A 144,179-nucleotide genomic window follows, 5' to 3' on the forward strand; every position below is an offset into this window, starting at 1 on the left:
AGAAGCTGGAGGAGAGAAAGGGGGCTTGGGCCGACGAGCTTCCCATGGTCCTATGGGCATACCGCACCACCACGCGAAACGCGACCAGCGAAACCCTTTTCGCTCTCGCGTTCGGCGTCGAGGCCATGGTGCCCATCGAGACCAAGATGCCGACCATGCGCATAGAGGAGTATGAAGAAACCGCCAACGACGACGCAATCAGGCTCTAGCTAGACCTCATAGATGAGAAGAGGGCGGATGCGCTCACCCGCCTTGCTGCACAAAAGAGGAAGGTCGAGAAGTACTACAACTCCAAGATCAAGCTGCGACAGTTTACCGACGGAAGCCTCGTCCTCAGAAGGGTGTTCCAACACACCAAGGTCTAAGGAGCGGGAGTTCTGGGTCCCACCTGGAAAGGCCCGTATCGTGTGTGCGGAGCCATTCACAACGGCACGAGCTCGAGAACCTGGAAGGACTCGTGTTCACGCACCCGTGGAACGCGGAGCACCTGCGGCAATACTACCAATCGAGGCGCCACATCCCCGACCTGCAATTATTTTCATTTTGTTTTCGATATTAGCAAAAGACAATTTCATATTTCAAGTATGGCCAGCGGCCTGGGAATGTAATTTTTAACTATTTCAACATTATAATTTGATTACATTTCGCTTCGACACCTACACATTATTGTATTACAATTTCTCGTCTCCTCTACGAGCACCCAAGAAACTCGGGGGGCTAACGGGGATTAAATGAGGATAACAAGCTCATTTTTCACAAACTCATTTTTCACGCGACACACTCGCGCAATAACACGTTTTACGCGCCGAGAGGTAGCGAAACATCAACAAACCGGATTCGCGCACTGGACCTCCGACCCCCGCGCGACGCTCTCGCACAATTCCACGCCCCGCACACCGATAGGCAACGGGGCGTCGGTGGATCGCGTCTGCGCACCGGACTGTCGATCCCAGCAGTCAAAACCCAAAACGTGACACACGTACCGACAAGTACCACGCTCACTAGGAACTGCGTCCACAACAAGCTCGTCCCGATACGCACGCTGATAGGTAGCGTACTCGCTAGAAGATGAGCGTGACGGCCACTCAGCTCGCACACGCCGATAGGCGACGAGTCACCAATGGATGGCTGAGAGTCGCACCCGCTGGGCGAATCTGGTCTAGCCTGCGTCCGCGGGAAACTTCGCCGCCAAGTGCAGCAGTAAGCCGTGCAAACCGGTTATGCCAGGTATGGTAAGCCGGGCTTGTAAGACACGCACCTGTCACATCGCGCGAATCGATTGCGCTAAGCATAGCAAGTCGAGAAAATAAGACGCATAACAGACAAAAAAGCTTTTACTAAAGCAAACAATGTTGTACGAGCAATCCAACAATAAAAATATGAGAGTACGACAAGCGTCGAACGAAAGAAAAACATAACGAAAATCCGGAAGAAAACACGATGCAAGCGCTAAACAAGTGCGCAAAAAACAGAAGAAAACTTGGCTACTCTGAGCCAAAATCAATCTGCTCCTCGTCCTCCTCGGGACGGGGGGCGCTGGACCCGTCGGTGGCTTCTCCATCAAACTGTCGGTTCATCGACTGAGCGGCCTCTACGGGGGCTTGAGGACGCGGGTCGTCCTCTGGCAGCTCATCATCCAGAGGAGGGAACATGGCGGTGAAGAAGGAAAAGGTGGTTCCGCGAGACGCATTCTCCTCCGCGGTCGCGTCTCGGACTCGTATGGGCGCCTCGTGACAAGCCACCTCCAGCGCGAGGTCCCAGTCGTCCTCCAAGTCCATCTTGGATCGCAGGGCGTCGTCCTTCTCCTCAACAAGGGTCTGCACCTCCGCTCGCAAAGTGTCCCTCTCCCTCTCGGCCTTGACCCGGGAGATCTCACTCGCCGAAAGTCGAGCATGGACGATGCTCAACTCCTCATCCCGGCTCGAGAGCGCCGCCTGGAGTTTCTTCGTCTCCCCTAAGAAGGTGTCAACCGCCTGCTCTGCCACGCGGAGCGATTTCTCGGCCGCCAACTCCTCGCGAGCTCGCTTCAGTTCCTCCTCGAGTGCTTGAAACTCTCGAGCGGTACGGACTCCCGCTAGAGCGGCAGCATGGGCGGCCGCCGTGCTCTCCTTGTCTCTCTCCATGATCTGCATGCGCCGTAGCAGATCCCGGAGAATGCGGTCGCTTCGCTCTTGGCGTGCGAGCATCTGTGGAAACGAGTGATATACGTGTGATCGGAATGAGCATAATAATTACACACAAAACAAGCAAACGAGTCGTACCTTTCGGGCGTCTCCGATCCCGTTCTGGAAATGCTCGAGGTCGCTCGTCGTCAGGAGACCCTTGAAATCCCGTAGAGGGGTTTCAAGGATCCCTCGAGAGCACTGGTCCCTCAGCTCTGCCGCCTCCGCTAGGAGCATCGAGTCCATGCTGTCCGGCGCCGCCGATGTGTGGGCGCGCTTGTGGCCGGAGGGTGATCCGAAGGAAGTCGACGACGACGGTAACTTGTTAGAAGAGATCGCCTTGTTCCTCGCCCGCGGTGGCGACCCTCGGTGGCGAACCTCAGCTTGGGGACGAGCCACGGTCGTAGCTTCGACGGTAGGTGCCGGTCTCGGCCCTTGTGTGCGCGGTCGATGTCGTCGGGTCATGGTATCTGAAAATGAGAAAGAAACGACAATAAGTTAGAACGCGAACGATAAGCATAAATACAGCGAAACATGCAACAGCGCGGAAACATAAGTATGGCTAGTACCCCCCACATCGGGGGGAGGGGCAGACGAACCCCCCACCTCTGATCGAGGATCCTCCGCAACCTCTGCGCCGAGACCCGGGCACGGAGGAGCGTCGTCGCCAGGCACGAACCACCCAGTCCTCGCCATCAGGTCTGGGGACTCGAAGAGTGATCCCTGCCGTCTCGACTCCAGGACCGCCCTGATCACCGTGTCGAGCTTGGAGTCCTCGACGTCGCTTACCGGTGGAAAATCGGCCACGGGACCAAACGCGAGGGGCGCAACCCCGAAAGCCGACTCGGACACCCACACCCAAGGGTACCTATGCTTCGAAGTGACCCTGGTGACGATGGCTAGGCGTTTCCGATGTGAGACTAGGTAGGAGCCCGGCCTCCCGGGGACCCCTCGCACCGATATGAGATCCTGAATGTCGTCCGTAGTAACGGCCTTTTTCTTCGCTCGATAGAGCATCATATGGCACGCCGCGACCACTCGATAAAAGATCGGAGATATCTGCGAAGCGTGTACCCCTAACCGAACCAGCAACTCCTGGATGACCGGCTGGAAGGGCAACCTCAGTCCTCTGCGAAGACTCGCCTCGTGGATTGCGGTGAACCCCTTTCGCGGCCGAGTCGGAAGGTCATCGGGTAACGGGGTAGAATCGACACGAACTCCGGGATGTTGTAGCGCTTCCTCAGGATCGTGAAGCTGGTGATCGAGAGTGAACTCGGGTCATCGACGCCCGAGCAGTCAAGGTCGCCACTTATGACCGATTCTCCAGTCGGGAAGGTCAAGGCCCGCGTCTCCTCCCGCGCGGTTGAGGAAAGTGTCGCCGCAGGTGTAACGTGACGGCTCGACGAGTCGCTCGAGCGCTCGGCATCTGGAGCGTTGCTCGGGCAGGGGGCGACACCCTCACGGCCGCCCACTCGAGCCGGGCTGTCCCTCTCGACCTCGGCATGGTCGCCCGACCGCGCGCCTGGTTGCCGGCCGGCCGTGCCGTCGCCGTCAGGCCGGCCCAGCCCGTGGCCGGTCGTGCTCCCTCGTGTGCGCGCATCCAGCCCAAGGACCCAACCCATCTCCTGGCTGGGCGGGTCCTCCAAGCACAGGCCCGACCCGATAAGGCCTAGGGTTTGCCCAAGGGCTGGGCAGGCCGCTACCCCCTGGCCGGCGCCACCTGGCCGGGCCACCTCCTGCCCGGCGTCGGGCCCTCCCTGGGCGGCGTCGCCCGGCGTCGGCAATCCTCCAGCGGCGCGCGACATCGCCGGCGCGGCCAGGCCCAGGGGGCTCTCCTCCTGGGCGCGATCTGCAAGCCGCTCGGCGGCCTCACCCAGCCAAGCTAAGGCCTCCCCCGCGTCGGGACCGGCCCAGAGGGCGTCGACACCGGTCGGCGCGCCCATCTCGGCGTCGGCTTCGCGGTGCGCGGCCGCCCCGGGCTCACTCGCGCAGCCCGGGCGTTCCTCCGCACCGGCGTGCCTGGTGACTACCCGAACGGCCCCGCCCAGTCGGGTGGGGGCTCCCCGGGCGCTGGGGTCCGCCCAGAATGCGCCGCCCCTGGGCAAGGCGTCCTTCCCTGCGTCGTCCCCCTCCGGCGCGTCTCCTCCAGCACCGACCGCTCCCAGCGCGGCGTCCAGGCCGCTTGTGGGTTATGGGGCGTCGTTCCCCAGCCTGGGTAGGTCTTCCCCGACACCTCCAGCATCTCCGGTGCCGCCCCGGGCCAAGGCGCCTCCTCCGACGCGCGGGCCATCCCCGGCGTCCGCCGGCGGCGCTGGCCGTCTCCGGCACGCGCGTCCTGTCCCTCGCCGGTCAGCCACGCCTCCACCAAAGAGAGGTCTTCCCCGGTCATCTCAGCCGCGTTGTTCAAGTTCGACGTGTGTCGTGTTTCGAAGAACGTTGGGGGAGGCGAAATTTGGGCCCAAAAGTTGTCTAAGTCTACGTGGTTGTCCCCGAACAAGTGAAGCAAGTCGTCTTCAATGTTCCCACCCCCCGATAGGTTGTCGATGTGGTCCATGGGCGCGAATAACGAGACTAAAGCGATCGGCAAAAAATAATATTAAAAGATGTCGGAACATACCTCTAGGGGACGGGCTTCTCCGGTGGGCCGACGGTAGACTTTGAGTTTACCACGCGACTTACACTCGATGATAAACTCGGGGGGCTAATGTTACCGGTCCATCTCGGCCCGGTAGAGCAGCGACGGCCGCGATAGCGACCACCCCGGGACTCCCCCGACGCACGGCCGACCCAGGGCCGGCCTCCGGCCCCAGGGCCGGCCTTTGGCTCCATGGCCGACCCAGGGCCGGCCTTCAGCTCCATGGCCGACCCAAGGCCGGCCTCCAGCTCCATGGTCGACCTCCGGCCTCATGAGCTCGGCCTCCAGCTCCATGGCCGACCTCCGGCCTCATGAGCTCGGCCTCCAGCTCCATGGCCGAACTCCGGCCTCATGAGCTCGGCCTCCAGCTCCATTGCGACCTCCGGCCTCATGAGCTCGGCCTCCAGCTCCATGGTCGACCTCCAGTCTCATGAGCTCGGCGTCCAGCTCCATGGCCGACCTCCGGCCTCATGAGCCCGGCCTCCAGCTCCATGGCCGACCTCCGGCCTCATGAGCTCGGCCTCCAGCTCCATGGCGACCTCCGGCCTCATGAGCTCGGCCTCCAGCTCCATGGCCGACCTCCGGCCTCATGAGCTCGGCCTCCAGGTCCATGGATGACCTCCGGCCTCATGAGCTCGACCTCCAGCTCCATGGCGACCTCCGGCCACATGAGCTCGGCCTCCAGCTCCATGGCCGACCTCCGGCCTCATGAGCTCGGCCTCCGGCTCCATGGACGACCCAGGGTCGGCCTCCGGCTCCATGGCCGACCCAGGGCCGGCCTTCAGCTCCATGGACAACCCAGGGTCGTCCTCCTGCTCCATGACCGACCCAGGGCCGGCCTTCGGCTCCATGGACGACCCAGGGTCGGCCTCTGGCTCCATGGCCGACCCAGAGCCGGCCTTCAGTTCCATGGATGACCTAGGGTCGGCCTCCTGCCCCATGGCCGACCCAGGGCCGGCCTTCGGCTCCATGGCCGACCTAGAGCCGGCCTCCGGCTCCACGGCCGACCCAGGGCCGGCCTTCGACCAAGGGGATGCCCAAAATGCCCCTCAGTCGCCTATAAATGCTGGGGTCCCGCCCCCGGTCCAGGTAATCCATTCTTGAGCACTGAAACGCTGCCGAACTCGTACCTCGCTCGTTTCTCTCAAGTCTCGGCTTCTAAACACCTAAACCCTCTTTATCCACCTCAATTCTACTAATGTTGAGCGTCGGAGAGGTAAACAGGGGCAACCCCCCTATTTTCCCTTTGTAGTTCACACCTTCCTGCTTGCTTTTCAGGTGCCTGGACGAAATAGACATCACCAACAGCTAAGGCACGACTTGAGATATCAAGTCCGACACGCTCGAGTCAAGACGAGACCACTTGGTCCGGCCTTGGGTCTAACTGCCTTTGACTCCTAAATCGTTGTCCGAAAAACTGCGACAACATGAGACATGGAATGTGCTCAACAAAAACCCATGAACTAATGTGATTGAGTTCATCAAGTTAGATTTATAAGAATTAATTAGGATACGATCAATCCGAATTAAAACTATATATGCTTTGTCATGCTTGTTTAATTAATTGCTTAGCCATGTATAATGTATCTTGAAAAATTGTTTTGTGCGTTATCATGGGCTTTCATTTATTATATGTAACTTATCTAATATGATTAGGATTGTTTTTAATAAATGAGTTGAACGTATCGGAGAAGCTTTGTTACCAAGTTGATAAGAGGCTAAGCTTGGGGGTTGATAAAAGACTATGTCTTCCCTCATCGCTAAAAGCTTTTTCTGTGAAGGAATGCTATTAGGATAATCAAGACTAGATGTCACGATACTCCTAATCACTAAGCTATATCGAAACTTAATTGTTTTTAAGGGTAGTTTAGAAACACTCAAGTTTTTAATATGATTAGATAATTTGAGTGGATCACCTAGATGAAAGTGAATGCTAGGAGATAAAACAAATAATAATACTGAAAGTATATTGAGTCGTAGACCTCCAAGCCACAACACCGTGAGGATGAAAGATCCCTGCTTGATTGACTGTCTTTTAGACATGGTGATCTGCTCCTAAGGATAGGCTTTTTTTATTCCAATAACAAGGTTGTGTCTCTAGCGATAGGTGGGGGAGTTGAGTTCGGCGTGTACTGGCTATGTCAGTGCGTTCGGGTGATACTTTTTCTGCTGAAATGTTGGGTTGACTCATGCGTGAATCCAACCTGTGGTTGCTCATGTGGTCAAAGATTCCTAATTAATTTGTAGTTAGTGAACATAGTTATGATGTGTCATAAACCACGATTGTTCACTAATCTGAGATCGTTCTCGATTTTCACTAGGTGCACTCTGGTATGCCACCATAGAGGGACGGACTATGCCTATTGGCGGATTACCGTGGAATATAAAAACTGGGTTCTTTTCTTTAGTATTTTATCCCGTGCTTGGTTGCATTATGTTTTTATTTTCCTAAATCTTATTGATAGCTTATTTCTTTTCATATTGCTAATATATATATATGCTTTTATATTTTAGTAATCATGTCAAACCCTATTATGGCACTATTGTCGAAAGACGTCCTGACTGGTGAGAACTTCCAGAAATGGAAGTCTAACCTGAATATTGTGCTGGTGAGTGAAAGCATTCGCTTTATCCTCAATGAAGAGAGACCTCCTTTTTCGACATCAAATTCATCCCGCTCACAGAAGGATGATTTTGACAGGTGGATTGTGGCTAACAACAAAGCCATAGCCTATATGCTCGCAAGCATATCTGATGCGTTGCGAACAAAGTTGGAGGTAAGGAGACTACTATGGAGATCCTTGACTCGCTGCAGGAAATGTTTGAGATGCAAAGCGAGTAAGCCCGTATTGAACTACCCCGTAAGTGCACTAGCACTAGGATGATTGCGGGAACTCCTGTGAGGGATCATGTCATGAAAATGACTAATTACTTCACAGAAGCTGAACTCCATGAGGCTTTGATGAATGAGGACACTCAGGTGGGAATTATCCTGAACTCCCTTTCGAGTGATTTCATACAGTTCACGTCGAACTATATCATGAATAAGTTGATGTAAGGACTGCCTCAGCTATTGAATGAGTTATAGACTGTCGAGTCTATTACTCGTCAAGGAAAGAACAAATGATCAGCTTTGTATGCTGACAAAAGTTCTTTGCCAAAATCCAAGAAGAACATGTCTTCTGGAGCTGGGTCATCAAAGGTACATCCTAGTACTTCGAAGGGGAAAGCTCCTGCTAACAAGGAAAGGAGAAACTTTAAGATAAGTGGGAAAGGAAAAGAGAAGAAGCGTGAAATGGTGGCCAAATGCCACCACTGTAATACTGAAGGCCATTGGAAGAGGAACTGTCCTTTGTACATAGCCGAGCTTGAAAAGAATAAGAAGATTGTTGGTAATGTTCCGAAAAATTCATGATATCCTAAAATTATTTTTGAGGATAATTATTCATGAGCATACTTCTATTCTTATTGTAGAATAGATCTAGAGGAACACGATGGTGTTGGTGAGCTTGCTGAGCAATGTCGGATTCAAGCCCGAATTATTGAGAAGCTCATGCTCCAGCTCAAGATCTAAAATTTCCCGCTAGTTTTATTACTTTCATTTTTGGATTTATTTTTTAACATAATAGTTGTGTCACAAATAATCCGAGGTTTTCTGGATTGTAGTCTTTTATGACTATTCCAGATAGGATGAATTTTTTCTTTCTTTATGTTTTATAACATTATTTATGAACATATGAATGTGTCATTAAATATTTATGTACTCATATATGAATTGCCTTAAATTGCCTTTATGATGTTTGAATGTGCATAAATGCTTAAGCCTTGATTAAATATAGAATATGAAGGACCGTGTTTCCATTCATTAACTATATAGGTGCACAATATTATATTATCCGAGTTAATAATCTCTGTTAGAATTTTAATTAGCTTTTATTTCTTTATTAAAATTGCTATTATAAATATGTTTTATGAAATAATAAGAACTATTTAGAACTCTGGTAGTGTCTAAATTATTATCTCATATCGACAAATGATTTGTGTGATTAAGAGATAATAAGATAACACAACTTTAAAGTTAGTGTTGATGATACATTGATTGAGTAAGAGGATCTTTATAAGAACCTAGACACTCTAGTTCAATAACTAAGTGGGAGCTTCCTTGAATGGAACCCGGTCACTAGAATTGATTAAGTGGGAGCATCCTTTATTGGATCCTAGTCACTAGAATCATATTATTGAGTGGGAGCATCCTTTAAAGGATTCTAGCCACGACTGTTCATTGAATTAATGACAGCATCTTTATAAGAATCTCGCCATTATTGAACAATATAATGAAAGCAATGTCCTTCACATGACTGTTACCATCATTTATGATGGAATCCTTTAATATGGATTAATATTTCTATCATGACAATAATATGAATGGAAGTGTAATTAATTATTGACTTGCCATAAATAATCAATTAATAAGTGGGAGCATCTTTAATTAGAATCTTGCCGCTATTGAACAATTTAAAATAGCTTAATCCTTCACAGGATTTTATGCATCATTTATGATGAGATTCTTAAATGAATCTAATAATCTATTCAATCATACAATAAATGGAAGTATGCATTACTTGCCATTAAGTAGAAAGCATCCAATAATGGATCCTTGTCTTAATCATCAACAAAATCTTTCATTAAATCAAAGTATTGATCTTTAATAATGAAGATCAAGCTAACTTGTTTTAAGTCAATAAACCCTTATTTAGTAGATCAACCTGTCAAGCTATTAGCATGAAGGATTTGAGAGATCTATAAATTGAACAATGAATGTGTTCGAACAAGCAGATTGGTACTTAAGGGATTGAGCCCTTGAGAAAAGGCATTGGAAAACTTTTGTCGCACAAAAATGAACAACTATTAAAAGCTTCGGGCGGTTCGACGTAAGCCCGGACCAAGTGGCCGCTCCCGAGCCAAATGTGTGAACTCGAAAGTCTCGAGTTGGGTTTCCTCAAGACGGTGGGCCTCTCGGAAGAGAGAAGTGGTGAATAGGGGGAGTGACCGTGCCTTTTGTGTAGGTTGCCTACGTACCCGTGTGTGGGATCAGGTCAGAACGTAATTCAAGGCGTATGTAACGCAGTGTGAGGCGCGGAGCCTGGAGGGTGTGCTCAACAGAGGAGACAGAGGGCGGAGGAGTCCTTTGGCAACGCCTCAGAACTCTGGGATCGAGTGACCCGAGAGAGAATGTGTGTTTCCTGTTGTCAATGGTGCCCACAAGAAGAGTTGTAGTCTTTATTTTGAACATTTGATGTAATAAAGTCTCATGAAGACTCTTGCTTGTAATTGCCTATTCATTCATTAATAAAGTTGAAACGTTCATTCAATCTTCCTTGTCTGAAGCTTTATGATAAAACCATAGTCTTTTAGTCCATAAACAAACTAAACAACTTACGAAGAGACAAATGTAGATTTGCATGAACAAACTCTTCGTAGTTTGCTTAAAACGATATATTCGCAATCTAAGGGTCAAAGGACTATTGACCTCAGTATGATTGTTAGAAGAATCTATGATGTCTGGTTATGAGGCATTGAGAGTTTGGGACTCTATAGTTCTTCTAGGTATCTTCCGAAGATACTGAATTGACCAGTGCACTTCTAGAGACAATATAAGAACAAACCATTTAACCTCTTATGTCTCGAAGTCACTATGTATGAATTGCATCATGCTTACCTTAATCCTGAAATGAGACATGTCATTTCACACCTTAGTATTCTCATTTGAGAAAGTCAAATTTCGGACTCACTATGTGATTCCGAACAAGGCCTATTGGTGAGGTACTAAGTTGTGAGTCTGTCATGAGTAACTTTGTGAAGTTCTCATAGATATGGAATTCATGTACAAGATTGCTGAAATGCAATGTATGTCACCTCATGCTTTGTTCCTTGGAGTGTGAATAAATGAACTGGCCAGTGTCCAAATTGAGTCCTGATTCTTTTGGATGAAACAATGTGACTTGTTAGCTCCTCGTCAATACATTGTTTCTAACTTATTCACAAGCGACAAAGGAGTTGAGGAAATAACAGCTAGAAGGGTAAAATGGTAATTTAGTAAATCCCGACTAGCTGATGACATTCATGAAGGGTAGCATAGATAATATTCAGTGGATCCGCTCATTATAATTAGGTCGAATTCTTGAGTAGAAAACAAATTCATTTGAACCGAGAGATTTTCAGTGTCAGCTCTTTAGTGGAGTCAGCTGGCATTAAGCTAAACTTGGAAAAGGTTTGTGAACTTTTGAGTCCAAGTGTTTAGCTAAAGCTTTGTTCATTTGGGTCCATGAGGTCACTGTCACGAATCACATCGATAGGAATAGTTAAACTGGAAGCTAAGTCAAAACAAGAACGAAAATGGTCAAAAGGGTATTTTTGTCTTTTGAGACAAAGGATGAAATGAATGTCAATAAATTTTTTGACAAGTTCATTTGATGACTTAATGTCACTCGGCCATAATATGATTAATTGGGCCTTGTGGATTAATTTCATTTCATAAGAATTTTATTGAAAATTCTTAATGGGCCTTTTTCATGTTGTCATGAACAAAATGGAAAAGCTTCTAGAAGCCCCTTCTAGAAGGTGATAGGCGCCCATAATACCCATAGGAAGAGAGTTTATTTTGTGCATAAATGTATTAAGATACTTGCCAAAAGAAAAGAGGAAACAAATTTCCCCTAAGGGGAAAGCATGGTAGGCGCCCAAAAGGATCAAGAGAGAAGCAAATAAAAGAGGAAACAAATCCAAGGACTTACTTGCTTAGTCTTGGCCGTGTGACTCTTTGAAGGAAAAGGGAAATTGGCTCATGAATATGTGATATTCTATAGAAGAGGAAACTACCTTATTGAAGGTGAGACCTCTCCTATAAATAGGAGCCTCATTCCTCACTTTTCATTCCACATAAGTTAGAGATTGAGAGCTTCTCTCTCTAGACCTTGTGGTGGCCGAAATCCTCTCTCTCTCTCTTTCTATTTTATTTTCGATTTTTCTTGTTTTGGCACCTAGGTCCTCACTCGACCTAGTGTTTAGCTCTGCGACTTCGAGACTCGTTCTTAAGTCGTAGTGTTTAAAAGTGCCCACTCACTGATTCCTTCTTTTCGAGTGATTTAGTGATAGAAACTTTCGTGGTTGCTCGAGGTGCCGAGGAAAGAAAGAGAGACGTGCTGCGAGGGGAGACGAGCGTTGCAACTTTCCAAAAGCTTCTACAAAGTTCAAGCTTCAAGAAAGGTTAGTAACTTTAATAGCTCATATTAGTTTTTATTTACATGTACATGCTCTTGTCTAGGTTAGTAAAAACTAGTTTTACTTAAAAAGAAAATTTTTAAAATTCCGCCGCTTAACGAAGCGTTAAACTTTTTCTTAAACCCTAGATCGATTCCAACAAATGGTATCAGAGCTATGGTCAAAGGAATGCATGTGCATGTTTTAAAATTATGAGCTTGAAAATCGTTTTCGAAAGTTTACTAATTTTGTGACAAGTTAGAATTGTAATCTTAGATTATTTTTAATTTATTGCTCTTGTCTCTAAATTAAAAACCATGTTGATTTTCTATGAGTTTGGGATGATGTTAAAACACATTAGAATCAGTTCTAAAAGTTTTTAATTTTTTATATTGAAAAACGTGTTTTAAAGGTTTGAGATTTTTCGAGTAATTTTTGTGACTAGTTTTATTTTCTTGCTAGTTTCGTTTATTTACTTGAATCGTTTTATGCATGTTGTTATTTCTTTTATTCTATGTTATTACCCTGCTAATAAAACACAAATAAAAGCTTTAAACAACATCTTAAAACGTTCCGTTACACTCGATTCTTTTTCGCACCTAAAAGGACGAAGCTTTAATTTATTTCTTTTTCTTCGAGCTGGAATGTAAACCCGCATTAAAAGCGGCATAACTCTCTGCTCAGAAATCGAAATTTAATGATTCTTGAATCAAATTAAAGCTCTGTCTGTCCTCTGTCCAATGCCACCGGTTTCGGCTCAAAAGGACATCGGAGCCGCCAGATATGGCGATTTTACTCCGAGGTGCGCGGCTGTCTGAAACTCCAGTTTTTTTTAGAAATCCGGATTTTCAAACCCCACTACCATGAGTTATAGAACTCTAATGAGAAAACTTTCTTGAGCAAAAATGTTTTTTTATATGATTATAAACATGATGTGTAAAGATTAAAAGTTTTGATTTTTGAAAGATTAATTGAAATTGAATTTTTACAAAACTAGTTTGAATTTTGAAAAACCGTTTTCACTTTCAAACTTGAAAATATTTTGTCATCCAAATCAAATAAATTTTCAAAATGTTTTCAAAACTATATCTATATCACATATGTTCAAAATCTATATGCTCTTGAAAATTTGAGTGGGAGGTCTCCTTGTAGACAAGCCGAAAAATAAAAAGATGTGTAATCTCAAACTTTCAAGTGTTCGAGTGAGTTGAAGTTCACACTTCCCTCACGCACTTTCCCGAAATAGAAAATAGGAAAAGATCGAGTATGTCCCTTTGTGCCTTTATGCACTAATACTGCTCTGAACATGTCAATCTAGGATTCTCTTCTAGTTGTCCGCTCTGTCGCTCTCTAACTAGGAAATTTGTTTCCGAACTTATAAGAGTCGATGAACCATCTCCAAAAACTAAGTGGGAGGGTTATACTTGTTGTTTGTAACCCACGATCCCCAACACTAATGAAAAGTGCAAGTGTCGCCGGACTAAGAGTCACCCTCGTGGCCCTCTCTTAAATGAGAGTACTCAAGGGCGCTTTGCTCTGATCATTGCTCAATGAGCTACGTTCGAGAGTGAGACGATGATGACAAGACCTCCCCTCGGCGGATTGTTTTTCAAAGTCAATCTTTTGGACTAAGTGGTTGGTTACACACTTAGACTCAATCCCTAGTAATCCTCCCTCGAGGCCCTGCGAAAGGATGTGAGTGATCAAACCAATTTACAAGGTGGCTAGTCAAAATTTATGTATTGACATCTTGGCTATGCATTAATGATGAGTCATTTACTTATGAAAGGAGACTCGTTGCGGCCTTCCCTCGAAGGAGTAAAGTGTCATTTCGTTCATAACACCTTTGGATTTTACAAAAGTCTTAATGAAACTTAAATCCTAAACCAAAGACTAATCATAAACTTGTTTCAACTTATATAGGCAATATGTCTCTCAACCCTCTCTCTATCTTTCTTTCCTCGAACCAACTCGAAAACGAAAACTACATAGATTCGAAACATAACCTCGACATAATACCTACCGTTAACAAGCACAAATGGGTACTCACCACCCCGTGTCCTCCTCTGACGAATGATGATTCAACTCAAGAGGACAATGACGCCTTAGCGGCCTGGCTTCGATCCGATGAGATTGTGAGGTGCTATATCTTAGCATCTATGAACAATATGCTGAACAAGCAACATCGTGACGTCGAGACTGCCGCTGACATGCTCTACAATCTCCTTGAGAGTTTTGGAGGGCAAAGGCGTCAAGCAAGGCAAAAAGCAGTCCGACAGTTTATGAACTGTCATATGAAGGCCAGGACTCCTGTTAGAGACTTTATGATACTGATCATTAGTTTTCTAAATAAAATGGAAATCCTAGGATCTGAGACTGATGGGAAGAATCTCATAGATATGATCTTAGAAACTCTCCCCGCGTCTCTTGATACCTCCAAGATGAACTACTCCATAAACAAGCTAGAGTACACTGCTACCAAGCTTATGGAGGAACTTCACACTGCTGTAGGTTTCACTAAGAGAAAGAGGAATCAAGGAGAGGCACATGCTACTGAGCAAAAAGCCTCCGCCTCTGAAACTGTGAAGAGACCTTACAAGGCCGACAAAAAGAACTATCCCGCCTATCTCAAAGCAAAGGAACATAGTATTGTACTAGTTACCGAAGCATGCTTAGTAGCTGATAATGTATCAACGTGGATTCTTGACTCCGCTGCTACTAACCATATTTGCTGTTCCTTGAATGGTTTCAAGAAAACCAAAAGCTTAGAGGAAGGCGAGTTCTGTTTCAAATGGGGTGATGGGAGCCTGGTGTCTGCAAAGGCTGTGGGATCTGTGACGCTGTCTTTTGAAGACCGCACTTTAAACTTGAATAATGTATATTTTGTTCCTACCTTTGGGAAGAACTTAATATCCGTTGCTCGTCTTCGTGAGCAAGATTATTGTTTAAAGTTCATTAAGAATGGAATTCGTATTTCGTTTCCTGATAATTCTTTTGTCACTGATGCATGTATAAAGAATGCTCTTTTCTACATCTATCCCACTCAACCTTCTCTTTTAGACACCGAAATAGATAATGATCTAATTAGGGAGCCAAAGAGGATCAAACTTTCTGAATCCTCCGATCTAACAAAATCAACACACCTATGGCACTTAAGACTTGGTCATATCAGTCTAGAAAGGATTAAGAGACTTGTGAGGGATGGTCCACTCCAAGCCTCTGCAATAGGTTCACTACCTACTTGTGAATCCTGCATAGAAGGAAAAATGACTAAGCGACCTTTCTCTGATAAAGGTCGAAGAGCCACTGAGTTGCTGGAACTAATACATTCTGATGTATGTGGTCCGCTCAGCCAACAGGCACGTGGAGGATACGAATACTTCGTTACCTTCACTGATGATTACTCACGATATGGGTTTGTCTATTTGCTCAAACACAAATCCGAGACCTTTAACGTATTTAAGGTCTTTAGGGCTTTAGTGGAAAAGCAAACTAGCAAAGTGATCAAAACCCTTCGATCTGATCGAGGTGGTGAGTATATGTCTGGAGAGTTCGACGACTTTCTTAAAGAAGAAGGTATTGCTTCTCAGCTTACCGCACCTGGCACACCTCAACAAAACGGAGTGTCAGAGAGAAGAAACCGAACTCTTATGGAGATGGTTAGATCGATGATGAGTTACTCATCACTCCCGCTTTCCTTTTGGGGATATGCCCTCGAAACAGCCGCTTACATTCTGAACCAAGTTCCGTCTAAAACGGTTCCTGGTACTCCTTATGAAAGATGGACTGGCCGTAAAGTAAGTTTGGGCCACATCCGAATTTGGGGTTGCCCTGCACATGTGCTAAGGCAAAAGACTAGCAAGTTGGCTAGTAGGTCAGAATTGTGCCTGTTTGTAGGATATCCAAAGGAAACCAAAGGTTTCATTTTCTATAGTCCCAAGGACGATAAGACTTTCGTTAGCACGAATGCTCGTTTCCTTGAGGAGGACTTTATGAAGGATGCGAAACCTAGAAGCAAAATTGTGCTTGAAGAAAAGTTGGGTGAGGAAGCTTCTACCTCATCTGTAAGAACTGTTCTTACCCCAACTGAAACACAACCTAACTCATCAGAATCTCGTCAAGTAGTACTTCGACGTAGTGGGAGGGCTACTCAAAAGCCTGACAGGTACATGTCTTATGGAGACTCTCTTGTAGCCGTCTCCGACATGGATGACCCTGTTTCCTATAGCCAAGCGATGGCTTGTTCTGAATCAAACCTTTGGCTTGACGCCATGAAAGTTGAAATGCACTCGATGTATGTCAACAAAGTCTGGAAACTTGTAGACCTTCCTGAAGGGATTAAACCCGTAGGGTGTAAGTGGATATACAAGAAGAAAAGGGGTCCTGATGGGAACGTCGAGACGTTCAAAGCACGACTTGTGGCGAAGGGTTATACCCAACAAGAAGGGATTGACTATGAAGAAACCTTCTCGCCAGTCGCGATGCTTAAATCCATCCGCATACTCCTATCCATAGCTGCAGCTCTCGACTATGAGATCTGGCAAATGGATGTCAAGACAGCCTTTCTGAATGGCAATCTTGACGAGCGCATTTACATGGCTCAACCAGACGGTTTCGTGGATAAAGGTCAAGAGGCCAAGGTTTGTGAGTTGCTTAAATCCATTTATGGACTAAAGCAAGCATCTAGGTCATGGAATATTAGATTCGATGAAACTGTAAAAAGCTTTGGCTTTGAACAGTCGATAGATGAGCCTTGTGTTTACAAGTTAATACACGAAGGTAAAGTTGTGTTTCTGGTACTATATGTCGATGATATACTACTCATTGGTAATGACGTGGGTAAGTTATCTGAGGTTAAGGTCTGGCTGGCAAAACAATTCGATATGAAGGATCTAGGAGGAGCCGCGTACATTCTGGGGATCCAAATCTTTCGAGATAGGAAAAACCGGACCCTGTCACTCTCTCAAGCATCTTATATTGATAAGGTGATGAATCGCTTCTCGATGCAAGACTGCAAGAGGGGTCAAACACCCTTTAGGCATGGAGTTTCACTCTCTAAGGACCAGTCTCCCAAGACTGCACAAGAGATTGAAGACATGAGGAAAATTCCTTACGCCTCTGCCGTAGGAAGCCTCATGTATGCTATGCTTTGCACCCGACCTGATATATGTTTCGCCGTTGGCGTAGTTAGTCGTTTCCAATCCAACCCTGGACCCGAGCACTGGATTGCTGTTAAGCATGTTCTTAAGTATCTTCGAAGAACTAGGAACTTGATGCTTACATACTCAGGTACTGACCTGACTATGACGGGATATACCGACTCCGATTTTCAAGCGGATAAGGATTCCAGGAAATCCACTTCGGGATCTGTGTTCATCCTTAATGGTGGAGCTGTTGTGTGGAGAAGTATTAAGCAATCTTGCATTGCTGACTCCACAATGGAAGCAGAATATGTGGCTGCTTGTGAAGCATCCAAAGAGGCTGTATGGCTTAAGAAATTCCTTAAGTATTTGGAAGTTGTTCCAAACGTCGACGAGCCCATGACCCTTTATTGTGATAATAGTGGGGCTGTCGCTAACTCAAAGGAACCTAGAAGCCATAAGCGCTCTAAGCATATTGAGAGGAAATACCATTTGATTCGAGAGATCGTGCAGCGCGGAGACGTGGAAGTGAAGAAGATCTCAACGGTGGACAACCTCGCAGATCCATTCACCAAGGCCCTAGCGAACAAGGTCTTCGACCAACATCGTGAGGGATTAGGCATGAAGGACTACACACACCTTCTTTGAGTCAAGTGGGAGTTTGTTGTCAATGGTGCCCACAAGAAGAGTTGTAGTCTTTATTTTGAACATTTGATGTAATAAAGTCTCATGAAGACTCTTGCTTGTAATTGCCTATTCATTCATTAATAAAGTTGAAACGTTCATTCAATCTTCCTTGTCTGAAGCTTTATGATAAAACCATAGTCTTTTAGTCCATAAACAAACTAAACAACTTACGAAGAGACAAATGTAGATTTGCATGAACAAACTCTTCGTAGTTTGCTTAAAACGATATATTCGCAATCTAAGGGTCAAAGGACTATTGACCTCAGTATGATTGTTAGAAGAATCTATGATGTCTGGTTATGAGGCATTGAGAGTTTGGGACTCTATAGTTCTTCTAGGTATCTTCCGAAGATACTGAATTGACCAGTGCACTTCTAGAGACAATATAAGAACAAACCATTTAACCTCTTATGTCTCGAAGTCACTATGTATGAATTGCATCATGCTTACCTTAATCCTGAAATGAGACATGTCATTTCACACCTTAGTATTCTCATTTGAGAAAGTCAAATTTCGGACTCACTATGTGATTCCGAACAAGGCCTATTGGTGAGGTACTAAGTTGTGAGTCTGTCATGAGTAACTTTGTGAAGTTCTCATAGATATGGAATTCATGTACAAGATTGCTGAAATGCAATGTATGTCACCTCATGCTTTGTTCCTTGGAGTGTGAATAAATGAACTGGCCAGTGTCCAAATTGAGTCCTGAATCTTTTGGATGAAACAATGTGACTTGTTAGCTCCTCGTCAATACATTGTTTCTAACTTATTCACAAGCGACAAAGGAGTTGAGGAAATAACAGCTAGAAGGGTAAAATGGTAATTTAGTAAATCCCGACTAGCTGATGACATTCATGAAGGGTAGCATAGATAATATTCAGTGGATCCGCTCATTATAATTAGGTCGAATTCTTGAGTAGAAAACAAATTCATTTGAACCGAGAGATTTTCAGTGTCAGCTCTTTAGTGGAGTCAGCTGGCATTAAGCTAAACTTGGAAAAGGTTTGTGAACTTTTGAGTCCAAGTGTTTAGCTAAAGCTTTGTTCATTTGGGTCCATGAGGTCACTGTCACGAATCACATCGATAGGAATAGTTAAACTGGAAGCTAAGTCAAAACAAGAACGAAAATGGTCAAAAGGGTATTTTTGTCTTTTGAGACAAAGGATGAAATGAATGTCAATAAATTTTTTGACAAGTTCATTTGATGACTTAATGTCACTCGGCCATAATATGATTAATTGGGCCTTGTGGATTAATTTCATTTCATAAGAATTTTATTGAAAATTCTTAATGGGCCTTTTTCATGTTGTCATGAACAAAATGGAAAAGCTTCTAGAAGCCCCTTCTAGAAGGTGATAGGCGCCCATAATACCCATAGGAAGAGAGTTTATTTTGTGCATAAATGTATTAAGATACTTGCCAAAAGAAAAGAGGAAACAAATTTCCCCTAAGGGGAAAGCATGGTAGGCGCCCAAAAGGATCAAGAGAGAAGCAAATAAAAGAGGAAACAAATCCAAGGACTTACTTGCTTAGTCTTGGCCGTGTGACTCTTTGAAGGAAAAGGGAAATTGGCTCATGAATATGTGATATTCTATAGAAGAGGAAACTACCTTATTGAAGGTGAGACCTCTCCTATAAATAGGAGCCTCATTCCTCACTTTTCATTCCACATAAGTTAGAGATTGAGAGCTTCTCTCTCTAGACCTTGTGGTGGCCGAAATCCTCTCTCTCTCTCTTTCTATTTTATTTTCGATTTTTCTTGTTTTGGCACCTAGGTCCTCACTCGACCTAGTGTTTAGCTCTGCGACTTCGAGACTCGTTCTTAAGTCGGAGTGTTTAAAAGTGCCCACTCACTGTGTCCTTCTTTTCGAGTGATTTAGTGATAGAAACTTTCGTGGTTGCTCGAGGTGCCGAGGAAAGAAAGAGAGACGTGCTGCGAGGGGAGACGAGCGTTGCAACTTTCCAAAAGCTTCTACAAAGTTCAAGCTTCAAGAAAGGTTAGTAACTTTAATAGCTCATATTAGTTTTTATTTACATGTACATGCTCTTGTCTAGGTTAGTAAAAACTAGTTTTACTTAAAAAGAAAATTTTTAAAATTCCGCCGCTTAACGAAGCGTTAAACTTTTTCTTAAACCCTAGATCGATTCCAACATTTCCTCTCTTTTGGAGACGTGGGAGACTCTAAGTCAAAAGTTCCTTGTTGTGGCGGAGCTTCCGGACGCGTAGGTGATTTCCAGTCGGAAATGCAGGACGTGTAGGTGATTTCTTGTCAGAAATGGTGCTAGACGCGTAGGCGATTTTCAGTTGAAAACCGCAGGAGCACTCATGGGCTCGGGATTAGTCGTTCGATCGAGAGAGGCGGCGCTTGGGAGTGGAGAGTGCGCTCCGCCAAGAAGAGGAGTGCAGCGCGTGCGTGGCGCGGAGAGTGCCCCGCGCGGCGCGCGGTCTGCCTGACGCGGCGCGCGGAGTGCTTGGCGCAGCATCCGGCTTGCTGCGCTCGCACGCTTTCCTTGAGGGGCGCACGCCTGACTTGTCGGCCTTTTATGGGCCTTAGGTGTTGTCGGTCGTTTTCGGAAAACCCGAGACACCCAGAAGGTATGTCGCTCAAAGGGCTGATGGTCAGGCTGGAGGTCCTGAAGAACGGCAAGCCTCCAAACCCTCATCCAAACTCTTGACTCCTTTAGTTGAGCTTAGCCCCTCGAGTTGAGAATTGAGTCGGTTCCTCGAGTCGAGCCTCGCTCTTCGAGTTGAGCCTTGAGTCGGTCTCCTCGAGTCGAGCTTCGCTCCTTGAGTCGAGCCTCGACTCGAATCCTATCCGTCAAACAAACATTTGTGACAAAGACCCGAAATACCAAGCATCTCAACGGGCCCGGAAGCGAGACGATCACGAAAAGCCCGCAGAGACGAAGCCCAGAGCGCGCCGTGCCGGCAGGGCTGCACGCCGCGCAGTGAGCAGTGCTGCCCGTGCGCCGCAAGTCGCTCGCCGCGCCCGGCCAAGGCCGCACCGCGCGCAGAGCGGCACAGACCGCGCGCCACGGGTTGTACGCCGCACGCCGCGGGTCGCGCGCCGCGCGTTGTGCGTCGCTGCCTCTTGTGCGCCTCCACTTGAATAGGGTTGCGTTCCTAGTCCCACATGGACGCCAAAGGGCCTCCTTAGGGTCCTCAACCACCTATATAAACCCCCTCCCATTGAGGGGAAAATGATCTCTTCATCTCCTATCGACACGCTCGATTTCTAACTCTTCTCTGCTTCTCTTGATGCCATTTTTGGCCTGAAGCATTCTCTCTACTCTCTCTCCCGTTCTCAGAGGTTCCGAAGCACTCACGGGAACTTCCCGGACGTCGCCCCCTCTGACCGAACGTTCTCCGGTGCTCAAGCACGCCCCTAAGGTTCTCAACTAGAGTTCCCCTCGCGCGTCTAACATGCTAGACGCATACGCGATCTCTGAGGTTCTAAGACGCCGCCAAGGACTCCTTGTGCCCCGTCTCCTTCGTCGAGTACGCTTCTCCACCAAGGTTCTATGCCTCATACTGCGTCTTTCACGCCTGAACTACGTTCTGACCTGATCCCACGCACGGGTATGTAGGCAGCCGACAGCCAAGGCACAGTCACTCCTCTTCCTCACCCCCTACCTCTCCCGAGAGGCGGGTTGATTGGAGAAAACCTAGCTCGAGACTTTCGAGTTCACACTCTTGGCCCGGGTGCGATCACTTGGTTCGACCTTGGATCGAACCGCCCGAGGTTTTCAATAGTTGTTCATTTTTGTGCGACTACATTTTGGCGCTAGAAGGAGGGGGGTTCCCGACCTGTTCAAAAGGGAACATCGACTCGCATGGCAATCTGGTCCCAAGAATTGAGCGAGTACGGGATTGAGTTCCACCCAAGAACGGCTATAAAGGGGTAGGCCTTAGCCGACTCCGTGGCAGAATTCTCATGTACTCCCGATATGGGAAGAGCAGAAACTGAGCTAAACAATGATGCGTTAACTCGGAAAAGGAAGGTAGACCCAACGGGTCCCATCTGGGAGTTATACGTAGACGGAGCATCTAATGCTCGGGGGGCTGGCGCCGGAATAGTATTGATTAACCCCGAGGGGGAAAGGCTGCGATACGCCCTCCACTACAACTTCCAAGCCTCCAACAATGAAGCCGAATACGAGGCGATCGTTGTAGGGATAGAGCTAGCTCAGAAGCTCGGCTCCCGTAACCTGCGAATACACTGCGACTCGCAGTTGATCGTAAACTAGGTAAAAGGAGATTACACCGCCAAGGAACCTAATATGGTTGCGTACCTGGCTAAGACAAACTCCAAACTCGATGCCTTCTCTTGGTTCGAGATTCACCAAATCCCGAGAGAACAGAATTCAGAGGCTGACGCACTTGCTCGCCTCGGATCCGGCATCGATGAAGACGGGTTGGGCACCGTACCCATCGAATTTCTCCCACGGCCATCCGTCTCCCGAGACGAAGTCGGGACCATAGAGGTGGCATCTCAGCCCACTTGGATGGACTCAATTGTCGAGTTTCTGCGAAGAGGGGAACTCCCCGAAGACCGCAAGGAAGCTGATAAGCTGAGGGCCTTAGCATCCAAATACACGCTCCGTGAGGGCATACTCTATAAGCACGGTTACTCGACGCCGCTGCTCCAATGCCTCGATAGCGTTGAGTCGACCAAGGTCCTCCGCGAAATTCATGAGGGCATCTGTGGGAACCACGCCGCTGGAACTTCCCTCGCGCTCAAAGCGCTTAAGCAAGGCTATTTCTGGCCTACCATGAAGCGAGATGCTTGCGAATGGGCAAGGCGTTGCGATAAATGCCAGCGCTTCACGAAAATTCCCCGACAGCCCCCGACCCCATTAAGCAGCATCGTTGTCCCACGTCCCTTTGCTAAGTGGGGCGTGGACATCATTGGTAAGCTCCCTAGAGCGCCAAGGCAATACGAGTATGCCATTATCGCCATTGACTACTTCACTAAGTGGGTAGAGGCCGAGCCGCTCCCCAGAATAACTAAAGCAAACACGAAAACTTCATCTGGAAAAGCATCATATGCAGGCACGGTATCCCCGCCTCGATTGTGACCGACAATGGCGCCCAATTTGACAACGCGTGAGTAAGAGATATCTGCGATCAGCTAAAGATCAGCAAGACCTTCTCCTCGCCACATCACCCTCAGGCCAACGGCCAGGTCGAAGCAGTCAACAAAACGATCAAGGGAAATCTTAAAAAGAAGCTCGAAGATAAAAAGGGCGCCTGGGCCGAGGAATTGCCATTCGTCCTATGGGCGTACAGGACAACCGCGCGAAACGCCACCGGCGAAACGCCATTCTCCCTCGCATACGGGATCGAGGGTGTGGCTCCAATCGAAATGGAGATACCCACGTTACGAGTCGATACGTTTGACGAAGCGGACAACGACGAGGCCATGCGCCTTGAGTTGGATTTGATCGATGAAAATAGAGCGGAAGCATTCAGACGCCTCGCCGCACAGAAGCGCAAGGTCGAAAGATACTACAACTCCAAAATCAAATGGCGAACCTTTGCCGTCGGAAGCCTCGTACTCAGACGAGTGTTCCAGAACACACAAGTCAAAGGCGCCGGCGTCCTAGGCCCGAACTGGGAAGGTCCTTATAGAGTCCGCAAAGTCCTTCATGACGGGACATACTACATCGAGCACACGGACGGAACTGCGATTCGCCACCCGTGGAACGCGGAGCACTTGAGGCAGTTCTACCAGTAGCTAGTGTTCTCCGCATTTTTACCGCTTTTATTCCCTATTTTCAATAAGGCCTACGAGCCAATGTTTTAGGATTTTAAAATTTATCGCAAGTTTTTTGCAAAAGTAATAAAACTTGAGTTTTCCGTTTCAAATTTCGTTTTGTGCAAGTTTTCTGGTAATAAAAAATTAACTTATAACCCAAAAACTTGGGGGGGCTAGCTATGGTAAGGAAACTCTCAAAATAACACGCTCCACCAAAGACGCCTACATGGCGCACGTAAGACGCCTACATGGCGCAACCTAAGACGCCTACATGGCGCACGTAAGACGCCTACACGGCGCAACCGAAGACGCCTACATGGCGCACGTAAGACGCCTACATGGCGCAACCAAAGACGCCTACATGGCGCACTTAAGACACCTACATGGCGCACCTAAGACGCCTACATGGCGCACCAAAGACGCCTACATGGCGCACGTAAGACGCCTACATGGCGCAACCAAAGACGCCTACATGGCGCACGTAAGACGCCTACATGGCGCAACCTAAGACGCCTACATGGTGCACTTAAGACGCCTGTTGGAATTGATCTAGGGTTTAAGAAAAAGATTAAACGCTTCGGGAAGCGGCGGAATTTTAAAAAATTTCTTTTCAAGTAAAAACAGTTTTTACTAACCTAGACAAAGAAGCAAGTACATGTAATTAAAAACAATATGAGCTAAGAGTTTACTAACCTTTCTTGAAGCTTGAACCTTGAAGAAGCTTTTGGAAAGTTTGCAACGCTCGTCTCCCCTCGCAGCACGTCTCTCTTTCTTTCCTCGGCACCTCGAGCAACCACGGAAGTTTCTATCACTAAATCACTCGAGAGAAAAGGAATTAGTGAATGGGCACTTTTAAACACTACGACTTAAGAACAAGTCTTGAAGTCGCAGAGCTAAACACTAGGTCGAGTGAGGACCTAGGTGCCAAGACAAGAAAAATCGAAAATAAACTAGAGAGAGAGAGAAGAGGGGCGGCAACCACAAGTTCTAGAGAGAGAAGCTCTCAATCTCTAACTTATGTTGAATGAAATGGAATGAGAAGAATGAGGCGCTCCTATTTATAGGAGAGGTCTTACCTTCAATAAGGTAGTTTCCTCTTCTATAGAATATCACATATTCATGAGCAAAATAACCCTTATTTCTTATTCCATTTGGGCGCCCAAGGCAGCCTTCTAGAAGGCTAGGATTTGTTTCCTTTTTTGTTCCTTGGCTTGCCTATTACTCTCTTGGCCGAAATACCTTGTGCATCCTTATGCAAATTTGTTTCCTCTTTTTCTTTTGGCAAGTATCTAAATACATTTATGCACAAAATAATTTCCCTTTCTCTTTGGGTAGTGGGCGCCTATTATGTCTAGAAAAAGGCTTCTAGAATTTTCTTCACTTGTTCATGACAACATAAGAAAAGGCCCATTTAGAATTTTCAATAAAATTCTTATGAAATGAAATTAATTCACAAGGCCCAATGATCAAGTCATGGCCGAGTGACATTAAGTCATCAAATGAACTTGTCAAAAAATTTATTGACATTCATTTCATCCTTTGTCTCAAAAGACAAAAATACCCTTTTAACTATTTTCGTTCTTGTTTTGACTTAGCTTCCAGTTTAACTATTCCTATCGATGTGATTCGTGACAGTGACCTCATGGACCCAAATGAACAAAGCTTGAGCTAAACACTTGGACTCAAAAGTTCACAAACCTTTTCCAAGTTTAGGTTAATGCCAACTGACTCCACTAAAGAGCTGACACAGAAAATCTCTCGGTTCAAATGAATTTATTTTCTACTCAAGAATTCGACCTAATTATGATGAGCGGATCCACTGAATATTATCTATGTTTACCCTTCATGAATGTCATCAGCTAGTCGGGATTTACTAAATTACCATTTTACCCTTCTAGCTGTTATTTCCTCAACTCCTTTGTCGCTTGTGAATAAGTTAGAAACAATGTATTGACGAGGAGCTAACAAGTCACATTGTTTCATCCAAAAGAGTCAGGACTCAATTTGGACACTGGCCAGTTCATTTATTCACACTCCAAGGAACAAAGCATGAGGTGACATACATTGCATTTCAGCAATCTTGTACATGAATTCCATATCTATGAGAACTTCACAAAGTTACTCATGATAGACTCACAACTTAGTACTTCACCAATAGGCCTTGTTCGGAATCACATAGTGAGATCGAACTTTGACTTTCTCAAATGAGAATACTAAGGTGTGAAATGGCATGTCTCATTTCAGGATTAAGGTAAGCATGATGCAATTCATACATAGTGACTTCGAGACATAAGAGGTTAAATGGTTTGTTCTTATATTGTCTCTAGAAGTGCACTGGTCAATTCAGTACCTTCGGAAGATACCTAAAAGAACTATAGAGTCCCCAACTCTCAATGCCTCATAACCAGACATCATAGATTCTTCTAACAATCATACTGAGGTCAATAGTCCTTTGATCCTAAGATTGCGAATATATCGTTTTAAGCAAACTACGAAGAGTTTGTTCATGCAAATCTACATTTGTCTCTTCGTATGTTGTTAAGTTTGTTTATGGACTAAAAGACTAAGGTTTTATAATAAAGCTTCAAACAAAGAAAGAATGAATGAACGTTTCAACTTTATTAATGAATAGATAGGCAATTACAAGCAAGAGTCTTCATGAGACTTTATTACATCAAATGTACAAAATAAAGACTACAACTCTTCTTGTGGGCACCATTGACAACAACGCCTACATGGCGCACTTAAGACGCCTACATGGCGCACCTAAGACGCCTACATGGCGCAGCCTAAGATGCCTACATGGCGCAACTAAGACGCCTACATGGCGCAACCTAAGACGCTTACATGGCGCAACTAAGACGCCTACATGGCGCAACCTAAGACGCCTGCATGGCGCACTTAAGACGCCTGCATGGCGCACCTAATATGCCTACATGGCGCACTTAAGATGCCTACATGGCGCACCTAAGATGCGTACATGGCGCAACCAGGACGCCTGCCTGGCGCGACCTGAGACATCTACGTGGCACAATCCGGCGCACGCAAGGCGCCTACGTAACATGGCTGACTCGCAGTTGAAAAAACTCACAAAGCGTAAACCATCCAAGTGACTGGCGCGTCTGAAAAGGTATCCTGCTAAGGTAAAAGAATTGGCAAGACCATTGACACAAACACTTTCCTATCTAAACACGCCATAAAAGATGAATGTGCGAAAACGTTCATAAAATATAATAAATAATATCTCACAAACAAAAGGGCAACTGCCCCAAAACCCTAGAAAACATGCGCTAAAATAAGTGCGCTGAAAGGGAAAAATCCTAGTAAGCATGCGCTAAGACAAGGGCGCTGAATGGAAAAACCTAAAAGAAAGCATGCGCTAAACACTTGCGCGAGAAAAATAAAGAAAAAAAATGTGTCACTCGGCGGGATCGTCACCTACTGGATCGGCCCCGTCGAGTGGTGGGAACAACGAATCGAAGAAGTGGAAGGTGACCCCCTGAGAAACATTCTCGGTAGCTGTGGCATCCCGACACTCCACCGCCGCCGCATGTCTTGCCTCCTGGACTACGACATCAAAGTCGTCTTGAAGGTTGGACGCAAGCTGTTCCGCCGCGGCTTTCTCCTCGGTGACCCGAGCCACCTCCTCTGCCAAGGAGTCGCGCTCGCGCTCCGCTTGAACACGGGCAGCCTCGCTCGATGTAAGCTGGCCCTGGAGAATGCCAACTTCTTTTGTGCGCGACTCCAACTGGCGTCGAAGGTCCCGCGCCTCGCTCCGGAAGACCTCTGTCGATCGAGTCGCCACTTCGAGAGCTTGACGTTCCTGTTGGAATCGATCTAGGGTTTGAGAAAATAATTAATGCTTCGGTAAGCGGCGGAATTTTAAAAATTTTATTTTATAAGTAAAACAGTTTTTACTAACCTAGACAAGTGCAAGTACATGTAATTAAAAACCAATATGAGCTAGAAGTTTACTAACCTTTCTTGAAGCTTGAACTTTGAAGAAGCTTGTGGAAAGTTTGCAACGCTCGTCTCCCCTCGCAGCACGTCTCTCTTTCTTTCCTCGGCACCTCGAGCAACCACGAAAGTTTCTATCACTAAATCACTCGAAAAGAAGGAATCAGTGAGTGGGCACTTTTAAACACTACGACTTAAGAACGAGTCTCGAAGTCGCAGAGCTAAACACTAGGTCGAGTGAGGACCTAGGTGCCAAGACAAGAAAAATCGAAAATAAACTAGAGAGAGAGAGAAGAGGGGCGGCAACCACAAGTTCTAGAGAGAGAAGCTCTCAATCTCTAACTTATGTGGAAATGAATAGAATGAGAGGAATGAGGGTCCTATTTATAGGAGAAGGGTTGGCCTTGGAAAGAAGTAGTTTCCTCTTATTTTCCAAGCCTTTATGAGCAATCTTTATTGCCCATTCCCATCCAAGTCACACGGCCAACATGTGCCTTAATGACACCTTGGATTTGTTTCCTCTTTTATTCCTTGCTCTCTCTAAGCTTGTTTGGCCGAAATCCCTTATGCCTCTTAGAGGAAATTTGTTTCCTCTTTTTCTTTTGGCAAGTATCTTCATACATTAATGCACAAAAGGAACTCTCTTTCTCTTTGGGTATTGGGCGCCTATTATACTCTAGAAAGGCCTTCTAGAAGGTTTTCCATTTGTTCATGATAACATGAAAAAGGCCCATTAAGAATTTTCAATAAAATTCTTATGAAATGAAATTAATCCACAAGGCCCAATAAGACTAGTATTGGCCGAGTGGTGCATGTCATCAAATGACCTTGTCAAAAAAATTTATTGACATTCATTTCATCATATGTCTCAAAAGACAAAAATACCCTTTTGACAATTTTCGTTCTTGTTTTGACTTAGCTTCCAGTTTAACTATTCCTATCGATGTGATTCGTGACAGTGACCTCATGGACCCAAATGAACAAAGCTTGAGCTAAACACTTGGACTCAAAAGTTCACAAACCTTTTCCAAGTTTAGCTTAATGCCAACTGACTCCACTAAAGAGTTGACACTGAAAATCTCTCGGTTCAAATGAATTTATTTTCTACTCAAGAATTCGACCTAATTATGATGAGCGGATCCACTGAATATTATCTATGTTTACCCTTCATGAATGTCATCAGCTAGTCGGGATTTACTAAATTACCATTTTACCCTTCTAGCTGTTATTTCCTCAACTCCTTTGTCGCTTGTGAATAAGTTAGAAACAATGTATATGACGAGGAGCTAACAAGTCACATTGTTTCATCCAAAAGAGTCAGGACTCAATTTGGACACTGGCCAGTTCATTTATTCACACTCCAAGGAACAAAGCATGAGGTGACATACATTGCATTTCAGCAATCTTGTACATGAATTCCATATCTATGAGAACTTCACAAAGTTACTCATGACAGACTCACAACTTAGTACTTCACCAATAGGCCTTGTTCGGAATCACATAATGAGTCCGAACTTTGACTTTCTCAAATGAGAATACTAAGGTGTGAAATGGCATGTCTCATTTCAGGATTAAGGTAAGCATGATGCAATTCATACATAGTGACTTCGAGACATAAGAGGTTAAATGGTTTGTTCTTATATTGTCTCTAGAAGTGCACTGGTCAATTCAGTACCTTCGGAAGATACCTAGAAGAACTATAGAGTCCCCAACTCTCAATGCCTCATAACCAGACATCATAGATTCTTCTAACAATCATACTGAGGTCAATAGTCCTTTGACCCTAAGATTGCGAATATATCGTTTTAAGCAAACTACGAAGAGTTTGTTCATGCAAATCTACATTTGTCTCTTCGTAAGTTGTTAAGTTTGTTTATGGACTAAAAGACTAAGGTTTTATCATAAAGCTTCAAACAAAGAAAGAATGAATGAACGTTTCAACTTTTTATTAATGAATAAGCAATTACAAGCAAGAGTCTTCGTAAGACTATATGACATCAAATGTACATAAATAGACACTACTACTCTTCTTGTGGGCACCATTGACAACAGTTCCGTCGTTAGCTCCTCAGCCATCTTCGCCACCGCCGCCTGAGCACGGTCGCACTTGCCGTGGGTAACTCCCAATTCCACGCGAGCCTCCTGAAGCTGCTCGCGGAGACTCGCAAACTCCGCCTTTGAGTGAGAACCTCGCTCGGCATGGGCCAGCTGAGTCTTCGCTTGAGCAAGCTACTCTGGGGCACGGCTCATCCGCCTGATGAGGTCGTGAAGGATCTTCTCGCCCCAGGTCGCTCGAGCAAGCACCTGAGAAGGCAAAAAGATAATTCAGCGAAAGATAGGTTCATAACAAACGAAGCAAGAGAAACTTACTCTCTGTGCATCGGAAACGCCGTGACGGAAGAACTCCACGTCGCTGTTGGCCACGACGCTCTTCCACATCTTCATCAAAGATTGAGCAAGGCCCAGGGAACATTCCCCCCTAACCTCCGCAGCCTCCACGTCGACCATCGAGTTTACGCGTTTGGAGTCCGAAGACGTGTCCGGTAAAGCCGAGGAGGAGGGTCGCTTCAAAGAAGCGCGAGGACCGCTCTCCGTCCGATGATCGGTATCGGGTTTCTCCCGACCGTTCCGTGCAGCAATCCGACAACGGACCGCCGCCAACGACTTCGGGTCCCGAGAAGCCTTCGCTAAATGCGCTCGAGCCCTCGCCCTAGCCGAAGAGACTACAAAAGCGACAAAGTCAAAACCCTAAGCTAAGAAAAAAAAATGCGAAAACGACGACATACCTTGAAGACCGCCGCTCGAGAGAGACGATGCGGCACTGGGAGCGCTCTCTATCCGCTGACTATCGCCATGGCTAGATGGAAACGGCGGGAACCACCCAGTGGAAGCCATCGGCTCCGGTGAACGAAATCGTTCGACGGCCTTCCGAGCCTCCGACATTCCCCGAATCTCCTTCACGAAGTCGAGATCATCGGCCCCCGCGTCAGCAGAAAACTCGGTCAAGAGGCCGAACCGGAGCGGCGCATCGCCAAAAGCCTCTGCCGAGACCCACACCCAGGGTCGTCGGTTATACTTCTCTGAGTCTATGATCAGCTTAGTGTTCCGGCGATCGGGGGCCATGAAGAAAATGGGTTGCCCGGGCGCAGGGAAGACCGCGATGAGATTACGAAAGTCGCTCACGGTCATCACCCGCTCAGTCTGGCAATGCCACTCCATGTGGCACATCGACACGATGCGGTAAAACGCCGGACTCATCTGACATGCGTGCACCCCCAGACGGGCGAGAAGCTGCTGAACGATGGGTTGAAACGGCAACCGCAACCCGCAATTGAGACTCGTAACTGAAACTGCGGCAAACCCACAGCGAGGGCGAAAAGGACGGTCGCCCTGTAAGGGACGGAGAAGTGCGACGGACGATGGAACGGCGAATGCCTCCCTGAGACCGATGAATGTTCGGTAGGTGAGCGAGCTCGAAGCATCGACCCCCGAACAATCGAAGTCCTCGGGAGCAGCAAAGCCCTCCTCGGGATACCACTCTGTCCTAGCAAGCGACCTCGCCGATACTATCGCCTCTGCGTCAGGGGTCTCGGGCTGAGAACCCCCTGGCTCCACGGAAGGGCCCCTGCCCTCCGGCACGGTCACGGCAGCCGCCGACGGCGCTTTGGGACACTCCGATGCGAGGCCTTCGGCCCCCGAACATGTCTCCGAATCACCTCCGGGATCTTCAGACTCGGGACCAAAGTCATCCACGCCGTCTATCTCGTCGAGGACTGACTCTAGCGGAGTCACTGCATCAACGCCCGCAATATCTCCTGGCGCGCCATGAGGGTCCAAGTCGGACTGCGGCACGCCGAGGCAGGCTTTGTTGCGAACCCCCTCGCCAACTAAGTTGATCACGAGACGAGGGGCAGGTTCCCCGGACGTGGGATCATCGAACTCCCCACCTGTTTCGCGCCCAGCCGGCGCGCACTCTTCTTGAGGTTGAGCAACGGGAACGGTCACGCCCAGCTCGCCTTCCTCGAGCCACTTCTCTACTCCGCTTGGATTCTCTTCCACGTGCAGAGGAATTTCCCCTAATCCCGCGAAGAGATCATCCTCTGCATGTTCAGAACCCTGAAACAAGAGAGAGAAATCAATCTCGGGACTCGAAGTTGAAAAGAGTGGAGGAACACCCATAATGCAAAAGTAAAAAAAGAAACAAGCGTAGAGAAATAGAGAAAAAATAAAGTGGGGGAATAAGAGAAGGGGGAGTCTATTTATAGACTCCTAGGGGGGTAGGAGTCGAAATCCTACTCCCACAAGGAGAAAAAACGGAGAAAAACTCCAAAAAGTCGGAGTTCCCCCGTGCAAGGCGAACCAGCCCCGCGCACAGGGCGCGCCGCGCGGCAGCGCCAAAAAAAAAACTTCCTTGGATGACGGGACTTGGAAAACATGTTCCTCAAACACCCAACTAAAAGGACAAAAAGTTCATCGCTGGGAGCCTCCCGAGCGACGAACTTGGGGGGCTAATGTTGTCGATCGTTTTCGGAAAACCCGAGACACCGAGAAGGTACGTCGCTCAAAGGGCCGATGGTCAGGCCGGAGGTCCTGAAGAACGGCAAGCCTCCAAACCCTCATCCAAACTCTTGACTCCTTGAGTCGAGCTTAGCCCCTCGAGTTGAGACTTGAGTCAGTTCCTCGAGTCGAGCCTCGCTCTTCGAGTTGAGCCTTGAGTCTGTCTCCTCGAGTCGAGCTTCGCTCCTTGAGGCGAGCCTCGACTCGAATCCTATCCGTCAAACAAACATTTGTGACAAAGACCCGAAATACCAAACATCTCAACGGGCCCGGAAGCGAGATGATCACGAAAAGCCCGTAGAGACGAAGCCCAGCGCGCGCCTCTCCGCGCAGTGAGCAGCGCTGCCCAAGCGCCGTAGGTCACGCGCCGCGCCCGGCCAAGGCCGCGCCGCGCGCTGAGCGGCGCAGACCGCGCACCGCGGGTTGTACGCCGCTGCCTCTTGTGCGCCTCCACTTGAATAGGGGTGTGTTCCTAGTCCCACATGGACGCCAAATGGCCTCCTTAGGGTCCTCAAACACCTATATAAACCCCCTCCCATTGAGGGGAAAATGATCTCTTCATCTCCTATCGACACGCTCGATTTCTAACTCTATAAACCCCCTCCCATTTTTGGCCTGAAGCATTCTCTCTACTCTCTCTCCCGTTCTCAGAGGTTCCGAAGCACTCACGGGAACTTCCCGAACGTTCTTCGGTGCTCAAGCATGCCCCTAAGGTTCTCAACTAGAGTTTCCCTCGCGCGTCTAACACGCTAGACGCATACGCGATCTCCGAGGTTCTGAGACGCCGCCAAGGACTCCTTGTGCCCCATCTCTTTCGTCGAGTACGCTTCTCCACCAAGGTTCTACGCCTCATACTGCGACTTTCATGCCTGAACTACGTTCTGACCTGATCCCACGCACGGGTACGTAGGCAGCCGACAGCCAAGGCACGGTCACTCCTCCTCCTCACCCCCTACCTCTCCCAAGAGGTGGGTTGATTGGAGAAAACCTAGCTCGAGACTTTCGAGTTCACACTCTTGGCCCGGGTGCGATCACTTGGTCCGGCCTTAGATCGAACCGCCCGAGGTTTTCAATAGTTGTTCATTTTCGTGCGACAACATTAGGGTCTTCGTTTATCCGGCCCATTAGGCGTTCGGGACTTGAGATTTCATGAGTTGCGTGAAACATAAAAATCCATACTCGAGGAATCAAGGTCGACACGAGGATTTGTTAATCGACTTAGTGGACACGTTACTTAACTTGAGGAGTTATCTCGACTCGAGGAGTTATTTCGACTCGAGGAGGAAGACGGCTCGACTCGAGGTGTATGACTCGACTCAAGGAGCAAGGCTCGACTCGAGGAGAGTGACTCAACGTGAGGAGCTGAAAGTTTGGCACGAGGACTTACCAGTCGACTCATGACGGAAGGCTTGTCGTTGTTCAGGACCTCCGTCCTGACCATCGGCCCTTTGAACCGGCGTGTCTTCTCGGGTTTCCTGAAAACGACCGATAATAGCAACGATGTTGCTCTTCTCTCTGATACCACGAACCAGTTCATTTGGGATCTTATTTAAAATAAGATTAACTGTCCTTTGAGGAAATGCTCTGTTGACTTTGGATATAAGTAGTTAGATACTACTGAACCTTTTATTAAAAAGTAGATATTTAAAAACGAACAAATAATCATGATGACTCTTGGGTTTTTGTTATAATTGATAATTCTTGGAATGATCGATATGTGTTATTATTATACACGTGTCATTGAGAAAGTTATTACCGTTGTGTAATAGACTTAATGATGACACGATTGACTGATGTTTAGAAACGACAAGCTCGTTCCATAAATATATCAAACATACTTATTGTGATAAGGTATGAGCTCAAATTTGAGGCTAATGACATTGTCAATAAGTGGACTATAAATTAGCCCTTTTGACAACGTCAAATTTCCGAGAATACTAAAGAGTGTCTTAAAACAGTGTAATATTCTGGAAATAGTGAGATGCTTAATTATTTAATTGTAAATCTACAAAGTCATGTTTATTGAATATGACTTGACCAACAAGGATGCATAATAAATAACTAAGTAATGGAAGAAGTCAATAAAGTACACTATGGTTAATGGTGATGAGATCTGAGCATGCAACAGTGCAAATTGTTGAAGGCACCAATAGATGTACACCAACGAATAGGGTAACTTCATATCTTTAGATATGAATTCTGGTGTATTGTCTGAAACATGCAAAGTGTTAGAATGTTCTAAAGTAAATTGATTTACTAAGAACAAAATGATTTGACCTTAAGAGGTAAGTCAAGAATACTTGCATGTTAGCATGGACTGTGAATATATATATATATATATATATATATATATATATTTGGAATATAAGTCAAATCGACATAACTTGTGGAGTATGATAAAATTGAGAATCCATGGGAATCTCAATCCTGTGTCAAAACTTCTGAAACTATCTTTACGATGACTACGAATAAATTGACTCATGGTAACTTATCTTCTCTAGTCAAAGTGGGAGATTGTTAGGAATATTGCCCACTAAAAGATGATGATTACTAAATAAGATAAAAGTTACTTTATTAGCATCATATGATTTGTGGGTTGAGGTCTGATAACATTCAGAATCAATAACAACTATCATCCATAGTCTCCGTATCAAACTGAATCGCATGCTGGGCGTCCGAGATCGGACGGTGAACTAAAACATGGTCGATGACTGATATGTGCCTGGAAAGCCTTATCTAAATTCATATATATGGAACAAAGTGAAGGTTGATCACTTAGTGGGAGCATTCTGCACTTGTGGTAAGTGTACGACCCAGACAGACCTTGCCTGTAGACGTGTCGTTTAAGGACCGTTACGACACACTAGTCAGGGTCACAAATGATGGTCACAATGACGCTTGATCTTAATCCTAAAGTGATCATGGACTTCTAGGTCGTGTTACCGGGTTCTTTGATTTATCACGTCAAAGGCCAATGAAGGTTGAATAAATGGATGTTTTGGGAACTCGGGACATGATTGTAGAGGAAAGAGGTTTACAGATACGGAATCCAACCTTCTTGAAAGAAGGTTAATGTTCTCTCAACTAAGGGTTGATTCCAGAACCGATTGATTGTGCACACTTCCAAAGTTGGCTTATGTTGGGTTGAATCTTTCGCTGGGGAAGTAACGATGCTTATGGCTTATATGTAACGAGAAATATATAACGGAACAAATTGACGTATCTCGATACGGGCAGAACCTGGGGGGTCGTGATCACGTACTAACTAAATGAGTGGACACTCGTTACGATAAGTAAATATAATTCTAGTATTAAAGGAGAGTTCAGTCTTAGCTTACACGGTTGAGCATTGACTAAGATTAGACGAATCGATCGAAAATGAGAAATGACTTTTTTCGTCTTTTTGATCAGATTTGTTAAGCTTCTACTACTAGGTCCATCGTCCCCGATTCGGCTTCGATAAAGGCGGATAAGAAAGTTAATACAATAGTATGTATTATTATTATAATCTCACTTGCTGTAATAGTGATTGACAACATTAAATTTCAAAAATGGTATTTTGGGAATTAAATAAATATTTTTAGTAAAGATGTTTATTTATTGCTAGATCAAGTAAATAAACTTATTATTTATTGTTGGACAAGTAAATAAGTGTTTAATGGGCTTAAATTTATTGGGCCTTGAAAAAACAAAAAAAAATCGCCTACCCCCCTACGGTGTTAGACGTTTTTTTGCACTGGTGTGGTAACCAGTATACTTTCTGCTTTTCTGTTCCTAAAATATAGGAGGATAAATAGGAGATACATTTTCCTATATTCTCTCCTAATATTAGACTAAATATTAAGAGGATATTCAGGAGAATATAATTTCCTAGATTTTCTCAGCAGAAAATATTTTATACTGTTGTATAAAATAAAATCCTAGATATTGATATGATGGATGAGAGAAAAAATAGGATTCACTTGTTGAGATCCAAGGGCTGAGATTTAATCCACTAGTGTGAACACAATAAAAGAATACAATATCTTTTAGAATATTCTGAAATATTTTATAAAGATACCTTTTAAACTGCTATAAATAGAGGGCTGATGTGAAGCAAAATTGAACCTAGCCATACAGCTAATAACGCCCACACACTCTCCTTTGTGGCTGTGTGCTTGCTTCTCCTTTCTCCCCTCGGAATTGCTTCAATTCCATTCTTAGAAATAAGAGAGAAAGATCTGAAACACCCGTTTGCAGATCTAGTGAGATATAATGAAGCCCACTCTTTTGTCTTATCTACCTCGGAGATTACGTTTCGGAAGACTTGGTGTCATCACATCGAGTCCTTGAAGGAGGAGTTCCAGATCTGATCGTGTGGAGGGTTGTACGTTCAAGAAGAAGACGGATTGTGAAAGCTTTCAGTTTGTAAGCCTAAAACTGTAAGTTTTCTTAAACTCGCCTTTTATATGATATGGTTGCTTGATGAAGTTTCTTATGATTAATTAATTAAGTAATCTAGATACTATTTAATAACCATGTTAATAATTAGCCCTTGTTAGCGTTATTATTTTTTTTCACATTTAATTGGTTATTTAAGGTGCATTAATCACCAACATCATATTCACAGCCTTCAGTGCTGATATGATCGGAAAACTTGATTTCCGAGAGGAACCTTGGAACTGCAGCAGTCCAAGTCATGGGCTCTGAAACAGAACCCACTTCTTTCAGCAATCTATGAGTGCATGGTGCGTACTTAACCAATCCATTATGAGGATTACGTCATAGTCCACCATTTCTAACTCAATCAAGTCTGCATTCATCATCCGATCCTGAACTCGGATAGGCACATCTCTATACCAATATAACGACTGGTGTTGTCGGCCCGTCAACGACTGACAGGGGAAAAAGAGTCAAAACGAGGCACGATTCAAAGAACCACGAGGAGGCGAGGTGTTGATAGCCAATCCGGACCAACATAGGCAGAACCGTTGTGACGACTCCCGGCCGGCCGGCCAATGACCTTCTCCCGGCCGGCCAAGGACTGCACAGCGACTCCCGGCCGACCAAGTCCCGCCCGGCACACTCCCGGCCGGCCAACGCCCGTCTGGTCGACTCCCAGCCGGCAGCCTCCCAGCCACTGGCCGGTCCAAAGTTCAGCCGGCCAATGGCCGGCCCAAACCTTCAGCCGGCCAATGGCCGGCCCAAATCTTCAGCCAGCCAAAGGCCGGCCCAAGTTAAGCCGGCCAATGACCGGCCCAAGTTAAGCCGGCCAATGGCCGGCCCAAAGTTCAGCCGGCCAATGGCCGGCCCAAGTTCAGCTGGCCAATGGCCGGCCGAAACCTTCAGCCGGCCAATGGCCGGCCCAAAGTTCACCCAGCCAATGGCCGGTCCAAGTTCACCCGGCCAATGGCCGGCCCAAAGTTCAGCCGGCCAATGGCCGGCCGAAACCTTCAGCCGGCCAATGGCCGGCCCAAGTTCAGCCGACCAATGGCCGACCGAAACCTTCAGCCGGCCAATGGCCGGCTCAAGATCTTCCAGCCAATGGCCGGCCCAAGTTCAGCCGGCCATTGGCTGTCCAAAACCTTCAGCCGGCCAATGGCCGGCCCAAAGTTCAGCCGGCCCAAGTTCAGCCGGCCAATGGCCGGCCCAAACGTTCAGCCGGCCAATGGCCGGCCCAAAGTTCAGCCGGCCAATGGCCGGCCCAAAGTTCAGCCAGCCAATGGCCGGACCAAGTACAGCCGGCCAATGGCCGGCCCAAAGTTCTGCCGACCAATGGTCATCCCAAGTTCAGCCGGCCGAAACCTTCAGCCGGCCAATGGCCGGCCCAAGTTAAGCCGGCCAATGGCCGACCGAAACCTTCAGCCGGCCAATGGCCGACCCAAGTTCATCCGGCCAATGGCCGGCCCAAGTTTAGCCGGCCATTGGCTGGCCAAAACCTTCAGCCGGCCAATGGCCGGCCCAAGTTCAGCCACCTCCGTGGGCACCCGAGCGACTAGCTCGGGGTACGGCCTCAGAAACCTAGCGCATCGTCTAGGAGGGCAGCCTCGTGTCAACGAGAGCCAGCCCCAAGACTCGGCAAATGACCCCGAGGCCACGGTCCGAGAAGACGCGGCTCGAGGGCTTGCCGATCTCCTAGACCGCCCCGGCATCGATGGCGCACTCATTGCCGACCTCCTCGGATACCGCATCGAGGACCATGTCAACCATGACAAGAAAGACCCCGACTACATGGCGAAGCCAAGAACCAACGAGACCAACCTCGACCACGCTACTCACGAGAGTGAGCGCGCACATACGCCCTCGAGGGGACACCCTCGAGAGACCACATCGAGGCATCGAAGATCGCACAATCCCCGATGACGCTCAATCTCAAGGTCCCGAAAGGGATGCTCTGAGCTCACTATTTGTGTCCAGAACCCCCGGATGGGCGACGACACCAAAGGTCGTGGTGCCCGTCAAGGACACCGCTTGAACGACATATCCTTGCCAAGGGTGATAGGGACGGCCAATGGAGACTTGAGAGACCACCTCAATTCCCGAAGGGAATCTCATGGATGCGACTTGAGAGAGAAACTCAACGCCCGACGCGAGACCGCGAGAGAGGCTGCCTTGGGACACCAATCACCCAATGTTGATAACCGCGCATCCAACAAAAAGCGCGCCGCCACACTCGTAGCACCGGCCACCGGTCCCGGCTCGCAAAGGAAGAGGCGTAGAAATGGTCAAGTCCCTAATGACTATCCCTCTCCGACCCCGAAGCAATCCTTCGTCCTTCTCAACGCAACACCCGACAGGATCCTGAGCTTACACAGAGAGAAATTGGGATCCCCACCTCCGATGAAGAAGGACCCCACAACGCGAGACAAGAGCAAACAGTGCAAATATCACCATGACCACGGGCACGCAACAACTGAATGCTACCAACTTTGGAAGCGAATTGATTCCCTGATTCGAGGTGGGGACCTCAAGGAATTCGTCGCACCCGCTAGTGAGGTGACAACCCCGGCTGAGCGCCCGACTCGTCAAGAGGGAGGAAACACATACTAAAAAACAAGCACTCGCAATTTGCAACCACGATTGGCGGAACTTTCGCCACTAAACTCACGCCCGAACTCGCTCGAATTTATGCTCACTTTATTTCAAACATATGATTTTCTTTTTCAAAGAAGGCCAAGTGCCATGGATACCTGTAACGACCCCCTTATTGCAATAAAAAGTTATTCTACACATGGTAACATATTATTGTATATCCCCTACACGAGAGTTTCATGCTTTTGGTCTCACAAACGCAAGAAACTCGGGGGGCTAACAAGGAGCAATACTCAATCAAAACAACTCAACAACTCAAAAACAAAAAAAAGTAATAAAAGTATAACAAAGTCTCCAGGGGCCGATGTTGGAATTGATCTAGGGTTTAAGAAAAAGTTTAACGCTTCGCAAAGCGGCGGAATTTTAAAAATTTTCTTTTCAAGTAAAAACAGTTTTTTACTAACCTTGACAAAGAGCAACTACATATAAATAAAAACTATAATGAGCATAGAAGTTTACTAACCTTTGTTGAAGCTTGAACTTTGAGAAGCTTTTGGAAAGTTTGCAACGCTCGTCTCCCTCGCAGCACATCTCTCTTTCTTTCCTCGGCACCTCGAGCAACCACGAAAGTTTCTATCACTAAATCACTCGAAATAAAAGGAATCAGTGAGTGGGCACTTTTAAACACTACGACTTAAGAACGAGTCTTGAAGTCGCAGAGCTAAACTTTAGGTCAAATGAGGACCTAGGTGCCAAAACAATAATACGAAATTGACTAGAGAGAGAGGAGAGGGGCGGCCACAAGGTCTAGAGAGAGAAGCTCTCAATCTCTAACTTATGTGGAATGAATGAAATGAGAGGAATGAGGTGGGGTATTTATAGGAGTAGGGTTGGCCTTGGAAAGAAGTGGTTTCCTCTTATTTTCCAAGCCTTTATGAGCAATCTTTTATTACCCATTCCCATCCAAATATGCGCCCATCTCATTCAAATCCCCAAGGGATTAGTTTCCTCTTTTGTTTCCCTTCTTGGTTGCCTTGGCCGATTCCCTTTGTTTCCTCATAGAGGAAATTTGTTTCCTCTTTTTCTTTTGGCAAGTATCTTGATACATTTATGCACAAAATATTCTCTTTCTCTTGGGTATTTGGGCGCCCCTTTCTCATCTAGAAGGAGCTTCTAGAAGCTTCTTTATTTGTTCATGACAACATGAGAAACTCCCATTAAGAATTTTCAATAAAATTCTTATGAAATGAAATTAATCCACAAGGCCCAATAAGACTAACATTGGCCGAGTGAAACATGTCATTAAATGACTTTGTCAAAAAATTTATTGACATTCATTTCATCCTATGTCTCAAAAGACAAAAATACCCTGTTGACAATTTTCGTTCTTGTTTTGACTTAGCTTCCAGTTTAACTATTCCTACTCGATGTGATTCGTGACAGTGACCTCATGGATCCAAATGAACAAAGCTTGAGCTAAAATACTTGGACTCAAAAGTGCACAAACCTTTTCCAAGTTTAGCTTAATGTCAACTGACTCCACTAAAGAGTTGACACTGAAAATCTCTCGGTTCAAATGAATTTATTTTCTACTCAAGAATTCAATCTAATTGTAATGAGTGGATCCACAGAATATTATCAGTGTTTACCCGTCATAAATATCATCAGCTAGTCGGGATTTATAAAATTACCATTTTACCCTTCTAGCTGTTATTTCCTCAACTCCTCTGTCGCTTGTGAATAAGTTAGAAACAATATATTGACGAGGAGCTAACAAGTCACATTGTTTCATCCAAAAGAGTCAAGACTCAATTTGGACACTGGCCAGTTCATTTATTCACACTCCAAGGAACAAAGCATGAGGTGATATATACTGCATTTCAGCAATCTTGTACATGAATTCCATATCTATGAGAACTTCACAAAGTTACTCATGACATACTCACAACTTAGTACTTCACCAATAGGCCTTGTTCGTAATCACATAGTGAGTCTGAACTCTGACTTTCTCAAATGAGAATACTAAGGTGTGAAATGACATGTCTCATTTCAGGATTAAGGTAATCACGATGCAATTCATACGTAGAGACTTTGAGACATAAGAGGTTAAATGGTTTGTTCTTATCTTGTCTCTAGAAGTGCACTGGACAATTCAGTACCTTCAGAAGATACCTAGAAGAACTATAGAGTCTCCAACTCTCAATGCCTCATAACCAGACATCATAGATTCTTCTAACAATCATACTGGGGTCAATAGTCCTTTGACCCTTAGATTGCGAATATATCGTTTTAAGCAAACTACGAAGAGTTTGTTCATGCAAATCTACATTTGTCTCTTCGTAAGTTGTTTAGTTTGTTTATGTACTAAAGACTAATGTTTTATCATAAAGCCTCAAACAGACACGGAAGAATGAATGAACGTTTCAACTTTTTATTAATGAATAAGCAATTACAAGCAAGAGTCTTCATAAGACTTTATTACATCAAATGTACAATATAAAGATTACAACTCTTCTTGTGGGCACCATTGACAACAGCCGATGGTTAGGCCGGAGGTCCCAAAGAGAGGCAATCTACCCATAACTCCACGAGTTGAGTTCACTCCTCGAGTCGAGTACCGAGTCCACGAGCTGGCTGACAAGTCTTCGTGCCGACTCCACATGACTTGTTGAGTTGAGGTCGCTCCTCGAGTTGAAGTCCGAGTCCACGAGTCGACTGATGGCTCCTCGTGTTGACTCTATGCACACGACTCCTCGAGTTGAGTTCACTCCTCGAGTCGAGTACCGAGTCCACGAGTCGACTAACTACTCCTCGTGCCGACTCTACATGACTCCTCGAGTTGAGTTCACTCCTCGAGTCGAGTACCAAGTCCACGAGTCGACTAACTACTCCTCGTGCCGACTCTACATGACTCCTCGACTTGAGTTCACTCCTCGGGTTGAGTACCGAGTCCACGAGCTAGCTGACAAGTCCTCGTGCCAACTCCACATGACTCCTCGAGTTGAGGTCGCTTCTCGAGTTGAAGTCCGAGTCCACGAGTCGACTGATGGCTCCTCGTGTTGACTCTACGCACATGACTCCTCGAGTTGAGTTAACTCCTCGAGTCGAGTACCGAGTCCACGAGTCGACTAACTACTCCTCGTGCCGACTCTACACGACTCCTCGAGTTGAGTTAACTCCTGGAGTCGAGTACCGAGTCCACTAGTCGGCTAACTACTCCTCGTGCCGACTCTACATGACTCCTCGAGTTGAGTTCACTCCTCGAGTCGAGTACCGTGTCCACCGGTTGGCTGATAAGTCCTCGTGCCGACTCTATACATGACTCCTCGAGTTGAGGTTAGTCCTCGAGATGAGTCCCGAGCCCGCGAGCCGACTTACAAACCGTCGTGTCAAATATACACGACTTCTTGACTCGCCGATCTACGATAGACTCATAAGGCTCGATGAGAAATCTACATGCTCTCCCACGAGCAACAGGAAAAATCGTCCCTAACGACGTGCTTAAGTCGCCCCTAACGGTGCACCAAAATTCGCTCTACGACGCTCTCGCCAGAGAAAGAATGGGCCAATTGAGTCCCTAAACATGACACGCGCGCCATGGCACCACGCTCACAAGGGCACAAGACTCGACCCGAGAGACTAAACCCGAAAACGCGACCAGTGTACTAATGTGCCACACTCGCTGGGGGATCAAGTCTACACCTAACCTCGCCTATCACATGACACGCGCACCCAAGGTTGCCAAGCTCATAGGATGGTATGGTCGTGCACGCCGCCCAGCTCGTGCTCCGATAGGCAGCGACTCACATATGGGTTTCAAAGGCCTATGCCCGCCGGACGAAACTGGTCTAGCCAGTGTCCACGGAAAACCTGGTCACACAAATGTGGCGCCAAGGCCCCCCAAGGCCCAAGCTGTGCAAATCGATTACGCCTTCATTGGTAAGTCGAGAAAATAAGCCGCGCACCACCGACAAAGTCGTGCAAATCGATTACGCCTTCATTGATAAGTCGAGAAAATAAGCCACGCATCTCTGAGACGTGCAAATCAATTGCGCCTTCATTGGTGAATCGAGAAAATAAGTCGCGCACTGCCAGGCCGCGCAAATTGATTACGCCCTCGTCGGCAAATCAAGAAAATAAGACGTGCACCGATGAAACCGTGAGAATCGACTACGATAGTATGTCGGGAACATAAGACACGTAAAAAGAAAGCCATCCCTCACGACGCACAAAAGCCGTCCCTCGCGACGCACAAAGGCCGTCCCTCGCGACGCAATAAAGCCGTCTCTACGACGCACAAAAGCTGTCCCTCACGACGCACAAAAGCCGTCCCTCACGACGCAATAAAGCCGTCTCTATGATGCACAAAAGCCGTCCCTCGTGACGCACAAAAGCCGTCCCTCGTGACGCAATAAAGCCGTCCCTCGCGACGCACAAAAGCCATCCCTTGCGACGCACAAAAGCTGTCCCTCATGACGCAATGAAGCTGTCCCTCGCGACGCACAAAAGCTGTCCCTCGCAACGCACAAAAGTCGTCCCTCACAAAGCTCAAAAGTCGTCCCACGCAACGTAAAAAAGTCATCACTCGCAACGCACAAAAGCCGTCCCTCATGATGCGCTAGAGCCGCTCTATGACGCACTCACAAACACGAGAGTGGTCGTCTGAAATCAACATGTTGACGTGATTCTTGAGTTTCCACTCGACCTACGCTCGACTAGAAACTCGGGGGGCTAATGTTGTCGGCCCGTCAACGACTGACATGGGCAAAAGAGTCAAAACAAGCCACAATTCAAAGAACCACGAGGAGGGAGGTGTTGCTAGCCAATGCGGACCAACATAGGCGGAACCATCGCGACGACTCCCGGCCGGCCGGCCAGTGACCTTCTCCCGGCCGGCCAAGGACCGCACAGCGACTCCCGGCCGGCCAAGGACCGCACAGCGACTCCCAGCCGGCCAAGTCCAGCCCGGCACACTCCCGACTGGCAAATGCCCGTCCGGTCGACTCCCGGCCGGCAGCCTCCCGGCCACTGGCTGGCCCAAGTTCAGCCGGCCAATGGCCGGCCCAAGTTCAGCCAGCCAATGGCATGCCCAAACCTTTAGCCGGCCAATGGCCGGCCCAAGTTCGGCCGGCCAATGGCCGGCCCAAAGTTCAGCCTGCCAATGGCCGGCCCAAGTTCGGCCGGCCAATGGCCGGCCCAAAGTTCGGCCGGCCAATGGCCAGCCCAAAGTTCAGCCGGCCAATGGCAGGCCCAAAATCAGTCGCCTAATGGCCGACCGAAACCTTCAGCCGGCCAATGGCCGGCCCAAGTTCATCCGGCCAATGGTCGGCCCAAGTTCAGCCAGCCATTGGCCGGCCAAAACCTTCAGCCGGCCAATGGCCGGCCCAAGTTCAGCCGGCCAATGGCCGACCCAAGACTTTTCACTCGGCCAAGGGGTTCCCCAAACACCCCTTGGTCGCTTATAAATACAAGGGTCCCTCCCTTGACCCAGGTAATCTGAATTTGAGTACTAAAACGCTGTCGAACTCGTAACTCGCTCGTTTCTCTAAAGTCTCTGCCTCTAAACACTTAGACCCTCAACATTCTAGCTCAACCCTACTAATGTTGAGCGTCGGAGAGGTAAACAGAGGCAATCCCTCTGTTTCCCCTTTGTAGTTCACGTGCTCTCTACTGCTTTTCAGGTATCGAGACGAGGTAAGCTTCATCTACACCTAAGGGACGACCTGGGATACCAAGTCCGACACGCTCGAGCCGGACTGAGACCACTTGGTCTGGCCTTGGGTCTAACCACTTTGGGCTCCTAAATAGTTGTCCGAAAACGAGCGACAACAACTGATATTTTTCTCTAGAAGGCGTAGCCGTAATGAATGGGTACGAGAATTCCTTATGATGCTCACCTAAGTGAATAGACTTTCTGTTGTCAATGGTGCCCACAAGAAGAGTTGTAATCTTTATATTGTACATTTGATGTAATAAAGTCTCATGAAGACTCTTGCTTGTAATTGTTTATTCATTAATAAAAAGTTGAAACGTTCATTTATTCTTCCGTGTCTGGTTGAAGCTTTATGATAAAATATTAGTCTTTAGTCCATAAACAAACTAAACAACTTACGAAGAGACAAATGTAGATTTGCATGAACAAACTCTTCGTAGTTTGCTTAAAGCGATATATTCGCAATCTAAGGGTCAAAGGACTATTGACCTCAGTACGATTGTTAGAAGAATCTAAGATGTCTGGTTATGAGGCATTGAGAGTTGGAAACTCTATAGTTCTTCTAGGTATCTTCCGAAGGTACTGAATTGACTAGTGCACTTCAAGAGACAAGATAAGAACAAACCATTTAACCTCTTATGTCTCGAAGTCACTACGTATGAATTGCATCGTGCTTACCTTAATCCTAAAATGAGACATGTCATTTCACACCTTAGTATTCTCATTTGAGAAAGTCAGAGTTCGGACTCACTATGTGATTCCGAACAAGGCCTATTGGTGAAGTACTAAGTTGTGAGAATGTCATGAGTAACTTTGTGAAGTTCTCATAGATATGGAATTCATGTACAAGATTGCAGAAATGCAATGTATATCACCTCATGCCTTGTTCCTTGGAGTGTGAATAAATGAACTGGCCAGTGTCCAAATTGAGTCTTGACTCTTTTGGATGAAACAATGTGACTTGTTAGCTCCTCGTCAATACATTGTTTCTAACTTATTCATAAGCGACAAATGAGTTGAGGAAATAACAGTTAGAAGGGTAAAATGGTAATTTTGTAAATCCCGACTAGCTGATGATATTCATGAAGGGTAAACATGATAATATTATGTGGATCCACTCATCATAATTAGGTTGAATTCTTGAGTAGAAAATAAAGTCATTTGAACCGAGAGATTTTCAGTGTAAACTCTTTAATGGAGTCAGTTGACATTAAGTTAAACTTGGAAAAGGTTTGTGAACTTTTGAGTCCAAGTGTTTAGCTCAAGCTTTGTTCATTTGGGTCCATGAGGTCACTGTCACAAATCACATCGAGTAGGAATAGTTAAACTGGAAGCTAAGTCAAAACAAGAATGAAAATTGTCAAAAGGGTATTTTTGTCTTTTGAGACATGATGAAATGAATGTCAATAAATTTTTTGACATGGTCATTTGATGACAAGTAACACTCAGCCATAATAAGATTAATTGGGCCTTGTGAGTTAATTTCATTTCATAAGATTTTTATTGAAAATTCTTAATAGGCCTTTTTCATGTTGTCATGAACAAGTGGAAAAGCTTCTAGAAGGCCTTTCTTGAATGAGATAGGCGCCCAACAAACCCAAGAGAAAGAGAAAATATTTTGTCCATAAATGTATGAAGATACTTGCCAAAAGAAAAAGAGGAAACAAATTTCCCCTAAGAGGAAATGAAGTAGGCGCCCAAGAGAGAGACAAAAGGCAAGGCATGGAACAAAATAGGAAACAAATCCAAGGCTTAATGAAGCCTACCTTGGCCGAGTATGTCATAGAAGAAAAGAGGAAATTAGCTCATGAATATGTGATATTCTATAGAAGAGGAAACTACCTTATTGAAGGTAAGACCTCTCCTATAAATAGGAGCCTCATTCTTCTCATTTTTCTCATTCCACATAAGTTAGAGATTGAGATACTCTCTCTCTAGACATTGTGGCAGCCCCTCTCCTCTCTCTCTCTAGTCAATTTCATTTTATTGTTTTGGCACCTAGGTCCTCATTTGACCTAGAGTTTAGCTATGCGACTTCAAGACTCGTTCTTAAGTCGTAGTGTTTAAAAGTGCCCACTCACTGATTCCTTTTCTTTCGAGTGATTTAGTGATAGAAACTATCGTGGTTGCTCGAGTTGCCGTTGAAAGAAAGAGAGACGTGCTGCGAGGGAGACGAGCGTTGAAACTTTCCAAAAGCTTCTCAAAGTTCAAGCTTCAAGAAAGGTTAGTAAACTTCTATGCTCACAATAGTTTTTATTTACATGTGCTTGCTCTTTGTCTAGGTTAGTAAAAACCGTTTTACTTGAAAAAGAAGATTTTTAAAATTCCGCCGCTTAATGAAGCGTTAAACTTTTTCTTAAACCCTAGATCAATTCCAACACTTTCTAGATGCGATGAATGAATGCGTGACTCCTGAATCTATCAATGCATATGTAGAGAAGGAGTCCACGGAAATCTAACATGTGACAGTGGTGGACGACCCTGCTCGCACTTCATCTTCACCGATGGAAAGACTTTGGCATAGGTTTTTGGTTGCTCCTTGGGTGCAAGGGTCTTCACTTCTGGATTCTCACATACTCGAGATAGATGACCCTCTTTCCCGCATCAGAAAAACACCAGCGCACGAGCATAACACTCTCCCTCGTGAGATTTGCCACACCTTCGGCACACGGGCGATTGATTGTTTCATGAAGTCATAGGCTTCTTGTTGGGTGGTCCTGACCGACTATTATGTCCACGTCCTCTGTTCTGGTTCACCGACTATGATCGGTTCCAAGAACTTTCCCGAGGTCGGTTACTCGAGCCTTGCTAGGACCTCATTCCATCTCCTCGCTGCGGCCGATTCTCCCATCTCGATTCGGGTTTGAATCTTTTCCTTAACTCTCTTTGCTTTGGGCCAACAGCTTCAGAAGGTGTTGCAGCAACTGGTTTTGGTGGAGAAGTCCGATCACCCTCGTGCCAACAAGCATTCCACAAAGCTATTTGCACGGCATTAGCGTAAGAGCGAGGTCCATCATCGCCGCTATCCACTTGGCTCACGATATCCACGTTGAGCCCATGCATATGTTGGAATTGATCTAGGGTTTAAGAAAACGTTTAACGCTTCGTTAAGCGGCGGAATTTTAAAAATTTTCATTTTCAAGTAAAATAGTTTTTACTAACCTAGACAAAGTGCAAGCACATGTAAATTAATCTAATATGAGCATAATAAATTTACTAACCTCTTTAGAAGCTTGAACGTTGATGAGCCTTCGGAAGGTTGAAAACGTTCGTCTCCCTCGCAGCACGTCTCTCTTCCTTTCCTCAGCAACTCGAGCAACCACGAAAGTTTCTATCACTTAATCACTCGAAATAAAAGAAATTAGTGTGTGGGCACTTTTAAACACTACGACTTAAGAGCGAGTCTTGAAGTCGTAGAGCTAAACTCTAGGTCAAATGAGGACCTAGGTGCCAAAACAATAAAACGAAATTGAAGAGAGAGGGAGAGAGAGGATCGGCCAAGTCTAGAGAGAGAAGCTCTTAATCTCTAAAACTTTGGAATGAGAAAAATGAGAAGAATGAGGCTCCTATTTATAAGCGAGGTCTCAGCTTCAATAAGGTAGTTTCCTCTTCTATAGAATATCACATATTCATGAGCCAATTTCCTTTTCTTCTCATTTTTCTCATTCCACATAAGTTAGCGATTGAGAGACTCTCTCTCTACACATTGTGGCCGCCCCTCTCCTCTCTCTCTCTAGTCAATTTTGTTTTATTGTTTTGGAAACTAGGTCCTCATTTGACCTAGAGGTTAGCTCTGCGACTTCAATACTCGTTCTTAAGTCATAGTGTTTAAAAGTGCCCACTCACTGATTCCTTTTATTTCGAGTGATTTAGTGATAGAAACTATCGTGGTTGCTCGAGTTGCCGAGGAAAGAAAGAAAGACGTGCTGCGAGGGAGACGAGCGTTGCAACTTTCCAAAAGCTTCTCAAAGTTCAAGCTTCAAGAAAGGTTAGTAAACTTCTATGCTCATAATAGTTTTTATTTACATGTGCTTGCTCTTTGTCTAGGTTAGTAAAAACCGTTTTACTTGAAAAAGAAAATTTATAAAATTCCGCCGCTTAACGAAGCATTAAACTTTTTCTTAAACCCTAGATCAATTCCAACACTTTCTAGATGCGATGAATGAATGCGTGACTCCTGAATCTATCAATGCATATGTAGAGAAGGAGTCCACGAAAATCTGACATGTGACAGTGGTGGACGACCCTGCTCGCACTTCATCTTCTCGGATGGAAAGACTTTGACATTGGCTTTTGGTTGCTCCTTGGGTGCAAGGGTCTTCACTTCTGGATCTCACATACTCGAGATAGATGACCCTCTTTCCCGCATCTGAAAAACACCAGCGAACGCGCATAACACTCTCCTTCGTGCGATTTGCCACACCTTCGGCACACGGGCGATTGATGGTTTCCAGAAGTCATAGGCTTCTTGTTGGGTGGTCCTGACCTGTTGGAATTGATCTAGGGTTTAAGAAAAAAGTTTAACGCTTCGCAAAGCGGCGGAATTTTAAAAAATTTATTTTCAAGTAAAAACAGTTTTTACTAACCTAGACAAAGAGCAAGTACATGTAAATAAAAACTATCATGAGCATAGAAGTTTACTAACCTTTCAAGAAGCTTGAACTTTGAGAAGCTTTTGGAAAGTTTGCAACGCTCGTCTCCCTCGCATCACGTCTCTCTTTCTCTCCTCGGCAACTCGAGCAACCACGATGATTTCTATCACTAAATCACTCGAAATAAAAGGAATCAGTGAGTGGGCACTTTTAAACACTACGACTTAAGAACGAGTCTTGAAGTCGCAGAGCTAAACACTAGGTCAAATGAGGACCTAGGTGCCAAAACAATAAAACGAAATCAACTAGAGAGAGAGAGGAGAGGGGCGGCCACAAGTTCTAGAGAGAGAGGCTCTCAATCTCTAACTTATGTGGAATGAGAAAAATGAGAAGAATGAGGCTCCTATTTATAGGAGAGGTCTCACCTTCAATAAGGTAGTTTCCTCTTCTATAGAATATCACATATTCATGAGCCAATTTCCTCTTTTCATCTAAGACATACTCGACCAAGGTAGGCTTTATTAAGCCTTGGATTTGTTTCCTTTTTTGTTCCTTGCCTTGCTTCTTTCTCAACTTGGGCGCCTACCTTATTTCATGAGCCAATTTCCTCTTTTTCTTTTGGCAAGTATCTTCATACATTTATCCACAAAATATTCTATCTATCTCTTGGGTATGTTGGGCGTCTATCTCATTCAAGGAAGGCCTTCTAGAAGCTTTTCCACTTGTTCATGACAACATGAAAAAGGCCCATTAAGAATTTTCAATAAAATTCTTATGAAATGAAATTAATCCACAAGGCTCAATTAATCATATTATGGCCGAGTGTTACTTGTCATCTAATGACCATGTCAAAAAAAAATTATTGACATTCATTTCATCCTATGTCTCAAAAGACAAAAATACCCTTTTGACTATTTTCGTTCTTGTTTTGACTTAGCTTCCAGTTTAACTATTCCTATTCGATGTGATTCGTGATAGTGACCTCATGGATCCAAATGAATAAAGCTTGATCTAAAATACTTGGACTCAAAAGTTCACAAACCTTTTCCAAGTTTAGCTTAATGTCAACTGACTCCACTAAAGAGTTGACACTGAAAATCTCTCAGTTCAAATGAATTTATTTTCTACTCAAGAATTCAACGTAATTGTAATGAGCGGATCCACAGAATATTATCAGTGTTTACCCTTCATGAATATCATCAGCTAGTCGGGATTTACAAAATTACCATTTTACCCTTCTAGCTGTTATTTCCTCAACTCCTTTGTCGCTTGTGAATAAGTTAGAAACAATGTATTGACGAGGAGCTAACAAGTCACATTGTTTCATCCAAAAGAGTCAAGACTCAATTTGGACACTGGCCAGTTCATTTATTCACACTCCAAGGAACAAAGTGTTGTCGCACGAAAATGAACAAATATTTAAAACCTCGGGCGGTTCGATCCAAGGCCGGACCAAGTGATCTCACCCGGGCCAAGAGTGTGAACTCGATAGTCTCGAGCTAGGGTTTTCTCCGATCAACCCGCCTCTCGGGAGAGGTAGGGGGTGAGGAGGAGGAGTGACCGTGCCTTGGTTGTCGGCTGCCTACGTACCCGTGCGTGGGATCAGGTCAGAACGTAGTTCAAGCGTGTAGGACGCAGTATGAGGCGCGGAGCCTTGGTGGAGAGTTCCCCGTCCTTCGTGAGAGAAGTCTCGATATCCTCCGACTCACCAGTACCCTCGTAATCAGGGTCGCGGCTTTCCTCGTTGAGGTTCTCAGGATCCCCGTTGGGGATCGTCGTGTCACGCATAGGTTGCTTCGCAGCCAGTCGGCTGTGGTACCTTGCGTTCCTCGCCTTCAGTCGGCAGATACTCTCCTCTAACTCCACGATGCGGTCGTCCCTGCTATTAGGAGATGGAGATGGTGAGCGGGTCGAGCTCTCTTCGTGGAGCGACTCTTCGTCACCATGCGCTCGGGAGCGCAAGAAGTATTTCTTGGTCCTAGTGACGTTTTTGGGGTTGTTCACGCCCTCAGAACGTACGGGTGGTTGGCTACTCATCTATTCTCAAGTTCGAGAAGGTTGAGTTCGCAGAAGAAAAGAAGAAGATGAACAGAAGGGATTTCGGGCTGAATAGGTCGGGAAGTCCCCTCCTTCTAACGCCAAAATGTTGTCGCACGAAAATGAACAACTATTTAAAACCTTGGGCGGTTCGATCCAAGGCCGGACCAAGTGATTGCACCACCCGGGCCAAGAGTGTGAACTCGATAGTCTCGAGCTAGGGTTTTCTCTGATCAACCCGCCTCTCGGGAGAGGTAGGGGGTGAGGAGGAGGAGTGAACGTGCCTTGGTTGTCGGCTGCCTACGTACCCGTGCGTGGGATCAGATCAGAACGTAGTTCAAGCGTGTAGGACGCAGTATGAGGCGCGGAGCCTTGGTGGAGAGGCGTGCTCGACGAAGGAGACGGGGCGCGAGGAGTCCTCGGCAGCGTCTCAGAACTTTGGAGATCGCGTACGCGTCTAGCGTGTTAGACGCGCGAGGGGAACTCTAGTTGAGAACCCTAGGGGCGTGCCTGAGCACCGGAGAACGTTCGGTCAAAGGGAGCGACGTCCGGGAAGTCCCCGTGAGTGCTTCGGAACCTTTGAGAATGGGGGAGAGGGAAGAGAGTCTGCTTCAGGCCAAATATGGCATCCAGAGAAGCAGAGAAGAGTAAGAAATCGAGCGTGTCGATAGGAGATGAAGAGAATTTATCGAATTGAATAGGATTCAATGGGATATTATGGGATGGCTTTCTCCTCAATGGGAGGGGGTTTATATAGGTGTTTGGGGGCCTTAGAAGGTCCCTTTTTCGTCCATGTGGGACTAGGAACACGCATGCCATCAAGTGGAGGCGCACGGTGCGCGCGGTGCACAAAGCGCGGCGCACAACGCGCGGCGCGCGGCGCAGGGGGCGCGGCGCGCGGGTCACCGGGCGCGGCGCAGGTCGCACGGCGCATAGAGCGCGCGGCGCGAGCCTGTCCTGGCGCGGCGCGAGCCTGTCCTGGCGCGGCGCGCGCCTGTCTAGCGCGGTGCGCCACCTACTGCACGGCTGGCCGGCGCAGCGTGCTGTGTGTGCGGTGAACGGCTCGTCTTGCCGGGCTCTTGCGGGCCTTCGAATACCATTCTTCCCATGTGAAATATGAAGGTTTCCACTTGACGAGAGTGACTCGACTCGAGGAGCAAGGCTCGACTCGATGAGAGTGACTAGTGGCTTGACTCGAGGAGCGACTCGAGGCTCGACTCGAGGAACAACTCAAGGCTCGACTCGAGGAGCGAAGCTCAACTCGAGGAGGCTGACTCAAGGCTCGACTCGAGTAGCGAAGCTCGACTCAAGGAGTCAAGAGTTTGGGCGAGGGCTTGAAGACTTGCCGCTCTTCAGGACCTCCGGCCTGACCATCGGCCCTTTGAGCGACGTGCCTTCTTGGCGTCTCGGGTTTTCCGAAAACGACCGACAACACAAAGCATGAGGTGATATACATTGCATTTCAGCAATCTTGTACATGAATTCCATATCTATGAGAACTTCACAAAGTTACTCATGACATTCTCACAACTTAGTACTTCACCAATAGGCCTTGTTCGGAATCACATAGTGAGTCCGAAGTCTGACTTTCTCAAATGAGAATACTAAGGTGTGAAATGACATGTCTCATTTCAGGATTAAGGTAAGCACGATGCAATTCGTACGTAGTGACTTCGAGACATAAGAGGTTAAATGGGTTAAATATTTATTTTTTGTAATGAAACTGAAATAATCAGGCCTAATATGAAATAATATTGGCAGTGGATATATCATACAAAGATTCTGAAAAATTCATCGATCATTACAAATCAAGCATCAATTCAGCACCAATAATCAAGAACCCTTTACCCACAAAAACCCCAAATTCATGAAACCTAACTCAAGAGAATCACAATCAAACCAAACAAAGGAATGCGAGAAACAAGAACGACGTGAATCATAAACATCTCCATCAAATTTATCCTCAAACCATTCAATTTCCGAAATCAAGCGGAATCAAAAGGAGGCCCTAATTCACGATTAGATGAGGACAAAAATTACCTCAGAAACTCGTGAATAACTGGCGAGAATCCACTTACAGCTCCTTTGCCGTACATCTTCTTATGAGATAAACAAACTTCGATGACTCTCTTCTAATTCTGATCCTGTTCTTTCTCTTTCTCTCAGCCTCTCTCCCTCTTTTCTTTCTCAACGTGTTTCAATCTCATGCCCAATCTCTGTCTCGCTGATTCTCTCTTGATCACGCCCAGCTCTCTCTCGATTGTGTAGTTTTTTTTTCTTTTCTTTTTCTTTACTTGTGTTAAGGGTCGATCAAAAGAGATGGAATTGTCAAGGAATTTCCTAAAGAAATCCTTTCATTCTCCAGCCTCCTAATTTTCACAACAAATTTTTTTTTTAGAGAATAAACACTTTTAATAAAGAGAAGATATTGATGTACATCTAGCCAGACCTCACCGCCGGCACCGGAGCACAACAACCCATCGCGAGCTTCAGCGCCTGAATCAGCCCTTCCTCCATCGGGCTCCGAATCCCTTTGATCACCTCCGCGTCGAAAACCTCCATCGTCGTCTCCTCCAGAACCGCCACTTGCTTCATTACGATGCAGGACACCGAAATAAGCCAGACGGAGAGGAAGTTCTACAGAGCAAAATTAAAATCAGAATAGATACATCGCATAGTACTATACAAGAGAACAGTATCTGAGCGAGAATTGCCCGATGGCGTATGACATAATCTCATGTTTAGTGGAACTAAAAAGCATCAAAAGGGAAGATATAGTATAAATAATGATTATTCAGTGCGATTATAGTCAAATAAACAAATCCAGATATAAAACAAATGTACTTGGTAACGATTTAGATGCTGATCAAAATAACTTACAAATACATCCTTCGAAGTTCTACTACCAAAATAACTCTACTACCAAATTAACTTTCTACCAGCCATCTCATATAGATCTTTTCTTTTTTCATACCTTTCAACACTCAAAAACATTAAATACCTTGTCGAGGCCAACGAGACCGAGAGACGATTTGACGATGTTTGCAACGGATTGACAAGCCATAACTGTACGCATACATGGAATAAACTCAGTCCATTTCTTCAATATAATCACACAAATTCATCATTAAATAACCATGTATACATATATACATATATATATATAGAGAGAGAGGTTTGTACTGTTGTCGCCGTTTTCCGGACAACGATTTAGAAGCCACAGGCGGTTAGACCCAAGGCCGGACCAAGTGGCCTCGCCTGGGCTTGAGCGTGTCGAACTCGGTGTCCCGAGTCTTCCCTTGGCTGTCGGTGGTGTCTGAGCTCGCCGGGGTACCTAGAAAGGATGAGCGAACCGTGAGCTAAAAAGGGGAAACAGAGGGGGTGCCTCTGTTTACCTCTCCGATGCTCAACATTAGTGGGATTGAGGTGGATAATATAGGGTTTAAGTGTTTAGGGGCCGAGACTTGAGAGAAACGAGCGAAAGGTGAGTTCGGCAGCGTTTCCTTTCTCAAACTTGGATTACCTTTGGAAGAGGGAGGGCCTCTTGTACTTATAGGCGACCAAAGGGGTCATTGGTGGGCCCCTTGGCCGAGTGAAGTAAATGGCCGAGGATAGCCCATGGCCGAGGATAGCCATTGGCCAAAGATGGCCCATGGCCGAGGATAGCATTTGGCCGAGGATAGCCATTGGCCGAGGATGGCCCATGGCCGAGGATAGCCCCTGGCCGAGGATAACATAGGGTGGCGTCACTGGTGGGCCCGTCAGTATGGGCTCGGCAGGGGATAATATAGAATGGCGCTATTGATGTGCCCCCTGGCCAAAGATAACATAGGCTGGCGTCACTGGCGTGCCCCTGGGCTGAGGACAACATGGGCTAGCGTCATTGGTGGGCCCCTTGCCGAGGATAACATAAGCTCGGCCGAGGATGGCATAGGGCCGAGGACAGGCCTGTGAGGCCGAAGTCGCTCGTGAGGCCGAGGTCGAGTTGAGGCCAAGATCGAGCTCGTCAGGTCGAGGTCGAGCTGAGGCCGAGGTCGAGCTCGTCAGGTCGAGGTCGAGCTGAGGCCGAGGTCGAGCTCGCCAGGCCGAGATCGAGCTGAGGCCGAGGTCGAGCTCGCCAGGCCGAGGTCGAGATGAGGCTGAGGTCGAGGCCGAGCTCGCCAGGCCGAGGTCGAGCTCGCCAGGCCGAGGTCGAGCTCGCCAGGCCGAGGTCGAGCTGAGGCCGAGGCCGAACTCGCGAGGCCGAGGTCGAGCTGAGGCCAAGGCCGAGTTCGCCTTGCCGAGGTCGAGCTGAGGCCGAGGCCGAGCTCGCCAGGCCGAGGTCGAGCTGAGGCCGAGGTCAAGCTCGGTCTTGGGCCGAGGCCATTTGGTCGGCTTTTGGCCTAATCGGCCCAAGGGCCGATTAATGGCTAGGGCAAGTCCGATTGCCTTTTATTTTTCCCTTTGACTAGCTTCGATTGGGATCGGGCCGATAACATTAGCCCCCCGAGTTTATCGTCGAGTGAAGCTTGTGCGATAAACTCAAGATTCCCGTCATCCCCAACCCACTGAAGCGACCCATCGCGAAAAAGGTTCGACCCGAGCCTCCTTCACTTTTTAATTTTCCTTCTCTGGTTTCTTTTCGTTTTTTGCCTCGCTACACGTGCCAATGGTCCCCACTAACCATCTGTCGGGGCGTGGGTCCATTGAAGATGACCTCTTCCCTATGCTCGTGGATCAAGATGCAGACCTAGATGATCTTTGGGCGCAATTCTTACCCCCTTTGGATACCCAAAACGCAGCGCCCCCATCAACGCCTTCGGGCGACGGGTCGGTTGAGATTGCTGGAGGCGATCCTCGTTCAGTCGATGCGCGGCTGGCCGACGCGGAGGAGGGTACGCGCACCGAAGTCGTCGTCAGAGGGGACCCCGAGGTCGCCGGGAACGCGCGCGGACTGGGGGGAGGTGCACCCGCCGAGGCGAGTCCGTGCGGAGGCGGGTCGGCCACTGTCGGCCTTGTCTGTGCTGGAGGTGTTGCCGGGAGAGGCCCAAACCGCGCTGGTGGAGCTCCCGCCCTGGAAGGAGTCACGTCGGCCGGGTCTGGCGCAGGAGGAGTCGCGCCGATCCCGGGCGGCGACGTTGGGGCGGTCCGGCAGTCGAGCGGCGGCAAGGGAGGCCCGGGTACTCTGGGTCCGGTCTCCCTCGAGGAGGGGTGCATCGGTGGAGGTCGATCGGAGACGGGCAGTGTTGCTGGCGGTAACGCCGGCGCTAGAGACGAGGAAAGCCGGCCGGACAGTGCCGGCCAAGGGGCGGCGGCCGAGGCGCTGGTTGCCCTAGCCCTAGGGGCCGGTGGCATCCCACCTGGCGAGTCCGGCTGTGCCGCCGGGCCAGGCGCAAGCGCCAATGGGCCGGGCGAGAGCCCAAGGAGCCTGGGTAGCCTGGGCGCGCGAGGGAACTCTCTGGACAGGCCGGGCGCCGACGGTGGGCCCGCTGCCGGGCCGGACAAGGAGGAGACAGGGCCGGCTGGCCCGGGCGGCCGCCGTGAGGGGTCTGCAATCCGTGGCGACCTGGACTGCTCGGGCGTCGATGTCCCGAGCTCGCTCTCGGTCGTTAGGTTCGCGAGTTTGAGGAAGCGTTACGGCATCCCAGACTCGGTGTCGATCCTGAGGCCGTTGCCCGACGATCGCCCGACCCGTCCTCCGAATGGACACGCGGCCATCCACGAGGCGAGTCTTCGCGGGGGGCTACGGTTACCCTTCCAGCCGGTGATTCAAGAGCTATTGATTCGGTTGGGGGTGCACGCGTCGCAGATGTCCCCGTCCTTCTACCGGGCGGTCGCCGCGTGCCATATGATGCTCTTCCGAGCGAAGAAGCGGGCAGTCACTGCCAACGATATCCAGGATCTCGTGGTTGTTCCCGGGGTCCCGGGGAAATCGGGCTTCTATTGCACGTGCCCTCGGAAGCGCAGCTCCATCGTTACCAAGGTTACCTCGAAGCACCGATACCCTTGGGTGTGGGTTTCCGAGTCGGCCTTTGGGTCCGCGCCCTTAGCGTTTGGGCCCGCGGTCGACTTTCCCTCCGTCGGGGACGTAGAAGATTCCGAACTCGTATATGTGATCAATGCGATCCCGGATTCGAGGCGGCAGGGGTCACTGTTCGAGTCCCCGGACCTCATGGCGAGGACCGGGTGGTTCGTGCCTTGTGGCAACGTCCCTCCGTGCCTCGGTCTTGGCGTGGAGGTTGCGGCGGACCTTGTATCAGAGGCGGGGGGTTCGTCCGCCCCTCCCCCCGACGCGGGGGGTACTATCCGTTCACATGCTCTCGCGTTATCGCGCTCTCTGTTGTTTTAAGCTTATTGTGTGTATTCCAACTTACTGCCGTCTTTCTCTCTTTCAGATACCATGCCCAGACGACATCGGCCGCGCACACACGTGCCGACAGCGGTACCTATCGCTGAAGCCACGACCTCGGCTTGCTCCCGAGCCGAGGTTCGCCGTCGAGGGTCGCCGCCGCAGGCGGGAACGAGGCGATCTCTTCTAACAAGCGACCGTCGTCGTCGATTCCCTTCGGGCCACCCTCCGGCCACAAGCGCGCCCACACATCAACGGTGCCGGATAGTATGGATTCGATGCTCCTGGCGGAGGCAGCAGAGTTGAGGGATCAGTGCTCCCGAGGGATTCTTGAGACCTCTCTGCGAGATTTCAAGAGTTTGCTGACGGCAAGCGATCTGGAGCATTTCAAAAATGGGATCGGCGACGCTCGAAAGGTACGATACGCCCGCTTATCTCATGCGTAACCTTGTGCTCACTTCGATTATACGCATATCGCTTGTCTTTGCAGATGCTCGCACGTCAAGAGCGAAGCGGTCGCATTCTCCGGGACCTGCTGCGGCACATGCAGATTATGGAGAAGGACAAGGAGAGCACGGCGGCCGCCCATGCTGACGCCCTAGCGGGAGCCCGTACTGCTCGAGAATTTCAAGCACTCGAGGAGGCGCTGAAGCGAGCTCGCGAGGAGTTGGCGACCAAGAAATTGCTCTGCACGGTCGGGTAGGCGTCTCGGGAGAAGGCGGAGCAGGCGGCCGACACCTTCTTAGGGGAGACAAAGAAGCTCCAGGCGGCGCTCTTGAGTCGGGACGAGGAGCTGAACATCGTCCATGCCCGGCTGTCAGCGAGTGAGATCTCCTGGGTCAAGGCCGAGAGGGAGAGGGATACTTTGCGGGCAGAGGCGCAGGTCCTTGCCGAGGAGAAAGACGACGATGTGCAGTCTAAGACGGACCTGGAGGATGACTGGGACCTCGCGCTAGAGGCGGCCCGCTATGAGGTGGCCAAACGGGTCCGAGACGCGACCATGGAGGAGAATGTGTCTCGCGGGACCACGTTTTCCTTCTTCGATGTCATGTTTCCTCCTCTGGACGGCGAGTTGCCCGAGGATGATCTGCGTACTCCAGTCCCCGCGGAAGCTGCTCAGTCGGCGAACCTTCAACTCGACGGAGAAGCCATCGGTGGGTTTGGCGCCCCCTGCCCCGAGGAAGATGAAGAGCAGATCGACTTCGGCTCGGAGTAGCCGGGTTTTCTTTGGTTTTCTGTGCACTTGTTTAGCGCTTGCATCATGCTTTCTTCCGGAATTTTGTTGTGTTCTTATACTTTCCTTTCTGAGTTGTTCGTACAACATTGTTCGCCTTAGTCAGCGCTTTTCTGTCTGTTATGCGTCTTATTTTCTCGACTTGCCATGCTTAGCGTAATCGATTCGCGCGTTGTGATTGGTGCGTGTCTCATGAGCCCGGCTTGCCTTACCTAGCATAACCGGTTTGCATGGCTTACTGCCGCACTTGGCGGCGGAGCTTCCCGCGGACGCTGGCTAGACCAGGTCCGCCCGGCGGGTGCGAACTTTCGGCCGTTCATTCGGCGAGGTCGACTAGGAGCAGTGGCGAGCTCGACTAGGAGCAGCGGCGAGCTCGACTAGGAGCAGCGGCGAGTTCGACTAGGAGCTTGACAAGGCGAAGTGGCGAGCTCGACTAGGAGCAGTGGCTAGCTCGACTAGGAGCAGCGGCGAGCTCGACTAGGAGCTCGACTAGGAGCAGTGGCGAGCTCGACTAGGAGCAGCGGCGAGCTCGACTAGGAGCTCGACCAGGCTGTGACGAACTTGACTAGGCGAAGCCGAGCCCGACTAGGAGCTCGACCAGGCGAAGTCGGAGTCCCAATAGTGGCGAGCTCGACTAGGAGCAGCGGCGAGCTCGACTACGAGCTCGACCAGGCTGTGACGAACTTGACTAGGCGAAGGCGAGCTCGACTAGGAGCTCGACCAGGCGAAGTCGGAGTCCCAATAGCGGCGAGCTCGACTAGGAGCTCGACCAGGCGAGCTTAACTAGGAGCAGTGGCGAGCTCGACTAGGAGCTCGACTAGGCTAAGTGACGAGCTCGACTAGGAGCAGCGGCGAGCTCGACTAGGAGCTCGACCAGGCGAAGTGGCGAGCTCGACTAGGAGCAGTGGCGAGCTCGACTAGGAGCTCGACTAGGTTGAGTGACGAGCTCGACAAGGAGCAGTGGCGAGCTCGACTAGGAGCAGTGGCGAGCTCGACTAGGCTAAGTGACGAGCTCGACTTGGCGAACTGGCGAGCTCGACTAGGCGAACTGGCGAGCTCGGCCTAGGCGAACCGACGAGCTCGACTTGGCGAACTGGCGAGCTCGACTAGGCGAAGTGGCGAGCTCGACTTGGCGAAGTGACGAGCTCGGCCTAGGCGAAGTGGCGAGCTCGACTTGGCGAAGTGGCGAGCTCGACTTGGCGAAGTGACGAGCTCAAAATCCCAACAATCAGTTACTCAACTCGAGGACTCATGTGGAGTCTGCACGAGGAGTTACGTGATAAGTCTTTCCTTGGGACCTCCAGCCTAACCATCGGCCCCTTGAGACTTTGTTATACTTTTGTTTTTTGAGTTTTTTTTTGTTGAGCGAGTGAGCTCTAGTTTCGTTGAGCATTGTTTCCCATTAGCCCCCCGAGTTTCTTGTGTGCTCGCAGAGAAGATGAGAAATTGTTACAAAATAAAGTAAAGGTTTCGAAGCGAAGTGTAATTCGATTACAACGTTGAAATAGTTAAACAAAAAAGATTACATTCCTAGGCCGTTCGGCCGTAGTTGAGATTAAAAAATGTCATTTCAAAACATTGAAAATGGAATGACATAACAAAACATAGAGTAAGCGGGAATGGGCGTCTATTGGTAGTACCGCCGAAGGTGTTCCGCGTTCCAAGGATGCGTGAATATGAGTCCTTCCAGGTTCTCGAGCTCGTACGTGCCGTTGTGGATGGCTCGGCGCACGCTGTATGGACCTTCCGAAGTGGGGCCCAAGACTCCCGCCCCTTGCACTTTGGTGTTTTGGAACACCCTCCTGAGGACGAGGCTTCCGTCGGTGAACTGCCGTAGCTTGACCTTGGAGTTGTAGTACTTTTCGACCTTCCTCTTTTGTGCAGCAAGGCGGGTGAGCGCGTCCGCCCTCCTCTCATCTATGAGGTCCAGCTCGAGCCTGATCGCGTTGTCGTTGGCGGTTTCTTCGTATTCCTCGATGCGCAGGGTCGGCAGCTTGGTCTCGACAGGCACCATGGCCTCGACTCCGAACGCGAGAGCAAAAGGAGTTTCGCCGGTCGCGTTTCGCGCGGTGGTTCGGTACACCCACAGGACCATGGGGAGCTCGTCGGCCCAAGCCCCCTTTCTCTCCTCCAGCTTCTTTTTCAGATTCTCCTTGATCGTCTTGTTGACCTCCTCTACCTGACCGTTGGCTTGAGGATGGTGGAGGGAAGAGAAAGTCTTGCTAATGCCCAACCGCTCGCACACTTCTCGGAGGCGCGCGTTGTCAAACTGCTTTCCGTTATCGGTCACAATCGACGCGGGAATCCCGAAGCGGTAGACAATGTTCTTCAAGATGAAGTTCGTTGTATTTGTCTCAGTGATCTTTGCCAGTGGTTCGGCCTCTACCCACTTCGTGAAATAGTCGATTGCCACGATCGCATGCTTGTACTGTCTCGGAGCCATAGGTAGCTCGCCGATGAGATCGATTCCCCATTTTGCGAAGGGGCGCGGTACGATGATCGGACATAGCGGTGCCGGTGCTTGGCTCGGGATGCGGGCGAACCTTTGGCATTTGTCGTACCTTTTGGCCCACTCGTGGGAGTCCTTTTTCAAGGTTGGCCAATAATATCCGAGCCTCAGGAGTTTCAACGCCAAAGATTGTCCGGCAGCGTGGTTTCCGCACACCCCCTCATGCACCTCGCGGAGCGCCCTCTTCGCCTCGACCTCGGTCAAGCAGCGGAGGAGGGGCATGGAGTAGCCTCTTTTGAACAGGTTGTTCTCCCTTGTCGTGTACTTCGGCGCCAAGCTTCTCAGCTTTTTGGCCTCCTCATTGTCTTCGGGGATGACTCCTCGCTTAAGGAATTCTACGAGCAGTGTCATCCATGAGGGAGGCGGAGTCTCTTCAACTACCCGTACGTCGCCTCTCGAGACGTAGGTTCGGGTCAGCACCTCGATCGGGACGCTGCCTTCGCCCTCCTCGTCTATCCCGGACGCGAGGCAAGCTAGGGCGTCAGTGTCGATGTTCGCTTCTCGGGGGACTTGGACGATCTCGAACCATGACAGTGCCTCTAGGTTCTTTCGGGTCTTGGATAAGTACGCGACCATGTTCGGCTCTTTAGCGGCGTAGTCGCCCTTAACCTGGTTCACGATCAACTGCGAGTAGCAGTGGATGCGTAGGTTTTGGGCGCCTAGCTTGTCTGCCAGCTCCAAGCCAACGATCAGAGCCTCGTACTCTGCCTCGTTGTTGGAAGCCTTGAACTCGAACCGCAGGGCATATCTCAGTTTTTCCCTATCGAGATTTGTGAGCACTACGCCGGCGCCAGCCCCCCGGGCGTTTGACGCGTCATCCACGTGCAAGTCCCAGACCGGCCCTGTCGGGCCGTTGGTCCTCTTTCTTGACGGCTCGCCGTGGCCGTCCTCGTCTTTCGTGCCTTACTACCTTCGTCGCCATCGTCGGTCGGGGGCGTTGTGAATTCGGCGATGAAGTCGGCGAGGGCCTGGCCCTTGATGGCGGTTCTTGGTTGGAACTCGACCCCGTACTCACCCAACTCTTGGGACCACACGGCCATTCGAGAGGAGGTCCCTTTTAGAAGGGCCTTCTCGATGGGATGTCCCGTGCGGATCACAATGGGGTGCGCCTGAAAGTAGGGTCGGAGTTTTCTCGTGCTCATGACAAGGGCGAGGGACAATCTCTCGATTTCCGGGTATCGAGTCTCGGCGTCGAAGAGCGCCTTGCTGACATAGTAGACCGGCCATTGCACCTTGTCTTCTTCGCGTATGAGAACCGCGCTCACGGCCCTGTCGGAAACCGCGAGGTAGATGTACAAGGTTTCGCCATTCTTTGGCTTTGCGAGGAACGGGGGGGGGAGGCGAAGTAGGCTTTCATTTCGCGGAATGCTTCCTCGCACTTCTCCGTCCACACGAACCCGTCGGTCTTCTTTAGTGCCTTAAAAAACGGTTGGCACTTGTCGGTGGCTTTGGACACGAATCGCGTTAGGGCGGCGATCCTTCTTGTCAGACTCTGAAATTCTTTCACTTTCTGCGGCGACCTCATCTCTAAGATCGCCCTAATCTTCTCGGGGTTGGCCTCGATCCCGCGGCGGCTAACCATGTAGCCCAAGAATTTTCCGGACTCGACCCCAAAAGCGCACTTATTGGGGTTGAGCTTCATCTTGTAGCGTCGCAGGATCGCAAACATTTCTCCCAGGTCTCGAACGTGGTCATTGGTCTTGAGGCTTTTGACGAGCATATCGTCAACGTAGACATCCATAGTTTTGCCGATTCGATCGGCGAACATTCGGTTCACCAACCTTTGATACGTCGCCCCCGCGTTTCTGAGGCCAAAAGGCATGACCTTGTAACAGTAGAGTCCGCGGTTTGTAACAAAGGTGGTCTTGATCTGATCCGCTCAGCCATTCTCTTGTCGTCGTTGAGACGGTGAACCATTATCTCGGGGTCGATCCCCGGCATGTCGGCGTGTGTCCACGCGAAGATGTCTTTGTGCTCGCGAAGGAAGGTGGCGAGCCGGGCTCGAACTTCGGACGGGAGTTAGGCGCCTATCTTGACTACTTGGTCAGGTTTGGCGTCGTCCAACACGACGGGAACAAGGTCGTCCGGTGTCTCCACCTTTCGACGCTCGACATCGTCTCTCTGGTCCAGTTCTCCGAAGATTCCTCCCTTCCCTATTTCGCACGGGAACTTGTCCCCGAGTTGGCAGACGGTGCTCACCATTTTCCCTTTTCTTTCCCGTCCACGCCTTGGATGTAGCACATCCTCGCCATCGATTGGTCTCCCAACATTACGGCTATCCCTTTGTCCGTTGGGAACTTCATCATCAGGTGGTAAGTGGAAGTGATGGCCTTTAGACGATGACGTTGTACGCCGAGGGCTGGTCCACGACCAGGAACGACACAATGTGGGTCACCTCGAGCCCCCCCGGTGTGCCGAAGGTAACCGAGAGGTCGATAGTTCCCTCCGTCATGACCCTTTCCCCGGAGAAGCCGAAGAGCGGGGTCGATATCGGGGTCGGTCTCATCCCGGATAGCTTCATCTTGTCCAACGCCGACTTGAAGATTATATCGGCGGAGCTCCCATTGTCGATTAGGATTCTCCGAATGAGGTTGTTGGCGACCGGGGCCGAGACGACTATCGCGTCGTTATGTGGGTGGAGGACTCGCGCCGCCTCTTGGCCGGTGAAGAACATGGACTCGAACGGGGCCGGGGAAGGAGCCTCGTATGTGTGGTTGATGTAGTGCGCTATTTTCCCTTCGGAAACTTCGCGCACGTACTTCTTCCTTTGCGTGGCCGAGTCTCCAAACTCCGAGCCTCCCAGGATAGCGCCCACGATGTGCAATTGCGAGCTTTCTGGTTCTTCAATGGCTGCTCGGTCCATGACGGTTACCGTCGCCGGACCCTTTCTTTCTTGTCGCGGGCGCTCATCGCGTGCCGCGGCCGTCCCGATCGTTATAAGGATGTATTCCTTCAGTTTCCCGTCTTAAATCAGGGCCTCGATCTGACGCTTGAGTTGATAGCATTCGGATGTCAGATGCCCGTGATCTTGGTGGTATTCGCAGAACTTGTTTCGATCCCTCTTTGCAGGATCCTTTGTGAGAGGAGTAGGGCTCCCTAGCTTGTCGCGGTGCAGGGCTAGGATCCGCTCTGGTGGGGTGTTCAAAGGGGTGAACGTCGAGAACTTTCGGAAGCTATCGACGTGTGCCGGTCTCGGCCCGGGGAGGGAGCGGCCGTTAGGGGCCTGGCCTCCCTTGTTCCTCCTCTTTCGAGGGTCGGGACGATCTCCGTCTGGGTCGTCGTGGCGTCGACTACCCTGTCCCCCTGACTTCCGGCCATCCCGTCCATCGAGATAGTCCTCGATTCCCATATACGTGCGGGCTCTCGTCATCAGCTCTGCCATGCTTCGCGGGACCTTCCCCACAATGGACTTGAGGAAGTCGCTCGTGCGAACTCCTTCGGTGATCGCCGTGATGGCGTCCTTGTCGTCGAAGCCCTCGACTTTGTGAGATTCCTCGGTGAAGCGAGCGAGGTATTGCCTCAACGTCTCGTCTCTCCCCTGCCGAAGGGAGAGGAGGTGGGTCTTTGATTTCTTTTGTGCCACAAGCGTGGCGAAGCGGGCGAGGAAAGCCTCCTGCAAAGCCCGGAAGGACGGGATGCTCCCGGGTCTCAGGCTCCGGAACCACTCAAAGCCCGACCCCGTGAGGGTTAGGCTGAAGGCTTGGCATAGGGTCGCGTCCGGCTGCCCTTGCATTGTTATCCATGTCTCGTAGTGTTGGATGTGGAAGTCCGGGTCAGTCCGCCCATCATAGGGAGGGATGGATGGCAATTTGAAGTTTCCCACGCAAGGCTGCACTAGGATTTGCGCGACGAAGGGAGAGTATGATTCCTCGATCCCCCCATATGGCCTCTGCCTCCCCGACTCCCTCATCTTGATGATTTGTTTTGGAGGCTCTGAATCATCGTGACCATGTCGAGCCCGTTAGCCGGGCTAACCGTCGGGGCTACGAGAGTCGCCGGCTGGCGCTCGTTGGACGCTTGGTCCACGATATTGGCCTGAGGTTGGCAGAGAGTTGCGGCGGGGAGCGCATCCCTCCGAGAGTTGAGCCTTTGGCGGAGATCCTCCCCCCGGGAGTTTCTTTGCGCCGTCAAGCGCTCTCTAAGGTCCACGCTCGGCGCGCGGTGGGGTGAGTTCGCCCTTGGTCGGGCCGCGCGGCGAGCGCTTCGGCTATCGGCCCCATCATTGCCCAGAGTCGCTCTCTCCTCGGCGAGGGGCCGTGTCCGGCCGCCTCTTGAAACCGAAGGGGCGAGTCCCTGGGAACGCGACCGTGCCTGCCGTCGCGCCGGACGCGACGGGTCGGCCAAAGCGCCATTGGGTCTCTCGGACCACGAATGGGCGAGGCTAGGAGTCGCCTCGTCGGTCCTCGACTCCCCCACATAGTCGGGGTCGGAGTCGCTATGGGCGGATCGATCCTCGACATCGTAGCCGAGGAGACCGGCAATGAGCGAACCGTCAACGCCGGGACGGTCAAGGAGCTCCGCAAGCCGCCGGGCCGTGTCCTCTCGGAGCTCGGCCTCGGGGTCGCTCACCGGGTCTTGGGGCTGGCTCTCGTTGTCGCGAGGTTGCCCTTCAAGACGGTGTGCGAGGCGTCGGAGACCGTACCTCGGGGCCGTTGCCCGAGTACCCGCGGAGGTAGTGGGAATGTGACTCATCGTTCAATAGTCGGGGTGAAAGTGGTAGAGGGAATGTGTCGCCAAGGTCGAGAGATCCCCTCCTTCTAGCGCCAAAATGTTGTCGTTGTTTTTTGGACAACGATTTAGAAGCCACAGGCGGTTAGACCCAAGGCCGGACCAAGTGGCCTCTCATGACTTGAGCGTGTCGGACTCGGTGTCCCGAGTCTTCCCTTGGCTGTCGGTGGTGTATGAGCTCGCCGGGGTACCTAGAAAGGATGAGAGAACCGTGAGCTAAAAAGGGAAACAGAGGGGGTGCCTCTGTTTACCTCTCCGACGCTCAACATTAGTGGGATTGAGGTGGATAATATAGGGTTTAAGTGTTTAGGGGCCGAGACTTGAGAGAAACGAGCGAAAGGTGAGTTCGGCAGCGTTTCCTTTCTCAAACTTGGATTACCTTTGGAAGAGGGAGGGCCTCTTGTATTTATAGGCGACCAAAGGGGTCATTGGTGGGCCCCTTGGCCGAGTGAATTAAATGGCCGAGGATAGCCCATGGCCGAGGATAGCCATTGGCCGAGGATGGCCCATGGCCGAGGATAGCCCCTGGCCGAGGATAACATAGGGTGGCGTCACTGGTGGGCCCGTCAGTATGGGCTCGGTGTTGGAATCGATCTAGGGTTTAAGAAAATAATTAACGCTTCGGTAAGCGGCGGAATTTTAAAAATTTTCTTTTACAAGTAAAAACAGTTTTTACTAACCTAGACAAGTGCAAGTACATGTAATTAAAAACCAATATGAGCTAGAAGTTTACTAACCTTTCTTGAAGCTTGAACTTTGAAGAAGCTTTTGGAAAGTTTGCAACGCTCGTCTCCCCTCGCAGCACGTCTCTCTTCCTTTCCTCGGCACCTCGAGCAACCACGAAAGTTTCTAGCACTAAATCACTCGAAAAGAATGAATCAGTGAGTGGGCACTTTTAAACACTACGACTTAAGAACGAGTCTCGAAGTCGCAGAGCTAAACACTAGGTCAAGTGAGGACCTAGGTGCCAAAACAAGAAAAATCGAAAATAAACTAGAGAGAGAGAGAGGGGCGGCAACCACAAGTTCTAGAGAGAGAAGCTCTCAATTTATAACTTATGTGGAATGAGTGAAATGAAGGGAATGAGGGTCCTATTTATAGGAGAGGGGTTGGCCTTGGAAAGAAGTAGTTTCCTCTTATTTTCCAAACCTTTATGAGCAATCTTTTATTACCCATACCTATCAAAATAGGCGCCCATCTCATACAATCCACAAGGGATTAGTTTCCTCTTTTGTTTCCCTTCTTGGTTGCCTTGGCCGATTCTCCTTGTTTCCTCATAGAGGAAATTTGTTTCCTCTTTTTCTTTTGGCAAGTATCTTGATACATTTATGCACAAAATATTCTCTTTCTCTTGGGTATTTTGGGCGCCCATCTCTCATCTAGAAGGAGCTTCTAGAAGCTTCTTCATTTGTTCATGACAACATGAGAAAAGCCCATTAAGAATTTTCAATAAAATTCTTATGAAATGAAATTAATCCACAAGGCCCAATAAACAAGTTATGGCCGAGTGACATTAAGTCATCAAATGAACTTGTCAAAAAATTTATTGACATTCATTTCATCCTTTGTCTCAAAAGACAAAAATACCCTTCTAACTATTTTCGTTCTTGTTTTGACTTAGCTTCCAATTTAACTATTCCTATCGATGTGATTCGTGACAGTGACCTCATGGACCCAAATGAACAAAGCTTGAGCTAAACACTTGGACTCAAAAGTTCACAAACCTTTTCCAAGTTTAGCTTAATGCCAACTGACTCCACTAAAGAGCTGACACTGAAAATCTCTCGGTTCAAATGAATTTATTTTCTACTCAAGAATTCGACCTAATTATGATGAGCGGATCCACTGAATATTATCTATGTTTACCCTTCATGAATGTCATCAGCTAGTCGGGATTTACTAAATTACCATTTTACCCTTCTAGCTGTTATTTCCTCAACTCCTTTGTCGCTTGTGAATAAGTTAGAAACAATGTATTGACGAGGAGCTAACAAGTCACATTGTTTCATCCAAAAGAGCCAGGACTCAATTTGGACACTGGCCAGTTCATTTATTCACACTCCAAGGAACAAAGCATGAGGTGACATACATTGCATTTCAGCAATCTTGTACATGAATTCCATATCTATGAGAACTTCACAAAGTTACTCATGACAGACTCACAACTTAGTACTTCACCAATAGGCCTTGTTCGGAATCACATAGTGAGTCCGAACTTTGACTTTCTCAAATGAGAATACTAAGGTGTGAAATGGCATGTCTCATTTCAGGATTAAGGTAAGCATGATGCAATTCATACATAGTGACTTCGAGACATAAGAGGTTAAATGGTTTGTTCTTATATTGTCTCTAGAAATGCACTGGTCAATTCAGTACCTTCGGCAGATACCTAGAAGAACTATAGAGTCCCAAACTCTCAATGCCTCATAACCAGACATCATAGATTCTTCTAACAATCATACTGAGGTCAATAGTCCTTTGACCCTAAGATTGCGAATATATCGTTTTAAGCAAACTACGAAGAGTTTGTTCATGCAAATCTACATTTGTCTCTTCGTAAGTTGTTAAGTTTGTTTATGCACTAAAAGACTAAGGTTTTATCATAAGGCTTCAAACAAAAAAAGAATGAATGAACATTTCAACTTTTTATTAATGTATAAGCAATTACAAGCAAGAGTCTTCGTAAGACTATATGACATCAAATGTACATAAATAGACACTACTACTCTTCTTGTGGGCACCATTGACAACACTCGGCAGGGGATAATATAGACTAGCGCTATTGATGTACCCCCTGGCCGAAGATAACATAGGCTGGCGTCACTGGCGTGCCCCTGGGCTGAGGACAACATGGGGTAGCGTCATTGGTGGGCCCCTTGGCCGAGGATAACATAAGCTCGGCCGAGGATGGCATAGGGCCGAGGACAAACCTGTGAGGCCGAAGTCGCTCGTGAGGCCGTGGTCGAGCTGAGGCCGAGGTCGAGCTCGTCAGGTCAAGGTCGAGCTGAGGCCGAGGTCGAGCTCGTCAGGTCGAGGTCGAGCTGAGGCCGAGGTCAAGCTCGCCAGGCCGAGGTCGAGCTGAGGCCGAGGTCGAGCTCGCCAGGCCGAGGTCTTGCTGAGGCCGAGGTCGAGCTCGTTAGGCCGAGTTCGAGCTGAGGCCGAGGCCGAGCTCGCCAGGCCGAGGTCGAGCTGATGTCGAGGTCGAGCTCGCCAGGCCGAGGTTGAGCTGAGGCAGAGGTCGAGCTGAGGCCGAGGTCGAGCTGAGGCCGAGCTCGAGCTCGTCAGGCCGAGGTCGAGCTGAGGCCGAGGCCGAGCTCGCCAGGCCAAGGTCGAGCTGAGGCCGAGGTCGAGCTCGCCAGGCCGAGGTCGAGCTGAGGCCGAGGTCGAACTCGGTCTTGGGCCGAGGCCATTGGGCTGGCTTTTGGCCTAATCGGCCCAAGGGCCGATTAATGGCTAGGGCAAGTCCGATTGCCTTTTATTTTTCCCTTTGACTAGCTTCGATCGGGATCGGGCCGATAACATGTACCATTTTCGGTGTGAACGTCCTGGATGTGACAATTCTATGATTTACTATAACTAATGAGATGCACAAACAAATCTTATTTCCGCCATATTTTAATTAAAGCCTAAATTATCGATCCAAAGCAGCATAGGTTTATTGTGTATATAAAGAATGAAAAAACACCTAACACAGCTATATATTTACACATGTGCTTTAGCTTTACTAATATAATTCACAATGTCGTTTCCTACTACATGATATCTACAACATTCTGTGAGTGAAAACAATGAAACATGGCAGCATCTTTTTCTTGAAATTGGAAAGGATTACAACAAAGTACAAAACCAAATTATAAAACTGAAATATCAAAATAATGGTAGCACAAATATGCAGATCTTTTTAACTTGTACAGGGATAAAATACCCTACATAACAGAATTAAGCGAAAATACCTTAGGCAGATGATGTGCCGCTGGCTGTGGAACAAACATTGAAGTTTGCTGAGAGACTTTAGGAACAAATCCTGACTGAGAGCTCTGAGCAGCATAATTGGTCTGAGTGGCCGGTGTAGCGTTAAGGCATAAAAATGAAGTTGGGAATTTACTAGAGGTGATCCAATCGCAGCGTTAAGGCTGGCCAAGAATCTTCGACGGCATAGCCTGACATACTAGACCCTGAGCCTCGAGACCCTCTCAAAATGGCAAGTGGGTCCGATCCATCTCTCTTGCTCGCCGCAAAACCTAATATTCAAATTCGGATTTCTTCAAAGACTAAAGCAGAGAATGCAAAATTGGTGACAAATCAAATTGGATTTCGACGGAACAGTGAATTTGAAACGAGATTATAGAAGTGAGAGAGAAGAAGTGCGAGAATGCGATAAGCTTACCTCCGTGAGCCGGGGATGGACTTCTGTGAAGAAGTAGCGAGAGGAAAGAAATTAGGTTTGAATCTTTCAGAAAAAAATGTCTTGAGCGAGAGAGAGTGTAGCGACGGAAAAGAAGAAGCGCGGCGCCGGAGTTTCCTGGGAGAAGCAACGAGACTAAGAGAATCAGTCCTAAAATCTAGGGTTTATGTTGATTTGAAGATTCGATGGCAAATTTGGAGATCTTTGTATTTCTAGGTTAAGATTTAATGGAGTGAGTGGGGTATTTGAGAGGGGGGAGGTCGGATGTGATAAACTAGGGCTAGTATTATACGATGAGAGAAGAGACAGAAAGAGAGATTGTGATATACGAAGATGAGATAGTCTATTTCGGTCAACTTTCATCTACCGCCCAAATGAAATCTTAGTGGGGTTTCACGGCGATGAAGAAGGAGAAGAACAAGTATGGAGATATAGAGACGAGGATGGTGTTTCAGACATAGAGAAAGATGAGATATACAAGATGAAAGAGAGAAAGTGTATTTTCTTATACATAGTCAATTTGCGTTTCAAAAAAAAGAATTATACATAGTCAATTTTAATCCATTTTCATCTACCGCTCAAACAAATTTTTTGTGGGAAATTTCCCACCCACACTCAAATAGTAAACTTTTGTTAATTTTTTATATTTTAAGTATTACAACTCCTTTTTTACTTTTGACTGTAGTGTAAATGTGCCAAAATTTTGTGGGAAATTTCCCTCCATTTAAAAATGATGAAATTTTAATCATTTTTAATTTTTTTTAGTATTACCACTACTTTTTTATATTAGCTGTAGAGAAAAATAGACCATTATCTACAGCTTTATATTCGACTGGAGTCTAATATAGACCTAAAAAAAGGTGACCGTAGTCTGTATTCAAAGACTCCATTAAAAGGCTAAACTGGAGTTAAAAAAAAACTGTAGTTGTATCCCATATTTATGGTAGTGATCCTGTTTCCTATAGCCAAGCGATGGCTTGTTCTAAATCAAACCTTTGGCTTGACGCCATGAAAGTTGAAATGCACTCGATGTATGTCAACAAAGTCTGGAAACTTGTAGACCTTCCTGAAGGATTTAAACCCGTAGGGTGTAAGTGGATATTCAAGAAGAAAAAGGGTCCTGATGGGAACGTCGAGACGTTCAAAGCACAACTTGTGGCGAACGGTTATACCCAACAAGAAGGGATTGACTATGAAGAAACCTTCTCGCTAGTCGCGATGCTTAAATCCATCCGCATAATCCTATCCATAGCTGCAGCTCTCGACTATGAGATCTGGCAAATGGATGTCAAGACAGCCTTTCTGAATGGCAATCTTGACGAGCGCATTTACATGGCTCAACCAGACGGTTTCGTGGAAGAAGGTCAAGAGACCAAGGTTTGTGAGTTGCTTGAGTCCATTTATGGATTAAAGCAAGCATCTAGGTCATGCAATATTAGATTCGATGAAACTGTAAAGAGCTTTGGCTTTGAACAGTCAATAGATGAGCCTTGTGTTTACAAGTTAATACACGAAGGCAAAGTTGTGTTTCTGGTACTATATGTCGATGATATATTACTCATTGGTAATGACGTGGGTAAGTTATCTGAGGTTAAAGTCTGGCTGGCAAAGCAATTCGATATGAAGGATCTAGGAGAAGCCGCGTACATTCTGGGGATCCAATTCTTTCGAGATAGGAAAAACCGGACCCTGTCGCTCTCTCAAGCATCTTATATTGATAAGGTGATGGATCGCTTCTCGATGCAAGACTCCAAGAAGGGTCAAACACCCTTTAGGAATGGAGTTTCACTCTCTAAGGACCAGTCTCCCAAGACTGCACAAGAGATTGAAGACATGAGGAAAATTCCTTACGCCTCTGCCGTAGGAAGCCTCATGTATGCTATGCTTTGCACTAGACCTGACATGTGTTTCGCCGTTGCCGTAGTTAGTCGTTTCCAATCCAACCCTGGACCCGAGCACTGGATTACTGTTAAGCATGTTCTTAAGTATCTTCGAAGAACTAGGAACTTGATGCTTACATACTCAGGTACTGACCTGACTATGACGGGATATACCGACTCCGATTTTCAAGCGGATAAGGATTCCAGGAAATCCACTTCGGGATCTGTGTTCATCGTTAATGGTGGAGCTGTTGTGTGGAGGAGTATTAAGCAATCTTGCATTGCTGACTCCACAATGGAAGCAGAATATGTGGCTGCTTGTGAAGCATCCAAAGAGGCTGTATGGCTTAGAAAATGACTTAAGTATTTGGAAGTTGTTCCAAACGTCGACGAGCCCATCACCCTTTATTATGATAATAGTGAGGCTATCGCTAACTCGAAGGGGCCTCGAAGCCATAAGCGCTCTAAGCATATTGAGAGGAAATACCATTTGATTCGAGAGATCGTGCATCGCGGAGACGTGGAAGTCAAGAAGATCTCAACGGTGGACAACGTAGCAGATCCATTCACAAAGGCCCTAGCGAACAAGGTCTTCGACCAACATCGAGAGGGATTAGGCATGAAAGACTACACACATCTTCTTTGAGTCAAGTGGGAGTTTGTTGTCAATGGTGCCCACAAGAAGAGTTGTAATCTTTGTATTATACATTTGATGTAATAAAGTCTCACGAAGACTCTTGCTTGTAATTACTTATTCATTAATAAAAAGTTGAAACGTTCATTCAATCTTCCTTGTATGAAGCTTTATGATAAAACATTAGTCTTTAGTCCTTAAACAAACTTAACAACTTACGAAGAGACAAATGTAGATTTGCATGAACAAACTCTTCGTACTTTGCTTAAAACGATATATTCGCAATCTAAGGGTCAAAGGACTATTGACCTCAGTATGATTGTTAGAATAATCTATGATGTCTGGTTATGAGGCATTGAGAGTTGGAGACTCTATAGTTCTTCTAGGTATCTTCCGAAGCTACTGAATTGACCAGTGCACTTCTAAAGACAAGATAAGAACAAACCATTTAACCTCTTATGTCTCGAAGTCACTATGTATGAATTGCATCATGCTTACCTTAATCCTGAAATGAGACATGCCATTTCACAGCTTACGTATTCTCATTTGAGAAAGTCAGAGTTCGGACTCACTATGTGATTTCGAACAGGGCCTATTGGTGAAGTACTAAGTTGTGAGAATGTCATGAGTAACTTTGTGAAGTTCTCATAGATATGGAATTCATGTACAAGATTGCTGAAATGCAATGTATGTCACCTCATGCTTTGTTCCTTGGAGTGTGAATAAATGAACTGGCCAGTGTTCAAATTGAGTCCTAACTCTTTTGGATGAAACAATGTGACTTGTTAGCTCCTCGTCAATACATTGTTTCTAACTTATTCACAAGCGACAAAGGAGTTGAGGAAATAACAGCTAGAAGGGTAAAATGGTAATTTAGTAAATCCCGACTAGCTTTTGACATTCTTGAAGGGTAAACATAGATAATATTTAGTGGATCCGCTGATCATAATTAGGTTGAATTCTTGAGTAGAAAATAAATTCATTTGAACCGAGAGATTTTCAGTGTCAACTCTTTAGTGGAGTCAGTTGGCATTAAACTAAACTTGGAAAAGGTTTGTGAACTTTTGAGTCCAAGTGTTTATATCAAGCTTTGTTCATTTGGATCCATGAGGTCACTTTCACGAATCACATCGAATAGGAATAGTTAAACAGGAAGCTAAGTCAAAACAAGAACGAAAATTGTCAAAAGGGTATTTTTGTCTTTTGAGACATAGGATGAAATGAATGTCAATAAATTTTTTTTTGACATGGTCATTTGATGACAAGTAACACTCGGCCATAATATGATTAATTGGGCCTTGTGAATTAATTTCATTTCATAAGAATTTTATTGGAAATTCTTAATGGGCCTTTTTCATGTTGTCATGAACAAGTGGAAAAGCTTCTAGAAGGCCTTCCTTGAATGAGATAGGCGCCCAACATACCCAAGAGATAGAGAGAATATTTTGTGCATAAATGTATGAAGATACTTGCCAAAAGAAAAAGAGGAAACAAATTTCCTCTAAGGGAAATGAGGTCGGCGCCCAAGTTGAGAAAGAAGCAAGGCAAGGAACAAAAAAGGAAACAAATCCAAGGCTTAATGAAGCCTACCTTGGCCGAGTATGTCTTAGAGGAAAAGAGGAAATTGGCTCATGAATATGTGATATTCTATAGAAGAGGAAACTACCTTATTGAAGGTGAGACCTCTCCTATAAATAGGAGCCTCATTCTTCTCATTTTCATTCATTCCACATAAGTTAGAGATTGAGAGCTTCTCTCTCTAGATCTTGTGGTGGCCGATCCTCTCTCTCTCTCTCTCTAGTTTATTTTCGATTTTTTGTTTTGGCACCTAGGTCCTCATTTGACCTAGTGTTAAGCTCTGCGACTTCAAGACTCATTCTTAAGTCGTAGTGTTTAAAAGTGCCCACTCACTGATTCCTTTTATTTCGAGTGATTTAGTGATAGAAACTTTCGTAGTTGCTCGAGGTGCCGAGAAAAGAAAGAGAGACGTGCTGCGAGGGGAGACGAGCGTTGCAAACTTTCCAAAAGCTTCTCAAAGTTCAAGCTTCAAGAAAGGTTAGTAAACTTCTTAGCTCATAATAGTTTTTATTTATATGTACTTGCTCTTTGTCTAGGTTAGTAAAAACTGTCTTTACTTGAAAATAAAATTTTTAAAATTCTGCCGCTTACCGAAGCGTTAATTATTTTCTTAAACCCTAGATCGATTCCAACAAATGGTATCGGAGCTATGGTCAAAGATATGCATGTACATGTATTTAAAATTATGAGCTTGAAAATCGTTTTCGAAAGTTTACTAATTTTGTGACAAGTTAGAATTGTTATCTTAGATTTTTTTTAATTTATTGCTCTTGCCTTTAAATTAAAAATCATGTTGATTTTCTATGAGTTTGGGATGTTATTAAAACACATTAGAATCAGTTCTAAAATTTTTTAATTTTTTATATTGAAAAACGTGTTTTAAAGGTTTGAGAAATTTCGAGTAAATTTTGTGACTAGTTTTCTTCTCTTACTAGTTTCTTTTATTTACTTGAATCGTTTTATGCGTGTTTTTATTTCTTTTATATCATGTTATTACCTTTCTAATAAAACACCAATAAAAGCTTTAACAACATCCTAAAACGTTCCGTTACACTCGATTCTTTTTCGCACCTAAAAAGGACCAAGCTTTAATTATTTCTTTTTCTTCGAGCTGTAGTAAAACCCGCAGTAAAAGTGGCATATCTCTCTGCTCAGAAATCGACATTTAATGATTCTTGAAACAAATTAAAGCTCTGTCTGTCCTCTGTCCAATGCCACCAGTTTCAGGTTAAAAAAACATCGGAGCCGCCAGTTATGGCGATTTTACTCCGAGGTGCGCGGCTGTTCCGAAAGTCCAGTTTTTTAGAATTCCGGATTTTCAGCCCCACTACCATGAGTTATAGAACTCTAATGAGAAAAAATTTTTGAGCAAAAATGTTTTTCATAAGATTATAAACATGATGTGTAAGATTAAAATGTTTTGATTTTTGAAAGTTTAATTGAAATTGAATTTTTACAAAACTAGTTTGAATTTTGAAAAAACCGTTTTCACTTTCAAACTTGAAAAATATTTTGTCATCCAAATCAAATAAATTTTCAAAATGTTTTCAAAACTATATCTATATGACATATGTTCAAAATCTATATGCTCTTGAAAATTTGAGTGTGAGGTCTCCTTGTAGACAAGCCGAAAAATAAAAAGATGTGTAATCTCAAACTTTCAAGTGTTCGAGTGAGTTGAAGTTCACACTTCCCTCATGCACTTTCTCGAAATAGAAAATAGGAAAAGATTGAGTATGTACCTTGTGCCTTTATGCACTAACACTGCTCTGAACATGATGATCTAGGATTCTCTTCTAGTTGTCCGCTCTGTCGCTCTCTAACTAGGAAATCCGTTTCCGAACTTACAAGAGTCGATGAACCAACTCCAAAAACTAAGTGGGAGGGTTATATTTGTTGTTTGTAACCCACGATCTCCAACACTAATGAAAGAAGCAATTAACGTGGGACTAAGAGCCGCTCTTGCGACCCTCTCTTAAATGGGAGTACTCCAAGGCGTTTTTGCTTCGATCATTGCTCAATGAGCTACGTCCGAGAGTGAGACGATGATGACAAGGCCTCCCCTTGGGGGATTGTTTTTTCAAAGTTGATCTTTTGGACTAAGTGGTTGGTTGCAGACTTAGGCTCAATCCCTAGAAATCCTCCCTTGAGGCTCTGCGAAAGGATGTGAGTGATCAAACCAATTTAAAAGGTGGCTAGTCAAAATTGATGTATTGACATCTTGGCTAAGCATTAATGATGTGTCATTTACTTATAAATGGCGATTTTTTGCGGCCTTCTCTTGAGGGAGTAAATTATCATTTGGTTTATAACACCTTTGGATTTTATAAAGTCTTAAATAAAACTTAAATCCTAAACCAAAGACTAATTATAAACTTGTTTCAACTTATATAGACAATATGTCTCTCAACCTTCTCTCGTTCATCCTTTCCTCGAACAAACTCGAAAACAAAAACTGCGTAGATTCGAAACATACCCTCGACATAATCCTTACGAAGCACAAATGGATACTCACCACCCCGTGTCCTCCTCTGACGAGTAATGATTCAACTGAAGAGGACAAAGACACCTTGGCGTCCTGGCTCTGCTCCGATGAGATTGTGAGGTGCTAAATCTTAGCATCAATGAACAATGTGTTGCAACAACAACATCGTGACATCGAGACTGCCGCCGACATGCTCACCAATCTCCATGAGATGTTTGGAGGGCAAAGGCTTCAAGCAAGGCAAAAAGCAGTCCGACAATTTATGAACTGTCGCATGAAAGCTAGGACTCCTGTTGGAGACTTTATGATATTGATCATTAGTCATCTGAGTAAAATGGAAATCCTAAGATCTGAGATTGATGGGAAGAATGTCATAGATGTGATCTTAGAAACTCTCCCCGCATCTCTTGATACCTCCAAGATGAACTACTCCATTAACAAGCTAAAGTACACTGTTACCAAGCTTATGGAGGAACTTCACACTGCTGTAGGTCTCACTAAGCGAAAGAGGAATCAAGGAGAGGCACATGCTACTGAGCACAAAGCCTCCACCTCTAGAACTGAGAAGGGACCTTACAAGGCCGATAAAAAGAACTATCCCGCCTATCTCAAAGCAAAGGAACATAGTATTGTACTAGTTACCGAAGCATGCTTAGTAGCTGATAATGTATCAATGTGGATTCTTGACTCCGCTGCTACTAACCATATTTGTTGTTCCTTGAATGGTTTCAAGAAAACCAAAAGCTTAGAGGAAGGCGAGTTCTGTTTCAAATGAGGTGATGGGAGCCTGGTGTCTGCGAAGGCTGTGGGATCCGTGACGCTGTCTTTTGAAGACCGCACTTTAAACTTGAATAATGTTTATTTTGTTCCTACCTTTCGGAAGAACTTCATATCCGTTGCTCGTCTTCTTGAGAAAGATTATTGTTTAAGGTTCATTAAGAATGGAATTCATATTTCGTTTCCTGATAATTCTTTTGTCACTGATGCATGTATGAAGAATGCTCTTTTCTACATCTATCCCACTCAACCTTCTCTTTTAGACACCGAAATAGATAATGATCTAATTAGGGAGCCAAAGAGGATCAAACTTTCTTAATCCTCCGATCTAACAAAATCAACATACCTATGGCACTTAAGAGTTGGTCATATCAGTCTAGATAGGATTAAGACACTTGTGAGGGACGGTCCACTCCAAGCCTCTGCAATAGGTTCACTACCTACTTGTGAATCCTGCATAGAAGGAAAAATGACTAAGCGACCTTTCTCCGATAAGGGTCGAAGAGCCACTGAGTTGCTGGAACTAGTACATTCTGATGTATGTGGTCCGCTCAGCCAACAGGCACGTGGAGGATACGAATACTTCGTTACCTTCACCGATGATTACTCACGATATGGTTTTGTCTATTTGCTCAAACACAAATCCGAGACCTTTAACGTATTTAAGGTCTTTAGGGCGTCAGTGGAAAAGCAAACTGGCAAAGTGATCAAAACCCTTCGATCTGATCGAGGTAGTGAGTATATGTCTGGAGAGTTCGATGACTTTCTTAAAGAAGAATGTATCGCTTCTCAGCTTACCGCATCTGGCACACCTCAACAAAACGGAGTGTCAGAGAGAAGAAACCGAACTCTTATGGAGATGGTTGGATCAATGATGAGTTACTCATCACTCCCTCTTTCCTTTTGGGGATATGGCCTCGAAACAGCCGCCTATATTCTGAACCAAGTTCCTTCCAAAACGGTTCCTGGTACTCCTTATGAACGATGGACTGGCCGTAAAGTGAATCTTGGCTGCATCAAAATTTGGGGTTGCCCCGCACATGTGTTGATGCAAAAGACTAGCAAGTTGGCTAGTAGGTCAGAATTGTGTCTGTTCGTTGGATTTCCAAAGGAAACCAAGGGTTTTACTTTCTATAGTCCCGAGGACGATAAGAATTTCGTTAGCACGAATGCTCGTTTCCTTGAGGAGGACTTTATGAAGGATGTAAAACCTAGAAGCAAAATTGTTCTTGAAGAAAAGTTGGGTGAGGAAGCTTCTACCTCATCTGTAAGAACTGTTCTTACCCCAACTGAAACACAACCTAACTCATCAGAATCTCGTCAAGTAGTACTTCGATGTAGCGGGAGGGCTACTCAAAAGCCTAACAGGTACATGTCTTATGGAGACTCTCTCGTAGCCGTCTCTGACATGGATGATCCTGATTCCTATAGCCAAGCGATGGATTGTTCTGAATCAAACCTTTGGCTTGACGCCATGAAAGTTGAGATGCACTCGATGTATGTCAACAAAGTTTGGAAACTTGTAGACCTTCTTGAAGGGATTAAACCCGTAGGGTGTAAGTGGATATACAAGAAAAAAAAGGGTCCTGATGGGAACGTCGAGACGTTCAAAGCACGACTTGTGGCGAAGGGTTATACCAAACAAGAAGGGATTGACTATGAAGAAACCTTCTCGCTAGTCGCGATGCTTAAATCCATCCGCATACTCCTATCCATAGCTGCAGCTCTCGACTATGAGATCTGGCAAATGGATGTCAAGACAGCCTTTCTGAATGGAATCTTGACGAGCGCATTTACATGGCTCAACCAGACGGTTTCGTGGAAGAAGGTCAAGAGACCAAGGTTTGTGAGTTACTTAAGTCCATTTATGGACTAAAGCAAGCATCTTGGTCATGGAATATTAGATTCGATGAAACTGTAAAGAGCTTCGGCTTTGAACAGTCAATAGATGAGCCTTGTGTTTACAAGTTATTACACGAAGGCAAAGTTGTGTTTCTGGTACTATATGTCGATGATATACTACTCATTGGTAATGACGTGGGTATGTTATCTGATGTTAAGGTCTGGCTGGCAAAGCAATTCGATATGAAGGATCTAGGAGAAGCCGCGTACATTCTGGGGATCCAAATCTTTCGAGATAGGAAAAACCGGACCCTGTCGCTCTCTCAAGCATCTTATATTGATAAGGTCATGGATCGCCTCTCGATGCAAGACTCCAAGAAGGGCCAAACACCCTTTAGGCATGGAGTTTCACTCTCTAAGGACCAGTCTCCCAAGACTGCACAAGAGATTGAAGACATGAGGAAAATTCCTTACGCCTCTGTCGTAGGAAGCCTCATGTATGCTATGCTTTGCACTAGACCTGACATATGTTTCGCCGTTGGCGTAGTTAGTCGTTTCCAATCAAACCCTAGACCCGAGCACTGGATTACTGTTAAGCATGTTCTTAAGTATCTTCGAAGAACTAGGAACTTGATGCTTACATACCCAGGTACTGACCTGACTATGACGGGATATACCGACTCCGATTTTCAAGCGGATAAGGATTCCAGGAAATCCACTTCAGGATCTATGTTCATCCTTAATGGTGGAGCTGTTATGTGGAGGAGTATTAAGCAATCTTGCATTGCTGACTCCACCATGGAAGCAGAATATGTGGCTGGTTGTGAAGCATCCAAAAAGGTTGTATGGCTTAGAAAATTCGTTTAAGTATTTGGAAATTGTTCCAAACGTCGACGAGCCCATGACCCTTTATTATGATAATAGTGGGGCTGTCGGTAACTCAAAGGACCCTCGAAGCCATAAGCGCTCTAAGCATATTGAGAGGAAATACCATTTCATTCGAGAGATTGTGCAGCGCGGAGACGTGGAAGTGAAGAAGATCTCAACAGTGGACAACCTAGCAGATCCATTCACAAAGGCCCTAGCGAACAAGGTCTTCGACCAACATCGAGAGGGATTAGGCATGAAAGACTACACACATCTTCCTTATATGAAGCTTTATGATAAAACATTAGTCTTTAGTCCTTAAACAAACTTAACAACTTACGAAGAGACAAATGTAGATTTGCATGAACAAACTCTTCGTAGTTTGCTTAAAACGATATATTCGCAATCTAAGGGTCAAAGGACTATTGACCTCAGTACGATTGTTAGAAGAATCTATGATGTCTGATTATGAGGCATTGAGAGTTAGAAACTCTATAGTTCTTCTAGGTATCTTCCGAAGGTACTGAATTGACCAGTGCACTTCTAGAGACAAGATAAGAACAAACCATTTAACCTCTTATGTCTCGAAGTCACTACGTATGAATTGCATCGTGCTTACCTTAATCCTGAAATGAGACATGTCATTTCACACCTTAGTATTCTCATTTGAGAAAGTCAAAGTTCGGACTCACTATGTGATTCCGAACAAGGCCTATTGGTGAATTACAAAGTTGTGAGAATGTCATGAGTAACTTTGTGAAGTTCTCATAGATATGGAATTCATGTACAAGATTGCTGAGATGCAATGTATATCACCTCATGGTTTGTTCCTTGGAGTGTGAATAAATGAACTGGCCAGTGTCCAAATTGAGTCTTTACTCTTTTGGATGAAACAATGTGACTTGTTAGCTCCTCGTCAATACATTGTTTCTAACTTATTCACAAGCGACAAAGGAGTTGAGGAAATAACAGCTAGAAGGGTAAAATGGTAATTTTCTGTTTATCCACTCATCATAATTAGGGTAAACATGAAGGGTAAACATGATAATATTCTGTGGATCCACTCATCATAATTAGGTTGAATTCTTGAGTAGAAAATAAATTCATTTGAATCGAGAGATTTTCAGTGTCAACTCTTTAGTGGAGTCAGTTGACATTAAGCTAAACTTGGAAAAGGTTTATGAACTTTTGAGTCCAAGTGTTTAGCTAAAGCTTTGTTCATATGGGTCCATGAGGTCACTGTCATGAATCACATCGAGTAGGAATAGTTAAACTGGAAGCTAAGTCAAAACAAGAACGAAAATTGTCAAAAGGGTATTTTTGTCTTTTGAGACATAGGATAAAATGAATGTCAATAAATTTTTTGACATGGTCATTTGATGACAAGTAACACTCGGCCATAATAAGATTAATTGTGCCTTGTGAATTAATTTCATTTCATAAGAATTTTATTGAAAATTCTTAATGCGCCTTTTTCATGTTGTCATGAACAAGTGAAAAAGCTTCTATAAGGCCTTTCTTGAATGAGATAGGCGCCCAACATACCCAAGAGAAAGAGAAAATATTTTGTGCATAAATGTATGAAGATACTTGGCAAAAGAAAAAGTGTAAACAAATTTCCCCTAAGAGGAAATGAAGTAGGCGCCCAAGAGAGAGACAAAAGGCAAGGCATGGAACAAAATAGGAAACAAATCCAAGGCTTAATGAAGCCTACCTTGGCCGAGTATGTCATAGAGGAAATGAGGAAATTAGCTCATGAATATGTGATATTCTATAGAAGAGGAAACTACCTTATTGAAGGTAAGACCTCTCCTATAAAAAGGAGCATCATTCTTCTCATTTTTTTCTCATTCCACATAAGTTAGAGATTGAGAGACTCTCTCTCTAGACATTGTGGCCGCCCCTCTCCTCTCTCTCTCTCTAGTAAATTTCATTTTATTGTTTTGGCACCTAGGTCCTCGGCTGACCTAGAGTTTAGCTCTGCGACTTCAAGACTCGTTCTTAAGTCGTAGTGTTTAAAAGTGCCCACTCACTGATTCCTTTTATTTCGAGTGATTTAGTGATAGAAACTATCGTGGTTGCTCGAGTTGCCGAGGAAAGAAAGAGAGACGTGCTGCGAGGGAGACGAGCGTTGCAACTTTCCAAAAGCTTCTCAAAGTTCAAGCTTCAAGAAAGGTTAGTAAACTTCTATGGTTATAATAGTTTTTATTTACATGTGCTTGCTCTTTGTCTAGGTTAGTAAAAACCATTTTACTTGAAAAATAAAATTTTTAAAATTCCGCCGCTTAACGAAGCGTTAAACTTATTCTTAAACCCTAGATCAATTCCAACACTTTCTAGATGCGATGAATGAATTCGTGACTCCTGAATCTATCAATGCATACGTAGAGAAGGAGTCCACGAAAATCTGACATGTGACAGTGGTGGACGACCCTGCTCGCACTTCATCTTCACGGATGGAAAGACTCTGGCATTGGCTTTTGCTTGCTCATTGGGTGTAAGGGTCTTCACTTATGGATTCTCACATACTCGAGATAGATGACCCTCTTTCCCGCATCTGAAAAACACCAGCGCACGAGCATAACACTCTCCCTCGTGCGATTTGCCACACCTTCGGCACACGGGCGATTGATTGTTTCCAGAAGTCATAGGCTTCTTGTTGGGTGGTCTTGACCGACTATTATGTCCACGTCTTCTGTTCTGGTTCCCAGAACTTTCCCGAGGTCGGTTACTCGAGCCTTGCTAGGACCTCATTCCATCTCCTCGCCGCGGCCGATTCTCCCATCTTGATTGGGGTTTGAATCTTTTCCTTAACTCTCTCTGCTTTGGGCCAACAGCTTCAGAAGGTGTTGCAGCAACTGGTTTTGGTGTAGAAGTCCGATCACCCTCGTGCCAACAAGCATTCCACAAAGCTATTTGCACGGCATAAGCGTAAGAGGGAGGTCCATCATCGCCGCTATCCACTTGGCTCACGATATCCACGTTGAGCCCATGCATATATTGGAATTGATCTAGGGTTTAAGAAAAATTTTAACGCTTCGTTAAGTGGCGGAATTTTAAAAATTTTCTTTTTAAAGTAAAACAGTTTTTACTAACCTAGACAAAGTGCAAGCACATGTAAATAAAAACTAATATGAGCATAATAAATTTACTAACCTCTTTAGAAGCTTGAACATTGATGAGCCTTCGGAAGGTTGAAAACGTTCATCTCCCTCGCAGCACGTCTCTCTTCCTTTCCTCAGCAACTCGAGCAACCACGAAAGCTTCTATCACTAAATCACTCGAAATAAAAGGAATTAGTGTGTGGGCACTTTTAAACACTACGACTTAAGAGCGAGTCTTGAAGTCGCAGAGCTAAACTCTGGGTCAAATGAGGACCTAGGTGCCAAAACAATAAAATGAAATTGAAGAGAGAGAGGGAGAGAGAGGATCGGCCAAGTCTAGAGAGAGAAGCTCTCAATCTCTAAAACTTTGGAATGAGAAAAATGAGGCTCCTATTTATAGGAGAGGTCTCACCTTCAATAAGGTAGTTTCCTCTTCTATAGAATATCACATATTCATGAGCCAATTTCCTTTTCTTCTCCTTCATTTGGGCGGCCAAGACTTGCCAAGCAAGTCCTTGGATTTGTTTCCTGTTTTATTTGGCTTCCCTTTTTCTCTACTTGGCCGAAATTTCCCATGCCTTGTAAAGGAAATTTGTTTCCTCTTTTTCTTTTGGCAAGTATCTTGATACATTTATGCACAAAATATTCTCTCTATCTCTTGGGTAGTAGGCGCCCATTTCAATTCTAGAAGGAGCTTCTAGAAGCTTCTTCATTTGTTCATAACAACATGAAAAAGGCCCATTAAGAATTTTCAATAAAATTCTTATGAAATGAAATTAATCCACAAGGCCCAATGATCAAGTCATGGCCGAGTATTACCAAGTCATCAAATGACCTTGTCAAAAAATTTATTGACATTCATTTTATGCTATGTCTCAAAAGACAAAAATACCTTTTTGACAATTTTCGTTCTTGTTTTGACTTAGCTTCCAGTTTAACTATTCCTAATCGATGTGATTCGTGACAGTGACCTCATGGATCCAAATGAACAAAGCTTGAGCTAAAATACTTGGACTCAAAAGTTCACAAAACTTTTCCAAGTTTAGCTTAATGTCAACTGACTCCACTAAAGAGTTGACACTGAAAATCTCTCGGTTCAAATGAATTTAATTTCTACTCAAGAATTCAACCTAATTGTAATGAGCGGATCCACAGAATATTATCACATTTACCCTTCATGAATATCATCAGCTAGTCGGGATTTACAAAATTACCATTTTACCCTTCTAGCTGTTATTTCCTCAACTCCTTTGTCGCTTGTGAATAAGTTAGAAACAATGTATTGACGAGGAGCTAACAAGTCACATTGTTTCATCCAAAAGAGTCAAGACTCAATTTGGACACCGGCCAGTTCATTTATTCACACTCCAAGGAACAAAGCATGAGGTGATATACATTGCATTTTAGCAATCTTGTACATGAATTCCATATCTATGAGAACTTCACAAAGTTACTCATGACATTCTCACAACTTAGTACTTCACCAATAGGCCTTGTTCGGAATCACATAGTGAGTCCAAACTCTGACTTTCTCAAATGAGAATACTAAGGTGTGAAATGACATTTCTCATTTCAGGATTAAGGTAAGCACGATGCTATTCATACGTAGTGACTTCGAGACATAAGAGGTTAAATGGTTTGTTCTTATCTTGTCTCTAGAAGTGCACTGGTCAATTCAGTACCTTCGGAAGATACCTAGAAGAAATATAGAGTCTACAACTCTCAATGCCTCATAACCAGACATCATAGATTCTTCTAACAATCATACTGAGGTCAATAGTCCTTTGACCCTTAGATTGCGAATATATCGTTTTAAGCAAACTACGAAGAGTTTGTTCATGCAAATCTACATTTTTCTCTTCGTAAGCTGTTAGGTTTGTTTATGGACTAAAAGACTAATGTTTTATCATAAAGCTTCAGACAAGGAAGATTGAATGAACGTTTCAACTTTTATTAATAAATAAGTAGTTACAAGCAAGAGTCTTCGTAAGACTATATGACATCATATGTACATAAATACACACTACAACTCTTCTTGTGGGCACCATTGACAACAACATATACTTCATCTTTCGAGCCTGATCAGTAGAGACCAGGGAAGGAGCGAACCTTGTCAATGTGTTGAACTTTGTCGTATATTCTGATATTCACATTGGACCTTGTAGGCTCATAAACTCACGTACCTTGTTCGGCAGGTTAGCTTGACTAGGGTACTTCCCATGGAACAGATTGAGAAAATGGAACCACGTCATTGAGTGGACACCCTCAGACGGCGCCAGTACTTCTCACCAGCCCCTAGCCTCATCCTCCAGTTGATTCAAAGTGGAAGCCACTCTCTCGGTATCAGACAGCTGAATGTAGTTGAAGATCTGTTGCATCTTCTTGACCCAGTTCTCAGCTACGGCTGGATCAACATAGTCGTCAGACGTCAGAGGCTTCTGCTTCCGAAAGCTCTCGTACACAGGCTCGGTCACTGGAGGAACGACATCAGGAATCTTGAAGTTGAGCTCCTCAGGAGGATCGCATGCATTGGTGGTGTATTCTCTTGTTGTTCTCCTAGAACTAGAGGCGCTGGGTGCTGTTGAGGCGGCGCGTTCAGCCTCATGAAGAGCTCTGTGATCATGCGGTTATGCTCCTCCAACTGTTGCGCGAACCTCCGATTCATCTCATCTCTCTGGGTCGCGTCAGCAGCCTGTCTCTTCAGCGCGCGTCTGATCACCGTGAGATCTGCCGTTGTAACATTCTCGGCATTAGACGGGTCTCGTTTAGGCCCCATGCTTTCTCAATTCTATACCTGGAAGAGGGGCATGGTCAAAATCCATATCACAACATCGAGAATGCGAAAAAAGAAAATATATCAACACACGATTATAACTCAAACGAGATCTCATAAACATTTCTCATATCTACATCAAGTCAAAAAGATATCTACAACCTGCATTCATGCATCTACTATTTACACATCACATGGCAACTATCGCTACATATACAAATCTACATACTCCCAAAAAGAGACTAGCCTTCTCTGAGGCTTAGTCAGACAGGTTTCAAAAAGAAAAATATAACCTGTCAGAACAAAACAAAAATGGCACTCCTGCTCTACTGCATAACAACTACTCGCGTCCTGTATGTTCATGCAGCCGGAGCAATCGGAGGCAGGTCATCCTTTGGGTCGTCCTCCTCGGGATCCTTATCTGGATCCTCATCCACGTCAACATCACCCTCATCCTCATACACGTCTTCGTCCGCGTTGTCGGAATCCACCTCCATGACCGGCAGAGACAAATGTAGATTTGCATGAACAAACTCTTCGTAGTTTGCTTAAAATGATATATTCGCAATCTAAGGGTCAAAGGACTATTGACCTCAGTATGATTGTTAGGAGAATCTATGATGTCTGGTTATAGGGCATTGAGAGTTGGAGACTCTATAGTTCTTCTAGGTATCTTCCGAAGGTACTGAATTGACCAGTTAACTTCTAGAGACAAAATAAGAACAAACCATTTAACCTCTTATGTCTCGAAGTCACTACGTATGAATTGCATCGTGCTTACCTTAATCCTGAAATGAGACATGCCATTTCACACCTTACGTATTCTCATTGGAGAAAGTCAGAGTTCAGACTCACTATGTGGTTCCGAACAAGGCCTATTGGTGAAGTACTAAGTTGTGAGAATGTCATGAGTAACTTTCTAAAGTTCTCATAGATGTGGAATTGATGTACAAGATTGCTGAAATGCAATGTATATCACCTCATGCTTTGTTCCTTGGAGTGTGAATAAATGAACTGGCCAGTGTCCAAATTGAGTCCTGACTCTTTTGGATGAAACAATGTGACTTGTTAGCTCCTCGTCAATACATTGTTTCTAACTTATTCACAAGCGACAAAGGAGTTGAGGAAATAACAGCTAGAAGGGTAAAATGGAAATTTAGTAAATCCCGACTAGTTGATTATATTCATGAAGGGTAAACATAGATAATATTCAGTGGATCCGCTCATCATAATTAGGTCGAATTCTTGAGTAGAAAACAAATTCATTTGAACCGAGAGATTTTCAGTGTCAGCTCTTTAGTGGAGTCAGTTGACATTAAGCTAAACTTGGAAAAGGTTTGTGAACTTTTGAGTCCAAGTGTTTAGCTCAAGCTTTGTTCATTTGGGTCCATGAGGTCACTGTCACGAATCACATCGATAGGAATAGTTAAACTGGAAGCTAAGTCAAAACAAGAACGAAAATTGTCAAAAGGGTATTTTTGTCTTTTGAGACATGTAATGAAATGAATGTCAATAAATTTTTTGACAAGTTCATTTGATGACTTAATGTCACTCGGCCATAACTTGATTATTGGGCCTTGTGAATTAATTTCATTTCATAAGAATTTTATTGAAAATTCTTAATGGGCTTTTCTCATGTTGTCATGAACAAATGAAGAAGCTTCTAGAAGCTCCTTCTAGATGAGAGATGGGCGCCCAAAATACCCAAGAGAAAGAGAATATTTTGTGCATAAATGTATCAAGATACTTGCCAAAAGAAAAAGAGGAAACAAATTTCCTCTATGAGGAAACAAGGAGAATCGGCCAAGGCAACCAAGAAGGGAAACAAAAGAGGAAACTAATCCCTTGTGGATTATATGAGGTGGGCGCCTATATTGATAGGAATGGGTAATAAAAGATTGCTCATAAAGGCTTGGAAATAAAAGGAAACTACTTCTTTCCAAGGCCAACCCCTCTCCTATAAATAGGACCCTCATTCACTTCATTTTATTCATTCAACATAAGTTAGAGATTGAGAGACTCTCTCTCTAGACATTGTTGGCCGAATTCCTCTCTCTCTCTCTTTCTAGTTTATTTTCGATTTTTCTTGTTTTGGCACCTAGGTCCTCACTCGACCTAGTGTTTAGCTCTGCGACTTCGAGACTCGTTCTTAAGTCGTAGTGTTTAAAAGTGCCCACTCACTGATTCCTTCTTTTCGAGTGATTTAGTGATAGAAACTTTCGTGGTTGCTCGAGGTGCCGAGGAAAGGAAGAGAGACATGCTGCGAGGGGAGACGAGCGTTGCAAACTTTCCACAAGCTTCTTCAAAGTTCAAGCTTCAAGAAAGGTTAGTAAACTTCTAGCTCATATTGGTTTTTAATTACATGTACTTGCACTTGTCTAGGTTAGTAAAAAATGTTTTACTTGTAAAAGAAAATTTTTAAAATTCCGCCGCTTACCGAAGCGTTAATTATTTTCTCAAACCCTAGATCGATTCCAACATTTAGTTCAAACTTTGTTCATTTGGATCCATGAGGTCACTGTCACGAATCACATCGAGTAGGAATAGTTAAACTGGAAGCTAAGTCAAAACAAGAACGAAAATTGTCAAAAGGGTATTTTTGTCTTTTGAGACATAGGATGAAATGAATGTCAATAAATTTTTTGACATGGTCATTTGGTGACATGCATTACTCGGCCAAAATTAGATTTATTGGGCCTTGTGGATTAATTTCATTTCATAAGAATTTTATTGAAAAATCTTAATGAGCCTTTCTCATGTTGTGATGAACAAATGAAGAAGCTTCTAGAAGCTCCTTCTAGAGGTATGTTGGGCGCCTACTACCCAAGAGAAATAGAGAATATTTTGTGCATAAATATATCAAGATACTTGCCAAAAGAAAAAGAGGAAACGAATTTCCTATGCATGGCAATAGGAATTTCGGCCAAGTGAGTCAAAGGCAAGGCAATGAACAAAAAAGGAAACAAATCCAAGCCTTCTGGAAGGCTGCCTTGGCCGTGTGACATAAGTGGCAAGGAGGCAATATTTTCTCATGAATATGTGATATTCTATAGAAGAGGAAACTACCTTATTGAAGGTGAGACCTCTCCTATAAATAGGAGCCTCATTCTTCACATTTCATTCATCCAAAGTTTTAGAGATTGAGAGCTTCTCTCTCTAGACTTGGCCGCCCCTCTCCTCTCTCTCTCTCTCTATTCAATTTCGTTTTTATTGTTTTGGCACCTAGGTCCTCATTTGACAGAGTCTTTAGCTCTGCGACTTCAAGACTCGTTCTTAAGTCGTACTGTTTAAAAGTTCCCACACACTAATTCCTTTTTATCTTGAGTGATTTAGTGATAGAAACTTTCGTGATTGCTCGAGTTAACGAGGAAAGGAAGAGAGACGTGCTTCGAGGGAGACGAACGTTGCAACCTTTTCCAAAAGCTTCTCAACGTTCAAGCTTCTAAAAAGGTTAGTAATCTTTTATGCTCATATTAGTTTTTATATACATGTGCTTGCTCTTTGTCTAGGTTAGTAAAAACTGTTTTACTTGTAAAAGAAATTTTTTAAAATTCCGCCGCTTACCGAAGCGTTAAACTTTTTCTTAAACCCTAGATCAATTCCAACAAATGATATCAGAGCTATGGTCAAAGATATGCATGTACATGTATTGAAAATTATGAGCTTGAAAATCGTTTTCGAAAGTTTATTAATTTTGTGACAAGTTAGAATTGTTTTCTTAGATTTTTTTTAATTTATTACTCTTGCCTTTAAATTAAAAATCACGTTGTTTTTCTATGAGTTTGGGATGTTATTAAAATAAATTAGAATCAGTTCTAAAAGTTTTTAATTTTTTATATTGAAACCGTGTTTTTAAGTTTGAGAAAATTTCGAGTAATTTTTCTGACTAGTTTTCTTGTCTTACTAGTTTCTTTTATATACTTGAATCGTTCTATGCTTGTTGTTATTTATTTTATATCATGTTATTAACTTTATAATAAAACACAAATAAAAGCTTTCACAACTTCATAAAATGTTCCGTTACACTCGATTCTTTTTCGCACCTAAAAAGACCGAAATTTAATTATTTCTTTTTCTTCGAGCTAGAGTAAAACCCGCAGTAAAAGTGGCATAACTCTCTGCTCCGAAATTGAAATTTAATGATTCTTAAATCTAATTAAAGTTATGTCTGTCCTCTTTCCAATGCCACCAGTTTTGGGTTAAAAGGACATCGGAGCCGCTAGTTATGGCGATTTTACTCTGAGGTGCGCGGTTGTTCCGAAAGTCCAGTTTTTTAGAATTCCGGATTTTCAGCCCCACTACCATGAGTTATAGAACTCTAATGAGAAAAATTTCTTGAGAAAAATGTTTTTCATAAGATTATAAACATGATGTGTAAGATTAAAATTTTTTGATTTTTGAAAGTTTAATTGAAATTGAATTTTACAAAACTAGTTTGAATCTTGAAAAACCGTTTTCGTTTTCAAACGTGAAAATATTTTGTCATCCAAATAAAATAAGTTTTCAAAATGTTTTCAAAACTATATTTATATCACATATGTTCAAAATCTATATGCTCTTAAAATTTTGAGTGGGAGGTCTATTTGTAGACAAGCCGAAAATTAAAAAGATGTGTAATCTCAAACTTTCAAGTGTTCGAGTGAGTTGAAGTTCACACTTCCCTCATGCACTTTCCCGAAATAGAAAATAGGAAAAGATCCGAGTATATCCCTTGTGCCTTTATGCACTAACACTGCTCTGAACATGGAGATCTAGGATTCTTTTCTAGTTGTCCGCTCTATCGCTCTATAACTAGGAAAACCGTTTCCGAACTTATAAGAGTCGATGTACCAACTCCAAAAACTAAGTGGGAGGGTTATACTTGTTGTTTGTAACCCACGATCCCCAACACTAATGAAAGAAGCAATTAACGTGGGACTAAGAGCCGCTCTTGCGTCCCTCTCTTAAATGGAAGTACTCCAAGGCGTTTTTGCTTCGATCATTGCTCAATGAGCTACGTCCGAGAGTGAGATGATGATGACAAGGCCTCCCCTTGGGGGATTGTTTATCAAAGTTGACCTTTTGGACTAAGTGGTTGGTTGCACACTTAAGCTCAATCCCTAGTAACCCTCCCTTGAGGCTCTGCGAAAGGATGTGAGTGATCAAACCAATTTAAAAGGTGGCTAGTCAAAATTGGTGTATTGACATCTTGGCTAAGCATTAATGATGTGTCATTTACTTATAAATGGAGATTTTTTGCGGCCTTCTCTTGAGGGAGTAAATTATCGTTTGGTTTATAACACCTTTGGATTTTATCAAATGTTTAAAAACTTAAATCCTAAACCGAAAGACTAATCATAAACTTGTTTCCTCGAACAAACTCGAAACAAAAACTACGTAGATTCGAAACATAACCTCGATATCATCCTTACCATTAACAAGCACAAATGGGTACTCACCACCCCGTATCCTGGCTTCGATCCGTTGAGATTGTGAGGTGCTATATCTTAGCATCTATGAACAATATGCTGAAAAAGCAACATCGTGACATCAAGACTGTCGCTGACATGCTCTACAATCTCCTTGAGATGTTTGGAGGGCAAAGGCGTCAAACAAGGCAACAAGCAGTCCGACATTTTATGAACTATCGCATGAAGGCTAGGACTCCTGTCAGGGACCATACGATGCTGATCGTTAGTTACCTGAATGAGATGGAAATCCTAGGATCTAAGATTAACGAGGAGATCAAAATAGATATGATCTTGGAAACTCTCCCCGAATCTTTTGATACCTTCAAGGGGAACTACTCCATGAATAAGCTAGAGTACATTGTCACCGAGCTTGTGAAGGAGCCTCACACTGCTGAAGGTCTCACTAAGAGAAAGAGAAATCAAGGAGAGACACATGCTACTAAGGACAAAGCCTCCGCCTCTGTATCTAAGAAGAGACCTCAAAAGGCCGATAAAAAGAACTATCCTGCCTATCTCAAAGCAAAGGAACATAGTATTGTACTAGTTACCGAAGCATGCTTAGTAGCTGATAATGTATCAACGTGGATTCTTGACTCCGCTGCTACTAACCATATATGTTGTTCCTTGAATGGTTTCAAGAAAACCAAAAGCTTAGAGGAAGGCGAGTTCTGTTTCAAATGGGGTGATGGGAGCCTGGTGTCTGCGAAGGCTGTGGGATCTGTGACGCTGTCTTTCGAAGACCGCACTTTAAACTTAAATAATGTTTATTTTGTTCCTACCTTTGGGAAGAACTTAAATAGTCTTTGGTTTAGGATTTAAGTTTGTTTAAGACTTGATAAAATCCAAAGGTGTTATAAACCAAACGATAATTTACTCCCTCAAGAGAAGGCCGCAAAAAATCTCCATTTATAAGTGATATTCTATAGAAGAGGAAACTACCTTATTGAAGGTGAGACCTCTCCTATAAATAGGAGCTTTATTCTTCACATTTCATTCATCCAAAGTTTTAGAGATTGAGAGCTTCTCTCTCTAGACTTGGCCGATCCTCTCCTCTCTCTCTCTATTCAATTTCGTATTTATTGTTTTGGCATCTAGGTCCTCGTTTGACCTAGTGTTTAGCTCTGCGACTTCAAGACTCGTTCGTAAGTAGTAGTGTTTAAAAGTGCCCACACACTAATTCCTTTTTATCTTGAGTGATTTAGTGATAGAAACTTTCGTGGTTGCTCGAGTTCACGAGGAAAGGAAGAGAGACGTGCTGCGAGGGAGACGAACGTTGCAACCTTTTTCAAAAGCTTCTCAACGTTCAAGCTTCTAAAAAGGTTAGTAATCTTTTATGCTCATATTAGTTTTTATATACATGTGCTTGCTCTTTGTCTAGGTTAGTAAAAACTGTTTTACTTGTAAAAGAAAATTTTTGAAATTTGCCGCTTACCGAAGCGTTAAACTTTTTCTTAAACCCTAGATCAATTCCAACAACTAGATCTATAGCATGACTAATGTGTACACACTCTAACTAGTACTTGTCGTCCGTAAGGTTACACACATCCCCCGCTATAACCTTCGGAACGACAAGAGACCAACCTTAGACTTCGAGCAGTAGTCGTCCGACGGTCTAAGAGTTTTATCATTTGTCTGAGATCAACTAGTGGTACCATCTTCATCGTGACGTTGGCGCGGCCGTGCTTTTCCAGCAATGAGCTCTGGACTCGTGATTACCATCTCACTACGGCACAGGGCGCTCAGTGGTCCTCTACTTGAGCCTCCAATCGGCAATGGGCTCGTGTTCTGCGAAGCAATCCCAAGGCCCACAGGGCACTCGGTGATCCTCTGTCAGGGTCTCCAGCTGACAGTGAGCACGTGTCTCAAGAAACAACCTCATTGGGTACGGGGCACTCAGTAGGCCTCGTTTTGAGTACTCAGCGCCATCAAGACTGATACAATCCTCAATACAAGTCAATGACTTATGGGTACCACTGACAACAGTTCACTACGGTTTTGGTACTCTGTGGCACTAAGAGTACACACCTATGCTACTTACAGGAGAGCGACTCAGGATAAACCCTGAAAGAGATTCCATTCCCCTTTTATGCTCATTGGTGTTTAGTTAAAGACTCGGGACGTGACTCCTGTTACTTCTACCCTCGATTCGAATTCGAGAGTTAAACACGGCTCTCCTGTCTCCCTCGTTCTAACGGGTCAAGCACAGAACTTAAGGGATGATTATATCACGTAGCAGAGGCTGGGTTTCACAAGTCTATGTTTGAACTTATCGGGTGAACCCGAACTAAGTTTTCAAGAAAAGCGGCTGAAGCCTTAAATCTTTGAGATTATTTGTTTTTATGGCTTTTTCTACTCTTGTTTACTAACACGTAACTATGCACGTAAACATATTTATTCCCTTGGTATGTAGTTGACTTAGGTCTCCACACTTACCCAGAATAGTTCATCGGAAAACTTGTTGACTTCCGGAGTTTCTTCGCTTTACACGCTTCTCGAGACTCAGCACGTCCTGAAGCACAGAGAGAACTAGAATACGAAGTTGAAACATCATTAGTTATTCGATTCGGAAATGTTGAAGAGTCTAATGTTCATTGTCGGGATTCGTTGTGAGTCGGTTCAGGGGTTCGAGAATTTAATTTACTTATTTTCCGGTCTTCCAGAAATTATATTTATTTAAGACCCATACGTGCTCGAGCCGAAGAAATAGTACGAAATAGAATCCAATCATTATTTTAACGAGTCTTAAATAAAGTAAATAAATAATTCGAAGTCTTACAAACCGAGAATTACAAATTAATTAAGAAAAATTAAATTCTCGAACATCTTTCAACTAAATAATTAACAATTATTAAATAAATCCAAATTATTAGATCTACGATCTAACTTCTCATGTCTTCAATCTCTTGTGCAGTCTTGGGAGGCTGGTCCTTAGAGAGTGAAACTCCATGCCTTAAGGGTGTTTGGCCCTTCTTGGAGTCTTGCATCGAGAAGCGATCCATCACCTTATCAATATAAAATGCTTGAGAGAGCGACAGGTTCTATTTTTTCCGATCTCGAAAGATTTGGATCCTTCATATCGAATTACTTTGCTAGCCAGACCTTAACGTTAGATAATTTACCCACATCATTACCTATGAGTAATATATCAGTGGCAAAACTCCTTCGTCGCCGCGGCGAGAACTTCTACAATAGTTAATATATTCGTTGTAGGAGGATCTCGTCGCGACGAAGTATATTTTTCGCAGCGACATGTTCAACTCGCCGCGACGAAAAATGTACTTCGCCGCGGCGAGAAAGATACCGAGACCAACCCATTTTGCAGGAGAGATTGTCGCTGTGGCGAACAAGAATTCTCGCCGCGGTGACATACGTATATTTTTCACCGCGGTAAGGTTTCGTAACTTTTATGGTTCCACTACAGAAGGCCAAATTCATTTTTTTTTTCTTCTTCCCAAATTCGAGACACCCATTTTTGACCGAGTCTGTGAAGATCTCGCGGCCCAAAACATGTCGCCACGTCCTCGCCGCATTCCTCTCTCGCCACGTCCTCGCCACCATCTTCTCTCTCCACGTCCTCGCCGCCTCTCTTTCTCTCTCTCTCTCTCTCTCTCTCTCTCTCGCTCTCTCTCTCGCCGCCGTCCTCTCTATTCCCATACTTCTCAAGGTATGATTTTCTATGTTTTTTTATGGTCGTTATAGTTTGAATTTCATGTTGTTTTCAGGAATTTCATGATTTTTTTTCTCTCCCAAATTTCATGTTGTTTTCCCGAATTTGTTTGATTCTTAATTCGCAAATTTAGGGTTTTGTTTGATTTTACTTGGTTAGAACACGAAATTAGGATTTTGTTTGATTTTGCAAATGAATGTGAGTTAGAATTTTGTGATTGTTGTGGAGTATTAAACGCTAAAAAGTGGTTGATAAACTCACGAGTTAGATCTGGATCAACTCTTTTATGATCTTCCTAACTCCAGCTTCGATGCTCTCGATCACGCAGGCTCTTGCTCTTCCCGACTTGATCTGCGTATAAGCTGCGAAAGTCAAACATAGATATCGAGTCAACTAATAATTTCTGTTGTCGCTATTTTTCGGACAACGATTTAGGAGTCCCAGGCGGTTAGACCCAAGGCCGGACCAAGTGGTCTCGCCTTGACTTGAGCGTGTCGGACCCGGTATCCCAGGTCTTCCCTTAGCTGTCAATGGTGTTTGAGCTCGCCGGCATACCTGGAAAAGTTGAGAGAACCGTGAGCTAAGAAGGGAAAACAGAGGGGGTTCCTCTATTTACCTCTCCGACGCTCAACATTAGCGGGATTGATGTGGAGTATAGAGGATTCAGAGGGTGAGAGGCCAAAGATGAGTGAAACGAGTGAAGTATGAGTTCAACAGCGTTTCGGGACTCAAAAAATGGATTACCTTGTGAAGAGGGTGGGCCTCTTGTATTTATAGGCGACCAAGGGGTCATTGGTGGGCCCCTTGGCCGAGGATAACATAGGCTCGGCCATTGGCCGAGGATAGCATAGGATGGCCGAGGATAGCATAGGCTCGGCCGAGGATAGCATAGGATGGCCGAGGATAGCATAGGCTCGCGAGGCCGAGGTCGAGCTCGTGAGGCCGAGGTCGAGGTCGGGTCAGGGTTTCACCGTTCACGACCTCGCCCCAGTCACGCGGGTCGAAGAGATGCCTTGTCCTCGTCGGCCTTAGACGGGCCGACAACATTAGCCCCCCGAGTTTCCGGTCGAGCGTAGGTCGAGTGGAAACTCAAAATCTACGCTTTCAAGCGGATGCGGGATGATCACTCTCGGGTTTGCGGGCATGCCGTAGAAGGGCTTTCAATGCATCGTGGGGGGCGGCCCTGTGCGTCACGAGGGACGGCCTTCGTGTGTCGCGAGGGACGACTTTGGTGAGTCGCGAGGGACGGCTTTGGTGCGTCGCAAGGGACGGCTTTTGCGCGCCACACTCGTGGACTCGGTACTCGACTCGAGGAGTGAACTCAACATGAGGAGAAGCGTAGAGTCGGCACGAGGAGGAGCTTGTCAACTCGTGGACTCGGTGCACGACTCGAGGAGTGAACTCAACTCGAGGAGAAGCGTAGAGTAGGCACGAGGAGTAGCTTGTCGACTCATGGCCTCGGTGCTCGACTCGAGGAGTGAGCTTAACTCGAGGAGAAACGTCGAGTCGGCACGAGGAGTAGCTTGTCGACTCGTGGACTCGGTACCCGACTCGAGGAGTGAACTCAACTCGAGGAGAAGCGTAGAGTCGACACGAGGAGTAGCTTGTCGACTCGTGGACTCGGTGCTCGACTCGAGGAGTGAACTCAACTCGAGGAGAAGCGTAGAGTCGACACGAGGAGGAGCTTGTCGACTCGTGGACTCGGTGCACGACTCGAGCAGTGAACTCAACTCGAGGAGAAGCGTAGAGTCGGCACGAGGAGTAGCTTGTCGACTCGTGGACTCGGTGCTCGACTCGAGGAGTGAACTAAACTCGAGGAGAAGCGTAGAGTCGGCACGAGGAGTAGCTTGTCAACTCCTGGACTCGGTACTCGACTCAAGGAGTGAACTCAACTCGAGGAGAAGCGTAGAGTCGGCACGAAGAGGAGCTTGTCGACTCGTGGACTCGGTGCTCGACTCGAGGAGTGAACTCAACTCGAGGAGAAGCGTAGAGTCGGCACGAGGAGTAGCTTGTCGACTCGTGGACTCGGTACTCGACTCGAGGAGTGAGCTCAACTCGAGGAGAAGCGTAGAGTCGACACGAGGAGTAGCTTGTCGACTCGTGGACTCGGTGCTCGACTCGAGGAGTGAACTCAACTCGAGGAGAAGCGTAGAGTCAGCACGAGGAGTAGCTTGTCGACTCGTGGGCTCGGTACTCGACTCGAGGAGTGAACTCAACTCGAGGAGAAGCGTAGAGTCAGCACGAGAAGTAGCTTGTCGACTCGTGGGCTCGGTACTCGACTCGAGGAGTGAACTCAACTCGAGGAGAAGCGTAGAGTCGGCACGAGGAGTAGCTTGTCAACTCGTGGACTCGGTACTCGACTCGAGGAGTGAACTCAACTCGAGGAGAAGGGTAGAGTCGACACGAGGAGTAGCTTGTCGACTCGTGGACTCGGTGCTCGACTCGAGGAGTGAACTGAACTCGAAGAGAAGCGTAGAGTCGGCACGAGGAGTAGCTTGTCGACTCGTGGGCTCGGTGCTCGACTCGAGGAGTGAACTCAACTCGAGGAGAAGCATAGAGTCGACACGAGGAGTAGCTTGTCAACTCGTGGACTCGGTACTCGACTCGAGGAGTGAACTCAACTCGAGGAGAAGCGTAGAGTCGGCACGAAGAGGAGCTTGTCGACTCGTGGACTCGGTGCTCGACTCGAGGAGTGAACTCAACTCGAGGAGAAGCGTAGAGTCGGCACGAGGAGTAGCTTGTCGACTCGTGGACTCGGTACTCCACTCGAGGAGTGAGCTCAACTCGAGGAGAAGCGTAGAGTCGATACGAGGAGTAGCTTGTCGACTCGTGGACTCGGTGCTCGACTCGAGGAGTGAACTCAACTCGAGGAGAAGCGTAGAGTCAGCACGAGGAGTAGCTTGTCGACTCGTGGGCTCGGTACTCGACTCGAGGAGTGAACTCAACTCGAGGAGAAGCGTAGAGTCAGCACGAGAAGTAGCTTGTCGACTCGTGGGCTCGGTACTCGACTCGAGGAGTGAACTCAACTCGAGGAGAAGCGTAGAGTCGGCATGAGGAGTAGCTTGTCGACTCGTGGACTCGGTACTCGACTCGAGGAGTGAACTCAACTCGAGGAGAAGGGTAGAGTCGACACGAGGAGTAGCTTGTCGACTCGTGGACTCGGTGCTCGACTCGAGGAGTGAACTGAACTCGAAGAGAAGCGTAGAGTCGGCACGAGGAATAGCTTGTCGACTCGTGGGCTCGGTACTCGACTCGAGGAGTTAACTCAACTCGAGGAGAAGCATAGAGTCGGCACGAGGAGTAGCTTGTCGACTCGTGGACTCGGTGCTCGACTCGAGGAGTAAACTCAACTCGAGGAGAAGCGTAGAGTCGGCACGAGGAGTAGCTTGTCGACTCGTGGACTCGGTACTCAACTCGAGGAGAAACGTAGAGTCGGCACGAGGAATAGCTTGTCGACTCGTGGACTCGGTACTCGAGGAGTGAACTCAACTCGAGGAGAAACGTGGAGTCGACACGAGGAGTAGCTTGTCGACTCGTGGACTCGGTGCTCGACTCTAGGAGTGGATCCAACTCGAGGAGACACGTAGAGTCGGCACGAGGAGTAGCTTGTCGACTCGTGGACTCGGTACTCGACTCGAGGAGTGAACTCAACTCGAGGAGAAACGTGGAGTCGGCACGAGGAGTAGCTTGTCGATTCGTGGGCTCGGTACTCGACTCGAGGAGTGAACTCAACTCGAGGAGAAACGTGGAGTCGGCACGAGGAGTAGCTTTTCGACTCGTGGACTCGGTACTCGACTCGAGGAGCGAACTCAACTCTAGGAGAAGTGCGTAGACCGCCTCTCTTCGGGACCTCCGGCCTAACCTTCGGTCCCTTGAGACTTTGTTATACTTTTTGTTTTTTGTCTCGATGACGAGTCCGTCAGAGACTCGGTCTCGTGGCTCGTCGCCTCGTCGAGTGGTCGGTCGAGACGCTATCTCGTGGCTCGCCGCCTCGCCGAGTGGCCCGTCGGGGATGCTATCTCGGGGCTCGTCTCGAGGAGTGGACCCAACTCGAGGAGACACGTAGAGTCGGCACGAGGAGTAGCTTGTCGACTCGTGGACTCGGTACTCGACTCGAGGAGTGAACTCAACTCGAGGAGAAACGTGGAGTCGGCACGAGGAGTAGCTTGTCGACTCGTGGGCTCGGTACTCGACTCGAGGATTGAACTCAACTCAAGGAGAAACGTGGAGTCGGCACGAGGAGTAGCTTTTCGACTCGTGGAATCGGTACTCGACTCGAGGAGCGAACTCAACTCTAGGAGAAGTGCGTAGACCGCCTCTCTCCGGGACCTCCGGCCTAACCATTGGTCCCTTGAGACTTTGTTATACTTTTTGTTTTTTGTCTCGATGACGAGTCCATCAGAGACTCGGTCTCGTGGCTCGTCGCCTCGTCGAGTGGTCGGTCGAGACGCTATCTCGCGGCTCGCCGCCTCGCCGAGTGGCCCGTCGGGGACGCTATCTCGAGGCTCGTCTCATCGCCGAGTATGTCTGTCGAGGACGCTATCTCGAGGCTCGTCGCCTCGCCGAGTGGTTCGTCGGGGACGCTATCTCGAGGCTCGTCGCCTCGCCGAGTGGTCCGTCGGGGATGCTATCTCGGGGCTCGTCGCCTCGCCAAGTACGTCTTTCCCGTCCATCTCATGGAATGTCGCTTCGCCGAGATCTGTCCGTCTCGCGGCGCGTTGCTCCGCCAAGCTCATCTCTCCTTCTCGTTGTCCACCTCAGCCCAAGGGGCGTTTCCTTCTTGCGCATTTGTACCAGATCTGTGCACCGTGGTTGGACTCTGTTCTTACTCCACGGCGTTGGGGCCTTCGAGCGCGACAGCTGGAGGTCCAGCGAGCATTGGAGCTTCTTGGCGGGCGTCGAGGCTGGATTGCGAGCGCCGGGGTCATCTGGATCTGCAGCGTCGGTTGGGATGGAAGCTTCGGCGAGTGCCGGAGTCGGCTCGCGCGCGCTGGGGCCGAACAGATCTGCATCGCCGACAGGAGTCGAGGCTTTGGCGAGCGTCGGAGCTGGCTTGCGCGTGCTGGGGCCGAGCAGATCTGCAGCGCCGGCGGGAGTCGAGGCTTCGGCGGGCGTCAGAGCTGGCTTGCGCGAGCTAGGGCCAAGCAGATCTGCAGCGCCGGCGGGAGTCGAGGCTTCCGCGGGCGTCGGAGCTGGCTTGCGCGCGCTGGGGCCGAACAGATCTGCAGCGTCGGCGGGAGTCGAGTCTTCGGCGGGCGTCGGAGCTGGCATGCGCGTGCTGGGGCCGAGCAGATATGCAGCGTCGGCGGGAGTCGAGGCTTCCGCGGGCGTCGGAGCTGGCTTGCGCGCGCTGGGGCCGAACAGATCTGCAGCGTCGGTTGGGATAGAAGCTTCGGTGAGCACCGGAGTCGGCTTGCGCGTGCTGGGGCCGAGCAGATCTGCAGCGCCGGCAGGAGTCGAGGCTTCGGCGGGCGTCGGAGCTGGTTCGCGCAAGGAGGGATAGCATGGATCTGCAGCGCTCGACGACCAGCTGGCCCGAGGAGACCGGCTCGCCTGTGTTCATGACTTCAGACCCGCTCCTCTTCTTCGCGCGGCTGAAAGCTCATCCACCGGTCCCAGATCTCCGTCAATGCAAGCTCCGGACCCTTCTTCTCCTTTTTTTTCTTTTCTCTCTGGAGAGTCTGAGATGAAGACCAGAGAATAATATCTTTTCCTTTCTTTTGTTTCGTGGTCTGAGATGATTTTTTGTGGTCTTCCGTGGAGGAAGTGAGTTTACCGGTGGAGAGCTCGTGGTTGTTCTCGAGAACCCCTCCTTCTAGCGCCAAAATATTGTCGCTGTTTTTCGGACAACGATTTAGGAGTCACAGGCGGTTAGACCCAAGGCCGGACCAAGTGGTCTCGCCTTGACTCGAGCGTGTCGGACCCGGTATCCCAGGTCTTCCGTTAGCTGTCAATGGTGTTTGAGCTCGCCGGCATACCTGGAAAAGATGAGAGAACCGTGAGCTAAGAAGGGAAAACAGAGGGGGTGCCTCTGTTTACCTCTCCGGCGCTCAACATTAGTGGGATTGAGGTGGAGTATAGAGGATTTAGAGGGTGAGAGGCCAAAGATGAGTGAAACGAGTGAAGTATGAGTTCAGCAGCATTTCGGGACTCAAAAAATGGATTACCTTGTGAAGAGGGTGGGCCTCTTGTATTTATAGGCAACCAAGGGGTCATTGGTGGGCCCCTTGGCCGAGGATAGCATAGCATGGCCGAGGATAGTATAGGCTCGGCCGAGGATAGCATAGGATGGCCGAGGATAGCATAGGCTCATGAGGCCAAGGTCGAGCTCGCGAGGCCGAGGTCGAGCTCTCGAGGCCGAGGTCGAGCTCGTGAGGCCGAGGTCGATATCGTGAGGCCGAGGTCGATCTCGTGAGGCCGAGGTCGAGCTCGTGAGGCCGAGGTCGAGCTCGGGTCAGGGTTTCGCCGTTCACGACCTCGCCCCTGTCACGCGGGTCGAAGAGATGCCTTGTCCTCGTCGGCCCTAGACGGGCCGACAACAATTTCAACTCAAACTCTAATCTTAAAATCCAAATTCTAAGTCTGTCATTAATACCCGAGAGATTTCCAAGATTCCGAAGAACCGAACCAAAACAACTAACCACAATTCAGACAATCTAATAATTTCAAATCCAAATCGAACTAACCAAAACTCAAACATCAATTTCAAAGCTCGATAACTAATTCAAACCAATTTTAAATCCGAAACCGAAAGCAAAACATCAAATCCCAAATCACATTAACCATATCACAACTCGATCAAGTTTCGAAACTCAACACGAAACATAAACGACATTCTCAGATTCGACTTGGTAATTATAGCTCGACCAAGTTTCAAACTTTAGTCGACTAACAAGAACAAGCCAAAAATTCAAAAACAAATCCAAATACAACCCAGCAGTCTCGGCTAAAACAACATGCACGAGAAAACCCCGGCCACAAACCGAATCATCATTGAATATCAAGCAAACTACAATTCGGAACTCAAGACTTAGCAAATACAACAATAACACAACTCAGCGACAGAAGAAATTCCAGACCACAACAACAACCACAATTTGAAGAAACTCAACAATACACACATGGCCAAAACCAATTCACATGGCCAACTTCATCCAATTCGTCCAAATAAAAAAATCTTGAAGAATAAACTTCAATCACAATCTCGAGCACATAATCAATCCAAGAACGTCTCTAAATCATCAACAATGCTTTGAAACTAAAAACTAACCCCAAATTTAAAATCCATAACCCTAATTTCACCATTTTCTACCAAAATTCACATCATAGTCACCAAATTAAGCGATTTCAACACCCAATAACTGTTATCCAACACTTATTTCAAAGCTTCAAACTCAAATCCAACCACTTGCATATTGTTACAATTATATCTTTCATCACATAGTTTATTTAATTAAATCCGTAACCGATCGGATTTTAATTATATGATTAAACCGAGAATTTTCTCGTTCGTTCTCGATTAATTCAAAGATATTTAAGATTTCTCATAAATAATTCTCATTATTGAGAATTTACGTATTAAATTAAATTCCAGAATATTTCTTCGAAAAATAATTTAATATTCACGACGAACTCGATAAATCCTTTATTTATTCCGAGATTTTCCATTACCTTAAAATATTTTAAATTAATTCGATAAACTTATATGACCATAATTCACTCAAAAATTTAATTGTAACAAACGGGTACTCGTTTATTAAACGTGAATTTACAAGTCGAGTGATTCAAAAGTTTATCCTTTACAATGCCTACACTTTTGGTACCGATGAACCGTGGTTAAAGAACTAGTTAACTTTTATTGGATCCATTGTTCTATGCTAGAGGGAGCAGAATACGAATTAAACTATGAAATCCTACACCACTCAGACTCCCGCCGAAACGAGCTCATTGTCCCCATCATGAAAGAAAAATAAGGGACCTTCCCCAGCATAGTCATTCATTTCATTAAAAATATTTTCAGTAAGTGGGTACGCCGGTCCTCCGCGCCCCTTGCCATTGTGCCCTCCAGACATAAACACACACCATTTACCTTGTGAAAACCATTTATATCATTATGAGTGTTATATTCCTTTATTCCTTAAAAAAATGGGATACATGAGTTTTAAATATCTTGAACGTTTTATCATGATATGCTATGCATGCCGTATAAATTCATGTGTAATATATCATGACACATATAGTAACCAATCAAATATGTAATATATAGTAACTAATACAAGTAAGTAAGGTTTACTTACCTTGATAGATCTTAATTAAGTGAAACTCTCCTCTGACTGCTTACGATGTAGGTGCCCCGAAAATCTTCTATAATTATTGTTTGGTTCACTAGTACAAAATATAGCATTAGGTGCGACTTTTTTCGTACATGAAACTGCAAAAGTTGCACTTGATGAAACTTTCAGGTGCGACTTTAGATGCGAAAAAGTCGCATATGAAAGTCCGCACCTGATGATTTTAGGTGCGACTTTCCGCACCTAAAAGTCATCACTATCAGGTGCGACATTTTAGGTGCGACTTGTCGCACCAAACGTCGCATGTAAATTTTCTCCAAAACAATATATTAAGGTGGGATATAGAGTATCAGATGCGACTAGTCGCATCTGATTCTTTCGCGCCAAAGGTTTTCGATGCGACTAGTCGCATCTGATACTCATTCCCGCCTAATATTTTGGTGGGATACAATACAATCAGATGCAACTAGTCGCATCGGAAACCTTTGGCGCGAAAGAATCAGACGTGACTAGTCGCATCTGATACTCTTTAGTTTTTTTGTTTAAAATGCTAATTCTAATAGAATCAGCATATAAAAAGATTCTATTAGAATCGATATTTTTTTGTAAAATTAATGAAATAATTATATAATATTAATTAGAATGTTGATTCATATAATAATTATATAAATAATTTAATAGAAATTCTAATATTAACAAAAAAAAATTTGATAATTTACTTTCAATAAATTAAAAAAATTACAACCTATTCCTTTTGTTTCCCTTTTTTACTCGGAGGGTTCCAATTCTTCAATGCACGACCTCCTCTGCCGCCAGATCTTCCTCGTACACCTTGGCGTCCTGGTGCGCTGCCGCTCGGACGATGTCGTTGAAACTCTATCGAATCTGGTGTCTGAGCATTCGGCATTGAAGCTGATGGCGGCGTTTGAGCATATGGCATTGAAGCTGATGTCGGCGTCATCCCAGGGTGCAACATCGCAGGGGATGTCTGCATGGGAGACGGATGCTGCTGTGTGTAGGCAAAGAACTTTCGCTGAAAGGCCTCCATCTGAGCTCGTTAATCACGCATCATCTCTTCCATTGCGACCTGTTGTGCGGCCAACGCTGCTTGTAGCTCGCTAACCACTGGATCTAGAACGCGCCTCGATAACGAACCTGATGACGAGCTCTCGTCCTGAGCCTGAGCCAAGAGATATGAGGATCGAGGGATCGAGGTACCAATCTTGACATTGCCCGAGAACAGTATCCATCGCATATTGCTCCGCCTGGTCTATGTCAAACGTTTGGCATGACTCCGCTGCTTGTCGCTGAATATCCTCGACTTGAGTTCTAATTCGCGCCTTCAAATATATGTTAAAAAAATTATTAAGATTATCGAATATTGATTATTAAGTAATTAACACAAGTAACTTACAAATGCTTGTTTCGCCCAATCTGTCATCCAGTTGCCTTGATCATCTTGGTGTTTTTTCTCCCACGTGTCTAACGCCAAGGCCAAAGTCCAATCTTCCCTACTCTGCAGTTTTTATCAAAATACGAGTAATGTATTTATTGGAAAATAAATACTACAAAATTAAAATAAACTTACGTTCAAATGTCGATGAGCCAAGAAAGATATCGATCCTTGTGTGGACTTTGTTTTCTTGTTCTTTGAATTGTCCCGATTTCTATTAGACTTTTTCTGCAAATTTTTAAATTGCGTTATAATTCGATTTGATATATAGAACATAACATAATTTTTTTGAATTATACATTACATTCCAATCGTTAGTTGCGAACTCCTGTATCACCTTCTCCCAATCGTCTTTCTGATATTCTTTTGGGATTTCTTTCTTGGCGACATTTATTTGCCCGCAACATTTGCCTAAGAATGTCCCTGATAATCTAGACTTTTGGTTTCGCCTCATCCGCTTTGCATCACGAATGATAGTCTGGTCAATCTGATGACAAAAGCAATCCGGAAGCAGCTCATCGGTCTCATCATCCTTGTACACGAAAGTGTACTCGGAATGAAGTGCGCTCAGAATATTGCCCAACATCTGGGGCGTCACTTTATTCCAATCACGAACTGTGACCGCGATATGGACTTTCACCAAAGCGCCGACGCGGTTGTTGAATACTCCTACCTTTTTTATTGTTTTCCTTCCATCCTGGTAGAAGGTTTGGTTAATTGGGTCCCACCTAACAACCTTTGCATCGGGTACCCCATGCGCTGCTTTTGCCGAAGTAGAGCCGGTCGCTGGTCCCCTTGTTTTCTTAGGACCTTGGGAACCCGGTGTCTCTAGCGGAGACTCATCTCCACTTGCTCCTGAACGGTGTAGCGGAGACTCATCTCCACCTGCTCCATCTGCATCTGACATCATGTGAGATGAAAACAATAATAGTAAATAAATATTAGTTTTCTGTTTTAAAAAAAAAACGTGGACGGCACCACAGATTTTATTATTAACAAACCTCACATATTGCGGAGGAAAACCGTGGTTACATAATAGTAAATGAACATACTAAAAAGATATGACTCATTCATCGTCATCTATGCCTATAATGTTAGTATCCTCTTCTATATCGACGTCAACATCTTCTCCCTCAAAAACGACCCGTCTCTCATTTTCCTCATCGTCTTCTTCATCATTGTCAACGACAGTCACTAACTCAGCTTCATCGGTTTCGTGTCGATGATTTAGTCGCTTGATGTTTGACAACTCTATAGTCAATGGGATCGAGGCTGAGTTGGAGGGGTCTGTTGTCAATGGTGCCCACAAGAAGAGTTGTAATCTTTATATTCTACATTTGATGTAATATAGTCTCATGAAGACTCTTGCTTGTAATTGCTTATTCATTTAATAATAAAGTTGAAACGTTCATTCATTGTTTCTTTGTTTGAAGCTTTATGATAAAACCTTAGTCTTTTAGTCCATAAACAAACTTAACAACTTACGAAGAGACAAATGTAGATTTGCATGAACAAACTCTTCGTAGTTTGCTTAAAACAATATATTCGCAATCTTAGGGTCAAATGACTATTGACCTCAGTACGATTGTTAGAAGAATCTATGATGTCTGATTATGAGGCATTGAGAGTTGGAGACTCTATAGTTCTTCTAGGTATCTTCCGAAGGTACTGAATTGACCAGTGCACTTCTAGAGACAAGATAAGAACAAACCATTTAACCTCTTATGTCTCGAAGTCACTATGTATGAATTGCATCATGCTTACCTTAATCCTGAAATGAGACATGCCATTTCACAGCTTAGTATTCTCATTTGAGAAAGTCAGAGTTCGGACTCACTGTGTGATTCCGAACAGGGCCTATTGGTGAAGTACTAAGTTGTGAGAATGTCATGAGTAACTTTGTAAAGTTCTCATAGATATGGAATTCATGTACAAGATTGCTGAAATGCAATGTATGTCACCTCATGCTTTGTTCCTTGGAGTGTGAATAAATGAACTGGCCAGTGTCCAAATTGAGTCCTGACTCTTTTGGATGAAACAATGTGACTTGTTAGCTCCTCGTCAATACATTGTTTCTAACTTATTCACAAGCGACAAAGGAGTTGAGGAAATAACAGCTAGAAGGGTAAAATAGTAATTTAGTAAATCCCGACTAGCTGATGACATTCATGAAGGGTAAACATAGATAATATTCAGTGGATCCGCTCATCATAATTAGGTTGAATTCTTGAGTAGAAAATAAATTCATTTGAACCGAGAGATTTTCAGTGTCAACTCTTTAGTGGAGTCAGTTGGCATTAAGCTAAACTTGGAAAAGGTTTGTGAACTTTTGAGTCCAAGAGTTTAGCTCAAGCTTTGTTCATTTGGGTCCATGAGGTCACTGTCACGAATCACATTGAGTAGGAATAGTTAAACTGGAAGCTAAGTCAAAACAAGAACGAAAATTGTCAAAAGGGTATTTTTGTCTTTTGAGACATATGATGAAATGAATGTCAATAAATTTTTTGACAAGGTCATTTGATGACTGAATGTCACTCGGCCATAATATGATTAATTGGGCCTTGTGGATTAATTTAATTTCATAAGAATTTTATTGAAAATTCTTAATGGGCTTTTCTCATGTTGTCATGAACAAATGAAGAAGCTTCTAGAAGCTCCTTCTAGAGACCATTTGGGCCCCCAACATACCCATAGGAAGAGAGAATATTTTGTGCATAAATGTATCAAGATACTTGCCAAAAGAAAAAGAGGAAACAAATTTGCATAAGGATGCATAGGGGAATCGGCCAAGGCTAGAAAGGAACAAAAAAGGAAACAAATCAAGGCCTCTAGAAGGCTTGTGTTGGCCGAGTATCTCAAAGGGAAAAAGTGGAAATTGGCTAATGAATATGTGATATTCTATAGAAGAGGAAACTACCTTATTGAAGGTGAGACCTCTCCTATAAATAGGAGCCTCATTCCTCACTTTTCATTCATCCAAGTTTAAGAGATTTGAGAGACTCTCTCTCTAGAACTTGGCCGCCCCTCTCCTCTCTCTCTCTAGTCAATTTTGTTTTATTGTTTTGGCACCTAGGTCCTCATTTGACCTAGAGTTTAGCTCTGCGACTTCAAGACTCGTTCTTAAGTCGTAGTGTTTAAAAGTGCCCACTCATTGATTCCTTTTATTTCGAGTGATTTAGTGATAGAAACTTTTGTGGTTGCTCGAGTCGCCGAGGAAAGAAAGAGAGACGTGCTGCGAGGGAGACGAGCGTTGCAAACTTTCCAAAAGCTTCTTCAAAGTTCAAGCTTCAAGAAAGGTTAGTAAACTTCTATACTCATAATAGTTTTTAATTACATGTACTTGCTCTTTGTCTAGGTTAGTAAAAAACTGTTTTTACTTGAAAAGAAAATTTTTAAAATTCCACCGCTTTGTGAAGCGTTAAACTTTTTCTTAAACCCTAGATCAATTCCAACAGGGTCAACTTCAGCAATGTCCCAAATCCCACGATGATTGCATTCCTGGACGATTTCCCGTACCAAATGCATGATACTTATCACCGTACCAAATGCATTTGAACAATACAACACTGCAATTATGCCTATAGTTCACCACAATGACGTCTTCCATTCGACCATAGTAAATTAAATCATCCACAAGCACACAGACACCGTTATTTTGAATGACTCGTTGATTATCGCGACGACGAGTGATGAACTTCACGCTGTTTACAAAGCAGCTCGGATATTGATAGGCGACTTGTCAAGCATGACTCATTGGGTGCGACTACTCGCACCTGATAATATTGAAAAAAAATTAAATCAGAATGTCATGTCATATAACTGGACGAAAAAATGAGAGGGAGATTTGAACTTCTAAAAAAATTTGAACTATCCGGTGCCACTTTGTCGCACGGGAAAGTTTGTTAAACTATCCGGTGCGACAAGTCGCACCAGATAGTCAAAATCAAACTCAATTTCAGCGAAATTTTTTTGCTTCTCGGCCGACAACCAAGTGCGACTAGTCGCATCTGAAAGTCATTTAGATGCGAATTTTGGATGCGACTTGTCGCACCCGATAGTCATGCGCATCAGAAAATCAAATTTGTAGTAGTGGTTGTCATTAGTAAAAATAAATATAAAAATACAGATGAGCTTATATAACATTTCATGCAATAGAATTATAAACCGCACATTTGAAAATTTTATGGCACTTATAATTAATAATTACTTAGGCTATAAAGTTCCTGAATATTCAAAAGATACTTTGGTAATATAAGAAATGTGTAAGTAAGGCAAATATTAGAGTATTAGGAAAACAAGTCAACGTCCTGACTACAAAAGCTCTTAGTCAACATGAATAAATATTTAATTATATATATATATATGTATATATATATGTATTATAAATTAGTAAATCAGTAGATAAAAATATTGAAAGGAAAGAAACTAATCGGTGATATATGTATAGTGGAGAAAAGATTGAGCATGGAAGTGTATATGCATATCATGAAAATTAAATAATTAAGGAATACAGTTTATTTACCATTGGAAAAAAGGAAAATATATAAGACCACCGTTTTTGAAGAGAAAGTAAGATTTTTTTTTTTTCAAAACTTGTTATATGTATGTGTATATATAGTATGTGTTATGCCGTCATTTTTCATATGAAAAAAACGACATTAAAGACGGGCGAAATGACCAAAAAACCGTGTCTCTAAAAAAAACAACAAGAAGAACTTCCGACCCCCCAAGGAGTTCTCGACCCCCAAGAGAAACTCCCGACTCCCCAAAGGAATTCCCGACCCCCCAAAGGAATTCCCGACCCCCCAAAGGAGTTCTCGACCCCCAAGAGGAACTCCCGGCCCCCAAAGGAACTCTCGGCCCCCAAAGGAATTCTCGACCCCCAAGAGGAACTTCCGACCCCCCCCCAAGGAGTTCTCGACCCCCAAGAGGAACTCCCGACTCTCCAAAGGAATTCCCGACCCCCCAAAGGAATTTCCGACCCCCCAAAGGAGTTCTCGACCCCCAAGAGGAACTCTCGGCCCCCAAAGGAACTCCCGGCCCCCAAAGGAATTTTCAACCCCCCAATGGAATTATTTTCAACCAACTCCACAAGCAAGCTCAAGGAGTATTGGAGCTCAAGAAACAAAACTCCTATAAATACTCTACTCATCCAAGAGTAAAAAGGAGAGAGCTAATTCAAGAGGAAAAAAGAACCAAAAAAGCTCCCAAACGCTCTCGAACCACTCATACGCCCAGAAGACGGAAAAAGATCAAGAAAAAGATAAAGACGAAGACGGAGAAAAAATCAAGAAAAACACAAAGACGAAGACGGAAAGAAGAGAAGGAGTCAAGACGAAGAAAAGATAACGAAGATAAGACGAGGAATCCAACGAGAACGACGAAGAAGGCGAGAAGAGCATATTCACAAGTCCGAAAGACTCTCAAGATCGAGACACGTTGCAAGCTCGCACACCGACACGTGTCCCGTGAATGTTATCCGAAAAATCGCATTAACATTTTGGCGCTAGAAGGAGGGGATCTCGAGAACAACCACGACATTCCCGCCAGCAAATATTTTCTCTCCGTGAGAAAAGCTCAAGACCAAAAACGACCGTCACAAGGCGTTCTTCGTTGCGACACGACCAACAAACGTTGGAAGAAGAGGCCGCCCTAGCAATAACGCCCGTGACGTGGAACGACGTAACATAACAGATCCCTCGACATTCTTGGCAATCACACAAGACGGAGTGATATCGACAATTTTGTTAGGAGATCCCAACAATCGACAAGCTGGAACCCGCCGAGGACTCACCGGCTGATCTGCTTCGCCAACAACAGACACGCTCAAGAAAAATTAAGAAGAAAAGAGAAGAAGATTTCATCTTTATTCTCCACTCGGCGGAGAATAACGCTGCCCACTGGTTCGTTCTTGTCACACCTTCACGAAACATTCCTCGCCAGAGCTCAACCGTAAAGCTCCTTCGGAGCTGGTGTAACGACATCTACGGAGACTCAGTTCGTGACGGTGTAGAAAAAGGTCTTCACCTTCTTCCTCTCCGACAAACCCACTTGGAGCAGAGACGCCGTAGACCACGGAGCCGCTGAAGGTCTCCGCGCCGCTAACCCTTACGAAAACCTGATTGAGGCCGCGGGCCCAAGTTCATGCCGAAGACGCGACCTTGTGCCGGAGATTCATCTACCGCCGACCTCGTCGCCTAGGATTCCCGCACCGAGATTCTGGTCCATGGCCGACTACTCATGCGCCGACTCACACGCAACGATAACCCAACAAAAGAAAATAAACACATAAATACATATACAGATTATGTGTGAAAATGTATAGAAACATATATAAAAAAGGTATATATATAGATATATATATATATATATATATAAACATAATACATATATATATAAATATAAACATAGAATAAATACATTAAAAGAAATAAGATCAGTTGAGCACCACATCAAGTCGTTCTGCACGACATCCCGCCAACGACCAGGACCACGCACCTTCTATCAAAGTGATGCGATGCACCGCTCGGCAAACCAATGAGTCATGCTTGACAAGACGGCGTCCTAGACAGACCCGCTTAACAGACCACTCGACGGGACACGCGTGACATGACGAAGTCCCTCGACGAGATGATAAATCTCCCACGACGTGAAACTACCCCCGGCGGAGCCCCTCGACAAAATGGAGAGTCCGGCCGACGAGATGAAGTCCTTGACGCCCCCTCGGCTAGAAGACGAGGCCAGCACAGCAAAATAATTAACGTCCCGACGGACCCTTCCGCAAAACGAAGAGAGCTCGCGGAGTCGAGACCTCTCACAAAAAAAAAGAGCTCGCGCCGTCGAGACTCTAATTAAAAAAAAGATATAAAGAGCTCGCGCCGTCGAGGCCATAACAAAAAAAAGAGCTCGTGCCGTCGAGACTCTAACAAAAAAAAAAAAGAAAAAAAAAAGAGAGCGCTCGCGCCGTCGAGGCTCTAACAAAAAAAAAAAATAGAGCGCTCGCGCCGTCGAGGCTCTAACAAAAAAAAAAAAAAGCTCGCGGTGTCGAGACTCTAATAAAAAAATATATAAAGAGCTCGCGCCGTCGAGACTCTAACAAAAAAAAAAAAAAAAAAGAGTGCTCGCGCCGTCGAGGCTCTAACAAAAAAAAATATAAAGAGCTCGCGCCGTCGAGACTCTAACAAAAATAAAGAGAGCTCGCGCCGTTGAGACTCTAACAAAAAAAGAGAGAGCGCTCGCGCCGTCGAGGCTTTAACAAAAAAAATAAAAGAGCTCGCGGTGTCGAGACTCTAATAAAAAAATATATAAAGAGCTAGCGCCGTCGAGACTCTAACAAAAATAAAGAGAGCTCGCGCCGTCGAGACTCTAACAAAAAAAGAGAGAGCGCTCGCGCCGTCGAGGCTCTAACAAAAAAAAAAGAGCTCGCGGCGTCGACACTCTAATAAAAAATATATAAAGAGCTCGCGCCGTCGAGACTCTAACAAAAGTAAAAGAGCTCGCGCCGTCGAGACTCTAACAAAAAAAGAGAGCGCTCGCGCCGTCGAGGCTCTAACAAAAAAAAACAAAAAAAATTATAATATATATATATATATATATATGATAAATATATGTATAAATTTATATAAAAAAATATAAACACAAGAGCCTCTTGACGGAACAAAACACTGCCGACGATCTCGACCCATGCGCTATCTGACAAGGCCCGTGCAACGAGGTGAAGAGCCCACAACGTGAAGGCGCCCTGATGAGGCCCCTGGGCAAGACGGCAAAGTTCTCGCGACACAAAGGCGTCCCTAGCAGAGTCCCTCGGAAAGATGAAGAACCACTCGACGGTCTCCCGCGGCGAGACGGTAAAAGTCCTCGACGTCGTTGGCAGACCTCTCAGCAAGGCGGAGTCCCTAATGGACCTCTCGACAAGGCGAGATGCTCGAGCCACGAGACGGAGTCCCTGACAGACCTTTCGGCGAGGCGACGAGTCCCACGTGACAAGAAGAACCTCCATATTCTAAATGCCAATAACGACGCATGGTTTCACTGATACAAGATCAGAGGTCTTTAAAAAAGAAACCCTACAACGAACCTCAACCCTAGGATTACTCTTGTCAAGACCACAACCACGCCCCACCGAACGTCCATGGTGACATTGTGGACCATGCCGTCTCCGAGCATATAGTGAGATCATCGACAAGAATCATGTCTCGCGGTGAGAGGTCGAGCACTCCCTGCAAGACGACGCCACTGACAATGAGATGGACCTTTTTGGTAGACCATCTCTTGGCGAACCATGCGTAAGAGACCTAGGAATCAAGACGATTGAGACGCTCCAACCAAGAATTTTCCTCGATACGCACTAAATACCTTCCTCGAGACACACTAAAGACGAGACTACACTGTCCCATCCCTTGGGATGCTTCAAACAGCGCCGCCCTCTCCGAAAGCGTCTCCCTGAAAAACGGATAGCATCGCGCTTAACACCCAAGCTCATATCTAAGCTACACAAAACTATGTCCAAGAGGCTCCACTGTTGATCGCCACCCGTGGTCCAGTCTTCATCGAACAATCTCTTCTGGTTAACAAAGCGTACTTGCAAGGATCGGATGACATGACCAACGCATGAAGACCACGCACGACTGACTATAACCAAAAGATATTTATGGTTCCACATAAAATCCACAATAAGCGTCACTAACTTTCACAAGTCACTGACGTACGCCAAAAACCTCACTCTCAAAGCGACATCTACAACTCCACTTGACTCGGGGGGTAGATTGCCAGAGAAATACAATGATCACATGTTCTTATCATCACACGATATTAAAAATCCTCAAGCGAAAATCACGTCTCCACAGAAAGGCACCAAACTCTGACAGTTTAGAAGAGAGGTTTGAAGAAGCTTTAAGACTAAGTAAAAAACAACGATATACGAGACGAGTCACTCAAGGGGCCGATGGTTAGTCCGGAGGTCCCGAAAAGTGACATTACTCTTTCAAGAAGACAAACACGCAGAGTATTCTCAATTGACATGCGCCTAGTTCAATGGTCTTAGGCTTCGCGACTCTTGTCGCTCAATATTATATCGTGACCATTGTCGCTCGACGCCTCGAAAGGCCTCGCAACTCCAGCGTCCCCACCTCGCGACCCCTGTCGCTTGTTGTCGCACGAAAATGAACAACTATTTAAAACCTCGGGCGGTTTGATCCAAGGCCGGACCAAGTGATCACACCCGGGCCAAGAGTGGGAACTCGATAGTCTCGAGTTAGGGTTCTCTCCGATCAACCCGCCTCTCGGGAGAGGTAGGGGGTGAGGAGGAGGAGTGACCGTGCCTTGGTTGTCGGCTGCCTACGTACCCGTGCGTGGGATCAGGTCAGAACGTAGTTCAAGCGTGTGTGACGCAGTATGAGGCGCGGAGCCTTGGTGGAGAAGCGTGCTCGACGAAGGAAACGGGGCGCGAGGAGTCCTCGGCAGCGTCTCAGAACTTCGGAGATCGCGTACGCGTCTAGCGTGTTAGACGCGCAAGGGTAACTCTAGTTGAGAACCCTAGGGGCGTGCTTGAGCACCGGAGAACGTTCGGTCAGAGGGAGCGACGTCCAGGAAGTCCCCGTGAGTGCTTCGGAAAATCTGAGAACGAGGGAGAGAGAAGAGAATCTGCTTCAGGCCAAATGTGGCATCCAGAGAAGCAGAGAAATCGAGCGTGTCGATAGGAGATGAAGAGAATTATTGGATATTTTGGGATGATCTTTCCCCTCAATGAGAGAGGGTATTTATAGGTGTTTGGGAGCCTTAGAAGGTCCCTTTTTCGTCCATGTGGGACTGGGATCGCGCATGCCATCAAGTGGAGGCGCCCGGCGTGCGCGGCGCACAACGCGCGGCGCGCGGCGCAAGGGGCGCGGCGCGCGTGTCACCGGGCGCGGCGCGAGGGTCACCGGGCGCGGCGCAGGTCGCGCGGCGCATGGAGCGCGCGGCGCGCGCCTGTCTGGCGCGGCGCGCCGTCTGCTGCACGGCCGGCCGGCGTTGCGCGTTGTGTGCGCGATGGACGGCTCGTCTTGGCCGGGTTCTTGCGGGCCTTCGAATGTCATTCTTCCCATGTGAAATATGAAGCTTTCCTCTTGACGAGAGCGACTCGACGAGGGCGACTGGCAACTTGACTCGAGGAGTGACTCGAGAATGACTTGAGGCTCGACTCGAGGAACAATTAAGGGCTCGACTCGAGGGGCGAAGCTCGACTCGAGGAGATTGACTCAAGGCTCGACTCGAGGAGCGAAGCTCGACTCGAGGAGTCAGGAGTTTGGGCGAGGGCTTGAAGATTTGCCGCTCTTCAGGACCTCCGGCCTGACCATCGGCCCTTTGAGCGACGTGCCTTCTTGGTGTCTCGGGTTTTCCGAAAACGACCGACAACATTAGCCCCCCAAGTTCGTCGTTCGGGAGGCGTGCCAGCGATGAACTTTTTGTTCTTCTAGTTGGGTGTTTGAGGAAAATGTTTCCCGTGCCTTGTGGCCCCGAGGAAAATTTTTTCCTCTTCTTTTTTTTTTTCTTTTTCAGGGGGCCGCGCGGCGCGCGCCCTGGACGGCGCGGCACGCGGTCTGTGCTGCATGACCCGCGCGGCGCGCGGGCTTGGTCGCGCGGCGCGCCCCGTGCGCGGGGCTGGTTCGCTTTTTGGAGTTTCTACTCCGAATTTGACCCTTGTGGGAGTAGGATTTCGACTCCTACCCCCCTAGAAGTCTATAAATAGACCCCCCCTTCTCTTCTCTCCCCACTTTATTTTTTTTTCTCTCTTTACGCTTGTTTCTTTTTACGTTTGCATTATGGGTGTTCCTTCCCTTTTCTCAACCGAGAGTCCCGAGATTGATTTAGCTCTCTAGTTTCAGGGTTCTGAACATGTAGAGGATGATCTCTTCGCGGGACTAGAGGAGATTCCTTTGCAAATGGAAGAGAATCCAAGCGGAGTAGAGCAGTGGCTCGAGGAAGGCGAGCCGGGCGCGACCGCGCCTGCCGCTCAGCCTCAAGAAGAGTGCGCGCCAGCTAGGCGCAACACCGGTGGGGAGTCTGATCAACCTGTGTTTGGGGGACCTGCCCCTCGCCTCGTGATCAACTTAGTTGGCGAGGGGGTTCATGACAGAGCCTGCCTCGACGTGCCGCAGCCCGACTTGGACTCTCAAGGCGTGCCGGGAGATGTCGCGGGAGCGGGTGCGGTGACCCCACTAGAATCGGTTCTCGACGAGATAGACTGCGTGGATGACTTCGGTCCCGAGTCTGAAGATCCCGGAGGTGAGTCAGAGACATGTCCGGGGGCCGAAGGCCTCGCATCGGAGCGTCCCGAGGTACCGACGGCGGCTGCCGTGGTTGTGCCGGAGGGCAGGAGCCCTTCCGTGGGGTCAGGGGGTCCTCAGCCTGGGACCCCCGACGCAGAGGCGTTGGTATCAGCGAGGTCGCTTGCTAGGACGGAGTGGTATCCCGAGGAGGGCCTTGCTGCTCCCGAGGACTTCGATTGTTCGGGGGTCGATGCTTCGAGCACGCTCACCTACCGGACATTCATCGGTCTCCGGGAGGCTTTTGCCATTCCGTCGTCCGTGGCGCTTCTCCGTCCCTTAAAGGACGACCGTCCTTTCCGGCCTCGTCGTGGTTTTGCCGGAGTTTCAGTTGCGAGTCTTAACTACGGGCTACGGCTGCCGTTTCAACCCATCGTTCAGCAGCTTCTCGCCCGTCTGGGGGTGCACGCATGTCAGATGAGCCCGGCGTTCTACCGCATAGTGGCGATGTGCCATATGGAGTGGCATTGCCAGACTGAGCGGGTAATGACCGTGAGTGATTTTCGCAATCTCATCGCGGTTTTCCCTGCGCCAGGGCAACCCAGTTTCTTTGTGGCCCGCGACCGCCGGAATACTAAGCTGATCATTGATTCAGAGAAGTAAAATCGACGACCATGGGTGTGGGTCTCGGCGGAGGCTTTTGGTGACGCGCCGCTCCGGTTTGGCCCCTTGTCCGAGTTTCCCGCTAATGAGGGGGCCGACGACCTCGACTTTGTGAAGGAGATCCGGGGAATGTCGGAGGCTCGGAAAGCCGTCGAACGATTTCGTTCTCCTGAGCTGATGGCTTCCACTGGGTGGTTCCCGCCATTTCCTCAGTGGACCGAGGGTGCCCCGAGTGCCGCATCATCTCTCTCGAGCGGCGATCCTCAAGGTATGTTGACGTTTCGTACTTCTTGCTTTTGTTTTTAGCTCAGGGTTTTGACTTTGTCGCTTTTGCAGTCTCTTCGGCTAGGGCGAGGGCGAGGGCTCGTCTAGCGAAGGCTTCCCGGGACCCGAAGTCGTTGGCGGCGGTTCGTCGTCGGATCGCTGCGCGGGATGGTCGGGAGAAACTCGATACCGATCATCGGGCGGAGAGCGGTCCTCGCGCTTCTTTGAAGCGACCTTCCTCCTCGGCTTTTCCAGACACGTCTTCGGACTCTAAGCGCGTGAACTCGATGGTCGACGTGGAGGCCGCGGAGGTTAGGGGGGAATGTTCCCTGGGCCTTGCTCAATCTTCGATGAAGATGTGGAAGAGCGTTGTGGCCAGCAGTGACGTGGAGTTCTTTCGTCACGGCGTTTCCGATGCACAGAGAGTGAGTTTCCCTTGCCTTGTTCGCGATGAATCTGTCTTTTGCTAAACTGTCTTTTTGCCTTCTCAGGTGCTTGCTCGAGCGACCCGGGGCGGGAAGATCCTTCACGACCTCATCAGGCGGATGAGTCGCGCCCAGGAGGAGCTTGCTCAAGCGAAGTCTCAGCTGGCCCACGCCGAGCGAGGTTCTCACTCAAAGGCGGAGTTTGCGAGTCTCCGCGAGCAGCTTCAGGAGGCTCGCGTGGAATTGGGAGTTACTCGCGGCAAGTGCGACCGTGCTCAGGCGGCGGTGGCGAAGATGGCTGAGGAGCTAACGACGGAACGTCAAGCCCTTGAAGTGGCGACTCGGTCGACGGAGGTCTTCCGGAGCGAAGCGCGGGACCTTCGACGTCAGTTGGAATCGCGCACAGAAGAAGTTGGCATTCTTCAGGGCCAGCTTACATCGAGTGAGGCTGCCCGTGTTCGTGCGGAGCGTAAGCGCGACTCCTTGGCGGAGGAGGTGGTTCGGGTCACCGAGGAGAAAGCCGCGGCGGAGTAGCTTGCGTCCGACCTTCAAGACGACTTTGATATCGGAGTCGAGGAGGCAAGGCACGCAGTGGCGGTGGAGTGTCGGGACGCCACAGCTGCCGAGAATGTTTCTCGGGGGGTCACCTTCGACTTCTTCGACTCGCTATTCCCATCACTCGACGGGGCCGACCCTGTGGGCGACGATCCCACCGAGTGACCGTTTTCTTTCTTTATTTTTCCTGCGCAAATGTTTTAGCGCGTGCTTTTTAGGTTTTCCATTCAGCGCACTTGTCTTAGCGCTTGCTTACTAGGATATTTCCCTTTAGCGCAATTGTCTTAGCGCATGCTTTCTCGGTTTTGAGGCAGATGCCCCTTTCTCTTATGAGGAGTTATTCATTTATTTTTATGAATGTTTTCGCACATTCATCTTCTATGGCATGCATGGATGGTCACTTGTTTGTGTCAATGATTTTGTCCATCCTTTTACCTTGGCAGGATACTTTTTCAAACACGCCAGTCACTTGGATGGTTTGCGTTCTTAAGTATTTTCAACTGCGAGTCAGCCATGCTACGTAGGTGTCTTACGTGTGCCGGATTGTGCCACGTGGACGTCTCAAATCGCGCCATGTAGGCATCTTGGGTTGCGCCATGTAGGCGACTTACGTGCGCCATGTAGGCGTCTTAGGTTGCGCCGTGTAGGCGTCTTACGGGCTGCGCCATTACGCGACTTACGTGCGCCATGTAGGCGTCTTAGGTTGCGCCATGTAGGCGTCTTACGGGCTGCGCCTTTACGCGACTTACGTGCGCCATGTAGGCGTCTTAGGTTGCGCCATGTAGGCGTCTTACGGGCTGCGCCTTTACGCGACTTACGTGCGCCATGTAGGCGTCTTAGGTTGCGCCATGTAGGCGTCTTACGGGATGCGCCTTTACGTGACTTACGTGCGCCATGTAGGCGTCTTAGGTTGCGCCATGTAGGCGTCTTATGGGTTGCGCCTTTACGCGACTTACGTGCGCCATGTAGGCGTCTTTAGTTGCGCCATGCAGGCGTCTTAAGTGCGCCATGTAGGCGTCTTACGTGCGCCATGTAGGCGTCTTAAGTTTTTTGGTGGAGCGTGTTCTTTTGAGACTTTCCTTACCATAGCTAGCCCCCCCAAGTTTTTGGGTTATAAGTTAATTGTTTGATAACCAGAAAACTTGCATAAAACAAAATTTGAAACGGAAAACTTGAGTTTTATTACTTTTGCGAAAAACTTGCGAGAAAATTAAAATCCTAAAACATTGGCTCGCAGGCCTTATTGAAAATGGAAAACGATAAAAAAGCGGGGGACGCTAGCTACTGATAGTACTGCCTCAAGTGCTCAGCGTTCCACGGGTGGCGAATCGGAGTTCCGTCCGTGTGCTCGATGTAGTATGTCCCGTCGTGAATGACTTTGCGGACTCTGTAAGGGCCTTCCCAGTTCGGGCCTAGGACGGATGCGCCTTGGACTTGTGTGTTCTGGAACACCCGTCTGAGGACGAGGCTTCCGATGGCAAAGGTTCGCCTTTTGATCTTGGAGTTGTAGTATCTTTCGACCTTGCGCTTCTTTGCGGCGAGGCGTTTGAATGCTTCCGCTCTCTTCTCATCGATCAGGTCCAGCTCAAGGCGCATGGCCTCGTCGTTGTCCGCTTCGTCGAATGTATCGACTCGGAACGTGGGTACCTCGGTTTCAATTGGAACCACGGCCTCGACCCCATATGCAAGGGAGAATGGCGTCTCGCCGGTGGCGTTTCGCGCGGTCGTCCTATATGCCCATAGGACGAATGGCAATTCCTCGGCCCAGGCACCTTTCTTGTCTTCGAGCTTCTTTTTCAGGTTGCTTTTGATTGTCTTGTTGACTGCCTCGACTTGGCCGTTGGCCTGAGGATGACGCGGCGAGGAGAAGGTCTTGCTGATCTTCAGTTGATCGCAGATATCTCTTACTCGCGCGTTGTCAAATTGTGCCCCGTTGTCGGTCACAATTGAGGCGGGGATACCGTGCCTGCATATGATGTTCTTCCAGATGAAGTTTGTCGTGTTTGCTTCAGTTATTCTGGCAAGCGGCTCGGCCTCTACCCACTTAGTGAAGTAGTCGATGGCGATAATGGCGTACTCGTATTGCCTTGGCGCTCTAGGGAGCTTGCCAATGATGTCCATGCCCCACCTAGCAAAGGGACGTGGGATAACGATGCTGCTTAACGGGGTCGGGGGCTGTCGCGGAATTTCCGCGAAGCGCTGGCATTTATCGCAACGCCTTGCCCATTCGCAAGCATCTCGCTTCATGGTAGGCCAAAAATAGCCTTGCTTAAGCGCTTTGAGCGCAAGGGAAGTTCCAGCGGCGTGGTTTCCGCAGATGCCCTCATGGATTTCACGGAGGACCTTGGTCGACTCAACGCTATCGAGGCATCGGAGCAGCGGTGTCGAGTAACCGCGCTTGTGGAGTGTGCCCTCACGGAGCGTGTATTTGGATGCTAAGGCCCTCAGTTTATCGGCTTCCTTGCGGTCTTCGGGGAGTTCCCCTCTTCGCAAAAACTCGACAATTGAGTCCATCCAAGTAGGCTGAGGTGTCATCTCTATGGCCCCGACTTCGTCTCGGGAGACGGATGGTCGTGGGAGAGATTCAATGGGCACGGTCCCCAATCCGTCTTCGTCGATGCCAGATCCGAGGCGAGCAAGCGCGTCAGCCTCCGAATTTTGTTCTCTCGGGATTTGGTGAATCTCGAACCAAGAGAAGGCATCGAGTTTGGAATTCGTCTTAGCCAGGTACGCGACCATGTTGGGCTCCTTGGCGATGTAATCTCCTTTAACCTGGTTTACGATCAACTGCGAGTCGCAGTGTATTCGGAGGTTATGGGATCCGAGCTTCTGTGCCAGTTCTATCCCTACAATGAGCGCTTCGTATTCAGCTTCATTGTTGGAGGCTTGGAAGCCGTAGTGAAGGGCATATCACAGCTTTTCCCCATCGGGGTTAATCAGGATTATTCCGGCGCCAGCCCCCCGAGCATTAGATGCTCCGTCTATGTATAACTCCCAGATGGGACCCGTTGGGTCTACCTTCCTTTTCCGAGTTAGCTCGTTATCGTTCAAGTCAGTTTCCGCTCTTCCCATATCGGGAGCGTAGGAGAATTCTGCCACGAAGTCGGCTAAGGCCTGCCCCTTTATAGCCGTTCTTGGGTGGAACTCAATCCCGTACTCGCTCAATTCTTGGGACCAGATCGCCATGCGAGTCGACGTTCCCTTTTGAAGAGCTTTACCGATTGGATGCTCAGTTCGCACCGCAATTGGGTGAGCTTGGAAGTACGGTCGTAGCTTCTTTGCTGCCGTTACGAGAGCCAGAGAAAGCTTCTCAATCTCGGTGTAGCGCGTTTCTGCGTCGAGTAAGGCTTTGCTTACGTAGTAGATTGGCCATTGGACCTTGTTTTCTTCGCGGACAAGGACGACACTTACAACTCTTTCAGAGACGGCGAGATACACGTACAGCGTCTCGCCCTCTTTCGGTTTAGAGAGGAATGGTGGGGACCCAAAGTAAGCCTTCATTTCTTGGAAGGCACTTTCGCATTCGTCCGTCCACTCAAAGCCGTCCGTCTTCTTCAGAGCTTTGAAGAACGGTTGACACTTGTCGGTGGCTTTAGACACGAAGCGTGTCAGAGCGGCAATCCGACCGGTCAGGCTTTGCACTTCTTTGACTCGTCTTGGCGACTTCATTTCAAGGAGTGCCTTGATTTTTTCCGGGTTCGCCTCTATGCCTCGTCGGCTGACGATATAACCGAGGAACTTTCCGGATTCAACCCCGAATACGCATTTATTAGGGTTGAGCTTCATTTTATATCGGCGGAGGATTGTGAACATCTCCCTTAGGTCGCGTACGTGATTGGTCGCTAGTAGGCTTTTAACGAGCATGTCGTCCACGTATACTTCCATCGTCTTGCCGATTTGATCGGCGAAGATCCGATTTACCAAGCGTTGGTACGTTGCTCCCGCGTTCTTAAGGCCGAAAGGCATGACCTTGTAACAGTAGAGACCTCGATCAGTGACAAAGGTCGTCTTAATTTGATCGGGCTCGTGCATTCGAATTTGGTTGTAGCCTGAATAAGCGTCCATGAAGCTTAGAAGTTCATGGCCGGCCGTGGCATCCACCAGTTGTTCGATGCGCGGGAGTGGAAAGCAGTCCTTAGGGCAGGCTTTGTTAAGATCTTTGTAGTCTATACAAATTCGCCACTTCCCGTTGGGCTTTTTTACCATTACCACGTTGGCGACCCACTTGGGGTACTTAGCCTCTCGAATGAAGTTTGCGGTGAGGAGTTTCTCGACCTCTTCATTTATGGCCAGGTATCGTTCTGGGTTGAACGTTCGTCTAGCCTGCACTTTTTCGGCGACTTTTGGGTCGTCGTTCAGTCGGTGTACTATTACCTCGGGATCGATTCCAGGCATGTCCGCATGAGTCCATGCAAAAACATCCTTGAACTCCCTAAGGAAGGCGGTAAGCTGAGTTTTGATGGAGAGTGGAAGTCGGGTGCCGATTTTTACAACCTGATCAGGCTTCGATTCGTCAAGGACGATTGGCACAAGATCATCGGAGGTTTCCACCTTAAGTCTTTCGATTTCATCACGGGGGTCAAGTTCTCCGAACTTCCTTGCATCCCTTGGGTTGCATGGGTAATCGTCTTCCAGTTGGAAGATTGTGTTGACCGCTTTTCCCGCGGACTTGCCATCAACTCCTTGCACGTAGCATATTCTGGCTTGGGATTGGTCTCCAGCCATAATGCCAATTCCTCCTTCGGTGGGGAACTTCACCAGTAGGTGATACGTGGAAGTGATTGCCCTTAGCCGGTTCAACGTGGGTCGCCCGATGATTAAGTTGTAGGGCGACTCTTGATCGACCACTAGGAATGGGACCATGTGAACGGCTTCGATTCCTCCAGGGGTCCCAAAGGTGACCGGTAGGTCGATGATGCCCTCGGTCATAACCTTTTCCCCAGTGAACCCAAACAATGGCGTTTGGGTCGGAGTCGGGCGCAGCCCCCCGAGCTTCATGCGCTCTAGGGTGGACTTGAAAATTATGTCGGCAGCGCTGCCGTTATCGATGAGAACCCTTTTCACCAAGTTATTGGCCACTTGGGCCTTGAGCACGATCGCGTCATTGTGCGGATGCACAACTCGCTTGGCCTCTTCATTGGTGAAATACATCGTCTCGTGAGGCACGGACTGAGGTTCTTCATATGTGAAGTTGACGTGCATAGAAGCGTCTTCCTGAGACACGGCCCTAAGGAATTTCTTCCGTTGTCGGGCCGAATCCCCATCTTGTGGACCTCCCAGTATGGTGGTTACCACGTGCAGTTGCGGGTTGGCGTTGGCAATAGCCGTCGTTTGGTTGGCAGAAGCGGCTGCTCCTCCTCCTTGACCAGACTGTTGTCTGTTCGCGGTGGGGCCCGCAGCGCCGATCATGCGCAACACGAACTCCTTCAGTTCGCCCCGTTGGATCAGAGCCTCGATTTGCCTTTTGAGGTTGTAGCATTCCGAGGTCAAATGACCATATTCCCGATGGAACTCACAATACCTGGACCGAACGCGAGTTGCGGGATCCTTCTTCATTGGAGCCGGGGGCGTGAACTTGTCACGTGCCAGAGCCAAGATCCTTTCCGGCGCCGTGTTCAGCGGCGTGAACGACGAGCACCCTTTGAAGTTTTCCGCAAGTCGCGGTTTCTGAGGTACAGGGGGTTGGTTGCTAGAAACCTGGTTCCCCTTGTTTCGCCTCTTACGAGGTTCGTTCTGCTCGCGGATAGGTTCTTCTCGACGGCGAGAGCTTTGATTAGTGCTCTTGCGGCCGTCGAGGTAATCTTCGACTCCCATGAAGGTCTTAGCTCAAGTCATTAACTCGGCCATGGTGGAAGGGACACGACCGATGACATACTTGAGGAAGTCACTCGTGCGCAAGCCTTCTATGATAGCGGCAATTGCGTCACTGTCGTCAAAGCGGTCGACCTTGTTTGACTCTTCTGTGAATCAGGCGAGGTATCGTCTAAGAGACTCGCCACTCTCTTGCCTGATTGACCACAGGTACATCTTGGTCTTCTTTTGGACCATAGACGTAGCGAACCGTGCCAGGAACATGTCCTTCAGGTCTTTGAACGAGTGGATGCTTCCTGGTCTTAAGTTTTTGAACCACTCAAAGCCGGGTCTGGCGAGGGTCAAACTAAAAGCTTGGCACATGGCACCAGGAGAAACACCCTGCATCGTCATCCAGGTTTCATAGTGCTGGATGTGGTAAGCAGGATCTGCTTTCCCATCATAGGGAGCGAGGTTCGGGAGCTTGAAATTCCCCGTACAAACCTCAGCCAGTATCTGAGTAGTGAAAGGTGATGAGTTCTCCTCAACGACTCCGTAGGCACTTCCACCTATTCCGTATTCTCGGAGATCTCGTACCTCATTTCGAAGGTTGTGGATCATAGTGACAACATCGAGACCGGTCGTTGGAGTAACCCCTTGATCGGGAGGAGTCACCTGCAGCCTCTCATTAGACCCCTGTCCTGCGCGGCGGTTCCCGTTAGTTGGGGCTGCCAGCGGGATATTGGGTCTAGAGCTTAGTCGCTCTCTCAGATCATTGCCACGCCCAATGCGTTGAGCAGTGATGTGGTCCCTAAGATCAGGGCTAGCCGTACGGAGGCGCCGGCTTTGCTTGCGGCGGTGCGCTCTCCGCGCGCCCTGACTTTCCGCAACATTCTCCCTCGGACCTAGTCGGTCGAGGGCCGAACGTCGGGAATTCCCCTCTTGAGAAGCTGCCGGCGCTTCGCCTGCTCGGGGTAAGGGATTCGACGGACCGGCTTCAAACACGGCGGGGAGTTCCCCGTCCTTCGTGAGAGAAGTCTCGATATCCTCCGACTCACCAGTACCCTCATAATCAGGGTCGCGGCTTTCCTCGTTGAGGTTCTCAGGATCCCCGTTGGGGGTCGTGGTGTCACGCATAGGTTGCTTCGCAGCCAGTCGGCTGTGGTACCTTGCGTTCCTCGCCTTCAGTCGGCGGATACTCTCCTCCAACTCCGTGATGCGGTTGTCCCTGCTATCAGGAGATGGAGATGGTGAGCGGGTCGAGCTCTCTTCGTGGAGCGACTCTTCGTCACCATGTGCTCGGGAGCGCAAGAAGTATTTCTTGGTCCTAGCGACGCTTTCGGGGTTATTCACGCCCTCAGAACGTACGGGTGGTTGGCTACTCATCGTTTCTCAAGTTTGAGAAGGTTGAGTTTGCAGAAGAAAAGAAGAAGATGAACAGAAGGGATTTCGGGCTAAATAGGTCGGGAAGTCCCCTCCTTCTAGCGCCAAAATGTTGTCGCACGAAAATGAACAACTATTTAAAACCTCGAGCGGTTCGATCCAAGGCCGGACCAAGTGATCGCACCCGGGCCAAGAGTGGGAACTCGATAGTCTCGAGTTAGGGTTCTCTCCGATCAACCCGCCTCTCGGGAGAGGTAGGGGGTGAGGAGGAGGAGTGACCGTGCCTTGGTTATCGGCTGCCTACATACCCGTGCGTGGGATCAGGTCAGAACGTAGTTCAAGCGTGTGTGACGCAGTATGAGGCGCGGAGCCTTGGTGGAGAAGCGTGCTAGACGAAGGAAACGGGGCGCGAGGAGTCCTCGGCAGCGTCTCAGAACTTCGGAGATCGCGTACGCGTCTAGCGTGTTAGACGCGCAAGGGTAACTCTAGTTGAGAACCCTAGGGGCGTGCTTGAGCACCGGAGAACGTTCGGTCAAAGGGAGCGACGTCCAAGAAGTCCCCGTGAGTGCTTCGGAACCTCTGAGAACGAGGGAGAGAGAAGAAAATCTGCTTCAGGCCAAATGTGGCATCCAGAGAAGCAGAGAAATCGAGCGTGTCGATAGGAGATGAAGAGAATTATTGGATATTTTGGGATGATCTTTCCCCTCAATGAGAGAGGGTATTTATAGGTGTTTGGGAGCCTTAGAAGGTCCCTTTTTCGTCCATGTGGGACTGGGATCGCGCATGCCATCAAGTGGAGGCGCCCGGCGCGCGCGGCGCACAAAGAGCGGCGCACAACGAACCCATTTGTGCTTGTCGACAGTAAAGACTATGTCGAGGTTACGTTTCTAGTCGACGTAATTGTCGCCTTCAAGTTTGTTTGAGGAAAGAATGGTTGAGAGAGGGTTGAGAGACATTTTGCCTATGAAAGTTGAAACAAGTTTATGATTAGTCTTTTGGTTTAGGATTTAAGTTTCTTTAAGACTTGATAAAATCCAAAGGTGTTATAAACCAAACGATAATTTACTCCCTCAAAAGAAGGCCGCAAAAAATCTCCATTTATAAGTAAATGACACATCATTAATGCTTAGCCAAGATGTCAATACATCAATTTTGACTAGCCACCTTTTAAATTGGTTTGATCACTCACATCCTTTCGCAGAGCCTCAAGGGAGGATTACTAGGGATTGAGCCTAAGTGTGCAACCAACCACTTAGTCCAAAAGGTCAACTTTGAAAAACAATCCCCCAAGGGGAGGCCTTGCCTTCATCGTATCACTCTCGGACGTAGCTCATTGAGCAATGATCGAAGCAAAAACGCCTTAGAGTACTCCAATTTAAGAGAGGGTCGCAAGAGCGGCTCTTAGTCTCACGTTAATTGCTTCTTTCATTAGTATTGGGGATCGTGGGTTACAAACAAGAAGTATAACCCTCCCACTTAGTTTTTGGAGTTGGTACATCCACTCTTATAAGTTCGGAAACGGTTTTCCTAGTTATAGAGCGATAGAGTGGACAACTAAAAACGAATCCTAGATCTTCATGTTCAGAGCAGTGTTAGTGCATAAAGGTACACGGGACATACTCGGATCTTTTCCTATTTTCTATTTCGGGAAAGTGCATGAGGGAAGTGTAAACTTCAACTCACTCGAACACTTGAAAGTTTGAGATTATACATCTTTTTATTTTTCGGCTTGGCTACAAGGAGACCTCCCACTCAAATTTTCAAGAGCATATAGATTTTGAACATATGTGATATAGATATAGTTTTGAAAATATTTTGAAAATTTATTTGATTTGGATGACAAAATTTTTCAAGTTTGAAAGCGAAAACGGTTTTTCAAAATTCAAACTAGTTTTGTAAAAATTCAATTTCAATTAAAGTTTAAAAAATAAAAAATTTTAATCTTTCATATCATGTTTATAATCTTATGAAAAACATTTTTGCTCAAGAAAATTTTCTGATTAGAGTTCTATAACTCATGGTAGTGGGGCTGAAAATCCGGATTTCTAAAAAATTGAACTTTCGAAACTGCCGCGCACCTCGGAGTAAATCTGCCATAACTGGCGGTTCCAATGTCCTTTTGTCCCAAAAATGGAGTAATTAGAAAGAGGACGGACATAGCTATAATTTGATTAAAGAATCATTAAATTTAGATTTATGAGTTGAGAGTTATGCCACTTTTACTTGCGGGTTTTACTCCAGCTCGAGGAAAAAGAAACAATTAAAGTTCGGTCTTTTAAGGTGCCAAAAAGAATCGAGTCTAACGGAGGTGAGTATATGTCTCGAGAGTTCGATGATTTTCTTAAAGAAGAAGGTATCGCTTCTCAGCTTACCGCACCTGGCACACCCCAACAAAACGGAGTGTCAGAGAGAAGGAACTGAACTCTTATGGAGATGGTTAGATCAATGATGAGTTATTCATCACTCCCTCTTTCCTTATGGGGATATGCCCTCGAAACAACCGCTTATATTCTGAACCAATTTCCATCCAAAACGGTTCCTCGTACTCCTTGTGAACGATGGACTGGCCGTAAAGTGAATCTTGGCCGCATCAAAATTTGGGAATGCCCTGCACACGTGTTAAGGCAAAAGACTAGCAAGTTGGCTAGTAGGTGAGAATTGTGTCTATTCGTTGGATATCCGAAGGAAACCAAAGGTTTCACATTCTATAGTCCAGAGGACGATAAGTCTTTCGTTAGCACGAATGCTCGTTTCCTTGAGGTGGACTTTATGAAGGATGCAAAACCTAGAAGCAAAATTGTGCTTGGAGAAAAGTTGGGTGAGGAAGCTTCTACCTCATCTGTAAGAACTGTTTTTACCCCAACTGAAACACAACCTAACTCATCAGAATCTCGTCAAGTAGTACTTCGACATAGTGGGAGGGCTGCTCAAAAGCCTGACAGGTACATGTCCTATGGAGACTCTCTCGTAGACGTCTCTGACATGGATGATCCTGTTTCCTATAGCCAAGTGATTACTTGTTCTGAATCAAACCTTTGGCTTGACGCCATGAAAGTTGAGATGCACTCGATGTATGTCAACAAATTCTGGAAACTTGTAGACCTTCCTGGAGGGATTAAACCCGTAGGGTGTAATTGGTTATACAAGAAGAAAAGGGGTCCGGATGGGAACGTCGAGACATTCAAAGCACGAATTGTGGCTAAGGGTTATACCCAACAGGAAGGGATTGACTATGAAGAAACCTTCTCGCCAATCGCGATGCTTAAATCCATCCGCATACTCCTATCCACAGCTGCAGCTCTCGACTATGAGATCAGGCAAATGGATATCAAGACAACCTTCCTGAATGGCAATCTTGACGAGCGCATTTACATGGCTCAACCAGACGGTTTCGTGAAAAAAAGGTCAAGAGACCAAGGTTTGTGAGTTGCTTAAATCCATTTATGGACTAAAGCAAGCATCTAGGTCATGGAATATTAGATTCGATGAAACTGTGAAAAGCTTCGGCTTTGAACAGTCAATAGATAAGCTTTGTGTTTACAAGTTAATACACGTAGACAAAGTTGTGTTTCTGGTACTATATGTCGATGATATACTACTCATTGGTAATGACGTGGGTAAGTTAGGCAAAGCAATTCGATATGAAGGATCTAGGAGAAGCCGCGTACATTCTGGGGATCCAAATCTTTCGAGATAGGAAAAACCGGACCTTGTCGCTCTCTCAAGCATCTTATATTGATAAGGTGATGGATCGCTTCTCGATGCAAGACTCCAAGAAGGGTCAAACACCCTTTAGGCATGGAGTTTCACTCTCTAAGGACCAGTCTCCCAAGACTGCACAAGAGATTGAAGACATGAGGAAAATTCCTTACGCCTCTGCCGTAGGAAGCCTTATGTATGCTATGCTTTGCACTAGACTTGACATATGTTTCGCCGTTGGCGTAGTTAGCCATTTCCAATCCAACCCTGGACCCGAGCACTGGATTGCTGTTAAGAATGTTCTTAAGTATCTTCGAAGAACTAGGAACTTGATGCTTACATACTCAGGTACTGACCTGACTATGACGGGATATACCGACTCCGATTTTCAAGCGGATAAGGATTCCAGGAAATCCACTTCGGGATCTGTGTTCATCCTTAATGGTGGAGCTGTTGTGTGGAGAAGTATTAAGCAATCTTGCATTGCTGACTCCACAATGGAAGCAGAATATGTGGCTGCTTGTGAAGCATCCAAAGAGGCTGTATGGCATAGAAAATTCCTTAAGTATTTGGAATTTGTTCCAAACGTCGACGAGCCCATGACCCTTTATTGTGATAATAGTGGGGTTGTCGCTAACTCAAAGGAACCTCAAAGCCATAAGCGCTCTAAACATAATGAGAGGAAATACCATTTGATTCGAGAGATCGTGCAGCGCGGAGACGTGGAGGTGAAGTAGATCTCTGGCAGATCCATTCACCAAGGCCCTAGCGGACAAGGTCTTCGACCAACATCGAGAGGGATTAGGCATGAAGGACTACACACATCTTCTTTGAGTCAAGTGGGAGTTTGTTGTCAATGGTGCCCACAAGAAGAGTTGTAGTCTTTATTTTGTACATTTGATGTAATAAAGTCTCACGAAGACTCTTGCTTGTAATTGCTTATTCATTAATAAAAAGTTGAAACATTCATTCATTCTTCCTTGTCTATTTGAAGCTTTATGATAAAACATTAGTCTTTAGTCCATAAACAACTTGACAACTTACGAAGAGACAAATGTAGATTTGCATGAACAAACTCTTTGTAGTTTGCTTAAAACGATATATTCGCAATCCAAGGGGCAAAGGACTATTGACCTCAGTACGATTGTTAGGAGAATCTATGATGTCTGGTTATGGGGCATTGAGAGTTGGAGACTCTATAGTTCTTCTAGGTATCTTCTGAAGGTACTGAATTGACCAGTGCACTTCTAGAGACAAATAAGAACAAACAATTTAACCTCTTATGTCTCGAAGTCACTACGTATGAATTGCATCGTGCTTACCTTAATCCTAAAATGAGACATGCCATTTCACAGCTTACGTATTCTCATTTGAGAAAGTCAGAGTTCGGACTCACTATGTGATTCTGAACAGGGCCTATTGGTGAAGTACTAAGTTGTGAGAATGTCATGAGTTACTTTGTGAAGTTCTCATAGATATGGAATTCATGTACAAGATTGCTAAAATGCAATGTATATCACCTCATACTTTGTTCCTTGGAATGTGAATAAATGAACTGGCCAGTGTCCAAATTGAGTCCTGACTCTCTTGGATGAAACAATGTGACTTGTTAGCTCCTTGTCAATACATTGTTTCTAACTTATTCACAAGCGACAAAGGAGTTGAGAAAATAACAGCTAGAAGGGTAAAATGGTAATTTTGTAAATCTCGACTAGCTGATGATATTCATGAAGGGTAAACACTGATAATATTCTGTGGATCCACTCATTACAATTAGGTTGAATTCTTGAGTAGAAAATAAATTCATTTGAACTGAGAGATTTTCAGTGTCAACTCTTTAGTGGAGTCAGTTGACATTAAGCTAAACTTGGAAAAGGTTTGTGAACTTTTGAGTCCAAGTGTTTAGCTCAAGCTTTGTTCATTTGGATCCATGAGGTCACTGTCACGAATCACATCGAGTAGGAATAGTTAAACTAGAAGCTAAGTCAAAACAAGAACGAGACAAGTTTTACGAAAATTGTCAAAATGGTATTTTTGTCTTTTGAGACGTAGGATGAAATGAATGTCAATAAATTTGTTGACAAGGTCACTTGATGACTCAATAACACTCGGCCATGACTTGATCATTGAGCCTTGTGGATTAAATTCATTTCATAAGAATTTTATTGAAAATTCTTAATGGGCTTTTCTCATGTTGTCATGAACTAATGAAGGAGCTTCTAGAAGCCCCTTCTAGAGAGCATATGGCCGCCCAACATAAAGAGAGAAATGGAGATTATTTTGTGAATAAATGTATTTAGATACTTGCCAAAAGGAAAAGAGGAAACAAATTTCCCTTACATGGAAAGAGGAATTTCGGCCAACCTAGAGAAGGAACAAAATAGGAAACAAATCCAATGGCTTCTAGAAGCCTTGTTGGCCGTGTGAATCAAAGGGGAAATGGGCAATATTTGCTCATGAATATGTGATATTCTATAGAAGAGGAAACTACCTTATTGAAGGTGAGACCTCTCCTATAAATAGGAGCCCCATTCTTCACATTTCATTCATCCAAGTTTTAGAGATTTGAGAGACTCTCTCTCTAGAACATTGGCCGACTCCTCTCTCTCTCTCTCTAGTCAATTTCATTTTTGGTTTTGGCACCTAGGTCCTCATTTGACCTAGTGTTTTAGCTCTTCGACTTTAAGACTGGTTCTTAAGTCGTAGTGTTTAAAAGTGCCCACACACTAATTCCTTTTTCTCTCGAGTGATTTAGTGATAGAAACTTTCGTGGTTGCTCGAGTTGCCAAGGAAGGAAGAGAGACGTGCTACGAGGGGAGACGAACGTTGCAACTTTTTCCAAAAGCTTCTCAATGTTCAAGCTTCTAAAAAGGTTAGTAATCTTGAATGCTCTTATTAGTTTTTATTTACATGTGCTTGCTCTTTGTCTAGGTTAGTAAAAACGTTTTACTTATCAAAAGAAATTTTTTAAAATTCCGCCGCTTACCGAAGCGTTAAACTTTTTCTTAAAGCCTAGATCGATTCCAACACCGCCGTCTCCGCAGCGGGCCGTCCAAGAGATCACAACGTCCGAGCTTCTAGCTCGAGATATGAATTCCACCGATTCCCTCATAGGGAATTGGGACGACAGTTCCAAGGTGACGAACGGAATCACGATTCTCCAGGTCATCACGTCGACGGTGATAGCCTCGTGGTGGAGATGAATCAATGCCTAACCAAGTTGCTAGCACGGCACGGAATAGATAGGGCTCTCATCGCCCGCCTCCTTAGACACGATGGCGAGTGCGAAGACTCTCAAGATTGCAAGTACGTTGGAGATGACAGTGTCGTGGAGACTAAGATAAGCCAATCTTATACCTGATCGCCGACCATCCGCAGCCACGAAGAACTGCTCCCCCCTTAAAGAGACACCATCGAGTGTCCATGTCGAGGTCCCGATGGGGATGTTCCAAATTCATAATTCATGTTCGGCCTCCTCGGGGAGAGGATGGCGCCGATAGACGCGACATCCATCGAGGACGTCGCTCGAACAACATACCCGCGCCAAGAGTCGTGGGAACAAAAAATGGAGACTTGAGGGATCGCCTCACTTCCCGAAAGGAACCCCAGGGGGAAGACTTGAGGGAGAGACTCAACACCCACTATGGAACCGTAGGGGGAGCCACCTTAGGAAATTAGCCACCCAACGTTGTCGATCTAGCATCCAACGAGAGGCGTGTTGCTACACCCATGGCCCCGACCGTCGGTCCCGCCAACGACTTGGATATGATCACGATGATCCAAAGTCTCTAGAACAAATAATAGAAATGCGAGAAATGGGGGCAGGTGGCCACAAGCCTTACAATAGGGTGGAGGCATCCTATTCGCCCTTCGCTGCCCAAATCCTCGCACGACCCTCTGGCAGAAACTTCAAGTTACCAACGATCCTCCCATACGACGGGCGATCCAATCCGAACTTCCACATACAACATTACGAAACGTGAATGATAATGCAAGGGCAGCCCGATGTCATGCTCTGCCAAGCCTTTAGATTGACCTTCACGGGATCAGGTTTTGAATGGTTTAGAAGCCTCAGGCCAGGCAGCATTGCGTCTGTTCAGATGCTTAGAGAGGCGTTTCTCGCCAGGTTCACCACATTCGTGGTGCAAAAGAAGTGCAAGTCCTACCTGTGGATGATAAGACAAGAGAGCGGCGAGACTTTGCGTGAATACCTCGCCAGATTTACGGAGGAATCGCACAAGGTCGAAGGTTTCAATGATAAAGATGCCATCATCGCAATCACCGAAGGAGGTAGGACGAGTGATTTCCTGAAATCAATTGTGGGGAAGGTGCCGAGAGACATGGCCGAGTTAATGGCGAGAGCCAGGACCTACATGGGGATAGAAGACTACCTTGATGGGCGAAAGGGAAACGATCGTTGTAGCCGTCGTCGAGACGAGCAAAGTGGCGACCATCCCAAGTCGCTAAATAAAGAAACAAGGTTAGCCAAGCCCATAATGGCCATTACCCCTCAAGGTCGCGATAACCCCTCGTCGATGACTTTTGAAGGCAATAACTCACCCCGCACCACACAACACCCGACCAAATCTTGACCCTACACAGGGACAAACTAGGATCGCCGGCCCCACTAAAGAAAGATCCCACAATATGGGATAGAAGAAAATATTGCGAGTACCACCGAGATCACGGACACGTGATGTTCGAATGCTATCAGCTTAGGTGGAAAATCAAAGCGCTAATTCAAGATGGGAAGCTAAAAGAGTTTGTCATGCCCGCCGCCGGGGTGACAACCCCAACTCAGCGCCTTCTCCAATAGCAAAAGGGAAAAGGGTTAGCTGCGATAGCAGCCCCCGGAGCAAATGACGAGCTAGCGAGCTCAAGTATGAACATCGTCAAAACGATCATGGGAGGGCCGGAATACGGCGACTCCCATAATCAGCGAAAGAAGTACCTAGGGCTATCTCCCACGGGAAGATCGCCCAAAGGATCAACCTTACTTATGTGGAGCTGACATCTGTTCCGTTTGAGTCAATCGACTTCACTGAACTCGAGGCTGAAAGAGTTCTGCACTTGCACAACAATGCGATTTTTGTGTGGACGACAGTCGCAAACAATATTGTTTGACGTATCTTGATAGATAATGGTAGTGCAATGGACATCATCTTCAAAACAGCCTTGGACTGCATGAAGCTTGATGGAGTAAGACCCACGCCTGTCAAAACCCGTCTCTACGGTTTCTCTGGGGTGAAGGATTGGACTGAGGGGTCCATCGATTTGCCTGTGACTTTTGGAATGACGGAAGACATCGAGGTCACGCGCATTGTAAAATTCCTCATCGTTGACGAGCCCGCGGCGTACAATATGCTCACTGGTCGACCAACCATCATCGGCCTCAAAGCCGTGACATTAGTCTATCATCTCATGATGAAGTTCGCAATCGAAAGAGGCGTGGCTCATATGATAGGAGACCAAGCTATGGTGAGAACATGCTATGTGCGAGTCATGGATAGTAAGATGGTCATCAAGGAAGAGGAACACAAGATGGTGAGCACGGTACACAAACTCAGAGATGAGTTCCCATGCGACATCGAAGAAGGTGACACCTTTCGAGAGCTGGACCAACATGAAAAAAGATGCGTCAAAGGGTGGAAATAGTAGACGATCTCATGCCGATCGTGTTGGACGACGCCTAGCCTGACCAAGTGGTCGAAATAGGCGCCCAACTCCTGACCAATATCTAGCTCGAACTTACGACCTTCTTGCGTGAACACAAGGATGTCTTTGCATGGACACATGCTGACATGCGTGGGATTGATCCCGAGATAATGGTGCACTGCCTCAATGATGATAAAAGAATACTCGAGAGGGTACAATCGAGGAGAGGATTCAGTGGAGAGAGGTATTTGGCCATTGGAGAGGAAGTTGATAAACTTCTCGTCGCCGACTTCATTCGGGAGTCGAAACACCGCAAGTGGGTGTCAAATGTGTTCATGGTAAAGAAGTAGAATGGGAAGTGGAAGATCTATATTGACTACAGAGATCTCAACAAAGCCTGCCCGAAGGACAACTTCCCTTTCCCGAGGTTAGAACAACTTATGGACGCAATATCGGCCACGAGTTGCTGAGCTTCATGGACACATACTCGGGCAATCAAATCCGAATGCACGTGGACGATCAAATCAAGATGATGTTCATCACCAATAGCAAACTCTATTGCTATAAAGTCATGCCTTTCGGCTTGAAAAAATACAGGCGACTTATCAACGATTGGCGAACCGAATGTTCGCCAACCAGATTGGAAAGATCATGGAAGTGTATGTTGACGACATGCTCGTCAAAAGTTTGAAAACTAAAGACCATTTCGGAGACTTTAGAAATGTTCACAATTTTACACCGCTAGAAGATGAAGCTTTCCTCTTTTCCTCCTTTCCTCCTTAGCCCCCCCGAGTTTCTTGGGTGCTCGTAGAGGAGGCTAGAAACTAAGATACAAAGTTTTGAAGTGAAATGTAATTCATTAAATTATTGAAATGGTTCAAAAATTACATCCCAAGCCGTTGGCCGAACTTGAAATTTTAAATTGTCTTTGCTAGAATCGAAAATTACATGAAAACAACAAAGCGTAAAGTGGACAATTGAACGTCTATTGGTGATATTGGCGAAGGTGCTCCGCGTTCCATGGGTGCGTGAACACGAGTCCCTCTAAGTTCTCGAGCTCGTACGTGCCATTATGGATGGCTCGGCGCACTCGGTACGGGCCTTCCCAGGTGGGGCCTAGAACTCCCGCACCTTGCACCTTGGTGTTTTGGAACACCCTTCGAAGAACGAGGCTCCCGTCGGCGAACTTCCGCAGCTTGATCTTTGAGTTGTAGTACTTCTCGACCTTCCTCTTTTGCGCAGCAAGCCGGGTGAGTGCGTCCGCCCTCCTCTCGTCTATGAGGTCTAGCTCGAGCCTGATCGCGTCATCGTTGGCGGCTTGGTCTCGACGGGTACCACAGCCTCGACGCCGAACGCGAGAGCGAAAGGGGTTTCGCCGGTCGCGTTTCGAGCGGTGGTGCGGTATGCCCATAAGACCATGGGGAGCTCGTCGGCCCAAGCCCCTTTTCTTGCCTCCAGCTTCTTCTTCAGGTTCTCCTTGATCGTCTTGTTCACCGCCTCGACCTGACCGTTGGCTTGAGGATGGCGGGGAGAGGAGAAAGTCTTGCTAATGCCAAGTTGTTCGCACATTTCTCGGAGGCGCGCATTGTCGAATTGTTTTCCATTGTCGGTTACAATTGACGCAGGGATCCCGAAGCGGCAGATGATGCTTTTCCAAATGAAGCTTGTCGTGTTCGCCTCAGTGATCTTTGCTAGCGGCTCGGCCTCTACCCACTTCGTGAAGTAATCGATAGCCACGATCGCGTGCTTGTATTGTCTTGGGGCCGCAGGTAGCTCGGCGATGAGGTCGATTCCCCACTTCGCGAAAGGTCGCGGCACGATGATCGGACACAAAGGGGCCGGTGCTTGGCGCGGAATGTGGGCAAACCTTTGGCACTTGTCACACTTTTTGGCCCACTCGTGGGAGTCCTTTTTCAAGGTCGGCCAAAAATATCCGAGTCTCAGCAGCTTCAACGCCAAAGATTGCCCGGCGGCGTGGTTACCGCACACCCCCTCATGCACCTCGTGGAGTGCTTTCCTCGCCTCTACCTCGGTCAGGCAGCGGAGAAGGGGCATGGAGTAGCCTCTCTTGAACAAGCTATCCTCCCTCATTGTGTATTTTGGGGCCAAGCTTCTCAGCTTTCTGGCTTCTTCTTTATCCTCGGGGACGACTCCTCGTTTAAGGAATTCCACGAGCGAGGTCATCCATGAGGGAGGCAGAGTCTCGTCAACGACCCCTACGTCGCCTCTCGAGACGTAGGGTCGGGTCAACACTTCGATTGGGACGCTGCCCTCGCCCTCCTCGTCTATCCCAGATGCGAGGCGGGCCAGGGCGTCGGCGTCAACATTCGCCTCTCGAGGAACTTGGACGATCTCGAACCACGACAGGGCCTCCAAGTTCTTTTGGGCCTTGGATAAGTATGCGATCATGTGTGGCTCCTTTGCGGCGTAGTCACCCTTAACCTGATTCACGATCAATTGCGAGTCGCAATGGATGCGCAGGTTTTGGGCGCCCAACTTGTTCGCTAGCTCCAAGCCAACGATCAGAGCCTCGTACTCTGCCTCGTTGTTGGAAGCCTTGAACTCGAACCGTAGGGCGTATCTCAGCTTTTCCCTATCGGGATTTGTGAGCACAACGCCGGCGCCAGCCCCCCGGGCGTTTGACGCGCCATCCACGTGCAAGTCCCAGACCGGCCCTATCGGGTCGTTGGTTCTCTTCTTCGACGACTCGCTGTGGTCGTCCTTCTTCTCTTCCGTGCTCTCGTTATTCTCGCCGCCCCCGTCGGTTGGGGGCGTGCTTGTGAATTCGGCGATGAAGTCGGCGAGGGCCTGACCCTTAATGGCGGTTATCGGTTGGAACTCGATCCCGTACTCGCCCAGCTCTTGGGACCATATCGCCATTCGAGAGGAGGTCCCTTTTTGAAGGGCCTTCTCGATGGGATGTCCCGAGCGAACCACAATGGGGTGCGCTTGGAAGTAGGGCCGGAGCTTTCTCGCGCTCATGACGAGGGCGAGGGACAGTCTCTCGATTTCCGGGTATCGGGTTTCGGCGTCGAGGAGCGCCTTGCTAACGTAGTAGACCGGCCATTGTACCTTGTCCTCTTCGCGTATGAGGACCGCGCTCACGGCCCTATCGGAAACCGCGAGGTAGAGGAACAAGGTTTCGCCATTCTTTGACTTCGCGAGGAACGGGGGGGAGGTGAAATAGGCTTTCATATCGCGGAATGCTTCCTCGCACTCCTCCGTCCACACGAACCCATCGGTCTTCTTCAGTGCCTTGAAGAATGGTTGGCACCTATCAGTGGCTTTGGAAACAAATCGCGTCAGGGCGGCGATCCTTCCCGTCAAGGTTTGAACTTCTTTGACCTTTTGTGGCGACCTCATCTCTAAGATCGCCTTAATCTTCTCAGGATTGGCCTCGATCCCGCGGCGGCTCACCATGTAGCCCAGAAACTTTCCAGACTCGACCCCGAAAGCGCACTTGTTGGGGTTGAGCTTCATCTTGTAGCGTCGCAGGATCGTGAACATTTCCCTAAGGTCTCGAACGTGGTCGTGGGCTTTGAGGCTTTTGACAAGCATGTCATCCACGTAGACCTCCATAGTTTTGCCAATTTGATTGGCGAACATGCGGTTCACCAACCTTTGATACGTCGCTCCCGCGTTTTTGAGGCCAAATGGCATGACCTTGTAACAGTAAAGTCCGCGGTTCGTAACAAAGGTGGTTTTGATCTGATCCGGCTCGTGCATGCGGATCTGGTTGTAGCCTGAATAGGCGTCCATGAAGCTCAGCAACTCGTGGCCCGCCGTGGCATCCACGAGCTGCTCGATCCTCGGGAGAGGGAAGCTGTCTTTCGGGCAGGCTTTGTTGAGATCTTTGTAATCGATACAGATCCGCCACTTCCCGTTTGGCTTCTTGACCATCACCACATTGGACACCCACTTGGGGTGCTCCGCCTCCCTGATGAAGTCGGCGGCGAGAAGTTTGTCAACTTCTTCACCAATGGCTTGGTACCTCTCCCCACTGAACGCACGCCGCGGTTGGACGCGCTCGGCCACTCTCTTGTCGTCGTTGAGACGATGAACCATGATTCCGGGGTCGATCCCCGGCATGTCGGCGTGTGTCCACGCGAAGACATCTTTGTGCTCTCGGAGGAAAGCGGCGAGCTCGGTTCGGACTTCAGACGAGAGTTGGGCGCCTACCTTGACCACTTGGTCAGGCTTGGCGTCGTCCAACACGACGGGAACGAGGTCGTCCGGTGTCTCCACCTTTCGACGCTCGACTTCGTCCCTTTGGTCTAGCTCTCCGAAGGTGCCTCCCTCCTCTAACTTGCACGGGAATTTGTCCCCGAGTTGGAAGACGGTGCTCACCACCTTCCCTTTCCCTTTTCCGTCCACGCCCTGGATATAGCACATCCTCGCCATGGATTGGTCTCCCAACATGACGGATATTCCATTCTCGGTTGGGAACTTCATCATCAAGTGGTACGTGGACGTTATGGCCTTCAACCGATTGAGAGTCGGGCGGCCGACGATGTGGGTAACCTCGAGCCCCCCCGGCGTACCGAAGGTAACCGGGAGGTCGATAGTTCCCTCCGTCATGACCCTCTCCCCGGAGAAGCCGAAGAGCGGGGTCGAGATCGGGGTCGGTCTCATCCCGGACAGCTTCATCCTGTCCAGCGCCGACTTGAAGATTATGTCGGCGGAGCTTCCATTGTCGATCAGGATTCTCCGGACGAGGTTGTTGGCGACCGGGGCGGAGACGACTATCGCGTCGTTGTGTGGATGGAGTATTCGCGCCGCTTCTTGTCCGGTGAAGTACATGGATTCGAAGGGGGTCGGAGGAGGGGCCTCGTACGTATGGTTGATGTAGTGCGCTATTTTCCCTTGGGAAACTTCGCGCACGTACTTCTTCCTTTGCGTAGCCGAGTCTCCGAACTCCGGGCCGCCCAATATCGCGCACACGACGTGAAGTTGCGAGCTCTCTGGTTCTTCGGTTGCAGCGCGGTCCGTGACAGTCACCGTCGCCGGACCTTTCTTCCCTTGCCGCGGGCGGCCTCCGTGCGCCGCGGCCGTCCCGATAGTTCTAAGGACGTATTCTTTCAGCTTCCCATCTTGAATCAGGGCCTCAATCTGACGCTTGAGTTGATAGCATTCGGATGTCAGGTGCCCGTGATCCTGATGGTAGTCACAGTACTTGCTTTGATCCCTCTTGGCGGGATCCTTCGTGAGAGGGGTTGGACTCCCCAACTTGTCACGGTGCAGAGCTAGGATTCGCTCTGGCGAAGTGTTCAGAGGAGTGAATGGTGAGAACTTTCAGAAGCTATCGACATGTGGCGGCCTCGGCCCGGGAAGGGAGCGGCCGTTAGGGGCCTGGTTTCCGTTATTCCTCCTCTTCCGAGGGTCGGGACGATCTTCATCTCGATCGTCGCGGCGGCGACTCCCCTGTCCTCCTGACTTTCGGCCATCTCGGCCATCGAGATAGTCCTCGACTCCCATGTATGTGCGGGCTCTTGTCATTAGCTCCGCCATGTCACGCGGGACCTGGCCAACAATAGACTTGAGGAAGTCACTCGTGCGTACTCCCTCAGTGATCGCCGTGATGGCGTCCCTGTCGTCGAATCCTTCGACCTTGTGAGACTCCTCGGTGAAGCGAGCGAGGTATTGTCTCAACGTCTCGTCTCTTCCTTGTCGGATAGAGAGGAGGTGGGTCTTCGGTTTCTTTTGCGCCACAAGGGTGGCGAATCGGGCGAGGAACGCTTCTCGTAAGGCCCGGAAGGACGGGATGCTTCCCGGCCTCAAACTTCGGAACCACTCAAATCCCGACCCTGTGAGGGTCAGGCTGAAGGCTTGGCACAGGGTGGCGTCCGTCTGCCCTTGCATCGTCATCCACGTCTCATAATGTTGGACGTGGAAGTGGGGGTCCGTACGTCCATCGTAGGGGAGAATGGACGGTAATTTGAAGTTTCCCACGCATGGTTGCGCGAGGACTTGCGCGGCGAAGGGAGAGTATGATTCCTCGATCCCTCCGTACGGCCTCTGCCTCCCTGACTCCCTCATTTCGATGATTTGAATCATCGTGACCATGTCAAGGCCGTTAGCGGGGCCGACCGTCGGGGCCACGGGAGTTACTGGCTGGCGTTCGTTGGACGCTTGGTCCACGACGTTGGCCTGAGGCCGGCCGAGAGTTGCAGCGGGGAGCGCGTCCCTTCGAGAGTTTAGCCTTTGGCGGAGATCCTCCCCTCGGGAGTTTCTCTGCGCCGTCAAGCGCTCTCTAAGGTCCACGCTTGGTGCGGGGCGAGGCGAGGTCGCCCTTGGTCGGACCGTCCGGCGGGCGCTTCGGCTATCGGCCCCATCATCAACCAGAGTCGCTCTCTCCTCGGCGAGGGGCCGTGTCCGGCCGCCTCTTGAAACCGAGGGGGCGAGTCCCCGGGAATGTGACCGTGCCTGTTGCCGTGCTAAGTGCGACGGCCCGGCCGGAGCGTTGTTAGACCTCTCGAGCCGCAAAGGGGCGAGGCTAGGCGTTGCCTCATTGGTCCTCGACTCCCCCACATATTCGGGGTCGGAGTCGTCTTGGGCGGACCTATCTTCAATGTCATAGCCGAGGAGGTCGGCTATGAGCGTACCGTCGACGCCGGGGTGGTCAAGGAGCTCCGCAAGCCGCCGGGCCGTGTCCTCTCGGAGCTCGGCCTCGGGGTCATTCATCGGGTCTTGGGGCTGGCTCTCGCTATCGCGAGGTTGCCCTTTAAGACGATGTGCGAGGCGTCGAAGACCGTACCTCGAGCTTGTCGCTCGGGTACCCGCAGAGGTGGCGGGAATGTGACTCATCTCTCGAGAGTCGTGAGAACAAAGGGAGAAGACTGGTAGAGGGAATGCGTCGTCAAGGTCGAGAGATGCCCTCCTTCTAGCGCCAAAATGTTGTCACAGTTTTTCGGACAACGATTTAGGAGTCGTAGACGGTTAGACCCGCCATAATGTTGTCGGCCCGACGAGGTCCGACGGCTCGATCGACATTTCGGGCGGCCGAGCAAGCTCACTCGGCCAATGGCCGAGTGAAACCCTACTTCCAGCCCACACTCGGCCGGCCCATCGACTCACTCGGCCAATGGCCGAGTGAGCCTTCTCTCGGCCCAGGCCCATCACTCGGCCAATGGCCGAGTGAACTTCTCCATATGTTCACTCGGCCAATGGCCGAACGAGATCCACCATGCTCACTCGGCCCATGGCCGAATGAGGCCTCAGACGTCCCAGCGTGTTCGCCCGGCCAAGGGCCGAATGAAGTCTCCAGCCGGCCCACCATGCTCACTCGGCCAATGGCCGAGTGAGGCCCCAGGCGGCCCAGCACGCTCGATCGGCCGAAGGCCGAATGAAGCCCCCTGCTGGCCCAACAGCTCACTCGGTCGGCCGCTGGGTGAGTCTTCTCTCGGCCCAGACTCTTCACTCGGCCAATGGCCGAGTGAAGCTGACCCGACGTCCATTCCTTCACTCGGCCATTAGCCGAGTGAATCTCCCTCGGCGGCCATCGTCTCACTCGGCCGTCGGCCGGCCGAGCCTCACTCGGCTGATGGCCGACTCAGCCTCACTCGGCCAAGGGACCCTCAATACGTCCCTTGGTCGCCTATAAATAGAGGGGTCCATCCCCTAGTCCAGGTAATTCGAATTTGAGTACTGAAACGCTGTCGAACTCGTACCTCGCTCGTTTCTCTCAAGTCTCGACCTCTAAACACTAAACCCTCTACAAACCACCTCAATCCTACTAATGTTGAGCGTCGGAGAGGTAAACAGAGGAAACCCCTCTGTTTCCCCTTTGTAGTTCACACCTTTTTATGCTTGCCTTTCAGGTGCCTGGACGAGACAGATACCATAGACAACTAAGGGAAGACTTGGGATACCAAGTCCGACACGCTCGAGGCAAGACGAGACCACTTGGTCCGGCCTTGGGTCTAACCATCTACGACTCCTAAATCGTTGTCCGAAAAACTTCGACAACAATTATTGTTTTCAGGCTTTGTCTAACAAACACAAAAACTCGAGGGGCTAATAGAAACAATGCGACGATCTCGCAAAACAAAATCCGCCAAATTCCCAAGGGTACAAGACTCGGCCTAACGAGACGCAACCCGAACACGTGACCACCGCACTAAGGTGCCATACTCGCCAAGGGCTCAAGTTGACAAAGGACTCAACTCAGCGGCATGACCGACATGTGACAAGAACGCCAACAGGCACAATGTCACCGGGTGACCGCGCTCGCCGCCCAATCAAGCGAGTCGTAAGTCGATAGGCCATCGACCACGCCGGGTTCACGGCATGCGCTCGCAGGGCAAACAACTAGTTCGGCCAGCGCTCACGGAAGAACACCAAGGGATCATCCTCATGCGCGAAGTGCATGCTAAGGCATCGCACTCGCAAAGATGGTTATCAGGCTCACCGCCTGACAAAGCAATCACATGCCGGTAGGCTACCAACCATGCCAGGTTCATGGGATGCGTCCGCAGGATGACCAACTTGTTTGGCCAGCCATCAACGGGAAATCGAGCCCTCACAAGGCCACAATAGACCCCTTACCATGTGACACGCGCCCTGACAGGTGCCACGTCCGAGGAGAAGGTTTGTCATGCTCGTTGCCCAGTACGTGAATCATACACCGAGACGTACACGATCACTCCGTGTTCACGACTTGCGTCCACGGAGCGAACAACCGGCTCGGTTGGCCGTCCATGGGAAATTGAGTCACTCAGGGTGATGGCGACATTCGGCCAAGGGCCGTCCACGCAAATCAATCGGACCGCTAATGGCCGATCGAGAATATAAGGCGCACATACAACCAAAGAAGTTTATAGTCGAAAAAGGCATGAAGACAAAAATGCTCGAAAGCTCCAAATATAACAAATAAAAGGGGTTCAAACTAATAAAAGCGCCATAGCGCTAAAACAAAGGCGCACAATCCATAACCATAAAATCCAGGAAAAGAAGTTCAAAAGTGCTAAACAAGTGCCTGTACGTG

This window comes from Urtica dioica, chromosome 2 (assembly GCF_054948205.1).
Source record: "Urtica dioica subsp. dioica isolate 48M chromosome 2, U.dioica_male_clone48M_v1_H2, whole genome shotgun sequence".
NCBI lineage: Eukaryota > Viridiplantae > Streptophyta > Magnoliopsida > Rosales > Urticaceae > Urtica > Urtica dioica.